The sequence below is a fragment of the Myotis nattereri genome (assembly GCF_964212035.1).
Source record: "Myotis nattereri genome assembly, chromosome: 1".
In the NCBI taxonomy this organism is placed as follows: domain Eukaryota; kingdom Metazoa; phylum Chordata; class Mammalia; order Chiroptera; family Vespertilionidae; genus Myotis; species Myotis nattereri.
Window position 1 is genome coordinate 148,260,569 of NC_138075.1, and position 144,179 is coordinate 148,404,747.

The window sequence follows — 144,179 nt, forward strand, 5'->3', positions numbered from 1 at the left end:
CCATCAGCAGATGAGTGGATTAAAAAACTGTGGTGCATCTACACAATGGAATACTACACTGCTATAAAAAGGAAGGTACTCCTACCATTTGCAACAGCATGGATGGACCTGGAGAGCATTATGCTAAGTGGAATAAGCCAGTCGGAGAAAGATAAATATCACATGATCTCACTCATTTGTGGAATATAATGAACAACATAAACTGATGAACAAAAACAGTTCCAGAGACAGAGAAGCATTGATCACATGCTCAAACCTCAGAGGGAAGGTAGGGGAGGGTGGGGTAAGGGGGAAAGATCAACCAAAGGACTTGTATGCATGCATATAAGCATAACCAGTGGACACAGACACCAGGGGTGAGGGCATGAGTGGGGGCGGTGGCAGTGGGGGGATAAGGACACATATGTAATATCTTAATCAATAAAGAAAGAATATATATATAATTCTATAAGCTAAAGGGAAAATACTAAAAAAAGAAAAGAAAATGAAAGCCTTCGTTAAAATCATCTGAAATGATAACTCACTCAGTTTCTCAGATCTATGATTTATTTAAAAAATAGAATAACAATCAGTTTTTTAAACAGTATTAGTGCATCACACTTCCTGTTCTTTTGTTGTTCTTTTGTTATTTGCACTTTTATCATCATTTACCAAATAAGCTAGGCAGTACTTACACTGCTCAGACTATAAGACCAATTTCTGCACACCACAAGCAAACAGGAACACCCTCCAAAAAGTAATGCAATAGCCCCCCAGCTCAGAGCATGTTGGAAAGGGGCCTCTTCCAGGGCACTGAGAAGATTGATGACCAGATAAACAAGTAAGTATTATATTTGGATCTTCTAGCACATTCTTGCTGGGAAACAACATTGTAAATGTGATTTGTTGCCTAGCCTAGATGCAAAGATCTATGTAGCTTGTAATGTAACTAAAATACAAACTCATGGAAAAGTCTGGATTAGACCATAAATATTCCTAAATTCCTTCTATTAGATTTGGAGGCAGAAAGACATGGTTAAGTAGCAACTGGGGCTCATAGTAACGAACTCAGAGCATCGCTGGATGAATCAAAAGACAGCAGATAGAAGACATCTGGTACCACGTAAGACTAAGGAGGTTGGTTCTGTGTCACTCCATTTCCTTCCCTTTCCTTCCAGCTCAATGCAATTATCTTTACTTACATGTGTTTCTATGTTGTGCTGAAGTACACATACAATGGTATTTTTGCAAAATAAAATAGAGAGTTGCTGTATCTAGGCCATTCTAGAAGCAGTGTGAGACCTGGAAAAATTCCTTTGTATGTATCTCCCTCTCGGTATGAAAAGTCTGTTCAGAGAAAATCAAGTCAAAATAATTTTTTGGATCAGCCATGATGGGAAATAAACATTAGTGTATTGATCATATAGCTGAATAGCTTTTATATATGTGGGAGAAGACTGCTTTGCCTTGGATATATAGCCTTAGGCCTCTATAAAAGTTTTAACAGCATTTCTTTATTTTTTTTTTAAAGCACTGACTTTTATTTATTTACGAGAGGCACAATGCATGAAATTCCTGCAAGAGTAGGCCTTCCTTCCCTTGGCTGCCGGCACCGGCTTCCCTCTGGCCCTCAGGACCTGGGCTTCCCTCAAAGCTCTGGCTTCGTCCAAATCTTATGCTAATTACATCTGGTCTAATTAACATATTACACTTTTACTATTATAGATTTTAAAATTATTTTTATTTTTATTGATTTCAGAGAGGAAGGGAAAGGGAGAGGGAGTGATAGAGATAGAAACATTAATGATGAGAGAGAATCATTGCTCGGCTGCCTCTTGCACGCCTCCTACTGAGGATTGAGCCAGCAACCCAGGCATGTACCCTTGACCAAAATCGAACCTGGGACCCTTCAATCTGCAGGCAGTGCTCTATCCACTGAGCTGAACCAGCCAAGGCTCGTTTTCTATTTATAACCTCCTTTTTCTGACTCACTGCCCTACACCAACAAAATAAATCCTAAGATGAGGGAAGGCCAGCCTGGGTGGACATGGCTAACTGACCAGCAGACACGGCAGAGCTGTTGTGGCCGACATGCTCCAACCCCCTTTGCTTTTAAGAAGGCTCCTGTGACTAGTTCTGGACAATGCTTGTGAGTGAAAGTAATGTGAGTGACTTCCAGGCCAATGTGATCAGAAATCCAGCGTGAGCTCTTCATGCTACCTTCTCCTTCTGGAGCCGTATATTGAAGAGGGCAGCACCACGAGCCAGATGAAGCCTAAATCTGAGTCACTGCTTGGAGGAGAGCTAACTAGGAAAGCTCTTTAACTAACACATTCACCTTAGATGCAGCCTGATTGAAAAATAAATAATAGAGTACAGATATATTGGTACAGCTTGTTTGGGTTGTTAGAATACCCTTACTGATACACAGCACAATTGGCCAGATTGGGACTGGTCTGAAGATGAATGTCAAAGAAATAATATCACCTATAAATGTTTACAGGGATTTATAGGAGGATTAGTCATTGTGGTCTGTCTGGAGAAGTGAAGGTTTACTTGAGAAGACAGGTTAGCTGCCTCCTGAGAATGAGTAAAAAGAGAAGAAGAGGGAGAGAGACCTGAGCAGGATCATGAGCACAAGCATTGTGTTTGAACTGTGCAATGTATGTCTGCAACACAACCAGTGGACCAGTTTGGCTTGGGGGTAAATTTGAGAAATGATTTTGGGAGGTTAGGAACTTTCTGGAGAGAATGGAAGGGGGCTCTGAATACTGTGCCAAGAACCTGATTCAATAGGTGAACGAGACTTGCTTGAGACTTTTACATGGTGCAATGGCAATGTGAACAATGACTTCAGGAAGAAGTGAGGAGACAGGTAAGGTGCTGGGGAGAATGGGCAGCAGGTGGAAAACAATAGGGAGCACAGACTCTCTGCTGCTCTCAGATCTGTTCTCCTCTCCACCGAAAGGATGTCTTCGGCCTGGCCTGTGCTCTTTGATATGTGCACCAGTCTTTCTTGTCCAGCCAATGGCCTTTGCCTCCTTCTTACTTGCTAACAAATATCTGAGTTTGTTAGTGGCAGAAATGTGTGCTGTTCTGGAGATGGATTGGAGTTGTTTCAAGTCAGTCATTTCTGCCCAGAAACCAAGATGGCGGCATAGGTAAACACCGGAGATTGCTGCCTCGCACAACCACTTCAAAAATACAACTAAAAGACGGAATGGACATCACCCAGAACCACAGGAAGGCTGGCTGAGGAGAAATTCTACAACTAGAAGGAAAGAGAAAAGCATACTGAGACTCAGAGGTGGTGCGGTGTGGACATAAAATACTAAGGTGCGGAGGTGCGTGCGGAGCAGGCTCGCAGCTGAAGGCGCTGTTGTCTGTTTCAATTGGGAGGGAGTCTCAGGCTCTGAGCTCCAGTTCCGGGCGAGTCTCTGGGGACCCAGACTCAAACAGGAGAAGTGGGACTGTCTGGCATTGGTCGGAACTCGAGGGCAGCTTTCTCTCCGAGGTACCTGCAGCAATTGCTGGGACACTGAGAGGCAGAGCCACTGGGGATGGGACTGAGAGCAGCCATAACTGCTCGCTCTGCCCGCCCTGTTGATCCCCTGGGACCCGCCCCACCCAAGCCTTGCACAGAGGCATTTGCTGGATAGCCTCAGGCAAAGGCTAGATTAGCACCTCCCTAGAGGACAGAAGTTCTCCCACTGCAGACACAGCTGATTCTCACAGCCAGTTGGCCTGGAGGTCAAATCCCCCCCAGTATTACCTACAACAATCAAGGTTTAACTACAATAAGACTGCACACAAAGACCACTAGGGGGTGCACCAAGAAAGCATAAAAAATGCGGAGACAAAGAAACAGGACACAAATGACAGAAATGGAGGAAAGCAAAATGCTGGATAGAGAGTTCAAAACCACACTTTTAAGGTCTCTCAAGAACTGTCTAGAAGCCGCCGATAAATTTTGTAAGGCCCTCGAAAAGACTGGTGAGACCACCGATAAATACAGTGAGATCCTCAAGAAATCTAATGAGACCCTCGATGTTGTGATAAAGGACCAACTAGAAATGAAGCATACCCTGACTGAAATAAAGAATATTATACAGACTCCCAACAGCAGACCAGAGGAGTGCAAGAATCAAGTCAAAGATTTGAAATGAGAAGAAGCAAAAAACACCCAACCGTTAAAGCAAAATGAAAAAAGGATCCAAAAATAAGAAGATAGTGTAAGGAGCCTCTGGGACAGCTTCAAGTGTACCAACATCAGAATTATAGGGGTGCCAGAAGAAGAGAGAGAGCAAGATATTGAAAACCTATGAAGAAATAATGACAGAAAACTTCCCCTACCTGGTGAAAGAAATAGACTTCCAAGTCCAGGAAGCACAGAGAACCCCAAACAAAAGGAATCCAAAGAGGAACACACCAAGACACATCATAATTAAAATGCCAAGAGCAAAAGACAAAGAGAGAATCTTAAAAGCAGCAAGAGAAAGAAAGTCAGTTACCTACAAGAGAGTACCCATATGACTGTCAGCTGATTTCGCAACAGAAACTTTGCAGGCCAGAAGGGAGTGGCAAGAAATATTCAAAGTGATGAATACCAAGAACCTACAACCAAGATTACTTTATCCAGCAAAGCTATCATTCAGAACTGAAGGTCAGATAAAGAGCTTCACAGATAAGGAAAAGCTAAAGGAGTTCATCACCACCAAACCAGGATTATATGAAATGCTGAAAGGTATCCTTTAAGAAGAGGAAGAAGAAGAAAAAGGTAAAGATACAAATTATGAACAACAAATGCACATCTATCAACAAGTGTATCTAAGAATCAAGTGAATAAATCATCTGATGAACAGAATGAACTGGTGATTATAATAGAATCAGGGACATAGAAAGGGAATGGACTGACTATTCTTGGGGGGAAAAGGGGGGTGGGGGATGTGGGAAGAGACTGGACAAAAATCGTGCAGCTATGGATGAAGATAGTGGATGGGGAGTGAGGGCGGAGGGTGGGATGGGAACTGGGAGGAGGGGAGTTATGGAGGAAAAAAGAGGAACAAATGTAATAATCTGAACAATAAAGATTTAATTAAAAAAAAAATTATCAGTCATTTCCATCACATTCCTCTGTAGCTACGGAGGTGAAGTTACAGAGGGACTGTGAGTCAGGACTGCAATGCCAGGAAAGCCTGCCGAGAGTGTCTGGGAACTTCTTTCCTTCACTGATAGAAGGAAAGAAATCTTAAGGAAAAAAATCTTTACTCTTCCTCACTCCCTTCTCTTCTTTCTTTTTGAAAGACTTGCTTTATAGCCAGGTGCAAACATTTTACAGTTTAACCAAATGTTTGTGAAGTGTTTTCACATGCTTCATCTTATTTGATCCTCACAGAAGTCCTGGAGTAGGTAGATAGGAGACTTGGTAGAATCCTATTTTCTTTTCATTAGTCAGAAAATGGAGATTTATTGGCTATATTCCCTGTGCTAAACTTTACTTGATGACATTATGGAGAGGCCAAACCTGGAGATACTCCCCACCTCCAGATTTGTTGTTATCGGAGGTAATTAGATGTCTTTATAGATTAAGTCACAGTTAGTTAAGTTTTTTTTACTTGGAACTAAAAGCATATCTGACTTACAAATTTCAAAATAAATTCTTTCTTAAAGGGCATTGAACATCTTCATATGCTCCAACCCACTGTAAGCTGCACCTGATGGTTTCACACATGGAGACACGTCTGAATCCTGAGTAAAGAGATTTTAAGCAATCAAGCTAAAACCCTTGCAAGATATGCATATAACTATTTTAAGCCCAAATTAAAGAGATATCAGACAAACTAAGATTAAAAGAGTCACATGAAAACCCTTTAAAAGCTAATAGAAATCAAGTCATCAAAGAAACATTTCTAGCCCTACCTGGTTTGGCTCAGTGGATAGAGCTTTGGCCTGTGGACTGAAGGGTCCTGGGTTTGATTTTGGTCAAGGGCATGTACCTTAGTTGCAGGCTCCTCCCCAACACGAACCCTGGTTGGGGCATGCGCAGGAGGCAACCAATCAATGTGTTTCTCTCACATTGATATTTCTGTCTTTCCTTCTCTTCCACTCACTCTAAAAAATCAATGGAAAAATATTCTTGGGTAAGGATATTTATCATCAATGACAAGAGAAGAAATAAAAGAGGCAAAGCATTCAGACGATAGAAAGAAATCACTATATCCATAAGAAATAGTATTATTTTGCCAAAGATTTTAGCATCATTAACAAAAAAACACACACCTAGAATTAAAGCTTCCCAATAAGAAGTATGTAAATCTTTCTCCAGACATAAAGTTTATATATAACGTAAATAAATTCAGTGGGAGTAATAATGTTTATATAAAAATATACATTCTGTTCACTGAAGAAATAATTTATCAACCTTGTTAACAAATATCCTATGTAAAAGCAATTGGAAAATGACTGCATAAAAATCCTTTAAAGCCTTGAGTAAAATATGTATATTTACTGAACAATAATAACAGTTGTTCTGAAGATTATCTCTAGAAAATAAGAAGTGAATGCGAAAAAGAAAGAACACTATGGTTTAAGCCAATATTCTGATTCTGACCCTCTTTCTAATTGAGAAAAAATTCTGTACTGACTGTTTTCATGTGTATTTTTATTTAGTGCTTTTTCATCATTTGAAATACCTGGCAAGATGTGTTTCCCAATAAAGTTGTGTGGAATGAATACATAAACACTACTGTATTCATATTCTGTGGCTACTGTAACAAATTACTACGAGCTTCAAGGCTTAAAATAACAAACTTATTCTATCACATTTTTTAAGTCCAAAATCAATATCATTGCACCACAATGGGGTGTCAGCGGGGCCATACTTTTTTTTCAGAAACTGTAGGGGAGAATCTCTTTCTTGCTTCTTCCGCCTTCTGGTGGCTGCCAGCATTCCTAGGTTTGTGGATGCATCACTCCAATCTTTAAGACAGTCATCTTCAAATCTCTCTCTGCCTTCCTTTTACAACAACACAGGAGATTGTGTTTAGGACCCACTCTGATACCAGATAATTCCACTCTAATCTCCCCATCTCAGTATTCTTACTTTTTTTTTTAAGTGAGTCAGTTGATTGTGGTTTACTTTTTTTTTTTTTAATGCTTCCCTGAGGGCATGCTTCCCCTGATTTTTAGAGAAAGAGGAAGGAAGGGGAAGAGAGAGAGAGAGAGACAGAGAGAGAGAGACAGAGAGAGAGAGAAACATCAATTGATTGCCTCTTGAACACCCCCCAACCTGGGATCGAACCTGCAACCCAGGCATGTGCCCCAACCAGAAACTTTGCTGCATGGGACATCGATCCAACCAATTGAACTGCACCGGCCAGGGCCCAAGATTCTTAATTTAATCTGCAAAGACCTTTAAAAAAAAAAAAACAAAAAAAACACAAAAACATATAAAGTAACATTTACAGATTCCAGACATTAGGATGTGAATGTCTTTGGTGGGGGAACCATTTTTCACCTAAAACAAAAGCATACTAAAGAGTGATAAGTGAAAAATGGAAGAGATGCCAAGAAAAGAGTACAACAACAGAAGAAATGACATTCCTAATACTCCCATGGAAGACTTTAATCATCATATTACAGTTAACATCTTTATTACCAAAGAAAACAAAAATTAAAGACAACTTTATTTGTGAAGATTAATGTGGTAATAAAGACATTTTCAAATAAAACAGCCAGTGGTAATAAATGAAGATTGGAAAATTACAGGCCTTTCCTCTGAAAGAAATACTATCACTTAACGTGGAGACTGTAGCTATTAGAAATTTTGTGGGAAACATGATCCAAAATCATCATTGCTAGTATGATGCTCTTGGACTCCTTATGGGATAAAAGAACACTGGGTGGGATATTTACCCCACATCAACATTGCATTTGCAGACTGCTGTAGGCAGAAGAGAGAAAAGAAAATATCGCCAAGAATTTTGATACTACAAAGGCTGAGAGAAAGTATTGAGTGAATTAAGCATAAAATAAAATTGAGCATAAAATAAAAAAGATAAATTTGAAATTCTTTAGAACTATGGAAATCTAGACTATATTATCGCTACTATTTTTCTCCTGCTGTTTCTCTATCCTGCCGCTGTCTCCCACTCTATTATTGCACATTAGAGAACCCAATAGAAAAGCAATTTAAAATTATAGGAAAATAAATCCTTTCATTTTATTTTTCTTGCTTTTCTGAATACTTCAAAACCTCTACTTACTAGGAGCAAAGCAGAGATTTACATACATGCGTGTCAGAGCACTTACTAATATTTCCTTTAATGTCCACATTTTCGTTTATCTTACGATTTTTTGTCCAGTATATATATGTTGAAAAGTAAATATTAGGCTTCTGCTTTCTCCTCTTCCCACAACTACACCAAAATAACAACAAAATTACAGAACAACCATCACTGAGAACCACGTATAACTGAATTCCTATAACTAAGGATATAAAGAAGAAGCCACATGGAGACTAATAAGATGGTAAAGATAGGGGCACCCATTCATGGTGTGGTGGTTAAGAAACGGGAGGGGTGTCTCGGCTGAGGAGGTTTCCCCTAAGAAGTGAGGGAAATTGATTCCATATTGGGGTCCCCTGCCTGAGGTATCAGTGCTGGGAAGAAAATTCCTGATTACACCTGGCTGTGAAAACCAGAGTGGATTGCATCTCAGTGAGATGGAGGGCTGCTGGATACCTGGGCGCTGCAGGTATTAAAGGGCCTAAGCACAGGCTCACTCACTCTGAGCTCCAATGCTGGGGCCATAGTTTGAAAAGTAGCAGGGACATATGGGAAGGAACTGAATTGACTGTATTTAGAGCAAGAGCTAGAAGGGAAAGGTCAGGGCATCTCTCCTGGGGACAGAAGAGCCAGCAGGTGCCATTGTTCTTTTGCTGAGTTTTCTCCCAACCCAGCCCATATGGACACCAAATTTGAGCTCTCAGTTACCTTGGCTGACATCATTTGCTACACCCTGGTGATTCCCTGAGACGCTGCCCCACTCAACTTGCATGCCCAAACTGAACTATTTCCAGCAGCTTTTCCACTCAAGTAACAGACTTTCCTAAAATCAGTTCAAGCTACAAACTTTCCTAAAATCTCTCAAAGGTCCTAAAACACCAAACAAGCAAAGGCTGCCCTAAATGTGCCCCATACTTCTTGCAAAACGGCACCAAACCTTGACACTAGCATCAGTTCCAAGCCCAACACAGGAGGAAACCAATCAAGGTCACTTTGTAGCTCCTACCAGGTGGCCCTGGGGGGCGCAGACTGGCCGAACTGGGCCTGCACAAGAGACACTCCCAAGAGGGCCCAGAACCAACACACGTAGTGGCCAGCTTCAGACCACACCAGAGCACAAGCCAGCCAGCTCCACCAATGAAGCCCCCAAAGGGCAGACTCAGCAGGCACCAGAAGCCCACTGAAGTGAATCCTACTTTGTAGGGTCGGCCCCTATAAAAAAGCTCATCCAGTGGAGTCAAGGCCATTCCTCTCAGCCAGTCAACCTGAGAGTCCATCCCACCTATTGACATGCCAATAGCAATCAAAGCTCAACTACAGCATGAGGGCACACAGAACCCCCACACAAGGGACACTCCTGGAACAACTGGCTCAGGTGACCAGAGAGACTGCACCAATTGACCCCACAGGACACCTACTACATAAGGCCACTCTGCCAAGACCAAGAGACATGACAGATCTACCTAATGCATAAAAACAATCACAGGGAGTCAGCCGAAATTGAGGAGACAAAGAAACATGTCCCAAATTAAATGTTCTTTTGACCTGTTCTGGTCAAAACTCCAGAAAAAGAACTAAATGAAATGGAGTCAAGCAATATTCTACTAGAGGTGGAGTTTAAAACACTGGTTATAAAGATACTCAGTGAACTTAGGAGAAGAAAAATGAACACGTTGAAAAATTTAACAAAGAGACAGAAAACATAAAAATGGAGATAGAAAACAAAAAAGAATCAGTCAAAAATAAAGAATACAATAATGATAATGAATATATTGGAGAGAATCAACAACTGATTTGATGATCAGAACAAAGCAATCATGATTAACAGAACATGATTAATCCTATATAATGAGAGGGATATGTTATTAGCCCAGATATGCTAATTAGTCATGACTTGACATGCTAATTACCAGTATGCAAATTGGCCATCAATTCAACACAATAATGAGAGGGATATGCTAATTAGTCTTGATATGCTAATTAGTCACAACCAGTATGCAAATTGACTATCACTCCAACACATAAGATGGCCGTCTCCATGCGGCCACAAGATGGCCGGCAGGGGAGGGCAGTTGGGGGCAACTGGCAGGGGAACATTTAGGCATCAATCAGGCTGGCAGGGGAGGGGTTAGGGGGTGATCAGTCTGGCAGGCAGAAGAGGTTAGGGGCAATCAGGTAGGCAGGCAGGTGAGTGGTTGGGAGCCAGCAGTCCTGGATTGTGAGAGGGATGTCCGACTGTGGGATCGTGCCTAAATGGGCATTCAGACATCCTTTGAGGGGTCCCAGATTGGAGAGGATGAAGGCTGGGCTGAGGGACACCCCCCCATGCACAAATTTCATGCACCAGGCCTCTAGTATTTCTTATAATTATAGTTAGTTCCCAATTCTATTTATGCCTCTAATATTTTCTCTTAGTCATATTCCATCCACTGCCCCTACCCTGATCCTTGGCTATACATCTCCACTTAACCTTATTGCATTTGGGGTTGAACCTGATCTGCCTCCCCTACTGCAACCCCCCACTGTTATTCTCTATTGAATAAAGTCTTCTTTATCACCTTAAAAAAAAAGAAGTAAAAAATAATAATAATATAAATGTAGATGGGATAAGAGTCTAGCTATTTTAGAATGTGTTCAAACTTAAGCAACCATTAACTTTATATATGTATAGACTGATATATACATAGCTTGGTATATAGGAAGCACAAAACAACCACAAACCAAAATCTACAAAGGATATCAAAGAAATGAAGAAAAAGGATCCAGACACAATGCTATAGGAAGTCGTTAATACGAGAGAAAGGAGCAAGAGGATAAGAAAGGAATACAGAAAAACTACAAAAACAAACATAAAATCCTATCTAATAAAAGAGAAACATGGTAATTGGCGTACGACCGCTACCCTTCCCATTGGCTAATCAGGGCGATATGCAAATTAACTGCCAGCCAAGATGGCAGCCGGCAGCCAGGCTACTGATGCGAACATGAGGCTTGCTTGCTTCAGTGACAGAGGACTCCAATGTTCCCCACCTGCTGCTGCTGGGCTCTGAGCTGCTAAGAAAGATTGTTACAAATATAGAAGCTAAACAAAACCCCAGAAACCTGTTTTCAGTCAGCCGGGATCTCAGAGCTGGAGTCGCAACAAAGTTTCAAATACAGAAAGTAAACAAAATCCAGAAACCTGCTTTCAGCAGTGAGGTCTCACAGCCATAAATCCAAGAATTAAAAAAAAAGGAAAAAAGGAGAGGTTGGGAGCTTCAGTCACCCGCCAGCCTGAAAACAGCCCTCAGCCCCTCACCCAGACTGGCCAGGCACCCCAGTGGGGACCCCCTCCCTGAAGGGTGTGTGACCAGCTGCAAACAGCCATCATCGCCTCATCCAGGCTGGCCAGGCACCCAAGCAGGACCCCCACCCTGATCCAGGACACCCTTCAGGGCAAACCAGCCAGCCCCCACCTGTGCACCAGGCTTCTATCCTATATAGTAAAAGGGTAATATGCTTCCCAGCACCGGGATCAGCGGAGCCGCGAGGCCTCCCAGCACCGGGATCAGCGTGACAGGGGGCAGCTCCCAAACCCCCTGATTGCCCTGCAGCTCTGTGTGTGACAGGGGGTGGGGCCACAACCTCCCTATCCTCCCTGCTCTGTTCCTGACAGGGGAAGGCGCCCCAACCCCCTGATCAGCCCTGCTCTGTGCCTGATAGGGGGGAGCTCCCCAACTCCCTGATCACCCTGTGGCTCTGTGTGTGACAGGGTGTGGTGCCCCAACCCCCTGATTGGCCCTACTCTGTGTGTGACAGGGGAAGGCGCCCCAACCCCCTGATCGGCCCTGCCCTGAGAGTGACAGTGGCAGCGCCCCAACCCCTTGATCAGCCCTGCTCTGTGGGTGATAGAGGGCGGTGCCCCAACCGCCCCCCACGGGCCCTGCCCTGTGTGTGACTGGGTAGAGCCATAACCTCCCCATCGGCCCTGCCCTGAGTGTGACAGGGTGTGGCTCCCCAACCCCCTGATCTACCCTGCTCTGCGTGTGACAGGGTACAGAGCCCCAACCCCTCTAATGGGCCCTGCCTGCTCTGTGCATGACAGGGGGTGGCACCGCAACCTCCCCATCGACCCTGCCTTGAGTGTGACAGGGGGCGGTGCCCCAACCCCCCAATCGGCCCTGCTCTGAGCCCGACCAGAGGCGGCACCTAGGGATTGGGCCTGCCCTCTGCCACCCGGGAGCAGGCCTAAGCCAACTGGTCGTTATCTCCTGAGGGGTCCCAGACTGCGAGAGGGCACAGGCCGGGCTGAGGGACCGCCCCTCCCCACCAAGTGCACAAATTTTTGTGCACCAGGCCTCTAGTAATTAATAATAGGCAATAGCTACATACCTATCAATAATTACTATATATGTAAATGGGGTAAATGCTCCAATAACAAGGCATAAGATGGGCCCTACCCAGTTTTCTCAGTGGGTAGAGCGTCAGCCCATAGACTGAAGGGTCCCTGGTTTGATTCCAGTCAAGGGCATGTACTTCTGTTGTAAGCTCCATCTCTCACCCTGGCTGGGGCACATCATGTGTCTCTCACATATCAATGTTTCTCTGTCTCTCCCCCTCCCTTCCACTCTCTCTCTGAAAATCAGTGGAAAAATATCCTCAGGTGAGGATTAACAACAACAACAAAAAGACATAAGGTGGTTGAATGGGCAAAGAAAACAAGACTTGAACATCTGTTGCCTACAAGAGACCCACTTCAGATCAAAAGACACACAGACTGAAAGTAAAGGGTTTGAAAAAGAGACTTCATGCAAATTGAAAGGGGAAAAAAGCTGAGGTAGCAATATTTATATCAAACAAAATAGACTTTAAAACAAGGGCTCCAACAAGAGACAAAGAATGGCATTTCAAAATGATAAAGGAATAAATCAAACAAGAGGATATAAATATCATAAACATTTATGCACCCAACATGGGAGCACCTAAATATATAAAGCAAATTATGACGGCCATAAAGGGAGGGAAGGACAGCAATAGAGTCATCATATAGGACTTTAAACCCTACTGATATCATTGGATAGATCATCCAGACAGAAAATCAGCAAGGCCACAAAGGCCTTAAATAACACATTTAGACCAAAGGAACTTAATTAATCTTTTAGGACATTTCACCCAAAAGTAGCAGATATACAATATTTTCAAGTGCACATAAAACATTTTCAAGGATAGACCACATGTTAGGCCACAAAAATTTAAGAAGACAAATCATATAAAGCATCTTTTCTGATCACAATCATATGAAACTAGAAATCAATTACGAGAAAACTGAAAAATGCACAAACATGTGGAAGCTAAATAATATACTACTAACCAATGGGTTAGCAACAAGATCAAGAAAGAAATCAAAGGATATCTTGAGACAAATGAAAATAAAAACACAATGATCCAAACTCTATGGGATGCAGCCAGAGCAGTTCTAAGAGTGTAATTCATAACATTACCAGCCTACCTTAAGAATCTAGAAAAATCTCAAGGAAACAATCTAAACTTACACTTAAATAAATTAGAGTCTAAAAAAGAAAAGAAAAAAACAATAGAAACAATCTATGAAACCAAGAGCTGGTTCTTTGAGTAAACACAATTGGTAAGCCTATACAGACTCAACAAAAAAAAAAAAAGAGAGAGGGCCCAAATAAATAAAATCAGAAATGAAAGAGGAAATATAACAACTGACACCAAAGTAATGCAAAGGATTATAAGGAAACACTACAATTATACACCAACAAATTAGACATCCTGAAAAAAAATGGATAAATTCCTAGAAACATAGAATCTTCCAAAGCTGAGTTAGGAAGAAACAGAAAATCAGACAAACATAACTGGTAACGTAAAAACATTCAAAGCTGTAAAGAATTTTTGTGAGTTTATTTGAGTCAAACTGTTGATAATTGCTGGGAAGCAGAATCTCAATGGATTGGAATAATGCTTCAGAGAATGGCGTTTTTCATCTATTTTTATACATTGCAATCAAAGGAGGAGATGTAAGTGGGTTAATGAAATCAATTGGTGATAGATTAGAGAGGCGGGAGAAAGCAAAGCAAGGAAACCTCAGGGATTGGATAAAGAGTAAAATGATAAGATATATACTTCTTTTATTTAGTGGGTACAGGATAGTTAACAGTCAACAATCAACATGATAACAATAACAGTGAAGGAATTTGTAGTATCTGTCCTGGCACCCAGGGCATTTGGTTGCCTGAGGAGTCGGGGGGGGGGTGGGGGGGGGTGGTTGTTACCCTGATATTTCAATGATATGTTATAATACACTCAAAAAGACAATAAGCTCAGTTAAGGTAAAGATTAACCTTGTCAGGGAAGATTAACACCTAGGAGATGACTACCCACCATAACTGCTTTAATTAAAGTTTAATGTCAGACCATCCTTTGTGGTTACTTCAGGTCTTTGAGTTTGCAAGACTGCCATGCAGGCCTTCCCTGAGCTTGTCAGGTTAGCATGTGGCCCCTTTTGCCCACATAACTACTAATGAAATGGAATTGGTAACCAAAAAAACCCTCCAAAAAACAAAAGTTATGGACCTGATGGCTTCATAAGTAAATTTTACCAAACATTCCAACAATTAATACCTATACTTCTCAAACTATTTCAAGAAATTGAAGAAGAGAGATGGCTACCTAACTCATTTTATGAGGCCAGCATTACTATATACCAAAATCAGAAAAGGACGCTAAAAAAGAAAGTTATAGGCCAATATCACTGATGAACTTTGATGCAAAAATTCTCAGCAAAATATTAGCCCAATTCAATAATACATTAAGAAAGACATGCCACAATCAAGTGGGATTTATTGTTGGGATGCAAAGTTGGTACAATCTTTGCAAATCAATTATTCTGATTACCACATTATCAAAATAAAAAAATATAAATCATATTATCATATCAATAGATATAGAAAAAACACTGACAAATGTTTCTACTAACTGTAGAAACTACTCAATAGTACATCCTGCCTGGGACATTCACAATATATGTAATACCATCTGGAGGCTCTGAGAGAATGGGAGGTAGTGATAGAACTTAATAACTTTTTCTAACCCAGCATTGCTTGCTCTGTAAGTGTAATCGGACAACCAATGAGTCCGTGCTGCCTGTCACTACTCGAGCCAATTAAGCAGAGACAGGGTTGAATCATATATGAGCGTTTATTCAAATACTGCCAGCAATATGGGAAAGCAGCAGGTCATCCACTAAAATCTGCTCTGCAGCCCCCCTAATCCAGCTGCTTATATAGGGCAGGACAAAGATTACATGGGGAAGTAGGGATTACAGGTATGGGGAAGTGGGAGGCTGGAGTGGGACTCCATCGTTTGGGCAACAAAGTTGTTAATCTTTCCATGATAATAGGCAGTTCTTGAATGAGAATGGTTCCAAGGTTGATTGCTAGGTCCAAGGTTGACTCCCAGGTCCAAGTTCCTGAGGACATACAACTTCCAGCCAAGTTAGAATGTCCTTTCTTTTTTTTTTTTTTTAAAAAAAAATATTTTTATTGATTTCAGAGAGGAAGGGAGAGGGAGAGATAGAAACATCAATGATGAGAGAGAATCATTGATTGGCTGCCTCTTGCACGTCACCTACTGGAGGTCAAGCCAGCAACCTGGGTATGTGCCCTTGACTGGAATCGAACCCAGGACCCTTCAGTCCACAGGACCCTTCTATCCACTGAGCCAAACCAGCTACGGCTAGAATGTCCTTTCTTTAACCAGAACAAGGCAATCATGGTTAATAGAGCATGATTAATATTTCCCATAAGCGTAGCTAGTCCCCATTATTTTATTTTTGCCCCCAATATAAGTATATCTATTAATATCCATGGATTGCACTTTGGGAAATATTGATCAAGTTTTTCATAGTTACTTACCCTTTAAACGTTTCTCCCTGTTAAACATTTCTCCTCTTCAGAGAATGGAGGCAGTGAGTTAGATATATGGGCTTTGGATTCAGACAACCTGGGTTCCAACCTTAATTCTGCTATTTATCAGTTGTGTGACCTTAAGCAAATGACTTAACCTTCTTAAATATCAGTCTTCTCATTTTTAAAATAGGCAACATAATAGTACCACTCTTATAGAGTTGTTGGAAAGATTTAAATAACTTCCATGAAGTTCTTGTATAGTACCTAGCATATGGAAAGTTTTCAAAATGTTTATAATTATTATTGTATCACTACTAATAGAGAAGGCTCAGGTGCCTACATTTTAACAAGGAGGTCATTTTGTGATTTCTCCCCGTGACCTTAACATTCAGAAGCAATAATGAGTCTCCCAACAGGCCTCCTTTCCCATCAGAATCTGTTCCAAATGTGACCCACCACATCCAAATCTAAAGCACATCTCCCTTGGAGGCAAAGTGCAGAGATAAGTTTATCTAATCCAGTTCAAGTATCTAATCTGACACGATTATCTAACAAGTTTACCTTCCTTAGAGTTCTGACTTTCCAATCCTTTTCCCTTCCGTCTCTTGGGCTTTTCAAGCCCAGGACTGCTTTGGCTAATTTCTTCATGTCTCCCCTTCTCTTCCATCCAGCATCCACTGTACTCATTGAGGGCTACCTGGCTCTGCTTTACTAACTCCCCTGTTCATTAAATACTCACTTGAGTCCCCAAGTGGTCCTTGAATCTATGCATCGCTCTGAACATCCGATTCCAGGACATGAATTTTGGCAAAAGACAGGACCTGAATGTTTACATTACATGAGGAAAAGAATGAAAACACTTGGCTTCTTTGGCAAGCTACCTGATAAAACAGCTGAAATTCAAGAAGCCCTTTGGTGAAGAGAGAGACCGTGAGCACAGCAGGAAGAAGGCAGAGACCCGGTGACAAAGGTTGAGTTTTTCTATGGCCAGCACACCCCTTTCCCAAATGTTCTCCAGAAAGCTGCTGACAGAGCTTTGGCAAAGGACCATCCTCCTGCTGCCTGATAAGCTAAGTCCTGTTTTATATTTAACTCCCTCCAGCGCCCGAGGGGTGGGGTGGGGGTGCGCTGTTTATAAGGCAGCGGGGACAATTTATCGTCAGTCCTCTCCCTCCCGCTCAGCTCCTCTCCCACCCCGTCCCTCCTCCGCATTCATCCTTGAGTGGCTGGCGGAAACGTGCAGGGAGAGAAGCCAGAGAGAGGTGTGGGGAAAGTGAAAACAGGCTGCCCAAACCAGGGCATTCCCCCCATTTTTTTTTTTTTTTAAAAAAGGAAGTCTGCTGACGTCCGCCAGTTAGTATTAACATCCTTTCGGGAGCAGCCTTTGTCTTGGGAAACAACGATGAACTTTGCGGAGGGAGACGACTCCAAGAGATACTGCATTAGAGGGAAACATGTGGCCATCATCTGCGCGGTGGTGGTGGGCGTCGGCTTGATCGTCGGACTCGCTGTTGGCTTGACTAGGTCGTGTGACCCCGCGGAAAGCGCCCCCACCCAGGGGCCTCCCACCTCGGGCCCTCCCCAGGACCAGGGGGTCTGCCCCGCCAGCGAGGATGAGAGCGGGGGCTGGAAGAACTTCAGGCTCCCGGACTCCATCAGCCCGGTGCACTACGACCTGGAGGTGAAGCCGGTGCTGGAGCAGGACACGTACACGGGCACCGTGACCATCGCCATCAACGTGAGCGCGCCCACCCGGCACCTGTGGCTGCACCTCCGCGAGACCAAGATCAGCCGGCTGCCCGTGCTGCGCGGGCCCTCGGGGGCGGCCGTGCGGGTGCAGCGCTGCTTCGAGTACCGACCGCAGGAGTACGTGGTGGTGGAGGCCGACACGGAGCTGGCCCCGACCCGCGACGGCTTCTACCGCCTGACGCTGGAGTTCGCCGGCCAGCTGAACGGCTCGCTCGTGGGCTTCTACAGGACGACCTACGTGGAGAACGGGCAGATCAAGTAAATATTAATTTTTGCTCTCGGTCCCCTCATTTCACATGCTTGCTTTCCGTTTCTTTTTTCTTTCTTTTTCGCTTTCCACCTTTTCATTCGTTCGTTGGTCCGCTGTGTATCCTTGGCGTCCGCGCTGCCTGTTTTTCTGGGAGGCGCAAAGTCTTGCCCTGGGGTCTGTTCAGAATCATAACATTTGAAAGTTTTGAGTGAACTCCACAGAGTGTAAAAAAAAAGAAAAATCAGTGTAAGGCTTTTGTTCCTTTGGGAAAGCTGTTATATGCTAACCCGTGTCCTTTCTATTATTTTATTTCTGTTAAACCTCACTGGAGGATATTTTTTTCCATTGATTTTGGAGGAATTGGAAGGGAGGGGGGAGAGAAGAGAGAGAAACATCGATGTGAGAGCCGCCACAGTCACAAGTGGCCTCCTGCACGGGCCCCAGTCGGGGCGGGGAACCCGAAACCCAGGTACCTGCTCTTGACCTGAATCGAACCCGCGACCCTTGCTCTCCGGCCGACGCTCTATCACTGAGCCACGCCGGCCAGGGCCCGGTCCTTAATATTTAGTAGAAACTAACTCAGATTTTTGAAATACATGTATTTGGCAAATTTCACTGGCGATATTCGTGGGTCCCATGGCGATGATTTTTAAACGGAACCTTTAAAATGCTATTACACTCAATTTAAGTGAAAGTCAGTACATGTCAATTATAATTTTGACTATTTTACTAGAGAAAAGACATGGAAAGAGTATGTAAAATTCATGGAGTTGTCTTTTGTGACTCCATCTAGGAATGAAGGCAGGACTGTGTCCTTTATCTCATTTAGCCAGAATCATTTACAGATAAGCTTTCAATAAATACTGAGTCCACACATCAGTGGCAGCACATAGATACATCTTTGGACTTATTGCCCATGATGAAATATGCATGGGAATGCCTTATAAGCTTTTCGCAACATTAAAGATATATAATTAAGGACATAAAAACATTTTCTTCCCCACAGTCTTCCAAGTGTGTGGGTGTGTGTGTGTGTACACAACTTCATTCCCTGAGTCCAACAAAGATGTTACTTGCCTTGACAATCAATCAGAGGCTGCCACTAGAGTTGTATTAAAGGTATAAACTCAATGATCTTAAAAAACCTTCACACTGTGGGTGTGGCCCTTGTATCAAGGAGGAAGGCTACACCTGAAGTGTCACTGAACTTGAAATTGCTTTGACCTTTGTCTACTTAGATTCTGAACAGGTAAATGAGTAAGAAACCATAGTATCACAGTTCAGAAATGTGAACCTGGGGCCAGATCACTGTACATCCCTTTCCCATGTTGTTCTAAGTATCTTATAGGGCAAAGCGAATATTTTGCCCAAAATTCTTTCTGTTTGTCAGAGAGACCCAAGTACTAAAATAAAATATTTAAATATCCCTATCTTACTGTGTAGTACACTGATACATTGGGTAGAGATGCCAGTGTGAAGGCATCATGCTCCTATAGATGGTGTATCTTAACAGTAACCAAACAAACTTCTTTATTGTTTACATTTTTCTGTTTATAAAAACTACATATGTTGAATGCATAGAAAATTATTAAAAAGGAAAATCAAAAGAACCAATAAATACTTCCACCATTCATTGGTAACCCCATTAACATGTTAATGTAATTCTAATATTTTTCTAGGCGATCAAAATGGCAATCCATCTATATACCTTTTTAACTTATTATAAGCACTTCTTATTCATTCTTAAATATTTTTAAGAGTCAGATTTTTAAAATGGTACAATACTCCCCTGCACGAATGCACCATTTTTTAAAACCAATTCCCTGATGCACATTTGAGTTGTTTCCAGAATTTTATTACTATAAAAAAGTCATAAAAGAACATAGTGTAAATACACATTGCCACAGAAAACTTGGAAGACAGGGAACATTTTATAGGAAAATATAAAAATCCATTTATAAGTCCATCGCTCAAGTATAGTCATTGCTAATATTTAGGCAAATATTCTTTTAGCATTTTTTTCTGGACACATAAACATGGCATTATTATGCTGTGCACAGCATTATGCAATAGCCTTTAGGATATATCAACACTTTAACAGTCATTGGCTATTCTTCCATATGATTTAATGGATACATGGTAGTTCATTGTATGAATATAATTTATTCAGTTGTTCCATTAAGCCTGAGCATTTAAGTTGCTCCTATGTTTTACCTAGAAACACCTGTAAAAATGTAATGAACATCTCTATAATAATGTATAACATTTTCTAAGATTTCTTTAGGAAAATGGTCCAAACTACATATGTATAGATACATATATATATACTAGTACACACAAATATATGACACACTTATATATGACGCGTGCATGCACATATGTATTTATGTGTGTCTCCAAACCAACTTTCAAAAAGTGTGTCCCAAATTACATTTCCGCCAACAATGCATGAAAGTACCTACTTTTCTGAGCCACACTAACAGTAACATAATTTTTTAAAGTGTTTGCACTTTGGTGGAGGAAAAGGCATACTATTCCGCCTTCAAGAGATACTAAAGATTCTTTAGTATAAATTGAGTCAAAGCTTTAAAATTACTATTTCTCAGACTTTAAAACTGCTTCCTAGGTTGTGAAAATAATAGAAATTTCATCCAATTAAAGCCATCAAAATATTTCATAAAAATTCTATACATTATAGGAAGTCCAAAAAAATATGAAACAAAGTTCCATTAATAAATTTCTGTTACATATTTCATAAATTAAAAAGACACACACTGTGGATAGAGAGTTGCCCTGCAGACTGAGAGGTCCCGGGTTCAGTTCTGATCAGGGGCACATGCCTGGGTTGCGGGCTCCATCCCCAGTAGGGTGCGTGCGGGAGGCAGCTGATCAATGATTCTCATCATTGGTATTTCTCTCCCTTCCTCTCTGAAATCAATATAAATGTATTTAAGAAAACCATACACTGTATACTAAAATATATATTACTCTGATTTTTTGGATTATTTTACCGCACCAGTTAATTTTACCATAAAATATATGTGTGAGAGCTGACATTCCGAAACTCAGTTGTATTAATTGTTGGGCAGCAAACACCATGCTGTCGCAAGATTGGTGAGGAAGGCCTGTGCGGCTAGGTTCTCAGGGAAGATTGGTCTTCCTGAGTTTGTTTTCATTGGTAGCTTTTGAGGCTCTCATATTACACAGGATGCTGCCAGTTGTGCACTGCATACACGCTTTGGAATAGCCCTGGCACATACTCAATAACTTCATTTAGGCTCAATGGAATACTTTTGGTTTGGCTTGTTAGGAAATATCTCAGACATATGAGAAAAAATGCATTTCTTTTAAGCCTTTGGACAATGCAGGCCTCTGGGGGTTCCCATCACTGTCCATATAAGGACGGCAAGAGTGAATTCATTGGAGCAACACCATGCTTTCACATTATAGACTGAGCTTTGTAATATTCGAAGCTCACCTAAAGCACCACTATAGTAATAATACACTTTATGCAATCAAAATCATATTCTCTGAATTTTTTTGCCTTAATGTAAAATTTAACTCCAGGATTGAGTATCAGCAGTTTGGGATATTATTGTTGCAGCCATAATGCAAACTAAACATGAATGAACTCAGTAGCTTCTTTCCCTCAAAATGCTAAGGTAAAGGAGAGTTGTAGAAGAAGGGCCAGCCAGCTTAGAGTTCTCTATGTCCAGATGGCAGACTTTTAGTGAGGCTTAGGAGGAGAATGTGTGGAAAATTTAAAAGTCACTTTTCCTACTACTCTCTTAAGGTCTGAGATAAAAACACCTAAAAAGGATTGAAACTTTTGAAATGTTTCCTTGCCCACACCACCCGAACCCCCACACTCTTTTCAGTTGTTCTTTTCCCAGAGTCCCCTCTACTCTAATCTTCAAGTATATAACAATATATTTTTTTTCTCTCCCAAGTTGAGCATTTCTTTCTCGGCATTTAAACTAATTTTACACAGCATTTCCCAAAGTGTGTAGCACAGAGCTTTAGCTGCATGGGATAGCAATAGATTTTGCCAGGACAAAAGTAGGGGAGGGATACTGTGGCCAAATTAGTTTGGGCAATAATATTAAATACAATAGGATTTCCTGTGTGTTTTTTAATGGTGAGACTTTTCAGAGGCTTTCTTACGACAGTGTCCATAAGAATTTTCAGAGACTGCCATAGTGTGGCTTTCCTACCTTATGTGACTGGACTCTTCCGTGGGTGTCTGGCACACACTGAACTCTCCAATATTATGGGATGAATATATGGGAACAGTTCACACCGGCTTCTCCACTCCTAATGTCCTCTGGCGACAAGTGGGGCCAGGCCACATGGCTACGGCCCTTTCCCATGAAGGAGTCCAGCTTCCACCAATGACATCTCTACCTTCCAAATCAGGGCGGAAACTTTCCTTGTTTGTTTTCTGCCCATCTTGTTGAAGGGAAGTGGAATTGGTATATATTTTCTTTGTAAATTTAGGAACACGGTCTTTATGCTTTAAGGACTGAGATGATTGGAATTGATAGAAATTATAAGGATTTAAAAGGAGGACAGATGGTTTCCAGTTTGAGTTTTCTGGATCGTCCTCAGAACATTGGTAGGATTGACACTGACTTTAACAGTATGGTGGGATTTTAATAGGCAAACTGAGAAGGTAAAAAGCAAGTAAAAAGGAAAGGCACCAAGTTAGAAGAGTAGAGTGGGGAGAAAATTAGTTTGTGGGAGAGGTTTATAGGAAGAGGTTAGCTAGAGATAACTCTGGAAAACCCACGAGAAAGGGAAGGAAGGATAGCGGATGAAAGGCATTATGCAGGAAAAATTAACTGGTCACCATTTGGAAGTGGATGGTGAAGGAAAGAGCCAAATCCATACATGGGTATATGGGAGACAGTGCAATGACCCAGGAAAGAGATGAAGATCAGGTAGGTCAGTGGCTTCAAGATAGACAGAAGATGACACAATGGAGAAGGCAGTTTGGAGGAAAGGAATTAGGATTTGCAAACTGACTATGCAGAGGGTTAAGGTAAACTTATGGGCCTAGGATGTCCCATATACCTGATCTGAGTAATAGCCACACATTATTTAGAAGAGAAGAACCAGACTGAGAAGGGAAGGTCTTAAGTTCAGTGTCAGTTGTGTTGAATGCCTATCAGACATCTAGGAAGATGTCTAGGAGGCATTTGGATAAATAAATCTGTAGCACAAGGTGAAGGCTTATGATAAAGATTTAGGAGTTAAGTGGAAATATGGTAAAAAAGGAAATCAGTGGGATGGTCTTAGGTCAGTGTGTTTGGTACATTCCCACATGCGTGGATGTGTATGTCAGTTTATTATATTCTTAGATCGCTATGTCGAGCTATCAGTATATCCATTATCAATGAAGAATTGATTTTTTTGGTCTTGTTTACTTGTTGCAGGAAGCTTAGTAATTTATTTTAGGAGCAATGAAACATTTACTTGGCCTTGCATGTCTGCTACATAGGGAAAGATAATTGGAAGATAAAGGTAAATAATTAACGGTTTCATTCAAACCACCAAAAGCATGTTGGAATCTGAATAAGTGGGATGGGCTGTTTTGCACTGATCAACTTCCATTCTTACGTGTGGAACACTCACTTTAGTCTGCACCGACACGTAGCAACCTTGGCTGCCCCACTTGTGTCAGAGCCTTTTGTGTTTTGTTGTTGTTGTTGTTTTTTGTTGTTTTTTAGCGTCTCCAGAGTATTTTATTTTATTTTTTATTTTATTCTTTTTGGAACTATAGTTTATTTTCTTTTTAATTAAATATTTATTGTTCAGATTATTACATTTGTTCCTCTTTTTTCCCCCATAACTCCCCTCCATCCAGTTCCCACCCCACCCTCCGCCCTTACTCCCCACCCCCTGACCTCATCCATAGGTGTGCGATTTTTGTCCAGTCTCTTCCCTCACACCCACACCCCTTTCCCCCCCCAAGAATAGTCAGTCCATTTCCTTTCTATGTCCCTGATTCTATTATAATCACCAGTTCATTCTGTTCATCAGATTATGTATTCCCTTGATTTTTAGATTCACTTGTTGATAGATGTGTATTTGTTGTTTATAATTTGTATCTTTACCTTTTTCTTCTTCTTCTTCTTCTTAAAGGATACCTTTCAGCATTTCATATAATATTGGTTTGGTGGTGATGAACTCCTTTAGCTTTTCCTTATCTGTGAAGCTCTTTATCTGACCTTCAATTCTGAATAATAGCTTTGCTGGATAAAGTAATCTTAGTTGTAGGTTCTTGGTATTCATCACTTTGAATATTTCTTGCCACTCCCTTCTGGCTTGCAAAGTTTCTGTTGAGAAATCAGCTGACAGTCGTATGGGTACGCCTTTGTATGTAACTGAGTTTCTTTCTCTTGCTGCTTTTAAGATTCTCTCTTTGCCTTTTGCTCTTGGCATTTTAATTATGATGTGTCTTGGTGTGGTCCTCTTTGGATTCCTTTTGTTTGGGGTTCTCTGCACTTCCTGGACTTGTAAGTCTATTTCTTTCACCAGGTGGGGGAAGTTTTCTGTCATTATTTCTTCAAAGAGGTTTTCAATATCTTGCTCTCTCTCTTCTTCTGGCACCCCTATAATTCTGATGTTGGTACGCTTGAAGCTGTCCCAGAGGCTCCTTACACTATCTTCGTATTTTCGGATTCTTTTTTCATTTTGCTTTTCCGGTTGGGTGTTTTTTGCTTCTTCTCATTTCAAATCTTTGACTTGATTCTTGTGCTCCTCTGGTCTGCTGTTGGGAGTCTGTATAATATTCTTTATTTCAGTCAGTGTATGCTTAATTTCTAGTTGGTTCTTTATCACAACATCGAGGGTCTCACTAGTCTTTTCGAGGGCCTTACTAAATTTATAGGCGGCTTCTAGACAGTTCTTGAAACACCTCAAAAGTGTGGTTTTGAACTCTCTATCCAGCATTTTGCTTTCCTCCATTTCTGTCATTTGTGGCCTGTTTCTTTGTCTCCGCATTCTTTATGCTTTCTTGGTGCACCCCCTTGTGGTCTTTGTGCACAGTCTTGTTGTAGTAGGTAATACTGGGGGGGATTTGACCTCCAGGCCAATGGGTTGTGAGAATCAGCTGTGTCTGCAGTGGGAGAACTTCTGTCCTGATCTCTAGGGAGGTGTTAATCTAGCCTCTGCCTGAGGCTATCCAGCAAATGCCTGTGTTCAAGGCTTGGACGGGGCGGGTCCCAGGGGACCAACAGGGCGGGCGGAGTGAGCAGTTATGGCTGCTCTCAGTTCTGCCTTCAGAGGCTCTGCTTCTTAGTGTCCCAGCATTTGCTGCAAGTACCTCGGAGAGAAAGCTGCCCTTGAGTTCTGACCGATGCCCGATAGTCCCGCTTCTCCCGTTTGAGTCTGGGTCCCCAGAGACTCGCCCAGAACTGGAACTCAGAGCCTGAGACTCCCTCCCGATTGAAAAAGACAACCGTGCCCTCAGCCACCAGCCCGCTCCACATGCACCTCCACACCTTGGTATTTTACTTCCGCACCACACCGCATCTCCTCTGAGTCTCGGTATGCTTTTCTCTTTCCTTCTAGTTATAGAATTTCCACTCCGCCAGCCTTCCTGTGGCTCTGGGTGATGTCCGTTCCGTCTTTTAGTTGTATTTTTGAAGTGGTTGTGCAGGCAGCAATCTCTGGTGTTTACCTATGCCGCCATCTTGGTTTCTCCAGAAGCCTTTTGTTTAAGGTTTTTACCTACACCAGTGATGGCGAACCTATGACACGCGTGTCAGAGGTGACACGCGAACTCATTTTTTTGGTTGATTTTTCTTTGTTAAATGGCATTTAAATATATAAAATAAATATCAAAAATATAAGTCTTTGTTTTACCATGGTTGCAAATATCAAAAAATTTCTATATGTGACATGGCACCAGAGTTAAGTTAGGGTTTTTCAAAATGCTGACACGCCGAGCTCAAAAGGTTCGCCATCGCTGCCCTAGACCTTGCTATTTATTTTGCTGGATTAAGTCATCAAATTGCTGAATATAGCCTGAGAGTCTTCCTTGGAAATAGTCTGCCAGATGACTTATGGGATAGTACTGTGTTGTTGTTTTTTCAATTTTTAAAAGTTGATTCAGAGTGAATTGCATCATCACTTCCTCTCTCTTCAGCTTTCTCTAAAGTCACGTTGATGTGACTTACTCAGAGAAGTCAGAGGGGTGTTCTTCCCTTTTATAAGTTAATAAGTTACATAGAATTATATTTTTAATATGCTGGGCCTCGAAAGGGGCTTATTAACAGAGCATAGCAAGGCCCCATTGGAAAGTGGTTTACCTCAGCGCCTTTGCCTGGCATGGTAATTATTCAGAACAGACCCAGCAGTCACTTTTGAACATACTGTGTTATTAGCCTGGCTTTCCGCATTAATTTGCAACACAATTCAGCTGATTGTAAAAAGGAAAGTTTAATCACTGAATAAAACCTCCCCAAAGAAGTTGTAGTCTAAAATTGTTTTGTACTGCTCTCTCATATGCCTCCTTTTCAAATTTGCATATATACACAAAACTTTAGTAACTTTGGATGGAATTTAACATATATATAATTGATTTCAGAGAGGAAGGGAGAGGGAGAGAGATAGAAACATCAATGTTGAGAGAGAATCATTGATTGGCTGCCTCCTGCACAGCCCACAACACAGGCATGTGCCCTGACCAGGAATCGAACTGTGACTTACTGGTTCATAGGTTAACACCAAGCCATGCCAGCCAGGTGAATTTAGCATATTTAAATTGGAGCTTTTGAGTCATACAGGAGTTCATGAGAAAAATGTTATTTTAAAAAGTTGTTATATCTCCTATAGTATTTACACACAAATTAAAAAAAAATTGTTCCAGTACAGATATTTGTGTCTGAATGAATTTTGAAGTCTGTTGGTGTGGAAGGTGCTACATCATAAAGCAGAATCAGGCTCACCTAAGCCTGGACCTACGATGGCAGCCTGGTTGGGACTCTGCTTCCTGATTTTGGGTTGGTTACAAGCCTTTACTTGGGAGCACTCTGTGCAAAGCTGTTTTGGGGGCCTAGGCATCTGGTGTGGCGCAGGATGGAAGGATCTTAACCAATCGAGTGGAGCCTACACGGTCTGAATACTGGATTCACAGTGTTGTCAATCTTAGAATGTCCTTTTTTTGTAAGATATGTGAATGAAGTGTTGATGTCTCCACCAAGTGGTGGCAAATACATTTGGGACTTTTTCTTTTGGTTGATTAAAGTTGCATATGCTATGTGAAAAAGGAAAGAAAGAAAAGAAAGTAAGAAAAGAGAGAAGGAAGGAAAGAAAGAAAGAGAGAGAGAGAGAGAAAAGAAGCATAGCTAGCTTTCCAGAATTTTAGAAAATAGAATGAGGTGTATCCTATCCCATTATGCAAATTTTAAGAGAGTTTCAAATATCACTACACATGACCTAGCCCTCTGTCTCCTCCCAGCCCTAGACAGAGGCCTGATGTGCTTTGGTAACCAGCTTGCATAGATGAGGGCACTGAGAATGGTAGGTTTTGTAATTTGTGCAAGTACACATTAGGGGCTAAAGACTGATTAGAATCTAGGAAGTTTTACTCTTAGAAGAGAATTTCCCCCAAACAATCATATTGGTTCTACAATTTAGAAATAACAGGGCACATTTTGTAACTCTTCTTGGTAATTCGTGTCACTTGGCCTACACCAATGTACGTCCAGATTACTGTAGCTGCCTGGGTTTGCCGTGATTAACATTCACTGACAGGACCAGCAAACACACCACACAGAGACATTTCCAACACTGTTCAGTTCATTTTTAAAGTACAGGATCTCTGAGTTTTCAAGCACAACCTCTTTTAAAGATAGATGGGGAAAGGATTGAAAATTCTTCGCTTTCTTGGGCCCCGAGGCATAGAGCTGAGACTGGTAAAGTGGTTGAAAACCTACCCCGTGGCTATTACTTAGGAACATGTAATTCAACACCATCCTCACCCTCACCTTCCACACACAGAGGCGTGTACACACACACACACACACACACACACAAACTTACATTCCCAAAATTAGTTAGCTGGTTTATTTCTGAGGTGAGACTAAGCTGCAACATCCTTGCAGAGTGACTTTTGTTTTTCCTCTGCCTCTGGAAGAAATCAGAAGCCAGAAGAATTCAGAAGAAAGGGGCAGCTGACAAACATGGGATTGGAGCTTGGTGCAGCTGACTAGAAAACCTTAGCACCCCAGCAAGGGGTACAGGTTTCTTTAATCCTGGTGTATTTGCAATTCGCTGCAATCTGCACGGTGTTAGAAATTTCAGTGCACTAGTTAAATTATGACCACGGAAACTCATCAGTAATTACTTATTGAAGAATAAGTTCTTGGCTGAGACTTTTTTGAGTAACTTTTTATTTTGAAATAATTTCAAACTTACAGAAAAGTTACATAAATAGTACAATGAACTCCTAGAAACACTTTACCCAGACTCACCAATGGTTTACATTTTGTCCTATTTCCTCTCTCTCCCTTTCCCCCTTCAATATCTTTCTCTCTCTCTCTCTCTCTCTCTCTCTCTCTCTCTCTCTCTCTCTCTCGTATATTGAAACACTGTTTCCCTTTACCTCAGTGTTCAGTATATATTTCTTAAGTACATGTTCTCCAACAACCACAATGCAGTTGTCAAAACCAGGAAATTTAATATTGATATAATATAATTACCTAATCCACAGTCATAATTAAACTTCATCATTTAACCACAAAATATCCTTTTGAGCTATTTTTTCACAGTCCAGATTCATTATTGCTTTTAGTGTCATTCCTCTTTAGACTCTTTTAAACTGAACAGTCCCTTGGTCTTTCTTTGTCTTTCACAACCTGATATATATATACATATATATACACTAGAGGCCTGGTGCATGAAATTCATGCATGGGGAATGGAGGGAGTCCCCTCAGCCCAGCCTGCACCCTTTCCAATCCAGGACCCCTCAGGTGATGTCCAACTGCTGGTTTAGGCCCAATCCCAGGGATTGAGCCTAAACCAGCAGTCAGACATCCCTCTCACAATCCAGGACCACTGGCTCCTAACTGCTCACCTGCCTGCAGGCCTGCTCATCCCTCACTTCCCCTCTGCTGGCCTGGTCGACCCTAACTGCCCCTCCTGCTGGCCTGGGTTGCCGCACACAGCCTACTGTTCAGTTGTTTGGTTGTCCCTCACTAACCCCCCTGCTGGCCTTGTCGCCCCACACAGCCTGCTGTTTGGTCATTGGTCTGGTTGTTTTGGTCGTGACAGCCCCTGGCTTTTTATATATTAGGATATATATATATTTGTTTTGTTTATATATTAGGATATATATATATATATATTTTAAAATATATTTTATTGATTTTTTACAGAGAGGGAGGGAGAGGGAGAGAGAGTTAGAAACCTAGATGAGAGAGAAACATCGATCAGCTGCCTCCTGTACGCCCCCCACTGGGGATGTGCCCGCAACCAAGGTACATGCCCTTGACCAGAATCGAACCTGGGACCCTTCAGTCCGCAGGCCAACGCTCTATCCACTGAGCCAAACCGGTCAGGGCTGTTTTGTTTTTTGGTTAATTTTTAGAGAGGGTGAAAGGGAGGGGGAGAGATAGAGAGAAACATCTATGTGAGAGAGACACATAGATTGGTTGCCTTCCACAAGCGCCCTGACAGGGGGCTTGGCAGTGCATAGAGCCTAAAACCGAGGTACTTGCTCTTGATCAGAATTGAACCCATGACCCTTCAGTCTGCGACCCAACACTGTATCCACTGAGCCAAACCAGCTAGGGTTATTCATTCATTTTTATCAGAGTAAGGATTCATGGATTTTTATTTCATTCAATGAGTTATAATTCCATCGTTTATTCTGATGTTCCAATTCTCCCAGATTTGGCTAGTGGTAGTCCCCTCAAGCAGACTCCTGTGTCTTTGTTACTTGTTCCCATGATTCTTTGAGAACTTCCTTACTTTTTGGCACACTGAGATGCTCCAGGATTATCTTGGACTTTTCCTGACCCCACACTGGAATCAGCCATTTCTCTAAGGAGTCCTGGTTCCTTTGAGTGGAGAGTGATATTTAAAAATGATCATCTGGGAATTACCATATTTTTCTGTGTATAAGACACTATTTTTTTTCTAAAATTGTTAGACTGAAAATCGAGGGACATCTTATACACAGAAGTCAGCCGAAGAGGGAGCTGAGTGGGTGCGTAGCTGCCCATACCTTGTCAAACAGGCTTCCTCCAATCATGAGCCTTATTGTCACTGATGTTAGCTGATGCCATAATTGGAGGTGGAGGTGGAGGTGGAGAGTGTGCAGATGCAACAGGGACCCGAGCTTTCTGAGCCCATAAAGATGTCAAAAAATAGAGAGATAAATACCGGTAAGCAATTGTCTTACTCTGCAAAATTCAAACTGAATGTAATCAGCTATGCAAAAGAGTATGGAAATAGAGCTACAGAGAGAATTTGGACCTCCTCCCATTGAGTATATAATCAGACAGTGGAGAAAACAGGAAGAACAACTCTTTAAGATGCCAAAAAAGAAGAAGGCCTTAAGAGGAAAACCAGCAAAATATTTAAAATATTGATTTCTTAATTTTGGTTTGGAAAAGTGGGAGATGTCTTATACATGGGGACATCTTATACATGGAAAAATATGGTAATTGTGTTCATTGCTACATGCTTGTCATTGCATCCAGTCCTACTCAGCAGACAAAGCTAGGAAACATATGTCTCTGTGTATTTTTATATCTATCTACTTTATCTAGATAAAAATCATTGAATTTATCCCAAACCTGTATTTATATATTCTAAACTTCCCCCTTTACAAATTTAGAATTCTAAATTTGGACACCAAGGATATATTCTAAACTTCCCTCTTTACAAATTTAGAATTCTCTTCCCCAATAGTGAGAAAGCTGCTTTCCATTACTTTTTTTTATTGGCTCAAGCAAGCATATAGAGAAGGTTGTTCCTGAATTGCTAACCCACACCCTGCAACAACACAAAACTACTTACTAGAGCTCAATATTGATTTACAGTTATTTTTAGAGAAATTTGTATACATCAAATGCACAAATCAAATAGGCACAATTCAATGAATTATGATCTTTGTTATCCACACTTCTATTTTTTTCAATTGTCCCAGAAAGTTCCCTTCCTGAGTCAACAGCCTCTCCAGACAGACACTTTTCTGGTTGTATTTCTTACATAGGTTAGTTTTCTTGGCTGAGTTTTTATCAAGCCATTTTTATAGCCTGAGAAATTTTTAAAAGAAATTAAAAAATATTTTAATTTCTTATAGATGGATGTTGAGCTATGACATAGTATTTTTTTTAAATATATTTTTATTGATTTCAGAGAGGAAGGGAGAGGGAGAGAGACAGAAACATCAGTGATGAGAGAGCATCATTGACTGGCTGCCTCTTGCACTCCCCTACTGGGGATCGAGCCCGCAACTGGGGCACGTGCCTTTGACCAGAATCAAAACTGGGACCCTTCAGTCTGCAGGCCGACGCTCTATCCACTGAGCAAAACCAGCTAAGGCTAAGACATAGTATTTTTAAAGTAAATTAATGTATATAATAATCCTTGCCCAGCCAGCATGGGTCAGTGGTTGAGCTTTGACCTATGAACCAAAAGGTCATTTCGATTCCCAGTCAGGGCATATGCCCAGGCTGTGGGCTCAACACTGGGAAGTTGAGGTGTGCAGGGGGCAGCCAATCAATGATTCTCTCTCATCATTGATGTTTCTATCTCTCTCTTGGTCTCCCTTCCTCTCTGAAATTAATAAGAATGTATTTTAAAAAATACACCCTTGAACCCAAATGAAATTCAGACCCTTACTGTGGTCTCTGCTCTTGAAACTCCTTTCCCAGTCTCCCTGGTTCACTATACTTCAGCCACACTGAGCACCTTTCAGGTTCTCGACCACATTAAGTTTCCACCTTAGAGGTTGTGCACTCTCTGCTAGCACACATTTTCCTTAATCTTCGCCTGTCTGGGTTTTTCCTCATCATTTAGATTTCAACAAACCATCACCTTCTCTAAGAGATTGTCCTTGACTGCTATATTTAATGTTGCTCACCACTTTTCCCGAATCATTCTCTGTCACTCCCTGTTTAATTTTGTATAGAGCTCCCATCATGCTCCTAATTTATTTATTTACTTATTCAGTTATCTATTTGTATATCTATGTATTTATTTTATTTATTCATTGTTATTTTCTCAGCACATAGAATAATGCCTAGCAAGTGTGTGTGTCAGTGTGTGTGTGTGTGCTCGCGTGTGTGCGTATTTGTTGGATGAATAAATGATCTAATAATTTAGCTTCGTAATCTTTGTAATATTCCTTCCTTAATCCCTGAGGATCTCAAAGAACAAAATATTTCCCTTACACAAATTATTAATGAATATAAGCCAACATTTTTGTCCTTTCTTTTATATTTTTTACTTTGCTTACTCTTCCCATCAGTAATACAATAATACTATCTTACTCTGATATGACCACACATAACAATTATATATTCATTGTTTTTTATTCTTTTTTTGAGCAATTGCTCAGAAAAAGTACTTCCACTTTGAAGTGATGGAAACATTAAATGTAAAGATTTTTGCTTACATATGCATATGCTAAGTTAGAGCCATAAAAAATGCTCTTCTCAAAACTGGGCTTTAAACTTGGCCAAAGGTTGCTTCACCTGGCAGATTACTCAGAGCCTTCCTTTGCAGGGAAATGAAACTGGGTTTCGTCCCTGGAGTAACATAAATAAGAAAGAATGTGCCGTTAGGGACAGGAGCTGGGACTCTGGAACATGCTCCTCTGCTCTGTGAGGGAACACAGCTGCTCCCTCTCACAGGGGCAGTTCCGGACAAGCCCGGAGTTGGTTTTGTGATTATCTACTTCAGTGGTTCTCAACCTTCTGGCCCTTTAAATACAGTTCCTCATGTTGTGGCCCAACCATAAAATTATTTTCGTTGCTACTTCATAACTGTCATGTTGCTACTGTTATGAATCGTCATGTAAATATCTGATATGCAGGATGGTCTTAGGCAACCCCTGTGAAAGGGTCGTTCGACCGCCAAAGGGGTCGCGACCCACAGGTTGAGAACTGCTGATCAACTTGTTGTTCCACAACTCTGTGGTGAAGAGAGTGATAGCTCATAATTGGGTTTATTTTTGCGCATCCACAGTTCACATATTTTTAATTATGGCACCAAAATACCTGAGTGTGGATGGAGACTCACTTTAAGAAATGTGACGGTTATAAATAATGACACAGTTGATTGTTTTCTGTAGGGATAGAAACAGAGGGGCTGTCAGAAGAGGCAGCATGGATTGTGTGTGTGTGTGTGTTTGTTTCCCAGGAGCATAGCAGCCACTGATCATGAGCCAACAGACGCCAGGAAATCCTTCCCTTGTTTTGATGAGCCCAACAAAAAGGCAACTTATACAATATCTATCGTCCACCCCAAAGACTACCAGGCACTCTCCAATATGCCGGTGGAGGTGAGTATTTTTTTAAAAATTGTCTGTTTATGAACGCAGTTAGTTTAAAATATCAGGTAAGTTACGGATTTGCTATGAAAGAACACTGCTGAGTTCTAAAGTTAAATGTGCTCCAGTGGCTTAGTTAGAGGTGTCAGAATACATTTCCTTGGAATTCCTAGAAGTCTTTATCACAGGAGATCACAATCCAGTCAAAAAGCCACACTGGGTTTTCTAAGTTAGAGAGAATGCAGCAGGCATACACCAGCTGGGCTCTGCTTTACTGAAAGAATGACAAATTAATGGAAAAATAAAGGAATTGAAGACTGAAAAATATTCAAGGGCCTCATCACTATTCTTGGTTTGTATTTGAATATAAATTCAGCTTTTAAAATAGAAATACTGCAAAATATCATCGCTTAAATATTGGTGTGCAGAAGCCAATCCCAGAGAACAGTGTACCCATAGATTTTTCTGGTGAATTAGACATGCTCTTTAAACGTTTGAAAAATAGGCTACAACAAGTTCTGTTTGTATAATTTATATATACAAAAGCCTGAGCGACCATTATCACTGGTTGCTATGATGATGCACTGACCACCAGGGGGCAGATGCTCCCACAGCCAACTGGTGGTCAGTGCACTCCCACAGCCAACCTCCCGTGGTCCATCCCTCGGCAAGCTGGCTGGCCAACCTCCCGACCCTCATTGGCCCAATCGGGAATGGGTGAGACAGGCCCTGATCACCAGACAGGCTGAGGGTCCCCACCCATGTATGATTTCATGCACTGGGCCTCTAGTTATTAACATAAGATTCTTTCCTCTGTTCTTGCTCCTTATCCCCATAATGGGTAATGTAGTTAACCAAAATGTCATTACCTCAGCCCAGCTGGTGTGGCTTAGTGATTGAGCATCCACCCATGAACCAGAAGGTCACTGGTTCGATTCTTGGTCAGAGCACATGCCTGGGTTACAGGCTTGATCCCCAGAAGGGGACATGCAGAAGGCAGCCAATTGATGTATCTATCTCATCAATGTTTCTATCTCTCTATCCCTCTCCCATCCTCTCTCTCCAAAAAATCAATAAAAACATAGTAAAAAAGATAAAATATTATTACCTTAAAGTTGAGGTATATTATATCTTAAACGTTCGACATGTAAAAGGGCCAAGCTTGTCCTTAGATATAATTTTCACCTACTTAGTATCAAAAAGACAACCTGCCCAAATTATATCCCCCATCCTTCTGGTTTACTATTTGAGATATCACCACTGAAATTTATCCATCTTTATTATAAATATTCCTCAAAAAAGCCACAAGAACAAACTAAAACAAACAAAATCTTAAGAGGATTAAAAAGTGAACTGCCACCAGCTATCTATGCCCCAGTTTGAATTAGTTTATCAACTTTTCTTCCAGTGTCAGGCACCCGAGCAATTGAGTTTTGATTGGAGAAGAAAGAGGACAGGATAAACTTAACATATGAGACGCCAATGCAGAAGACTGGATCAGAATAAAATGTTATTAGAATGTCTTGGCATGGGAGGTGGAAGGTGGAAGTGGGAGGAAAAAGAATGCCAACTTTAGTAACCTGCTGAAGACCTCCCCATGTGACCTTTAACTTTTGCAGAATATGCTTCTGGAAATCCTGGAAAGAAGAGACTATTCTGAATCATTAGGAGATCAAAACTAATGCCAGTAGGTTTTTATTGCAGAGCATATTACTTCCCTGGAGCTCCAATGCACATGTGTACACACACTTGCCTTGTGAATTCTACTTCAGCCTCCTTTGCTTAATCCCTTTTTAAAGCTTCTCACTGGCCTGTGACTTACTGTGTGGCTGAAGGGCATGTGGGAATGTTTAAACAATGGGTAGCTGGAGTTGGGCAAGTATTCATAGATGGAGTATTAGGACTGGTGATTGGCAGTGGGGGAAGCAAAGCTGGCATGGAGAGAAAACCAGACAAATGGGATCAGTAGCTGCACCAAGCAATGGAATCCTTCTTTCTCCCCACAGTGGGGCAGTGACTTTAGTGACCATACCTTGGGTCTTTGTTGTAGACAACCAGACATGGACAAGAGAACCCAACATGCTGCTGTGCCTGGTACAGCTATTGCCCTCCTGCACATGCGCAAATCAGCAAATACCTACTTAGTTCTTCCTCTGTGCAAGGCTTTGGACACTAGCCTTATCTTCTTTAAAGAATCACAGTATCTCCTCAATATTATGGTCAGTGGGGAAAAAAGAGGGACATATGAATACTTTCAACAATAAGGATATTAAAAAATATTATGGTCAGGATTGTGTGCTTTATGTCGAAAGATAACTAACTCCTGTCCAGTTTATATCACAGTCAGAATTGTATTCCCTGAGAAGCTTTATACAGTGTATGGTTTAATCACTCTTTCACAGTAATGAAAATAAATAAATTTTCCTATAGCCTTTTCAACACTATTTTACCCCTAAAAAGAAATTTTACCCCTAAGCTTTGACAAAGGACTTCTGAGTAGAAAGTCAAGTTCGGAGCAATCATTTGTCCTTGTACATGATTGACCTTTTGATAAATAAAATATTACCTTTTGTTTTCAACAGAAAGAAGAGTCAGTGGATGACAAATGGAAACGAACAATTTTTCAGAAGTCTGTCCCCATGAGCACTTACCTGGTGTGCTTTGCTGTGCATCAATTTCACCCCATAAAGAGAACATCAAAGAGGGGAATACCTGTGAGTCACATTATAGTTTTAAAAAAAATTATCACTTGTGCACTTGTAATTCATTTTCTATTTTGGGGGGTGTTTTTTTTTTTTTTTTTTTTTTTTTTCACGTGACAGACTAGAAAAGTTACCCAGGTCTGTGAGATTGCTGGTACCCTGAACATAGAAAAATGTAAACTAAAAGGATACGGGTGAAAAATAGACAAACACAACAGACATCAAAATGGGTAGCCTCAGTTTATTGCCCAGTTTAGTAAAATGGTTGAGTATCTCTGTTTGGATGGGGCCTCAGATGGTCCAGAGAGGGAGGAGGAAGCCAGAGGTAGGCCAAAATCCTTTGAGTGACTAGCAGTGAGAGGTTGTTGGGGCCATTTCTATAAGCATAAGTGTCAGTAAGCATTTTATTAAAGTGTAAGAAAGTATAAATACTAAGCTTATTTTTAATCAAGATAACTAATTCAATACTTCTCTTTTAAAAAACCTAATACTTTTACCTAATCATTTTTCTCATTTTGGAGGCCCCCATTTTGCTTCTGTCCTAAAGACTAGGCCTATCATTCCACGTCTGTGCCTTTGTGCTACATAATAATATATATTCTCATAATTTTTGATATCATTTTATAAGGAAGAAATTATCACCTCATTTTAAAGATTAGAGAATTAAAATTTAATAATTTTAAGTAATTTGTTCAAGATCACTCAATAGGCAAGTGGTGGAGACTCAAAATCCTCAAATCTTCCTCAAGTACTGTGCCTGCTATGCCTTCTGAAATATGATATTCTGAAAATATCTTTACCTCCCTAGCCATCACTTGAAGAAAGGAATGGATTTCTCTATTTACTGTAAAACTAGCTCTCAGGGAAATTTACCTTAATGTTAGTACAGTAGGGATTGATACTGAGATATCCTAAACCTAGGTTTTCAGTATGCTGCCTATACTGTATCCAAATTATAGCAAATGGAGGAATATTCATTTTTCTTTTTTTTTAAATATATTTTATTGATTTTTTACAGAGAGGAAGGGAGAGAGATAGAGAGTTAGAAACATCGATAAGAGAGAAACATCGATCAGCTGCCTCCTGCACATCTCCTACTGGGGATATGCCCGCAACCCAGGTACATGCCCTTGACTGGAATCAAACCTGGGACCTCTCAGTCCGCAGGCCGACGCTCTATCCACTGAGCCAAACCGGTTTCGGCGGAATATTCATTTTTCAAAGGGGTTGTCTACATCCAACTTTTGTCTTTCCTTTGCCACATATGTTGCTATGATGCTCCCTTCAAAAATAGTAAAGAACACTCCCATCGGCTAAGAGATAATATTACTGTGTAGCTATACCAGCTGGGGGAGCCATTGAGGCTGTATAAGTTAGTGAGCTGAGCTCTAATGATGGGTTTCACTAAGTAAAGAATTTGGAAGGATGTAATGGAAAATCTAGTTTGGAAAAGGTCCCCAAATATCTTTGAAGTGGTTAAATAGTTCTTTTTTTTAAAAAATTAAATCTTTACTGTTCAGATTATTATAGTTGTTCCATTTTTTTCCCCACATAGCTCCCCTCCACCTGGTTCCCACCCCACACTCTGCTCTTAAACCCCCACCCCACTGTCCTCATCCATAGGTGCACCATTTTTGTCCAGACTCTTCCTGCACCCCCACACCCCTTTCTCTCCGAGAAGTCAGTCCATTCCCTTTCTATGCCCCTGATTCTATTCTATTCACCAGTTTACTCTGTTCATCAGATTATTTATTCACTTGATTTTAAGATTCACTTGTTGATAGATGTGTATTTGTTGTTCATAATTTGTATCTTTACCTTTTTCTTCTTCTTCCTCTTCTTAAAGGATAACTTTCGGCATTTCATATAATACTGGTTTCGTGGTGATGAACTCCTTAAGCTTTTTCTTATCTGTGAAGCTCTTTATCTGACCTTCGATTCTGAATGATAGCTTTGCTGGATAAAGTAGTCTTGGTTGTAGGTTCTTGGCATTCATCATTTTGAATATTTCTTGCCACTCCCTTCTGGCCTTCATAGTTTCTATTGAGAAATCAGCTGACAGTTGTATGGGTACTCCCTGTAGGTAACTGACTGTTTTTCTCTTGCTGCTTTTAAGATTCTCTCTTTGCCTTTTGCTCTTGGCATTTTAATGATGATGTGTCTTGGTGTGGTCCTCTTTGGATTCCTTTTGTGTGGGGTTCTCTGCACTTCTTGGACTTGTAAGTCTATTTCTTTCACCAGGTAGGGGAAGTCTTCTGTCATTATTTCTTCAAATAGGTTTTCAATATCTTGCTCTCTCCCTCTTTTGGCACCCCCATAATTCGGATGTTGGTACGCTTGAAGTTGTCCCAGAGGCTCCTTACACTATCTTCATATTTTTGGATTCTTTTTTCTTTTTTTCTTTTTTTCCGGTTGGGAGTTTTTTGCTTCTTCGTATTTCAAATCTTTGACTTGATTCTTGCAATCCTCTAGTCTGCTGTTGGAACTCTGTGTAATATTCTTTATTTCAGTCAGTGTATGCTTAATTTCTAGTTGGTCCTTTTTCATAACCTCGAGGGTCTCACTAGATTTCTTGAGGGTCTCACTAAATTTATCGGCAGTTTCTAGAAAATTCTTGAAAAACCTTAGAAGTGTGGTTTTGAACTCTATATCCTGTAGTTTGTTTTCCTCCATTTCTGTCATTGGTGACCTGTTTCTTTGTGTCCACATTTTTTATGGTTCCCTGTGTTGATAGAGTGGCTTTCTGTGCTAGGTGTCCTATAGGGCCCAGTGGCTCAGCCTCCCCAATTACCTGAGGTGGACACTCTTGGTGCACCCATTTGTGGGCTTTGTGCACAGTCTTGTTGTAGTTAAGCCTTCATTGTTGTAGGTATCACTGGGAGGAATTGACCTCCATGCCAACTGGCTGTGAGAATTAGCTGTGTCTACAGTGGGAGAACTTCTGTGCTGGAGACACCCTTCTGGGGCAAGACTTACTTCAGTGGGGCTTTGGTGCTCACTGAGTCTGCCCCCTGAGTGTGTCCCTTATGGATCTGAGGAGTTGTAATCTGGATGGTCTCACTCTGACCACTCGGTACATTGGCTCTTGGATCTCTAAGGAGGTGCTAATTTAGCCTCTGCTTGAGGCTACCCAGCAGGAGCTATGGGGAGATCTGAAGATTCCTCTTCCTTGTTTTGGATATGGAGGTGCCTAGATGAGGCCCAGCTGTGAAGCAATGCAAGCTGCTGTGGGGCCTTGGGCCTTCTTTTGGATGTTCTGGGTCTCTCTGACCCAGCTGCAGTTTGTTAGGTAATTTTCAGATTGCCAAGGGCCAGGCCTTTCATATGCAAAAGCCTCTGTGCACAGCTTTGGTGGGGCGGGGTCTCAGGGAATCAACAGGGCGGAGCAAACAGCTATGGCTGATCCTCAGTCCTACCCTAAGAGGCCCCGGGTCTCAGTGTCCCGGTAATCACTGCAAGCACCTCTGAGAGAAAGCTGCCCTCGAGTTCCTACCGATGCCAGACAGTCCAGTTTCTTGCCTTATGAGTCTGGGTCCTCAGAGACTCACCCAGAACTGGAGTTCAGAGCAGTCAGGAGCTTGTGTCTCCCTCCCGATTGAAAAAGACAACCGTGTCCTCAGTTGCCAGCCGTTTCCACATGCGCCTCTGTACCTCTGCACTTTACTTCCGCACCTCCTCTGAGTCTCAGTGTGCTTTTCTCTTTCCTTCTAGTTGTAGAATTTCCACTCAGCCAGCCTTCCTGCAGTTCTGGATGATGTCCGTTTTGTCTTTTAGTTGTATTTTTGAAGTGGTTGTGCTAGGCAGCAATTTCAGGTGTTTACCTATGCCGCCGTCTTGGTTTCCTTAAGTGGTAAATTGTTCTTAAATGAGTCTTCTTTCAAAGCTGAGTGCTTAACATTATATCTTAAATCAGTGAAGTTTTCCTCTTTTGGGTGGGAAATGAAGATAATACTGTCGTATTGTGTTACTTTCTAGTCATCTGTTTGATAAGAGATGAACAGAAAGCCAGACTGTCTTTGGATACTTACCAGAGACTCGAGTCGGGAAGACTTGGTGAAAGTGAGATGTGGAGCTGAGCAGAGTAGGTGCCCCTTCCTCTGCCCCATGCAGAGAAGACAGAGTTTTTCCTCTGGCAAAAACCTGTGCTCTTTTTAATTATTTACTTGGACAGAGCATAGCCGATAGTAGTAGTTGAACCAGTCATTATGTTAAAATGTCCTTGTTGCTCATGAGAAAAAATTATATTAGAGGACCTTGTCCTAAAAAATTGTTAAGAAAAATGGTAACTGAGTTGGAAAGTAGCTCAGAAGTATTTTAACTCTGCATATTTCCTTTTTAGAATGTTAGATGAATTACATTTTGATTCAATTCTGAAAAAAACACAGAATAACTTGAAGAGTAACTTACAGTAATTTAGCAACAGTGGAGTCCAGCCATTGGTGGATTTTTTACAGCTTTGTTGGCAAGAAACCTATGCCTGAGGTCTTTTTCAGGGTTAGTTGAAGTAAATAAGGGTTTTAAAGTAAATAAAATTACCAAATTCTATGCCCCAAAAAACAAAATACCCTGAACTGTATAAAATGTAGAGCTATTACATGATGTTTTAGTTATGTGAATTAACTCTTGAGCGAAAATGTGCTTCTCTTGCTCTTGCAGGAGTCATATCATGGGAAAGAATATCCCCAATAGGTATGTTATTAACTTTATAGTTCAGCTCTAAGTCTCTTATTGGGATATACTACAATCCATTTTTAAATCCAGAATAATGTGAGTTATTAATATATTTTTAAGTTTTAAAAAGTATAGGTTTAATGCACATACATTATAAAATTTTGGAAGAAATAAAGCAGATAGGAAAAACAAAGAGTCCCATATTTCCATATGTAAAATTATTTTAAACTAGAGGCCTGGTGTACAAAATTCATGCATGGGTAGGGTCCCTAGGTCTGGCCAGCAATCAGGTCTGATCTGGGCCTTCTGGCTGCCAGCTAGGGCCTTCCTTCATTCTGTGCCACCCCTTGGTGGTCAGTGCATGTCATAGCAAGTGATAGAACTCTCGGTCTCCTGGTCGAACTCCCACGGGGACACTTTGCATATTAGCCTTTTATATATATACTAGTGGCTCTGTGCACAAAATTCGTGCATGGGGGAGGGGATGTTCCTCAGCCCGGCCTGCACCCTCTCCAATCTGGGACCCCTCGAAGGATGTCCTACTGCCAATTTACAGGGATTGGGCCTAAACTGGCAGTCGGACATCCTTCTCGCAATCCGAGACTGCTGGCTCCTAACCACTCACCTGCCTGCCTGCCTGCCTGCCTGATTACCCCTAACCACTCTGCCTGCAGGCCTGCTTGCCCCCAAATACCCCTCCCCCCCGCCAGCCTGATCACCCCCAACAGCCCCCCATGCAGGTGTGCTCGCCCCCAACTGCCTCCCCTGCCAGCCTGCTCACCCCCAACTGCCCCCCCCCACTCACCCCCACCTCACCTCCCCACTGGACTGCTCGCCCCCAACTGCCCCCTTGCTGGCCTGCTCACTCCAAACTGCGCCCCCTTGCTGTCCAGATCATCTCCAACTGACCCCCACTGATGGCCTGCTTGCCCCCAACTGGTCCCCCTGCTGGTCTGCTTAACCCCAATGGCCCAGTCCCCCACCAGCCTGATCACCCACAACTGCCTTCTCTTCTTGGCCTCTAACTGCCTCTACCTTGGCCCCACCACCATGGCTTTGTCCAGAAGAACGTCTGGAAGGTCTCCTGGAAGGTCTCCCAGTGTAATTAGCATATCACCCTTTTATTAGTATAGATAGAGGCCTGGGGCATGGGTGGAACAGGTTGGTTTGCCCTGAAGAGTGTCCCAGATCAGGGTGGGGGTTCCCTTGGGGTGTGGGGAAGCCTGGGCGAAGGGCCTGTGGTGGTTTGCAGGCCAGCCACGCCCCCATGGGGTGAGGGACCCTGCTGGGGGTTTGTGGCCAGCCTGGGTGAAGGGCTGAGGGCTGTTTGCAGGTTGGTCAAGCCCCCTTCAGGGTGGGGGTCCCCACTGGGGTGCCTGGCCAGCCTGTGTAAGGGGCTGAGGGCTGTTTTGAGGCTGGCCACAGCCCCCTCAAGGTGGGGGGCCCCAACTGGGGTGCCTGGCCAGCCTGGGTGAGGGGCTGATGACTGTTTGCAGGCTGGCCACCCAAGCTCCCAGCCTCTCCTTTTTTTCTTTTTTTTTCCCAACACCTCCTTGAGCGGAGGGAAGCAGGTATCTGGGATTTATTTATCTTCTATAATTGAAACTTTGTAGCCTTGAGTGGAAGCCAGGGCTGGCCAGGACGGGCGGGAAGCTTGGCTTCCTCCATCTCCGGGAGCAACCCAAGCCTCCTGCTTACTCCAGCTCCATGGTCGCCGCTATCTTGGTTGGGTTAATTTGCATACTTGCTCCTGATTGGCTGGTGGGCATGGCTTGAGGGTGTAGCAGAGTGACACCAATTTGCATGTTTCTCTTTTATTAGTGTAGACTAGAGGCCTACATTAGTGTAGACTAGTGTAGACAGGAAAAGGGGTGTCCCTCAGCCCGGCTTGTACTCTCTTGCAGTCTGGGAGCCATCAGTCAGACATCCACCACTGCTGCACTTGCCAGCTGTGAATCCAGCTCAGTGCTTCTGGCTGAGTGGTGCACCCCTTGTGGGAGCACACTGACCATGAGAGGGCAGCTCCTGCTTGAGCGTCTGCCCCCTGGTGGTCATGTGCATCATAGCGGCCAGTTGTTCCACCATTCAATCAATTTGCATATTAGCCTTTTATTATATAGGATAGGCTAGATTAGTAGGTTTGTGATGCTATCTGAGGTACATTTGAACTACATCCTCAGCAACTTTGCCAGTGAAACTAGCTTCCAAGGGAAATTTACCTTAATGTTGGTATAGTAGGAATTGATACTGAGATATCCTAAACCTAGGTTTTCAGTATGCTGCCTATACCAGTGATGGTGAACCTATAACATTCGTGTCAGAGGTGACACGTGAACTCATTTTTTTGGTTGATTTTATAACTCAGTAAAAGGTTGTATTGTACCTTCTTCCAAAAGGTCTCACAGGATGGTTTCTGAATAGTCACACCTAGAATTATACCTGTGAATGAATCCCTCCAACTTGCCTAGGTCTTCTTACTTGCTTCCCTTGCAGAGCCATTTTAACTCAGGTTTATTTTATTATTAAAAAAAATATGTTTTTGGTGTGGTTTTGCTAAAGTTTTCTGAAGGATTTTGATTTTATAACATTTTATTGAGTTTTATATTCTTCCCTTTTTTTACTGGTTTATTCTAAATTATGGGCTCTAATTTTCTCCAAAGGAATATATTTAATTTAGGAAGCCATAGAAGATTGCTAGTGATTCTTATTCTTTATTTAAATTTAAAAAATGAAAACAAAACATTAATAAAATAATATAAAGTTCTATGAGGAAGTTAGTTTTTAAATGTTATTTTTTGTTTTTAAAAAAGTCTACTACAGTAATAATAATCAGCCAGCATCAAACAAATTTTGACTTAAATGGAAAGTGAGCTGCCAAGAAATGCTTTGTATATCCTAAATGCCAGCGTTAGGCTTCTTCTCAAGCAGTACTTCATAGCAGCTGAGTACTGAACTCAAAGTTCTGAACATGTTTTCAATATTTATAGTCACAACAGAAAAATAGTTCTTAGTCACCCAAACACCAAGCCAAGGTTGTGCATATTTACAATTTATCTATGGGTCAGGAGCAAATTAAAATTTAGAAGAAATATATCACAATCCTGTAATAAGGCAGTCACCAACAAAACCTGAAGAAAAAAAAATAATGTATCACTATTCCTTTCTACCAAGTTTTATGCCCCCTCAACTTCCTGCCCACTGCTGAAAACCATTTTGAAGAACATAAACTTTGTAAAATTAAACGAATAGATATTATATTCAGTAATATCAACTATGTAACTTAAATATGCATTTATATAATTAAAAACAATATGAAGTTATTTTTTCTTTCCCATCCTGCTACCTCAGCATTGATAATGAAACAGATGGTTTCTTCAACCAGATTGATTTATCAGTCTTTACTGAGTACCTACTATGTTCAAAAGGAAGACGCTAAGCCCTAAAGGGACTGAAATATGCTAAGATATCAGTACTTCAATAAAGACGTGAAACAAATGTGGCCTTCACTGTCCGGTGTCACTCAAATATGTTTTCAGGTCTTTGTTGGTCATACCATCCCTTTGTCAACCAAAGACCTCACCTGGGATTTTAGGGGCCCTGCAATACCTAGGCCATTTAAAGAGATGTGTCTCTTTGGAGCAGTTCAGATGAAACTCTGCAAAACCTCAACAGATGAACAGGTGCTAATTCTGCTGGATGAGAAGCAGTAGAAAGGCAAGTTGTTGTTGATAGGTAAAGTGACCATCATGTTATCTATTAAATACAAATAATGAGGTGTTAGTAATTGTTAAGTATGACAAGAGGTGGAAACATAAGTGACAGACTTGGGGCATTCCTAGGCAAGCCTGGATGGGTGGTCACCTTTATCACCTTCATCAGTGGGAGGTGCTCAGCAGACGAGTACAATGAGGACATGGAGCCAGCGCACAGCTGACTTGCAGAGTTCCCCAGTGATGGTGGGAATCCTGCAGGCCCCACCCGACTTCTGACCAGGGGATAGTAGCAGTGGTGGCTGGCAGTCTGTTCACGCTCATTCCTTTCTGTTCACATGGTCTTTCCAAGTTCAGTGCCGCCTTCACCTCAGACCCTAACACACCCTTCCAGATTCTTGCCTCATCCACCTTACTGCTTCTCGCCTGCCCCAGGTGACTGTCATCCAGTTTTTTGAGACAAAACCATCTAGACTTTCCTCTATTCTCTTTCCACTCTATCTTTACAACATACATTCTGTGGTTTGCTTTTTTTTTTCTTTTTCTTGGCCTTCTGTTTTTATTGCTAAAAGCCTTTCCAAACAGGCTCTTGCAAATCAAATAGTTTTGGTTTTCAAATTTATTGTGGTCATGAAAAGCGTATTTTGGAAGTAAAAAACAGCTTTTCTTCCCCCCTGCATTCCCTTAGTGTTTCTCATGGTAATGTGGATACCACAATGTGGAAATCGCTAGCCTATGGGGAAATGCGGACGGACAGAGGTTAATAATTCTACGGATTATCTCTATTGATACCAATGCTCTTGATGGGCCATATACCTACTAAAACTCTTATTGTTTAGGCATTAGCTTAGTTAATGCTCACAAGAATTCCATGAGATAGTCATTATCTCTATTTTGCAGCTAGAGAAAGTCAGGTTTCAGTGGTAGGAGTAGAGAAAAGAGGCAGTATGGCCCCGCCTGCATGGCCCAGTGGTTGAGCTTCAACCTATGAACCAGGAGGTCATGGTTCAATTCCTGGTCAGGGCACATACTCAGGTTGCAGGCTCGACCCCCCCAGTGTGGGGCCTGTAGGAGGCAGCCAATCGATGGCTCTCTGTTATCATTGATGTTTCAATCTCTCTCCCCATCTCCATTTCTCTCTCTGAAATCAATAAAAAAAATTTTTTAAAAAAAGAGGCAGTATGATATAGTGAAAACAAGCTTTGTACTGAATTCTAGTGTCAGTTCTGCCTTAGACTCTCATGTATACAATGAGGAAATTTATTTTGAAAACTCTTCAAATTAAGATTTTAACTAGAGGTCAACACCCTTATTTAAAACCTTGTGGCTAGTTGAATGTTGGAATTCATATTTGTGCCATGTAATAGAGTAAAAACACTTCGTATTATTAACTGCAGTGGGATCTGGGGCCTCAAATGATAATCAAACTAATACTTCCGCAGCAATAGTTTCATAGAGAGAAAAAGAAAGATTATTTTAAAAACCTCCTATCAGTTCAGGTTAGATGGTAATGTTAACTTGGTTTATTTTGAACATGTAAAAAGTTTTTATTTTTCAGAGTTCTTTCAATTTTATAATTGTGGAAGCTGGACTAGTGAAAGGATTGGGGTAGAGTTATCATCAGTGATGCAAAATATTTTATTATATTATTAATAATAATGTCAGGCTCATAGAATTGATGTGTAGAGTGAGACATTACCTGAGAAAAGCTGTATTACCTAGAAAATTTTCAAGCACTCCATTAGGCTAATAATTATTTATAATGATTACACTACTGGGTTTTCTACTTGGTTTTGGTTTCAGAGACCTAATAATCATTGAGCGCACAGAGGCACATGGCTTCATTAGGTTGTTCTGAGAGATGGTGAGCTGGTGGGTCTAATCATTGTCATAAGCCACATAAAGGGAGTGCCAGTGGCCAATCATGAATCAGGACTTAGGTCCAATTTCTCAAATTCCTGGCGATACTTGAATGGAAGGGAGACTACTAAGAATTCAAAGACCATTCTTTACAGTAGGTTCCAATATGATAAGAGAAAAGCAGAGCAACAGCAGTGATAACGCAGATGTGCCACGCCTCCCACAAGAACAATGAGCTGAAGGTGGGCTTTAGAAAGCTAGACTTTTACACGGACACTAGCTCAATAGATTCAGTGCTTCGAGGTATGACAACTGGTATCCAACAGTGGTGTATCTTGGTAATTCAGTTTGCTTAGGCAATTTACTGTTTTTAAAAACTGAAAATATATGCATACAAATTAGGTTCTTAAGGTCTAACAAACTTTATACTTATATATAAAGTTTATACCTAAAGGTATAAATCTTATGTATAAACTTTATATGTAGCCTTTAATAGAATCCTTGAATAATAAAGGCGAATATGATTCTTCTAGAAGGTAAGGAGAGGAAAGACTATCCAGGCATGCCTGCCTCCTCTCTCTGTGCTATTTTAATATGGCTGGTCATATCTTTATTCAGAAGTCATCTCGTTAAAGCAAGCATGCAAACTGGAAAGATGAGAATTATTACTAAAAAAATGATAACAACTCAGGGGTAATTTCTGATCTTTGTCATGGACAAAAAGCAGTGCTGGGACTTAGCAGATGATGGACGGTGTTAGCCTCTGTATAAAGCCACAGAGAGGAGAGGAGATGCAGATGGGGCCTGGGCTGAAGATGAGGTCAGAGAGCAGAAAGGCTGAGCTGAGGAGTGGAGGTGACAGCAGCGAGGACGATACTTTTTAAAATCTCCAAATCTAAACATCACAGTGGTTCTGCTGTTGGCAGATTGGCAGCATCTTAAAGTAAAAATAGGGCTGTGATTTATGGCAGATAGGACACCCTCGTGGGTATGCTTTGGCTCATGACGTTAGGAGGTTAATAGTCTGTGATTGCTTAGCCCAGTTGATAAAAGCAGTGGTCATAAAACAGGATCTATGATCCTTCAAGATAAGAGTCGGAGCTCACAGGTGACGGGCAGATTGGCCTGACCTTAAGGACAGAACATACTTCTGCTGTGGGGTGGAGTTTCTCAGAAACAAAAGGGGAAGGGACTGGTTTTATCTTGACTGAATTTACATTAATATCAGTCCTATTCAAGGACACTGCCTTCCTGATGCTGCCAACAGCAGAAATACAGAGAGTAAGAAACCGGTTATATGGCCTCAGCAGCCTTCTGCTGCAGGAGGTCAGGCTCCTGGCGTGGGAAAGGAGAAGATTGCATGGAAAGAGCGCCCTGCCTTTCTCCCCCGCATTGCTCCGTGTGGGGTGGGAGGCCTCACTGTTATCTCCCCTTCCTCTTCCTCAACCCTCCCACTCTCCACACATTGTGCCTAGGGCTCCAGTACAGAGTGTAGGCAGCACTGGAGCGAGCCCAGAGGAGCTGCCCTTCCTGCAGTTTTTAATGGCGGCAAACAAAGGTGATGGAGATTCTGGGGAGTTTTGACACACTAATTAGCTCACAGATGAGACATTCTAAGGCGCTCCCTTTGCAACATAGCAGTCCTGCGTGAGCGTGAGGCTTTGGATTTCGCACGGAGCAGTTATTTTGGCTCTGATCAGCGGCCCCGGCTGGACCCTTAGTTTCCCTTAACCTCCTGGATAATGCGCGTCATTGCACAGGAGGGCAGGGGGAAATGTATCTCCACTTGTGGCCAATTAAAAATAAATAGAAAGCAAAAACCTCCGAGAATGCTGGGATGATAACTGAGTGAGTGTGTTGCCTTTGGAGATAAAGATGATCACAGTTTTACTTAGGCAGATAAAACAAGAATGTCAAGTACCCAGTGGAAGTGAGCAGAGAGCCAGCACTGGCCATTTAGGGTGCCCTTTCAGAACTCGTCTTTTAAATTCCTGGTCTCCCCGCTGTTCTTCTAGGCAAAGATGGCTCAGATGTGTGCCTACCTGAAATCCAAAAGTAGCAATGCATTTAGAATAATAAAGAAGGAAAATGGGCACAATTTTTTTCCTTTCTTTTTTTAATGACGAGTCAGCCATTCTGGTCAGGTGTATGGGCTGGAACTAACCAGATGACTGCATCTTTTGCTTTGCTTGAAGGTTTTGAATTATTTTTTTAAATTCAGCGAACATACTTTATTTGAAGTCTTCGAAACCTTGTTTCTTTCAAGACATTTTTAAAGCAGTTTTTAAGTAGAGTTTACAACCAAATTAAGGGAAGGTACCAAGATTTAACACATACCCCCTGCTCCCGCACTTACATAGTTTCTCCCATTACCAATATCACTGCCCCAAATAATACCTCTTTTTTTTTTTTTCTAAACCATGGATGAACTTATATTGACACATCATAATACCCAAGGTCTATAGTTTACCTTCGGGTTAATTCTTGGTTGTACATTCTGTGGATCTCAACAAATCGTATATGAAGCATTTCCAAGGCTCTAAAAGTCCTCCGAACTTCACCTAGTCATCTCTTCCTCCTCCTCACTACCCAGCTCAGGCAACCACTGATCTCTTTATTGTCTCTATAATTTTGCCTCTTCCAAAATGTCACATAGTGGGAATTATACAGGATGTAGCCTTTTCAGATTGGCTTCTCTCATTTAGTAATATGCATTGACGTGTTCTCCCTCTCGTTTTATAGCTGCATAGCTTATTTCTTTTTTCTTTTTTCTTTTTTATTTATTTTTTATTTTTTTTATTTTTTTTATTATTAGTTAAGGTATTACAAATGTGTCCTCATCCCCCCCATTAACCCCCAACCTCCCCCCCACACACACACAAACTCATGCTCCCATCCCCCTGTTGTCCATGTCCATTGGTTTGGCTTATATGCATGCATACAAGTCCTTCAGTTGATCTCTTCCCCTTACCCCCACCCTCCCCTACTTTCCTTCTGGGGATTGATAGCCTGATTGCTGTTTCTCAGTCTTTGGGTCTGTCCCTTTTCATCAGTCTATGTTGTTCTCTATAATCCACAAATGAGTGAGATCATGTGGTATTTATCTTTCTCTGACTGGCTTATTTCACTTAGCATAATGCTCTCCAGTTCCATCCATGCTGTTGCAAAAGGCAAGAGTTTCTTTTTTTTTTTTTTTTTACCGCAGCATAGTATTCCATTGTGTATATGTACCACAGTTTTCTAATCCACTCATCTGCTGATGGGCACTTAGGCTGTTTCCAAATCTTAGCTATGGTGAATTGTGCTGCTATGAACATAGGGGTGCATATATCCTTTTTGATTGGTGTTTCTGGTTTCTTGGGATATATTCCTAGTAGTGGGATCACTGGGTCAAATGGGAGTTCCATTTTTAGTCTTCTGAGGTAGCTCCATACTGTTCTCCACAGTGGCTGCACCAGTCTGCATTCCCACCAGCAGTGCAAAAGGGTTCCTTTTTCTCCACATCCTCTCCAACACTTGTTGTTTGTTGATTTGTTGATGATAGCCATTCTGACAGGTGTGAGATGATAACGCATTGTCGTTTTGATTTGCATCTCTCGTATAATTAGTGACTTTGAGCAGGTTTTCATATGTCTTTCGGCCTTCTGTATGTCCTCTTTCGAAAAGTGTCTATCTAGGTCCATTGCCCATTTTTTTGTTGGATTGTTTATCTTCCTTTTGTTAAGTTTCATGAGATCCCTGTAAATGTTGGAAATTAAACCCTTATCGGTGGTATCATTGGCAAATATGTTCTCCCATGTAGTGGGTCTTCTTGTTGTTTTGTTGATGGTTTCCTTTGCTGTGCAAAAGCTTTTTATTTTGATGTAGTCCCATTTGTTTATTTTCTCTTTAGTTTCCATTGCCCTAGGAGCATTATCAGAGAAGAAATTTCTTCGGCATATGTTTGCGATTTCACTGCCTGTGGCTTCCTCTAGTATTTTTATGGTTTCCCGTCTTACGTTTAAGTCTTTTATCCATTTTGAGTTTATTTTTGTGTATGGTGTAAGTTGGTGATCTAGTTTCATCTTTTTGCATGTATCTGTCCAATTTTCCCAACACCATTTATTGAAGAGACTGTCTTGACTCCATTGTATGCTCTTGCCTCCTTTGTCGAATATTAATTGGGCATAGTGGTTTGGGTCGATTTCTGGGGTCTCTATTCTATTCCATTGATCTATATGTCTGTTCTTGTGCCAGTACCAAGCTGTTTTAAGAACAGTGGCTTTGTAATACAGTTTGATATCTGGTATTGAGATCCCACCTACTTTGTTCTTTCTCAGGATTGCTGCAGCTATTCGGGGTCTTTTTTTTATTCCAGATGAATTTTTGGAACGTTCGTTCTAGGTCTGTGAAATATGCCGTTGGTAATTTAATGGGGATTGCATTGAATCTATAAATTGCTTTGGGTAGTATGGACATTTTGATGATGTTGATTCTACCAATCCATGAACACGGTATATTCTTCCATCTGTTTATGTCTTCCTCTATCTCTTTTTTCAGTGCCCTGTAGTTTTCAGCATATAAGTCTTTTACCTCCTTAGTTAAGTTTATTCCTAGGTATTTTAATTTTTTTGGTGCAATGGTAAATGGGATTGCTTCTGTAGTTTCACTTTCTGTAAGTTCACTATTGGTGTAAAGAAATGCCATGGATTTCTTAGCATTAATTTTGTATCCTGCTACATTGCCGAATTCATTTATTAAGTCTAATAATTTTTTGATGGAGTCTTTAGGGTTCTGTATGTACAGTATCATGCCATCTGCAAATAAGGACAGTTTTACTTCTTCTTTTCCAATCTGGATGCCTTTTATTTCTTCTTCGTGTCTGATCGCAATGGCTAGTACTTCCAGTACTATGTTGAACAGGAGTGGTGAGAGGGGGCATCCCTGTCTTGTTCCTGTTTTTAGGGGGAATGGTTTTAGTTTTTGCCCATTGATTATGATGTTGGCTGTGGATTTGTCATATATGGCTTTTATTATGTTGAGGTAGGATCCCTCAATTCCTATCTTACTGAGAGTTTTTATCAAGAAAGGGTGTTGGATTTTGTCAAATGCTTTTTCCGCATCTATTGATATGACTATGTGGTTTTTTTCTCTCAATTTGTTTATGTGATGTATCACGTTTATTGATTTGCAGATATTGTACCATCCTTGCATCCCTGGGATAAATCCTACTTGGTCATGGTGTATGATCTTTTTGATGTACTGCTGGATCCGATTTGCTAGGATTTTTTTGAGGATTTTGGCATCTATGTTCATGAGGGATATTGGCCTATAATTCTCTTTCATTGTATTGTCTTTATCTGGTTTTGGGATTAAGGTGATGTTGGCTTCATAGAATGAGCTGGGAAGTGCTCCTTCCTCTTGGATCTTTTGACATAGTCTGAGGAGGATAGGTTTTAGGTCTCCTTGAATGTTTGGTAAAACTCCCCTGTGAAGCCATCTGGCCCCGGGCTTTTGTTTGCTGGAAGCTTTTTGATTACTGCTTCGATTTCCTCCATAGTTATTGGCCTATTGAGATTTTTAGATTCTTCCTGGTTAAGTTTTGGAAGGTTGTATTTATCTAGGAATATGTCCATTTCCTCCAGGTTGTCTAGTGTGTTGGAGTAGAGTTGTTCATAGTATTTTCTAACAATCCTTTGTATTTCTATGGGGTCTGTTGTTATTTCTCCTCTTTCATTTCTGATTTTGTTTATTTGGGTCCTCTCTCTTTGTTTCTTGGTGAGCCTGGCTAGAGGTGTATCAATCTTGTTTATCCTTTCAAAGAACCAGCTCTTGGTTTTGTTGATCTTTTGTATTGTTTTTTTGGTCTCTATGTCATTTATCTCCGCTCTGATCTTTGTTATTTCCTTCCTTCTGCTTACAGTGGGCTTTTTTTGTTGCTCTCTTACTAACTCTTCGAGTTGTAGAGTTAGGTCATTTATTCTCATTGTTTCTTGTTTCTTGCAGTAGGCTTGTAGAGCTATGAACTTCCCTCTCAAGACTGCTTTTGCTGTGTCCCATAGGTTTTGGATTGTTGTGTTTTCATTGTCATTTGTTGCCATGATGTTTTTTATTTCTTCTTTGATCTCACTGGTGACCCAGTCGTTGTTTATTAGCATGCTATTTAGTCTCCATGTGTTTGATTTTTTTGGATTGTTTTTGTTGTAGTTGATTTCCAGTTTTATGCCTTTGTGGTCTGAGAAGATACTTGATATGATTTCAATTTTCTTGAATTTGAAGAGACTTTGTCTGTGACCCAATATATGGTCTATCTTTGAAGATGACAAATGTGCACCTGAGGAGAATGTATATTCTGTGGCTTTGGGGTGAAATGTTCTGAAGATGTCAATTAATTCCATCTGATCTAGTGAGTCATTTAGGATTGATGTTTCTTTGCTGAGTTTCTGTTTAGAGGATTTGTCCAGTGGCGATAATGGGGTGTTAAGGTCCCCTACTATGATTGTATTGCTGTCAATCTCTCCCTTGATCTTCTCCAGAAGATTTCTTACGTATTTGGGTGCTCCTATATTGGGTGCATATATATTTACCAGAGTTATTTCTTCTTGTTGGACTGCTCCCTTTAGTATTATGAAGTGGCCTTCTTGATCTCTTTTTATGTCCTTCACTTTGAGATCTAATTTGTCAGATATAAGTATTGCTACCCCGGCTTTTTTTTCACTTCCATTGGCCTGAAAAACCTTTTTCCGTCCCTTCACCATCAGTCTGTGTGCGTCTTATTTTCTGAGATGGGTTTCCTGTAGACAGCAGATATATGGGTCATGTTTTCTTATCCACTCATTTACCCTATGCCTTTTGACTGGGGAATTTAATCCATTTACATTTAAAGTTATTATTGATAGAAACTTGTTAGTCGCCATTTTTGTTCTTTACCACTGCGTTCCTTCTTTGTTTCCTGTTTTTTCTATTTACAACAGACCCTTTAGCATTTCTTGCATTGCTGGTTTGGTTGTAATAAACTCCCGTAGACTGTTTTTGTCTGTGAAGCTCCTGATTTGACCCTCAATTTTGATTGATAGCCTTGCTGGGTATAGTATTCTTGGATTCAGACCCTTCCTTTGCATGACTTTGTATATTTCATTCCATTCCCTTCTTGCCTGATGTGTTTCTGTTGAGAAATCGGTCGCTAGTCTGATGGGGGATCCTTTGTAGGTAACTTTCTGTCTCTCTCTGGCTGCTTTTAAGATTCTTGCTTTGTCGTTGGTGTTTGCCAATTTAATTATTATGTGCCTTGGTGTCGGTCTTTTCGGGTTTATTTTGTTTGGGACTCTGTGAGCTTCTTGGATTTGTGTGAGTTTTTTCCTCCCTATATCAGGGAAATTTTCTGTTACTACTTTTTCAAACAGGTTTTCTATTCCTTGCTCAGTTTCCTCTCCTTCTGGCACCCCTATTATTCAGATGTTGTTTCGTTTAGCATTGTCCCTGAGTTCTCTTAGGCTCTCCTCCTGCTTTTTAATTTTTTTTTTCTAGAAGCTATTCTGTTTGGGTATTTTTTTCTACCTTGTCTTCTAGATCGCTGATGCGGTCCTCTGCTTCTTCTAGTCTACTGTTGGTGCTTTCTATTGAGTTCTTTATGGCAGTGATGTCGTTTTTCATTTCTTCTTGGTTTCTCTTCATTTCCTCTTGGTTCTTCTTCATTTCCTCTTGGTTCCTACACATATTGTTGAATTGGTCTTCCATTCTTTTCATCCACCTTATGGCCTTTACTCTGAATTCTTTCTCTGACAGGTTGCTTGCCTCCATTGCCTCCATTTCGTTTACTTCCTTTTCTGATGATGCCTGTTTTTCTTTCATATTTGGGTTAGTTCTTTGTTTCACCATGATTTCTCTTCTCAAGGTGTTTGGTTATGTAGTTCTCTCTCTGCTTTAGGGGATGTCCAACCTTTCCGTGAGAAGAAGCAGTGCTCGTCTGAGTTCAGGCAGTCAGGCTGCTTGAGATCCCTTGTTTCCAGGTTAGTAGCTGGTCTCTGTATGCCGGCAACAACCACCCAAGATGGCGCAGTCTCCGCTGCTTAGCTGGCGCACCACGAGAGGCTTCAGCCGCAGTCTCCAACTGTCCTTTTTTTCCCCTGGGGGTTCTCGGTCTTTCCTAGCTGCAGACAGTCTCTCAGCGGAAAATCCTCTGCCTATTCGGGCTGCATGTTACCCGTTTCAGCTGTTCACCCTTATCTGCTCCAGGACAAGGCACAGGACACGTCCGTTTATACCTCCGCCATTTTCCCTCCTCCTAGCTTATTTCTTTTTAGAACGAAATAATTTTCTGTTTTATCCATTCACCAACTGGAGGACATCTTGGGGAATTATGAATAAAGCTGCTGTAAACCTCTGTGTGCAATTTGTGTGGACATGTTTTAAACCCCTTTGGTTAAATACCAAGGAGAGTGATTGCTGGATCCTATGGTAAGAGTCTGTTTATAAGAACTGCCAAGCTGTCTTCCCAAGTGGCTTTACATCCCCAACAGCAATGATGACAGTTCCTGTCGCTCCTCATCCTCACCAGCATTTGGTGCTGTCAGTGGTCCAGATTTTGGCATTCTTTGTAGGTGTCTAGTGGTATCTCCTTTTAATTTGCATCTCATTGATAACATATGACGTAGAGCATCTTTTCATATATGACTTCCATCTGTATATATTATTTGGTGAGGTACCTGTTAAGGTCTTTGGTCCATTTTTTAATCTGGTTGTTTTCTTGTTGCATTTTGAGCGTTCTTTGTATATGTTGGATAATATACCTTTGTCAGATATGTCTTTTGCAAATATTTGTTCTCAGCTGTGGCTTGTCTTCTCACTTAGCACTGTCTTTCACAGGGCAGAAGTTTTTAGTATAAAGTCCAGATTGTCAATTATTTCTTTCATGGAGCATGCCTTTGGTGTTGTATCTAAGAAGTTATCTTCACATCCAAGGTCATCTAGGTTTTGCTCTATTTTATCTTCTAGGAGTTTTATAGTTGCATATTTTACATTTTGGTCTAGTTTCAAGTTTTGTGAATGGTACAGGGTTTGTGTCCAGACTTATTTATTTATTATTTTTTTACATGTGGATATTCACTTGTTCCAGCACTATTTTGTTTATAAAACGCAAAAAAAAACTGTCCTGCTCCATTGTATTGCCTTTGCTCCTTTGTCAAAGATCGTTAATTATATTTATGTGGGTCTATTTCTGGGTTATGGTGTCATATTGACCTACGTGTTTTTTTGTTTTTGTTTTTGTTTGTTTTTTTTTGCTACACTGTCTTGATTACTGGTGCTCTGTAGTAAATCTTGGAATCAGCTAGTATCAGTACTCCAACTTTGTTTTTCCTCTTTCAACATTGTGTTGGCTATTGTGGGCCATAGATGCTTAGAATTAGTGGTGTTGGTGGTGGGTAATCTGTACTTGGTTGTATTTATAAATGATGTCACAAAATAATATCCTAGAGACTTATAGAATGATGTAGCTTATCAAGATGCCTCCCTCTCAGGAAAATCTTAAAATCATTGTATTTTAGATTCTTAGAGTAGAATAGTTAAAATATCAAAACAGTCATTTGAATAGCAATGGATAGAATAGACCAAGTGGTAAACATGTATCCAAGGGCTGTTTAGATGAGAAAAACCACATGATTGATTTCCTCAAAGACAAATTGCACAGAGATGATACATAGATGATTGATTGATGTCAGATAGATAGGACGATGGATAGGTAGATATATCGATCGATACACAGATATTAAAATGTCAATACATGTTTGAAATAGAAAAGAGTAGTAACATTTTAAAAATGTATTAAATAGTATGCCAACCTTTGTCTTAAATTATTTCTAATCATTGAAACCACTCAATGAGCCATGCAGTGTTATCTTGCTTTACACATGAGTTTCAGAAATGTGACATGATTTGTCCAGCAGAACTGAGATTCAAATTAGGCTTATTTGGCTCTAAAGCCTACCTTCTTTCCACTGATTCATATGTTTTATCAAATGAAGATTAATTTTCACTGAATGTTTGTGTTTTGTTTAATAGCTCACTGTATATGTCCAGCCAGAGCAAAAGCACACAGGTGAATATGCTGCCAACATAACTCAAATTGTGTTCGATTATTATGAAGAATACTTTGCTATGGAGTATGCTCTTCCTAAATTAGGTGAGAATCATTTATTTTCTTACTAGTAGCCCGGTGCATGAAATTAATGCTTGGGGGCGGGGGGTTCTCTCAGCCGAGCCTGCACCCTCTCCAATCAGGGACCCCTTGGAGGATGTCCGACTGCCGGCAGTCGGACATCGCTCTTGCAATCTGGGACAGCTGCCTCCTAACTGCTCACCTGCCTGCCTGCCTGATTGCCCCTAACTGCCCTCCCCTGCCAGCCTGATCACCTCTAACTGCCTCTGCTTCAGCCCCCACCACCATGACTTCCTTCCGGACATCCAGAAGATTGCAGGTCAACCTGGTCTAATGAGCATATTACCCTTTTATTAGTATAAATAGATTATATAGGATAGGATTGCTTAAATGGGGGCGGGGAGGGGGCTTTTTCAGCAGGAGGAGATGCTCTTGGCAGACAAAAATACATAATCCCTATATCTGGACTGATAGCCAGCCATATGCACTATACTGCCAAACCGGTCATTAAAAAATTAAACCGCTTTATGCCAGAACCGGTTTGGCTCAGTGGATAGAGCGTCGGCCTGCGGACTGAAAGGTCCCGGGTTCGATTCCGGTCAAGGGCATGTACCTGGGTTGCGGGCACATCCCCGGTGGGAAATGTGCAGGAGGCAGCTGATCCATGTTTCTCTCTCATCGATGTTTCTGACTCTCTGTCTCTCTCCCTTCCTCTCTGTAAAAAATCAATAAAATATATTAAAAAAAAAATTAAACCGCTTTCTTACACCTTACACCAAACAGCTGTTTCCCTTAAAACACCTCCTCAGCCCCCACCTTAGGTTCTGCCTTTGCAGTTCACCCAGATTAGGTTCTGATTGGTCAGTTTCTATGCCAGTCAGCATCAAAAGCTCCACCTCCTAGGCAGCCATTGGCTCCTTCCAGTTCACCCAGATTTAGTTCTGATTGGTTGGTTTCTATGCCAGTCAGCATCTCCAAGCCTATCTCCAGGCCTGATCAGAAATTCAAGGCTGATAAGCAGGTGCCCCAGGCTGTTGGCCAGCAGGCTGAACTGCTGAACTCTTGGAAAGAGAGAGAGGCGCAGCTTCTGGCAAGGCCTGGAGAGAGAGAGAGAGAGGTGAGGGCTGATCAGCAGCTGCCACAGAGGCTGTGGATCAGACTCTGCTTCTCTCTCTGGGCCTCACCAGCAGCCGCGGCAGCTGCTGATCAGCCCTGCCTCTCTCTCCCCAAGAGGTCAGCAGTTCAGCCCGCTGGCAGTTCCCGCCCAGCCTGCTGCATGCACAGCCTGGCGTTCGGTCATCCCTTCGGTCGTTTTGGACATTATGAACACTGGTTCTTTATATATATTTTTTAATATTGTTTTTGTTTTCACCTATGTTAATTCACTTTCTCCAGCTTTATCATACTTAGTTAATACCCATCCCTAAATCTTTTTGTTGTGTGCCCACAGTATGTGTCTAATACTTAGTAGATGTGGAAGGATTCATTCTGGATTCCTCCAAGAATGTTTATATTCTGTTCTCACCTGATAAATATATAGTCCTTTATCTCCAAATAAAAATTAAAGTACTGTACTGCACAAAACTACAGATGTTGATAATGAAGGAACCAGAAATAGCAATCTAGATCAATTTATTTCAAAATTAGTACCCATCCTAATAGCTTATACTGCCTCCTTACCATCAATGAGTTGGGAAATAAGAAGAATAAATAATGCTGTTGAGGTCCCATGTGCATCTAGTTTTTCTATTGTTACACAGGACTAATTCTAGATTTTTCAGCAGTTAAAATAAAACAATGGTGCTCCTTCAATAAATATTTTTTTCTGATGAAGCATTTTATTTATTTTTTAAAATAAACTATATCAGGGGTGGGCAACCTTTTTGTGAGTGCATGCCAAAACCAGCAAAATCTCTGACTCAAAATTCTTCTGCGTGCCCACCCTAATTTTTTGAGAACATGTTACGCCTACTTGACATCTCTTAAGGTGTACGTATGTGAAGAACCTTGAAGAAATAATAAAATTCATTCGAGTGACAAAAACACAGCATATGATGATGAAAAATACATTTATTTTTGATGTATACATGTTATGTAAAATTATTTAAGTATCTAAGATGCACCTACATTGAATTTATCTGAAAAATAAAAAAGTCGATATTAAGAAAAAATTGTAAATGGAAGATTATAAGAGAGGGTTTCGCGTGCCAGTAAAAGTTACTGGCGTGACATGTTTGGCTCGTGTGCCAGGGGTTGCCCACCCCTGAGCTATATCAAAATTGTACTGATACGATATTTCTATCAATAGCAGAAATTCTTTATTGTAACCTCAATGGTATTTGGAAAGACTTTAAATGGAACACCCATATCCATGTCTGATATAATTTTTGATGCAAAGCAGCTGAAATGCCAAATTTTCTACATGGGAATGGCTGTGGCTCTAAGCAAGTATATAGATTTTCTCTTCAATGGCGGTAGATCCAGCTTCTTTTTTGATTGCTTGGAAACTATTATCAATAGAGGACACAGGCAGAGAAACAACTTTTCATCAAAATCAGAATGTTTGGAAACCAAAATGACGGCATGGGTAGTAAACACTTGAAATTGCTGCCTCTCACAACCACTTCAAAAATACAACTAAAAGACAAAACGGACATCATCCAGAACTGCAGGAAGGCTGGCTGAATGGAAATTCTATAACTAGAAGGAAAGAGAAAACCACACTGAGACTCAGAGGAGGTGCAGAAGTTAAGTGCAGAGGTACGGAGGCACACGTAGAAAGGGCTGGCAACTGAGGACGCAGTTGTTTTTTTCAATCGGAAGGGAGACACAGCTCCTGACTGCTCTAACTCCAGTTTCGGGAGAGTCTCTGGGGACCCAGACTCATATGGGGAGAAACTGGACTGCCTGGCAGCGGGCGGAACTTGAGGGCGGCTTTCACTCGGAGGTGCTTACAGCGATTACCACAGGACACTGAGACCCGGGGCCTCTTAGGGCAGGACTGAGGAGCAGCCATAGCTGTTTGCTCCGCCCTGGAGATTCCCTGAGACCCCGCCCCACCCAAGCTGTGCACAGAGGCTTTTGCATATGAATGGCCTGGCCCTCGGCAATCTGAAAATTACCTAACAAACTGCAGCTGGGTCAGAGAGACCCAGAACATCCAAAAGAAGGCCCAAGGCCCCACAGCAGCTTGCATTGCTTCACAGCTGGGCCTTATCTGGGCACCTCCAAACCCCAAACAAAGAAGAGGAATCTGCAGATCTCTCCATAGCTCCTGCTGGGTGGCCTCAAGCAGAGGCTAAATTAGCACCTCCTTAGAGATCCAAGAGCCAGTGTACCCAGTGGTCAGAGTGGGACCATCCAGATTATAACTCCTCAGATCCATAAGGGACACACTCAGGGGGCAGACTCAGTGAGCACCAAAGCCCCACTGAAGCAAGTCTTGCCCCAGAAGGGTGTCTCCAGCACAAAAATTCTCCCACTGTAGACACAGCTAATTCTCACAGCCAGTTGGCATGGAGGTCAATTCCTCCCAGTGATACCTACAACAATCAAGGCTTAACTACAACAAGACTGTGCACAAAGCCCACAAATGGGTGCACCAAGAGTGTCCACCTCAGGTAATTGGGGAGGCTGAGCCACTGGGCCCTATAGGACACCTAGCACAGAAAGCCATTCTATCAACACAGGGAACCATAAAAAATGTGGAGACAAAGAAACAGGTCACAAATGAAAGAAATGGAGGAAAGCAACCTACTGGATATAGAGTTCAAAACCACGGTTATAAGGTTTTTCAAGAATCTTCTAGAAACTGCTGATAAATTTAGTGAGACCCTAGATAAATCTAGTGAGATCCTTGAAGATATGAAAAAGGACCAACTAGAAATTAAGCATACACTGACTGAAATAAAGAATATTATACAGAGATCCAACAGCAGACTAGAGGACTGCAAGAATCAAGTCAAAGATTTGAAATACGAAGAAGCAAAAAACACCCAACCGGAAAAACAAAAAGAGTAAAGAATCCAAAAATATGAAGATAGTGTAAGGAGCCTCTGGGACAACTTCAAGTGTACCAACGTCCAAATTATAGAGGTGCCAGAAGAAGAAAGAGAGCAAGATATTGAAAACCTATTTGAAGAAATAATGACAGAAAACTTCCCCTACCTGATGAAAGAAATAGACTTCCAAGTCCAGGAAGCACAGAGAACCCCAAACAAAAGGAATCCAAAGAGGACCACACCAAGACACATCATAATTAAAATGCCAAGAGCAAAAGACAAAGAGAGAATCTTAAAAGCAGCAAGAGAAAAACAGTTAGTTACCTACAAGGGAGTATCTATATGATTGTCAGCTGATTTCTCCACAGAAACTATGCAGGCCAGAAGGGAGTGGCAAGAAATATTCAAAGTGATGAATGCCAAGAACCTACAAGCAAGGTTATTTTACCCAGTAAAGTGATCATTCAGAACTGAAGGTCAGATAAAGAGTTTCACAGATAAGAAAAAGCTAAAAGAGTTCATCACCACCAAACCAGTATTATATGAAATGCTGAAAGGTATCCTTTAAGAAGAAGAAGAAGAAGAAGAAGAAGAAGAAGAAGAAGAAGAAGAAGAAGAAAAAGGTAAAGATAAAAGTTATGAACAACAAATATATTTCTATCAACAAGTGAATCTAAAAATCAAGTGAATAAATAATCTGATGAACAGAATAAACTGGTGAATATAATAGAATCAGGCATAGAAAGAGAGTGGACTGACAATTCTCGGGGGAAAGGTGTGTGGGGGTGCGGGAAGAGACTGGACAAAAATCATACACCTATGGATGAGGACAGTGGGGGGAGGGGGGGTAAGGGCAGATGGTGGGGTGGGACCTGGGTGGAGAGGAGCTATGGGGAGAAAAACGAGGAACAACTATAATAATTTGAACAATAAAGATTTAATTTAAAAAAAAATCAGAATGTTTAATAAAATGTTCCACACATCAATTTAAAGGTCCTTTTTTCTCTTTATCTCACTTGTACCACCCAAGTAATCCTAGGGAAGTGGAAATCTCACATATTTATTTCTCTGTTCTCTTTGCTTTGTTCCTTCCTCTCCACAAATACTGCTGCCACTATACTACTTACTACAGCCACTACTAAAGTCACTACTATTACTACTTCTTCTACTACTGCAACTGCTACAATTACTATGACGACCACAATTACTATGACGACCACCACTACTACTTCTACCTCTACAACTGCAACAACAGCTACTACTACTGCAATTATTCTTGCTACTGTACTACTACTAAAACTACTATAAGAACTACTACTGAAACAATTACTACTACAACTTTTCTTTCTTGTCTTCATCCTCCTCTTCCTCCTCCCCCATATTTCTACAAGCATTTCAACTCTTTCAGTCCCCCCCCCCCAACCTTTTCAGTATTGATGCCATCTTAGACTTTCCCTAGAAATGACTTCTGTGTTTATTATTACCCCCCCCCAAAAAAATTTAAATTATTCTTCATAATATATGGAAAAATATTGGCCCTTGGGGGGAATACTTCTCCACCTTTTAAGTGGTATTCTTGTGAAAAAAACAAATAAACAAACAAAACCAAACATAAGAATGAAGATAACATGAAAAGGAAACTACAGCCATAATCTTGACCTCCACTTAAGATCTATTTTCATAGATCTTTTTGTCCAGTCTCTTAAAGCTTTTATAAGAAGCTTTAAGAATATTTATTTTAACCAGAAAAGGCCTTTCTTATATGTAACATGGAATTTTAATTTTTCATTTATGTGCCTCATTTAAATTCTATGTAATAATAAATTAGATTTTTATTATAGTTCACTAACTGGACTGTAATTTGTCCAGTAATCAAGCTAAATATTTTCTGTTTTAGGATTTAACATAGACCTGATCAACACATCTTCTGGTCAGATAGTATGTCTAAGATATAAGCCCCAGTGAAAATAAGGAATAGGAAGTTGTGATAAAATTCAACATTTTAGACTTGGAAGGAAATTTAGAGAGAATGTAGTCAATTCCATCTTTTTTTTTTTTTAATGTATTTTTATTGGCTTCAGAGAGAAAGGGAGAGGAAGAGAGAGAGAGAAACATCAATGATAAGAGAGAATCATTGATCGTCTGCCTCCTGCACACCCCCTACTGGGAATGGAGCCCACAACCCAGGCATGTGCCCTTGACCAGAATCAAACCTGGGACCCTTCAGTCTGCAGGCCGACATTCTATCCACTGAGCCAAACCAGCTAGGGCATCAATTCCATCTTGATCCAGCTACTTTAATACATACAACCAGATGGTAAGTTACTCAATTTGTGGGGAGTCAGGTTGACCTCAAATTATACAGAGTTAAGGAAAAAGTAGAATTTCTATTTTCTAATATTGTGTAACCTTAGATAGAAATATATTTTTGTGCACTTGGAAGCTCTGTGCTTCTAAGTCCTCATTTGAAAACGTCATTCTCTTAATTTTTCACAGCTTATCCCCAAAACAGATACTCTGTGTTATCTAAGTGAAAATTATTTAAAAAGCTAATTAAAATGAAGTACAGAGAGGAACAAAAGACACAAAATTACAGAGGTCTTGAAAAGAGCATTGCCATTAGTAAAAATGTGTAATTAGTAAAAATGCTATTAAAACACATGACACATTGATATCTGGAGCCAACAGGAAAAGGGCCATGGAAATTTTGAGTGCACGAAGACTGAAAAGTTATTTTTAGATTTTTTAAAATACATTCACCCAAAGAACTTACGTTGTTAATTTTATGAACAAATGGAAAGAATGTATTTCTCACTGGACCCTTTCTTTTTCCATAGATAAAATTGCTATTCCAGACTTTGGCACTGGGGCTATGGAGAACTGGGGACTCATCACGTACCGGGAAACGAACCTGCTGTATGACCCCCTGGAATCAGCCTCATCCAACAAGCAGAGGGTTGCCACTGTGGTTGCCCATGAACTTGTGCATCAGGTATAGAATCTTAGCTTCAAATGAGCTCATTTTGGAATTGAAATAATTTAGCCAATTGAAAGTAGCCAACTCGAAAAATCCTGCTTGGAAAGTCTTTCTTAGTGCCGATAAATGTTGTACTATAAACTTTTTCCTTTTATTTATTTATTTTATTTTGAATTTAATTCTTTATTGTTGAGACTCTTAAGACACATTGTTTTGCCTTTAGTAAATGCACTTCCTATAACTTTAAATATTCCCAGTAATGCCTAGCTAAAGGCAAGAAACTAAGGAAAATTTAGATCATTTTAAAGCCAGGAGATAAAGGCTGAGAACACCTGCCACTTCTGTGTCAAGTGATAAAATTTACATGAACAAATTAATGTACTGAAGTTTTCTACCAAAGGCACAAGAACTCAACTATGACACTATTGCTTATCATTTCAGTGGTTTGGAAATACTGTGACCATGGATTGGTGGGAAGACTTGTGGCTGAATGAAGGCTTCGCTTCCTTCTTTGAGTTCCTGGGAGTAAACCATGCAGAAGGAGACTGGCAGATGGTGAGTCCTAAGCATACAAGCTCCAAATCTCCGTTTTTCTCATGCAAAGCAGATTGAAGCATTTGGACTATAACCCAGAGTCTGGGGCCAAGGGAAGTGGTGAATCAGGAATTCCACTGTGAGAATGGGGTGGAGCCAGCTGGCTCTACTGCTCTGGACCTCAGAGCCTAGGCCCAGGCCCTAGAGGGCAACTGGCCTCCAGGATCTGGGGATGTCCTCAGTAGAGTCACTCAAGAACATGTGTCAGGGCAGGAAAAAAATAGCTTCGACTGTGCCAACTCTGTTCAAGAAAGTGCCTGTAGTGCTAACCCTCTGAAAAATGTCTAAGCCTAATTTTGTGAATGACTTACCTTACACAGGTTGCTGAAATAGTGCGGTGAAGAGATGAGAGCATAAACTTACCAGTTCAACTCAAGTTCAAATCCTAGATGCTTTGTTTCTTAGGGGCTTCACAGGGAATGTGACCTTGAGCAAGTTACATACCCTCTCTGAGTCAGTTCCACCCTCTACGAGAAAACATTGTTCTCTGTCCTATAAGTTCCCAAAATGCACATGTAATTACTATTATCATACTATGTGTCCCTGAGGGGCCTGGAACAGAGGCTTCTATGAACTCTACAGACATGTCTTTCCAAAAAGCTAGGTCTGTTTGTATTTATATTTAGATAGCGAGAGTATTCTTATCTGTTTATATATATGAAAGTGTGTGTAGATGTGTGAAATTAGAGAATCACAATTGTGTACTGTATAGACTACTGCCCTCTAGTGGACAGAATAAAAAGAATGTTAAATGCTTAAAGCCCTACAGTTTCCAAAATCTACTTTAAAAAATTAATTTGTAACAATTGTTTCTTTACAAATCTAATATACATCAAATTTTTTATCCATGAAACTATTGAAATTTTGGATCGAATAATTCTTGATTGTGGACTGTTCTGTGTCTTGTAGAATATTTAGCAACGTCTTGGGCTTGTATCTACTATATCTACTAGATGCCAGTTTTCCTTCCATTCCAGTTGTAAAACCAAAAATGTCTTCCCATATTTCTAGATGTCCCCTGGGGACAAAAATATAATCTCCTAGTTGAGAACTATCCATCTATGCTAAAAATTGCTGACTTCATAATTTATTGAAATTAAGCTATATAAATGAAAAAAAATGCCTTTTCTATAAAATAAACTGATGTCCTTCTTACAGCAAGATATAATAAATTATAACATTTTAATATTGTTATATATAATCCATTATATTTTTACATTCCAATTTCAGTGTTTTAAAAACACCAATTAAATTCCAGAAGAATTTAGTATGCAATTCTTAAGTAAAATCTAATCACACAATTGAACTCAGTCATTCTTAATTCATTCATTCATTTCTCATTCAGTAAACACTATAAAGAACCTAAAACTGAATAAATAATATCTGCCATTAAGAAGTTCCCAAATTGGTGTCTTGTGGGTGGAAAAAAGGGCAGACAAATAAAGATGCATCATAAGAGAACTTGCTAAGTACCAAAGTAGTGGAGCCTCATTTCACAGGTGAAAATGTGATGCTCAGGGTATATAACATTCCATTGTCTCACAGACAATTGGTAGCACAACTAAGACTGGAGTAAAATTTCCTGACACTGAGAACAGGATTCTGTCTACTTACCTAAAGACTCTACAGGAGCAGAAAAAAATTGAAGTCCAAGTCAAAATTACCTTGATTGGCAGTCATCACTCTAATATTCTGTAACTTTAGGTATAAATATATTTCTGTGTATTTGGAAGCTCTGTACGTCTAAATCCTCATTTGAAAACTTTATTCTCTTCATGCCTCACAGTTTACCTTGATTGACAATAGTACCTTGCCTATTATAAAAGGAAATCATAAAATCTGAAAATGTAAACTAATATTTTTAATTCAGGAAGACCAATAAAGCTTTTGATTTTTTTATTAGTAGTGATTTAACAAGTTAGGTTTTAGAATCTAATTGATTAAGAATCAAAATAATAATAGCTGTGTTAGGTTTTCCCTTTATGCCAGGTACTCTGCCAATTGCTTACCCATGCATTAGCTCATTGAATCAGCTGCGCAATTCTAAAAAGTAGATGCCATCATTACCCTATTTAGCAGGTAAGGGAACTTGTTTGAACTTACACATCGAGGAAATAGAAAGATGAGCTTTGAACCAAGAAAGACTATGGGGCTAGAGTCTAGCTGCTAGACTGCTTAACAACTCTATTTTGTTGAGAAAACAGGACTGGGATGAGAAGATGATTATTAATTGAACTAAAGCAAAAGTAAATGTTTTCTTCAATTAATTATATGTCACCCAAATTCCAATGATTAGTTGAAAAAAAAAATTTTTTAAAGAACTCAAACGTCAATTTTTGGTAAATCAACATGCTTCCTCAATTCTCAGAACAAATCTGGGAGGAGATGATATCATCATTCCCACTGCACAGATATGGAAAACAGGGATTCTAAAGTCTGGCACACGTCTGAAAGCCACACAGAGGTAACAGAGACAGAATCCACAGATGCTGTGTCTTCTTAGCCTGTAATATGGAGGCAAAGTCAAAGGAGTTATAAATAGGAGAAGGTAATGGAATCAGTATAGAAAATTAGTGTAAGATGGGATTGATTTGAACAACCAATGCTTGTTTTAAATAATTGGAATAATTTATATTTATTTCCCTCAATTTGTGCTATATACATGCTATGTTGAAATCTGAACCAGTGTAAAGGAAGTACTATATTTCTCTGGTTCATTCTGTCATTTTAGCGGGACCAGATGTTACTTGAAGATGTACTACCTGTACAAGAGGATGATTCTTTGATGTCTTCACACCCCATTGTTGTCACTGTGTCAAATCCTGCTGAAATAACATCTGCTTTTGATGGAATATCCTACAGCAAGGTGGGGAAACTATGGCATTGTTTTTAGTATCTTCCTGCTTACTGGCTTTTCTTTTAGTAAATCCACAAAATGGTGGTCATGTGGTTGAACTATGTTAATAGGCTTTAGAAACAGTGCAGAACTTATTCTGAGTGAATATTCAAAAGCTTGTCCTCTTCTGTGAAACTGATCAATGTGATCGATGTCTCAGGATTTTGAATCAGATTTTTAAAAAATTCTCTTTTGTACTTTTGTTTATAACAGGACTCTCTCTGATAATTGAACATTTAAACTTTAGGCATCAAATTTTAAATTGCTTTATTTGATTTTTATTTTTTATTAATCCTCACCCAAGGAGATATATATATATTAAGAGAGAGTGGAAGGGAGCGGGAGAGAGAGAGAGGAAACATGAATCATCAATGTGAGAGAGATACATTGATGGTTGCCTCCCTAACACGTCTCGACTGGGGCTGGGATCGAACCTGCAACCCAGATATGTCGCGCCCTTGACCAGGAATCGAACCTGAGATCCTTCTGTGTGCAGGTGGATGCTCTAACCACTGGGAACACCAGTAAGGGTTGTTTTTGTGTGTTTTTTTTAAAGGCAGTAAATATATATATATATATTTGCCCATGTGATTAATAAGAAATGCCATAGATGTGGACACCTTTTCTAGTAGACTCCTTTAGTGCTTCTAATAAGTGTTTAAATCCAACTCAGTTTGGAGGAATTACTTTTATTCATTTCTAGGTAAGATTTCATGATGACTTTGTTAACATGTTGTAAAAGGGCAGTTTTGTCCATTATAATTTTATGAAAAATGGCTGAAAAATCTATAGTGACCTAAAGTTTTGTTACTCATTTTCTTCCTCAATATGTCCTACAGCTTCTCCTCTAAACATATTCATACCTGAATGCAGATAATTTATCAAATATCTACTTCCCTCTGTTAAATATAATTCTTTTTCAAGTATTTTAATGTAAATTATAAGTAGCCAAAATTGTATCCTGAAACTGCTTTCCTTATTCGTGAAAGAACAGTATTTATAAGATGTTCTCTCCTTCTCTTTCATTAAAAAGTCCCCCTCTGCTGGTTCATTTTGTGAACTGCAAAAGTTACTTGAGCCTCAAGCCACTGAAATGCTGGTGGCTATTTTATCTATTTTGATTTCTCTTTATGCATAAGTTATTTCAGAAGCACCGATACAGAAGTGTGCAAAGTGGTATTTTTACCCTAACGTAACAAAGCTATAATTAGTAATTTAGCAGAATCATCTTCAAGAAATCTCACAAATATGATCATGAAATTATAGTCACAATAATAATTACTGATATTTGTCCCTTACATATCTTTTATCAGTTTACTTTCTCATTCTTTTCCGTTATAGGGAGCTTCCATTCTGAGAATGATTGAAGACTGGATAACACCAGCGAACTTTCAAAAAGGATGTCAGGTATGATTTATTATTTTTAATGATATTTTTTAAAATATATTTTATTGATTTTTTACAGAGAGGAAAGGAGAGAGATAGAGAGTCAGAAACATCGATGAGAGAGAAACATCGATCAGCTGCCTCCTGCACATCCCCCACTGGAGATGTGCCCGCAACCCAGGTACATGCCCTTGACCGGAATCAAACCCGGGACCCTTCAGTCCGCAGGCTGACGCTCTATCCACTGAGCCAAACCAGTTTTGGCTATTTTTAATGATATTGAAAGCAAACTATACTATGTGGCTGATGAATGTTAAGAAATGTAATTAATTAAGGGAAATTCCCTTTTTACTGTAACTTTCTTTACTCAGGGATAGGCAACATAGTAAAACATTAAAAACTGATTCACATCCACTTAAGTGCCTACTGTACATTGTATCAATAATTATCCTGTGGCAAGTTTCATAGAGTATTTTAAACAAATTACTTAGTCTGTTTTGTGTGTGTGTGTGTGTGTGTGTTTGTGTGTGTGTGTGTGTCCTTTACATGTGAATGAGTCTGCTGGGCACACTGAGTAGCTTAAACAACAGACACTTATTTTCTTAGTTCTGGAGGCTCAGGAGTGGGAGATGAAGAAGGACACTTCCCATCTAAACCTAAATACCTCCCCAAGGCCTCATCTCCAAACACCATTACGTTGGCACTGGGGATTAGGGCTTCAATGTGTGAATGTCTGGGGAAGATGATTTAGTCTGTAGCTACATGATATGAAAATATAAACCTATCTATTAAACTCTTCTCTTACAGATTTTAGAAAGACTCTTTCCTTATGACTGGATTTGAAAACGGTTAATGTAAACATTCCTATGACGGTGGAGTCAGTGAATAAAAAAGGCCTGCTCCTTTTTGGAAATGGAAATGACAATAAGCTTTCTAGAGCATTTCACATATCCCACTGCAGCTTATTCCTCCCATTACATGTTTCCATTTGATTTTGTTCTCCCGGCAGACTCTAAGCCAGTTCTCTCGGGGTCTTAGATAATCAAAGTAGCGGCACTGCGCCCCCCATCCTGTCTGCAGGTTGGCCCCACTGCAGCCTGGAGATGGGCCGTCTTCCTGGTGTTGGCCTTCCCTCCCCATCCTCCCCGCTCTGACATCCCAGGCAGTTAGCAGAGCAGCGCTGATTGGCGCCCAGCCCGTAAAGCAGGACACAGGTCAGCGCGGTGGCCCCACTAGCCTTCCTGCAGAGCACCACAGTGACTTCCCAGGGCAGTGCCTGTCCACCCTGCCTGTAACCCTCACTTCCACCGTGCCTGCTTGTGTGGCATGAGTGTTTTCTCAACTGCCCTGAAGGAGCTGGTCCCTTTCAACCCAGTATTAAAGTTCCCAGGTGACTATGAAAGCAAGAAGTAAGAGCAGCATTTAGGATGTATTCAGTCAGTACCCAAGTACCTCTTCCTCCGTTTGCCCATAATAAAGGGTTCTGTTCGGACGTTAGGTGGTATGCTTATTCTTATATGTGCATTAGAACATTGTGCAAGTTTCCCACCAGCTTCAAACTCAGAGTTCATATCTTCTCTCACTGTAAGCACCTTTAGTGAGGAACTCTGCCATCCTATCTTTGCATAGACTCCAGTGCCTAGAACGCATCATACGGTAGGAGATCCCCAAAATGTTTCTTAAATGAATGAGTCTGTTTCAACTTTGTTTGTTCATGTATTTTGTTCTTTAGAATCAACAGAAGTGAGATCATATGGTATTTGCCTTTCTCTGACTGACTTATTTTACTTAGCATAATGCCCTCTAGGCCCATTCACACTGTCACAAATGGTAACAGTTCATTTTTTATGGCCGAGTAATATTCCATTGTATATATGTACCACAGCTTTTTTATTCAGTCACCTATTGATAGACATTTGGGTTGCTTCTATATTTTGGCTATTGTAAACAATGCTGCAATGAACATAGGAGTGCATATATCCTTTCTAATTAGTTTTGGGTTTCTTCAGATATATACCCAGAAGTGGAATTGCTGAGTTATAAGGTAGTTCCATTTTTAATTTTTTGAGGAACCTCCATACTGTTTTCCACAGTGGCTCCACCCGTCTACATTCCCACCAACAGTGCACGAGGGTTCCCTTTTCTCCACATCCTCACCAGTATTTGTTGTTTTTTGATTTGTTGATGATAGCCATTCTGGCAGGTGTGAGGTGATATCTCATTGTGGTTTTAACTTGCATTTTTCTGATGATTAGTGAAGTTGAGCATCTTTTCATATGTCTACAGGCCATCTGTGTGTCTAAAATGAGTAGCTTTAATATACTGTTTACATAAATGTTCAGTAGAAGCAAGAAATATAATTTACAAAAAAAAAAAAATAGCCCTGACTGGGTAGCTTAGTGAGAATATTGTCCTAGTAGGCCATGGTGAAGGTTCAACCTCTGGTCAGGACCCTTACAAGAAGCAATCAATGAACTCATAAATAAGAGGAACAACAAACCCATGTTTCTCTCAAATCAATAAAAAAAATAATAACTATAGTGGCAAAACCCCCACAAACGGATCCAGGATTCCGAATTCTCCTCAAGATAATCTCAGGCAAATTTGTTCACCTCTTTAAGCACCAGTTTCCTTCACCGCCACCCCTCCCCCCCACATGTGGGAGTTATATTAAATAATATTCAAGGTCCCTTTCAGTTCCAAGATTGCTTATTTCTAAGCTCAAGACATTGTGAAAATACTGATAAACTCCTCCAAATTAATCTTAAGAAGCTACTATTCACTAGAACTTGACATTAACGGGTATCTATAGTCATAATTATTAATATTCCAAGTATCCAATTATTTTACCAAAATAAATGATTTTTGCAAACTCTGGGGTGAACACCTGAAATTGACCCTAGAGTATGCGCCTGCCATTTCTTCTCCTTGCCTTGCCTGCCCTCCGGTGGTGGTGCTGGCCGGTGAACTAGCCAGAAGAGCAAACTGGCCTCAGCCCTTCCAGGCTTTGGGGAGCGTCCTGCTAACACTGCTCTATCTCTCTATGCCTGGAAAGAAGAGGGATGTAGAAGATAATGTGACCTAGGTACAGCACCTCTTGAAAATTGTAACAACTTAGAGTGAAAAATATATGGGCAAAGTCAACCACTAGTTATTTTCTTTGAGGGCTCGGAGAATATTTAAGAAGTTTCTGTTTTGTTTTGTTTTAACCCTCCCCTGAGGATATTTTTTTCATTGACTTTTAGAAAGAGTGGAAAGGAGAAGGAGAGACAGAGAGAAACACCAATGTGAGAGAGACACATCGATTGGTTGCCTGCCGCATGCCCCCAACCAGAGCCGGGAGGTATGTGCCCTTGTCCAGAATCGAACCCAAGAATCTTCTATCTGCAGGCCAGCGCTCTATCCATGGAGCCAAATCAGCTAGGGCAAGAAGTTTCTGTTTTTATCAAAGGCTTCCACATTTTAAAATATATTTTTATTTATTTCAGAGAGAAGGGAGAGAAAGAGAAAGATAGAAACATCAGTGATAAGAGAGAATCATTGATTGGCTGCCTCCTGCATGCCCCCTATTGGGATTGAGCCCACAACCCAGGCATGTGCCCTGACCGGGAATGAACCATAACTTCCTGGTAGATAGGTCATGCTCAATCACTGAGCCAAGCTGGCCAGCCAGGCAAAGACCCCCACATTTTAAATGGGACAACCCTAGAGAGTGACAAAGGAGCGATACAGCAGGAACTTTGCAAGGTTTGCTGGAGAACCACCCGTGGTGCTCAATTATGTTAGGGGAAGACTGGGAATTTAGGAATAAGTCACATATCTGAAAACTCACATATGGAGAGATTTTGTATAGAATTGCCAAAAGGGGATGAATACCTTTAATTTCTAATTAAAATTTTGTATTTTAAAAATATTTGAAGGCTTATTCTTTAAAGTGAATGATTTCCCCAATTTATCCACCGCCACCACCACCATCATCATCATCAATCAAAAGGTTGTATATTCATGTCAAACTATTGACTGAGGGCATAATCTGGCCTACCACTTATTTTTGTAAGGTCTGCAGGCAAAATTATTTCTAAATTCTTAAATGGCTGAAAAAATTCTAAAGAAGAGTAATTCATGACACGAAAGTTATGTGCCACTCAGATATCAGCGTGCATAAATAAGCTTTCACTGGAAGGCAGCTCATTCACTTAGGTGTTATTTATGGCTGCTTTTCTGCTATGGAGGTGGAGTTGAGTAGTTGCAACAGAGATTTTATGGCCCACAACGCTTAAAATCCTCACTATATAGCTTTTTATACAAAAGTATTTTTCAGCCATTTAAAAATTTAGAAATAATTTTGTTTGCAGAGCCCTGCCTTAGAGCCAAGCTCACTTGTTTTATGTTTGATTATCACCTCAATCACCCATGTGTATGATGGGGTCATGTAGTGTCTGAGATGAGAAAACACCACTATAAGTGAAGATATGGGATGCAGCAGGCAGTGGATAGGCTAACACCATTATATAAAGATCACAGAATTATGGCTCTCTCTTCAGAGTGGATCAGAAGTGTTATGAACTGTTGACTGTTTGCTGAACATTTCACTCCCCTTGTCTATCTTATATTGTTTATCCTGAAAAAAAGAAACTATTTCTCTTGTTCACAATTGCAATCGATAAAAAAAAAAGAACAAACTCATTAATAAGAAAAAATATTTCTCTCCCTAGCCGTTTTGGCTCTGTGGATAGAGCATCAGGACCAAAGGGTCCTGGGTTTGATTCCAGTCAAACCTTGGTTGCAGTCTCCTCCTCGGGCCCAGAGCCTGGTCAGGGCTCATGCAGAAGGCAACCAATCAATGTGTTTCTCTCACATCGATGTTTCTCTCTCTTTCCCTCTCTATTTCACTCTCTCTAAAAATCAATGGGAAAAATATCCACTGGTGAGGATTAAAAAAAAAAATTTCTTATGCTTTATAAATAAGTTATTGTTTGTACAATGTTTTTTAGGTTAAAATACTTTTCATACAGTGTATCACTTGATTTTCAATCCAGGTACACTATATTATACATCCGAGTGAAATGTGTCTAAGGGTTCAGCTCATATTGTGGAAATGCAAGGAAAGCAAACATTGACTCCTAAAGTATTTGTTTTCTTTCACATACAGATTTATTTGAAAAGATACAAATTTGAGAATGCAAAAACTTCAGATTTTTGGGCAGCACTTGAAGAGGTAAGGAAGAGTATGTCCCCAAGTACTTCTTTGTTTTATTAATAAATAGTTTATTAATCATTTATTTATCTCATTATTTATCCTTTTATTTATTTTTTTAAAAAATATATATATATTATTGATTTTTTACAGAGAAGAAGGGAGAGGGACAGAGAGTTAGAAACATCGATGAGAGAGATCAATCAGCTGCCTCCTGCACGCCCCCCACTGAGGATGTGCCCACAACCAAGGCACATGCCCCTGACCGGAATCGAACCCGGGACCCTTCAGTCCGCAGGCCGACGCTCTATCCCAGCCGTGGGCAAACTACGGCCCGCAGGCCGGATCCGGCCCGTTTGAAATGAATAAAACTAAAAAAAAAAAGACCGTACCCTTTTATGTAATGATGTTTACTTTGAATTTATATTAGTTCACACAAACACTCCATCCATGCTTTTGTTCCGGCCCTCCGGTCCAGTTTAAGAACCCATTGTGGCCCTCGAGTCAAAAAGTTTGCCCACCCCTGCTCTATCCACTGAGCCAAACCGGTTCAGCTATCCTTTTATTTCTTATTTGTTAATTATTCTCTGTGTTTTTTAAACCTTAGGCAAGTAATCTGCCAGTGAAAGAAGTGATGGACACCTGGACCAAACAGATGGGTTATCCTGTCCTTAATGTGACTGATATGAAGAATATCAAACAGAAACGCTTTCTATTGGACCCAAAAGCTAATCCTTCTCTGCCACATTCAGAGCTTGGGTAAGGATCTATAATGCATTTCAAGAGAAAAGCAGAAAGTTGATGGAAATATTGGTCATTTGCTTAGGTCTTGCTCGTCGGTACAAGATTGATGGGTGATAATATAAAAAGCACTAGAGGCCCAGTGCACGAATTCATGCACCAGTGGGGTCCCTCGGCCTGGCCTGTGGGATAGGTCCAAAACCAGCTCTCCAACATCCTCTGAGGGGTCCTCGATTGCAAGGGGGGCAGGCCAGTTTGAGGGACCCCACCAGTGCATGATTGGGTTCGGGGAGGAATGCAGGAGGTTGGCCAGCCAGAAAGGGACCGCAGGAGGGATCCAGGGTGTGTTCGACCAATCTCGCTTAGACCCGATAGGCCGGACCCCAGCAGCAAGCTAACATACCGGTCAGAGCATCTGCCACCTGGTGGTCAGTGCATGTCATAGTGACTGTCTGGTCCCTAGTGGTCAGTGCATGTCATAGCAACTGGCCAATCGGTTGACTGTCTATCCCTGGTGGTCGGTGTACATTATAGTGAGCGGTTGAGCATATCATTAGCATATTACGCTTTGATTGGATAAATGGCGAACCAAATGACCAGACATTTAGCATATTAGGCTTTTATCATATAGGATGGTGTCTTTAGGGAAACAAAGGCATTTAAAAATAGCTCAGTGATCTCCAGGTTCAAAATGCACCTACATCCTATTCTTCCCAGAAACTATTGAACAGAGAAATAGAAGTGCTGAGAGAAATAAACTCATAAAAGTAAAGAAAATGGAGGGAAGGGGTTATGTGTAGCATAGAATTCTAGAGGACAAAAAGCAGGAGAAATATTGACAAAAAACAAACTGAGGAAGATGCAGCCAATAAAAAGAGATTTGAGGTAGAATGAAAGCATGAAGAGTGGGGGGAGGGGGGGAGTAGGAGTGTCAAGTGAGGCTGAAAACAGGGCAATTGATTTGAAATTAACTCAGGACACTGGACCCTCAGACTTTCTCTTCCACTTTCCCTTTGTCTACTGCCTTCCTTTCCTCTGTACAGAGCTCTCAGAAGTCTGTCAATGACCCAAGGCAAAAATCCAGAGGGCTTTTCCCCCCTAAAGAAATGGACTTAATCAGTGGAGAAGAGCTAAGGATTTCCCTTAGGCTGAGACATCCAGTGTAAAGCGTCCCTCATTATGGCATTTGCAGGATGGATGGGTGCAGCTACCTGCACCCCTCATTCATCCACAGACCTCTTAGCCAGACTTCTTGTTCAGTAGACAAGACTTTCAAAAATAATATTCCCTTCTCAACAGTAGAAGTATTACATACAAAACACCAAGAATAATCAATTTAGTCCTTTCTTAAATATGAATGGACAATTAAGCCTCAAAAACCACGGGGAAAGAACCTAAAGCATAAAAAGGTAAAATCCCATGTGAACAAATAAAACACCTGTCTCTATAAGAAACATAATTGAGGAAACAGAAAATGAACTTACAGAATAGAGAGATCAAAGAAACTATTATACCCATTAACTAAGAGCAGAATGTCTTTGAAAGGACAAACTGAGAAGACAAAAGGTCTCCGGAAGATTAAATTTTTGGTTGTAGAAAATTTATAGACCAACTAGAAATAAATTTGGGGAATTCTCTAAAAATATAAGACAAACACACATAGAACTGGCAAATAGGAAAGAGAAGATGTAAAAAAATCTAGCACCCAACTAATAGAATTCTCACAAAAAAGAAAACAGAGAAACTTGAGCGGCAAATTATATCAAAGAAATCATGAAGGACATCAGGGTTTTGATGAAAAGGCCCCGTTGAGTGCATGCCTTTTTGTGTTGAGTACACACATGCCTAGCTACAACTTCAAAAAAATGTGAAAACAAGGATACATTAGTTAGTGTGGCATTAGTCTTTTTCACAGCAACCCTGAATGCAAGAAGAAAATGGAGCAACCTAAAATGGTGAAGCAAAATATATTTTCAACCTTTCATTCTCTACCTAGTGAAAGTAAACCAAATGCAAAAATGCACAGTGAAGACATTTCCAGAAAGTGCTCTCCACACAGAACTTCTTTGAAAGTTACTAAGGCTACACTCCAGGGGGCTTGGAGGAGAGAGAAAAAAATATGAATCCTGTATAATAAAGAGGCAATATGCAAATTGACCCTCACACCCTGGTGTCACAAGATGGCTGCCCCACATCATCACAAGATGGCCACCCCCACATTGTCACAAGATGGTTGGCAGGGGAGGGCAGTTGGGGGTGATCGGGCCGCAGGGGAGCAGTTAGGTGTCAATCATACCATCGGGGGAGCGGTTAGGAGCAATCAAGCAGGCAGGCAGGCAAGTGGTTAGGAGCCAGCGGTCCCAGATTGTGAGAGGGATGTCCAACTGCCCCCGAGGAGTCCCAGATTGGAGAGGGTGCAGGCTGGGCTGAGGGACACCTCTCCAGTGCATGAATTTCATGCACCAGGCCTCTAGTACATCAATAATAAAGGAAGAGATGGGATCCAGGACACAGTGCATCCAATCTAGGAAAGCCATGAAAGGAAATACAGGCCCACAGCCATCAGGGGGCTCAGTGTTGGGAGTCAGAGCAGGTTACTGGGGTAAGGCAGGTGATCTCCAGGAACAAGAGTGAATGGGAAGATGGAAAAACTTGAGGACTTGGTGAAGGCCCATCAGTTAGATCAACTACAAAGAGAAAAATAGATAGATAGATAGATAGATAGATAGATAGATAGATAGATAGATAAATGACTATATGTAACAATTGTGATTGAAAAATATGAAGCAGGTGAAATAATTTCATGCCGCTGATAAAGCACAATAAAAAAGGAGCCCACTTGACCTTTATATTAGGGCGTTGGGGGAAATATTATTAAAATGATTCAGGGGCCATGAAATTAGACCATAGAGAAGGGAATGTAACTCCAACACACTACTTGGCTAACAATATGAGTATAGTATAATTTCACAAATGTTATTTATTGGCTCTTAATTTTTATAATCAACCAATGGATAACAAATATAGAGATTTTGTTATGGTGGCAGAGTAGATTGTAAATATAAATAGTCAACGTTGTCATCAGAAAATATTTGCTGACCTAAGAAAGGAACTGGAAAGGAGAGAAAGGCAGAAGACAGTGTGGGATGCTAATTCAGTCATGTGCTGGCGCTGGCTCCCATCCTACCTCAGTAACATCATGCTGGTAGCTTGCAATAATTGGTCATAATGCACATTAATGGAAGTCAACAAATACTATATCCTACCCACACCCACACCCACCCCCAAGCTAGTTAATTGCCAGCGTTTCACAAGATATCCTTTTCCAGTTAGGAGAGAGTGTCAATACTCATTTATGAAATAAAAATAGCAGAATGAGTATATTATTTACAGGAACAATTGTAACCTACAAAAGTCTAATAACAATAATAATTTTACTTTATTAAATTTTGACTGCTAAAAGGGGACTGGAAGACAAAGTAATATAAGTAACTAAATCACCCTCTCTTGTGGGTGAGTTAAAAAAAATAGAGGCATTGAGCCCTGTCTGGTGTGGCTCAGTGGGTTGGGTGTCATCCTGTGCACTGAAAGGTTGCTGGTTCACACTTGCATAAATACTACTTGTACAAAAGCCTTAATACTTTATCCTGTTTCTGTATAACTCAATGGTTATTCTTATATGTGTTTATGGAGTGTCAACCACTCCCAGCTGAAGAGAAGAAAATCAGGGCCTCAGGGCCTCAGGACCTCCAGCCCCCGATGTGACCCTTTGGCATTATCACTCCAGTCCCCTGTTACCCAGCTGGGCCTCTTCCTAGACTGGATCCGGCTACCTGGGAGCAACACAGTGTGGCCCTGGTCCCCTTGGATATCGTTCCAATGTCACCCATGCTAATTTTCATTACTCCTTCATTCAGCTTCTTAACATAGTTTGCATCCACCCCAACTCCAGTGGCCTCTGATCTCCACTGAAAAGACCTTTCACTCTCTTTATCTCTTTCTTAATAGTCTCATTGGCCTTATTTTATAGTCACATATAAGTCACCACAGATCAGTTATTCAGTAGCAATTAGGATAACATGAGGAAGGAGAATGAGAGGGTGTGAAGTTGTGTCAGAAACTGTTTCATTTAATAACTGTAATCTCCTTTCGTTATAGTTACTGTTTTATGTCCTTGCAAATTACTTGGCCAAATTTAATACTGCTGGAGCCTTTTAATACTAAATTTTAAAAGTATTTGTCTCTTTTGAAACAGGCTTCCATTTGAAAGTTTCACAGTAATTATTGTCTCCTGTCATCTGTATCCACTGATAGGCTGAGCCTGAACTAATGGGTGGGTCAGGACGGGTGGTGGGCTAGGGAGGGCTACAGAGGACGTTCTTTCTTCTGGAAGGGATATTTAAACTGAGTAAATGGTCATGGAGGTTTGGCTATCGGTGATGTTCAAAACAGAAACTATTACACGTGTGAAGGCTCTGGAGTTAGAAAGGAGCATTGTAATATGCGACACTCATTGAGCATTTTCTGAGTAGTTGGCACTATTTTAAATACTTTATAGTTATGATAACATGGGAAATGGGGCAGAAAATGATTCAATAATTTATGCAAGGTTACATAGCATATAAGTGATGGAGCCTTGATCTGAATGCAGGTAGTCTGGCTCCTAGAAACTGGGCAGCTGAGAGGCCCTGGGGAAAGTGGTGGCGAGGAAGGCAGAAGCCGGGCCTGCAGACCACGTTACAGATTTTGAACAAAAGTGCTCAAATTCGAGGACTTTAAGGGAAGAAGTGGCGGATCACACTTACATTTTTCAAAGTTCCCGTCTGGCTGCACTGTGAGGACAGATAAGAGGGGCAGGCGTGGGGCAGGGAGGTGGTGAGGGCAATTCTGTAAAGAGATGGGAGAGACGATGGAATGATTGGCTGCCCTGATGTTCCAAAGATTAGGCTGAGCTAAAATTCCTAAGTAAAGAATAAACAGTGTTCAGGGGATTGAGTTGGATGAATGTGCTAAGGACAATCTCCTCTTAGAATGTTGTTGGTAGCCATGTTTCTAGAGGAATGCAGATCTCTGTAGGCCCACTCTGTGCCAGGTGCTCCGTGCTGTGAGTAGCAGGACCTGTTTTCTGGCTTCCAGTTCAGAGCTTTGGGAATGAAGTCACCCTAACAGCACAGCTAGGTGTTTACTAACGTTCAAACAGCCAAAAAAGTACTTTCTGTCCCAGGCCTGGAAGAAAACTGAGAATTATTAAATTGGCGGGGTGCTCACCTGTGGAGACCCGTGCCCGGCCTCTCCTCCTGGACTCTCAGACAGCCAGTTCTCCCAGAGTAAAGGGGGTTCAGAGAAACTGGATGTGACTGTAATCCAAGTTTTGAAAAAGAATAGTTCTCACCAAAACAAAGGAAAATCTGAGTTCCTAGACCAAATGAGATCAGTCAGGGTGTGTCTGTGTATACTTCTTTATCTTTTGTTTATTTTGGAAAGCAAAAAATTATGATGGCAAAAACTTTTTTTTTCCACCCTTTCCTCTTAATATATGAATGCATTGAAACATAGAAGTGACTTGTTATCAGGTGATAATTCAGTGACAAAAAAATCAATATAATAAAGTCTGATTGTGCTGTTAACTATAAACTGTTTATTTTATAGTTGCTGTTTTATATTCTAGCAAATTAGATCGGACATATTTTAAACTGCTGTTTAGCCTGACCAGTGTGGCTCAGTGGTTGAGTGTCGGCCTATGAAGCAGGAGATCACGGTTCGATTCCCAGTCAGGGCACATGTCCCGGTTGCTGGCTTGATCCCCACTGTGGGGTGTGCAGGAGGCAGCCAGTCAATGATTCTGTCTCGTCACTGATGTTTCTATCTCTCCCTCTCCCTTCCTCTCTGACATCAATTCCCAAGAAGTTTTTAATTTATTGCTTGATCTCATTGGTAACCCATTCATTGTTTACTAACGTGCTATTTAGCTTCCATGTATTTGAGTGTTTTTGAGTTGTTTTTTTATTGTAAGTTGATTTCTAACTTCATGCCATTGTGATCTGAGAAGATGCTTTTAAAATTATGTTTACTTTGGATATGTTTTTATTTTTTTAGTAATAAAAGTTATTTTTTTCTTTTTAAATCGCTTTAGTTACACATGGAATATTCCAGTTAAATGGAGTGAAGATAGTGGCTCAAGTATTACATTCTACAATAGGTCAGAAACAGGAGGTAAATATCAATTGGTTTATTTTTTCTTTGGATTAATATAGCACATTGAATTAATATAAATGTAAAAAAATAACAGTAAAGATGGAACTTATGATGCAAATTTCAGCTAAAAGAGCTCTCTTAAATAATTTATTGATAAGTTCAAATTCTTATCTACAACAATGAGAACTTTTCTATCTCGAAATATTCTTTTTAATGATTTATCATGACTGACACAATAATAAATACCCATATCCAAAGGAGAAGGGTCATATACCCAACAATTGGAAGACCAATCTATAAATTTTCTTCCTTTCTTTCCTCCATTCCCCCCTCCCACCTTTCCTTCCTTCTTCCTCCTTTCCTTTTTTCTTTATATCAGATTAGTAAGCCATTGAATTTCTTAAAATGTTATGTGACAAGCCTGATTTTTAAAATGCTGTCATTAAATTAGACATATAATTTCCCCAAATCAACATATTAGAATCTCTAATTACGTAAAATTTTCTTTTACGAGCTGTGAATTGTCATCAATAGCTCAAGTCACTTTCCATCCGTCCGTCCGTCCGTCCATCCATCCATCCATCCATCCATCCATCTCCCTAAATGAATTACTTAGCATTTGCCTGTGTTAAAATTCAATTGTGACTGTTCTTCTCACTTAAATTGATTTGAAATATATTTCTGTATTCTGTCTCCATTGATTTGTCTTTTTCTTTCTTGAAAGATTTTAGTTATATAAAAACAAAGAAACTTTATCACTTGTTGTCTCCTCCAAATCATTGAAAAAATAATGATAAGGCATGTTTTAGCACCCATCCCAGAAGAATCCTGCTTTTTATACTTTTTCCACTGTACTTATTTTGTGTTTCAAAGCCATTTCTTATCTAGCACAAACCTGAAGGAGACAGGATATATAGACTCTTCTTCACCCCATCTCCCTGGGACTTGGTATCAGAATAGCAAGTGGCTTCTTAAGCATAAAAGTAGACCACCTATTCTTTATTTGCATATGCCTATTTGCTTTTGCAAAATATTCTAAAAATTAATTAGGTATTATTTCCCCTGGTAAGTAAAATTTTACCATATTTCCAGTAGATTATTTATAAAAACAGCTTTATTGACATATGATTCACATGCTCCACAATTCACCCATTTAAAGGGTGCAGTCCAATGGTTTTTATTACATTCTTAGATACATGTAACCATAACCAGTCAATTTTAGAGCACTTTAATCATCTCAAAAAGAAAATCCGTACTCTTTAGTTGTTAACCCTTTTATCCTCCCGTACCCCTAACCCTAAGCAACCACTAACCTATTTTGTGTCTTCATATATTTGCCTATTTTAGAGATTTCATATAAAAGGGATGACATACGTAGTTTTTGTGATCAGATCTCTTACTGTCCATAATGTTTTCAAGGTTCATCCATCTCATAGCATGTGTTAGTATTTCATTCCTTTTTATTGCCAAATTATATTCATGTGATATCACTATACCTTTTATATATCTACCCATCAGTTGATGGGCATTTGGATTGTTGCTACCTTGGGCTATTATGAACAACGCTGCTATAAACATTTGTGTGAATATGATAGGTTATTTTCAACTTTGTCGTTTTTTTCTTTCATTGTAAGTTCTTTTGTGATTTTTTTTGCTTTAAGTATAATCTCGACCAGCTTTGCAATTGTTGAACTAAGATCCCTTTTAGTAGCTTTTTTTTTTTTTTTTTTTCCTTTTAGTAGCTTTTACAACAAAACTTTCTTTTGGTCATTTATGCTAACAATTACTTTAGTTATTGTGGTCAGCAGTTCTCTTGAATTCCTCCAGAATTTCCAGATCAATGTCGCTTTGTCTTGGTATTTAATGATTATGTTGTGTTTGAGTACCTATGCTCATTTTTTCTAAATTGTCTTCTGACCATTTTCTTTCTCATAAGCACGTTTGCCAAAGGAAAATGAAGAATCAAAAAAAAAAAAAAAAACCTTTAAAAATGTGTAATAGCATTGATTAAAGGCAGAGTGAGGCTAGGGTTCCATTGGGAAGTTTTCAATGGACTTGGTTTAACTATTGCTACATATTGTCCTCACCAATCACCGTTGGTTAATTGAGGGTTGCAGAAATGTCTTGGAAGCTGCTTGAGTACCTGTTTACAAATTTAATAGCATGGATAATTCATCTACACTGGCACAATTTACCCATCATGTTTACAGAGTGAATTTTCACACAGGTGAATTTTTCAGATAACTAAAGCTTACTCAAGTGATTCATAAAATTTCAAGAGTTAACAACAATAAACGCTTTTGTATGTATTATATGCATATTAGAAAGGATATTTGAGTGATGAATTTTATCTTTAATTACTTAATTGGTTAGCTATTTCAAGCAAGTATTTACTGAGGACAGCTTGGAGCCAGCCACAGGGGTAGACATGGAGACAGCACTGAAGGGGGAAGCACAGTCCTCAGCCTGTGGCACTTACTGTCTAGGGGGGAGTGGACAGGTCAGCAGGCAAATAGAATATCGTGTCACAGGTGCCTCCTGTGGTCACAGCCGGGGGCGCTCACTGGAGAGGCACTGGGCCAGATTTGGGGGTTCTGGGAAGGTTACTAGAGAAAAAGACATCCAGCGTGGCTCAGAGGTTGAGTGTCAGCATATGAACCAGGAAGTCACAGTTCAATTCCCTGTTAAGGCATAGGGAATTCCCTGCCCGGGTTGTGGGCTGGATCCCAGTGTGGGGCGTGCAGGAGGCAGCCAATCAATGGTTCTCTCTCATCATTGATGTTTCTATCTCTCTTTCTCCCCCTCCTTTCCTCTCTCTGAAATCAGTAAAAATGTATTTTTTTAAAAAAAGACATCTAGGCTTAGAGTTAGGGGAGCTAACTGTAGATTTTAACTGGGTGGTAGGTTTGACCAAGGGTGGACAGGAATTGTGCCCTGGACAGAAAATGCTAGTATGAAGGTGAGAGAGCAGAGAGGGCTCTCATAGCAATTCTGTCCTCCTGTCATTAGAGTTAGCACTTTTTTGTGTTGTTGTTTTGTTTGTATTTTTTGTTTTGTTTTGTTTTGCTATAGCTATTGACTTATCTGTCTCTCCCCTTCCCATAGAATATTCTTCTAGGAAATGGAGCTTTTGTGTGTGTGTGTGTGTGCGTGTGTGTGTGTGTGTGTGTGTGTGTGTGTTCTATATCTCCTGCAGGTACCTAGTAGTGGTTTATTGAGTGAATCAGTGAATCAATCAATGAATTAATAAGTGCTAATGTCCACAGAGCTTTGATGACAAAACCTATTTTTATCTGAACTTCAGAATCATAACCGGTCACTTGGCCAGAAGCAAGCTAGACATCCCTTCCTACTTCAAAGTGCCGGCTCCGTTCTTAGGCTATGCACTAAGTTCCTGTTTCCTGTTTAGGGACTTTTTCGGCTCTCAGCTCAGAGCAGAGAGGAGATCAAGTCCTGAGTGTGCTGAATGGGTAATCAGCTCAGGTTACAGCCCTAGCTCCCTCCTCTGGGTTTCTGTGATGAGTCATCAGTCAGAAACTTCCCAGGCTAGAGCGGGACTTCCCCCAGAGCCTTTTATTTACATTTGTGTTTTACATAGTATTTTCAACATTAAAAATAAACATGCAATATATAACAAAAGCAGGGAGCCTCTATCACGGAAGCTTTCCTGGTTACTCTAACCTGCCCCGAAAAATGTCCCTTCTTGCCTTCTATCGTGTATTTTATGCTGTCAGTTTTATTAATCCTTATTCTTAGTCTTATTACTTTATATTTTAAACAACGTAATTATTGTTTAAGTGGTGTATGTTGGCTTTTTCTTTTTAAGTAAATTACAAGCTCCTTGAAGATACAAACTGCACGTCATGCTTCTTGTCCCTTGCCCACCCTATTACCAGCAAGGGGCTATGCAAGCTGTGCAAGCGCTAACACTTACTAAGAGTTGAGTAAGTCACTGCATAATGAAGGCTTGTCTGCCCTGTACTGCTGTGCTTTTAGTCATTACCTGTGTAGGCTTTGTGCTTCTATCTTTAGTAGCTCCTATTTTGACTTTTGTAAGTGCATCTACATTTAGTGGTCTGTCACCTTTTTGTTTCTAATCTGCTGCTTTCTAACTTCTAGAAGAATCGAAGCCTGTCACATGAATCAGATCATCCATCTTGTTAAAACATAATACTTTAAAATAGGCATTCCTAAACACATAGGGCCTAGGAGGGGATCTAGACCAGTGATGGCGAACCTATGACACGCGTGTCAGAGGTGACACGCGAACTCATTGTTTTGGTTGATTTTTCTTTGTTAAATGGCATTTAAATATATAAAATAAATATCAAAAATATAAGTCTTTGTTTTACTATGGTTGCAAATATCAAAAAATGTCTATATGTGACCCGGCACCAGAGTTAAGTTAGGGTTTTTCAAAATGCTGACACGCCGAGCTCAAAAGGTTCGCCATCACTGGTCTAGGGCATAATCCTTCATCATGACCTTGTGATGACTGTCCATAACTCTTTCAAGTTTGAGAATCCATTCTGGATGGTTTAAGTCACCAAATTATGACTGTCATATAAATAGAATATTACTAAAATTTGATAGTAGTTATATTTAAATATTTCATCCCAAAATAATGATGGGAATATATTTTTAAATTTAATAGCAAAGAGCGAATACGAGACTTTCTTTTCTTTTCTTTTTTCTTTTTTAATCCTCACCAGAGGATATTTTTCCATTGTTTTTTTGAGAGAGTGGAAGAGAGAGGGAAAGACAGAGAGAAATATCGATGTGAGAGGAGCACATTGATTGGTTGCCTCCTGCACGAGCCCTGACCAGGGTCCGGACCTGGGAGGAGCCTGCAACCAAGGCCCCTGTCCTTGACCGCAACTGAACCCGGGACCCTTCCACTGAGCCAAACCAGCTAGGGCAGGAGACTTTCTTTATTCTTTCAAGTTGAGCCTCATGGAGTGTTTGAATCTTGATTGGAGCATTAATGCTTCATTGTTGCAGGTTCAGAAGCTCAGTTTCATGAGTTCAGCCCTTGTCAACAAAGTCTTGGAAGATTTATTCACATAAGTCAAGTATATGAGAGTGCTATTTGTTAATTTATAGAACTAAAGATATACTTGCCAAAGTGAACCAGAATACTCCTATCAGACAATTAGGTTATCTCTTCCAGGAAGAAAGTTCACTTAATTAGGGTCAAGAGAGAACTAAAATAGATAAATTATTTTATTTAATTATTATTTCAATGATTCTTTATTGTTGAAAGTATTACATATGTCTTCTTTTTTCCTCCCATTGACCCCCTTCAGACTGCCCCCGCCCTCCCCAAACCCCACCACCCCATTGTCTGTGTCCATGGGCCATACATATATGCATACAAGGTTCATGGTTGATTACCTCCCACCCATGGGTTAATCTTCAACCCTCCCCCAAGATTCTGCACTCTGTTTCATACTTTGAGTCTCTGGATCCACTCTGTTCATACGTTTATTTTGTTACTTAGATTCCATATATGAGTAAAATCATGGATACTTGTTTTTCTCTGGCTGACTTATTTCACTTAGCATGATATTCTCTAGGTCCCTCCATGCTGTTTCAAAGGGTAAGAGATTTTTTTTTTTTTACTGCTGCATAGTATTCCATGATATAAATATACCACCGCTTTTTTATCCACTCATCTACTGGTGGGCACTTGGACTGTTTCCAGACCTTAACTATTATAAATTGTGCTGCTGTGAACATAAGGGTGCATATATTCTTTCTGATTGCTATTTTGGGTTTCTTAGGATATATTCCTAGAAGTGGAATCACTGGGTCAGATGGCAGTTCCATTTTTAAGTTTTTGAGGAAACTCCATACTGTTCTCCACAGTGGCTGCACCAGTCTGCATCCCCACCAGCAGTGCACTAGGGTCCCCTTTTCTCCACATCCTCGCCAGCACTTGTCATTTGTGGATTTGTTGATGGTAGCCATTCTGAGAAGTGTGAGATGGTATCTCATTGTCATTTTGATTTGCATCTCTCGGATGATTAGTGACTTGAGCATTTTTTCATGTCTCTTGGCTTTCTGTATGTCCTCCTTGGAGAAGCGTTGATAAATTATTTGCGAGATTTCAAGTTGTGATAGTCTTACATGTTGCATTAAACAGAGGAGTCTAATTATGGCATTTAAAGGCTATTAGTAGTGACTCTGCAATAAAAATTTCTTATTCGTGCAATAGTCCAATGGAAGTGTTCTTGACCTGCCATCTCTCCTAGGTGGCTCTCCCCAAAATAATGACTTAGAAATTGTTTTCTTTCTTCTTATGGCTCCACTGCTCTCCCCCACCCCTCACCCCCCATCTTGGACTTACCTGCTGTATCTTTTGCATTTGGCCAGATGACAGAGCAAGATAATGGGAGGACCTGGTCTAGGAGAGGAGCATTTATTACTTTTGCCCACATTTATGCCAGTTTTCAATCATATATTGCCACCTAACTGCACAGGAGGCTAATAAGTATTGTGTAGCTGTGTACCCAGGAGGAAAAGGGAACAGTGTGCTAGGTAACTAGCAGGTCTTTGCCACATACTGTTCTCCATAGGAACAGCTATGTCAAAAGACTTGGAACATATATACCAGCTCACTTGGGCACCTGCCTCCCTGGGCTGACTGGAGACACATTGACAGATCTTCACAATCTAACTCTTTTTTGCAATTATGTCTTCCTCATCATCAAAACCACTGCCAGTGATAATCCTTTATCATCCTAGTCAGGTTGCATTTTTCCAGATTCCTGTTTATTATATAATACATATTAATACTACACCTTTCTTTTCTGGGACATTCTCTAGGCCATGTGCTGAAATTCGGAAGGGACACAATCAACACTTTCTCGAATAAGTAACTTGTTGAAAACTTTACCACAAAGGGATAAGTAATCCACTTTACAATGTTTCATGTTAGTCTTAGTTCCAGAGATTGAAATTTTCTTCTTGACCCCAAATCCTGATAGTGCATTGTACTCAAACTTTTTAGCTTTCTGGTACAATTTTTGTGTCATTAGTCAAAAGCACTACCCTTGTATCTTTCAGCTTTTTTACTATTAAGTGATACACGAAATTTAATAAGATATACCGTCATTTTACACTAAAAAATAATTCACGTGAGTATTGAAACACAGCATTTTTATCACACACAAAAAAATGTTTCTTTTTCTGGGATCTTAGGCTATTATAAGCTGTCTAGTTGTCTAAAGTTTATTATAATTATTCCTATAAAATAGTACATGAAAAAAATTTTATGTGTGCCCTGTTATTGAAATCTACTTGGGTTGAAATTAAATAACCTCTGCATGAAATTTTTAAAAGATAATTATTCATCTTCTACTAGTATACCATCTAGAAAAATAATAGAAGAAAATAATAACAAATTTATAGAAAAAACAAGTACCTAGAAATAATTCATTCAACACTTTTGTGCATAAAATTAGCAAGGAACAAAACAAAGTAATTCATAACCCGAGGGATAGAGTATGTGACCATTAAATTCACATTTTCATGCATATAAAACAATTACATTACAGGTGTTCACAATATCATTTCAAATGAAAAAGATTACTAGTCATAAAAACAGTAAGGTTCTATTATGATGTGTATTGTGTGTTTGTATGTGCATGTATCTGAAAGATGCACACACACACACACACACACAAGATAAAAACATAATGTAACATGTATGCCATCTGGAATAAGGATCAGTATTTTACATCTAATTATTCATTATGTCACTAAACAACCCAATAGCATTTTGCTGTTGACAACTTCTGCAAGAAGCATGAACTACTTGCTTCTTGCAGAAGTCTCTAACTACTAATTTCTTGGATCTCAGCTTCCTCATCTATAAAGCGAGAAAAATCACAGTAACTTTAGACAGGCTTAACTAGGTATATATAAAGCACACTAAAATACTGCAGCATTTAGTTGGATTGCCAGGAACTTCTCAATGTTATTTATATTTGCTTTGCTATTTATATAACCGGAGGCATATCCCCTTTCATAATAATGGGAGAGCTACCATCTGTTGGACATAGTACTGTATGGCCAACACTTCACTATGTTATCTTATTTAATCTTCACAACAGCCTTGTGAGGGAATTTTATCCCTGTTTCCCTCGTGGTGAACTGGGACACAGAGAGGTCAAGTGATTTGGCCAAGATCAAACAGCTAGCAAGTCACAGAGTAAGGACTTTATCCTTGATCTGTCAGACTCGTTAAGCCCATGCTCTTTCTCCTGTAACACATGGCTCTGTGCTTAGCAAGAGGCTCTCCTCCTGATACAAACATTCAAAGTGTGCAGTTGCCAAAAGATTAACTTCCTTTTAACAACTTGTCCATGGGAGAATGACAAAGAAAGACAAATACTGCAAGAGTGAGGTAAAAGTTTATAATTTGTCAAGCGCCTACTCTGAAAGGTCCTAAAGAAACGTATTGTCTTGTTGAAGGGGGTACAAATATATATTATGAAAAACTAAGGAGTCCTGGATATCTTCCAAACCTTGCAAACACTTCCAAAATTTAAGTTATCTTTCCTCCCAAACTGATTCCTTTCCCACTATTCTCTAACGGTGACATCATTCTTCGTCCAATCACGCAAGCCGTGTTCCCCTCCACTAACTATCCGCATCAAGTCACAAGAAGAGTTGTGTTGACTTTACCTGTGGTATGTTTCTTGAATATGTCATCTTTTTTGTATTTCATCATCTCCACCTTAGTGTAAGCCTTCATTCTCTCTTGCCCTAGATCATTACAGTGGACTCTTGAGTCTCCTTCCAAGTTGTATGTCATGCCACTATCGAAATTATCTCTCTAGATAACAGACCTAAGCATGTTGTTTCCCTGCTAAAAAAAATCTTTACCATCTCACCATTCTCAGGCTATGGATCTTTTAACACGGCTTCACACAGAAGCCCCAGCACTATTTCCAGCCTCATCTCCTATTTTCCAGTCCTACACCCTACAGTCACTACATCAAACTATGCGTAGTTCCTCAAACATACTGAGTGTTCCCACACCCTTATTTAGATTGTACACTGTCCCTGCAAATATATATATAGTATAGTAGGGCCTCACAAATCTGGTCATGTCAGGGCATAACTGTTATTTTAAGAGTATATTTAAAACATAAGTCTCTATTCATTCAATGTTGAGCTTCTAACATCTATTTACTAGAGCCTTATGTACATAGTGGATGTTACTTTAGAAAGTTAATTCAGAAAATCCATCAATGAAAAGGCATTTATGTAATCAGTTGGAATAAGGAAGTAGAAGACTTTACAAAGATAAATGAAATTGGAAGAGCAAGTATGAAATGGATTATGAAATCAAGAATGTCATGTTTGGATTTCAGTTCTATCGCAAGCCTTCTTGGCATTTTAAAGGAGTTACTGATTCTCAAATTATTATTCTGCTTAGCAATAGCCATTTCCATCCATCTGAATATTGATTTTTAACAAACAACATATTATTTTAAATGTTTACATTTTTGTCCCTTCCCCAGGTGTTCTAGTGAATATTCCTTTTTAAAAATATATTTCTTTATTGATTTCAGAGAGGAAGGAAGATGGAGAGAGAGATAGAAACATCAATGATGAGAGAATCATTGATTGGCTGCCTCCTGCACGCCCCCTACTGGAGATCGAGCCCACAACCCAGGCATGTGCCCTTGGCCAGAATCAAACCTGGGACCCTTCATTCCGCAGGCCAAAGCTCTATCCACTGAGCCAAACTGGCTAGGGCTAGTGAATATTCTTTGTGTAATTAATTAATTCATCGACTTATTTGTTTATTGGCATTTTCTCTTATTGAAGGATTTATAAGCACAAAATTATTTAGCAAACATCTGCCAGTAAAAAGTATAAGCCACAAATTACAGGACACTTATTTACATTCCTCTTTTTTTCAGCTTACACACTACAGTGACATTTTAAAGTTGGGCAACTAAATTAGAATTAGGCTTTGGATCCAATTCAAACTCAACTTTTTGAGCTCATATTTCTGTTCTCTTTACCCTCTAGGTTTAATTTCTCTGTGTTTACATTGTATGCAAATGTGTTTATCATTACTGTTTATTTACTACCACAGGAATCAGTTTGAAGCCTCCTAATTCTGGAAATGGTTTTCTCAAAATAAACCCAGATCATATTGGGTTTTATCGTGTAAATTATGAAGTATCAACTTGGAACCTGATCATTACCAGTCTTTCCTCCAACCACACGGTAAGAAAGCAATGACTGGGACTTGTTTTACTTTTGTTCTAAGAACAGCATCTTAACACTTGGCTTTAAGAATCACATTTCTTACCACTTTTTCTCTCTCTTCCCAGGGCTTTTCTTCTGCTGACCGTGCAAGTTTTATTGATGATGCTTTTGCCTTGGCAAGGTGGGTTTTGGAATGAGGTAGATCATTTAAAATACCATGGATTTTGTCACAAAATTTATATATATATATATAAATTTTATATATAAAATGCCCCACAATGGGGATTGAGCCCACAACTCAGGCATGTGCTCTGACCAGGAATTGAACCATGACCTCCTGGTTCATATGTCAACGCTCCATCACTGAGCCACGCTGGCTGTCACAAATTTTTTTAACGAGTTAAAACAGAATTTAAGAGTGAATGTTAGTTTAAAATATCCAAAGCAACTATTTATAACATTACTGTTTTCTTTAACGTGTTTTTTTTTGTGTGTGTGTGAAGTTCATATGATCCTCATAGCCAAAATACTGATATTAGCCCTTAATACTAATGATGACTGTAGCAATAAAAATTTTACAATGGGCTTCGGCTCACTTACACTGTTGACTTCGAGCAGGGTTTGTCTATATTAAATCTTGAGCTAATTATGAGTGAAATTTTCAAATGCTTAAAAGTACACCTTCATCATTTAATTTAGTAAAAAGGTAAACAATGTGTTTCATAAATTCATTTCTGTGAACTGAAGCCCATGGTAAAAGTTTTATTGCTACAGTCATCAAATCTTGTTCAGGTCATTGGGACAAGAAGAATGAGGCACTGTCCTCTTGGACTGATCGGAATTAAGACACCATTAGAAATTTTGACTTTTTTTTTCATGGCCTGAAGGTAATCTACATTTAAAAAATAATCAACACAGATTGGGAGAATGGAGGAGTAACCATAGTAACTCTGAAGGTTTTTTTTTGTTGTTGTTGTTTTTTTTCAGGTAGCTTAGCTCCATTAATTCAACAAGTATTTGTTGGAATTTGTCACACTGGTAGGAGCCAGGGACACAGCTAACTTGTTCTGCTGGCTATGTAGTGGCTTCATGCTAGATACGAGCAATGTAGCGCGAAGGAGATGCTACTTTCTCAGGAAGCCTCCAGTGGCCCTTTGGGTTGGATATTTTCCCACAACATGTATTGCCATTGCTTAGTAACTGTCCATGTCACTCACCAAACTGGAACTATCGTGAGAGTGAGCACCCAGATTATGGTCCTCTTTATTTTATCCCCAGCGCCTGACTGTGACACACCATAGTGAATGTTCATGAAATAGGAGCTGAGTACATGGCTGGAAGGATAGCGTAATAACACTAACGGCATAGGAGAGTATGCCTCCAGACTTTCTTGGTAGACTTCTGGAAATCAGAAAATGTTCTTAACATTTTTATTTTTAGGATTTTTAAAAAAATTGTTGACACTATTATAGGTGTCCCTATTTCCATCTCCCTTTTGCCTGCCTTCACCAGCCCCTGTTCCCCCTTCTTTCTAGCCATCGCCACATTGTTGTCTGTGTCTATGCGTTATGTATAGATGTGCTTTGGTTAATCCCTTCACCTTCGTTCTCCCAGTTCTCTCCCCATTTCCCTCTGACAGCTGTCAGTCTGTTCTATGTGCCCATGCCTCCATTTCTATTTTGTTCATCAGTTTATTTTGTTCATTAGGTTCCTCATATAAGTGAGATCATGTGGTATTTGCCTTTCTCTGATGGGCTTATTTCACTTAATAATCTCCAAGTCCATCCATGCTGTCTCAAATTTTTTATAGCTGCATAGTATTCCATTGTGTGAATGTACCACAGCTTTTTATCCACTCATCTACTGATGGGCCATTGGCTATTGTAAATAATGTTACTATAAACATAGGGGTGCATATATTCTTTTGAATTGCTGGTTTGGGATTCTTAGGACATAGTCCCAGAAGTGGAATCTCCGGGTCAAAAGGCATTTCCATTTTTTATTTTTTGAAGGAACTCTTACTATTTTCCACAGTGGCTGCACCAGTCTGCATTCCCATCAACAATGCAATGAGCATTCCCTTTTCTCCACATCCTCACCAGCACTTGTTTGTTGATTTATTGATGGTAGCCATTATGGCAGGTGCGAAGTGACATCTCACTGTAGTTTTAATTTGCATCTCTCTGATGATTAGTGACATTGAGCATCTTTTCATAAGTCTATTAGCCACCTGTATATCCTCTTTATTGACTTTTTTAAGGAGGAGCATTATAGGGTTAAACAGGTTCTCGAGCCAGATTAAAATCCTGCTTCGGTATAACCTTGAGTAAGTGTCTTAACCTCTCTCTGGCTCAATTACCTTATTAGCAAAATGAAGATGACTTTATAAGACTCTTGAGGAATAAATGAGGTAATGCACATAAAGCAATGAAAGCATGGCAGGCCTTTAAGGCCTGTGAGAGTGCTCAATACATTGTAAAAATACATCCACCATTGATCAGTAGCAACAAAGAAGCATTTATGTAGAAAAGCTCTTCTGAATTTGTAATGTAGATTCCCTTTATAGGTAATAGACATTATAATCCCCTGTAGTGAACCTCCAAGTTTAATCTCCTGAACATTTAACAAATTAATTACAGTCGTTGGCCCTTATTCGAGATGAGATTTTGCTTTTCACAGTTTCAGTTACTTGTGATTTACCGGAGTCTGACCCATAACTTTTATTACAGTATATTGTTATAATTGTTCTGTTTTATTAGCAGATGTTGTTAATCTCTGACTGTGCCTAATTTATAAATTAAACTTTTCACAGGCATGTACATATAGGAAGATACACATACACACATGTAGAATATATCCTCTATGGAAAAGGGGGGACTATATTGTATATTCATTATATTACAGTTTTTCAGTCACTCATTTAATAAATATTTATTGAGCACCTACTCTGTACCAGGCACTGAGTAGACCTGGGAAATTAAGTGATGAAAGAAGATCAATATTTTAAGACATAATAGAACCACTTAGATTTTTTTTTTTTTTTTTAGGAAAACTCTCCTGTGAATACAAAATGATCTTTTCCAAAGCTTAGCATCTTGGCTGTTAAAAAGTACACAGAGATTGTAATATCTTTATAGCTTAATTCCCATCACAACACAACACACAGTTCTTTGTGCTTTAAGGAGCGAAAGCCTCTTGAGCAGTTCTCTCAACCGTGTGTTAAGCCGATAACTCGCACAGTGAGAGACTTTCTCACATTTGCTCAGCCCCTTGGCCATGCCCCATAACATTTTGAAGAGCTTCAGAAAGAAAGAAAGTGAAACACACTTGAAAAAACAAAAAATATCAAGAATCACACAATAACCAGTCCAGGAGACAACTGAGTTATGGCCTTAGCTATTGAGCTATTGTCCAATTTCCTTCTGCAAAACAGGACTCAGAGAGGGACAGACTGCACCAGTTTTATTAGAGATGGGTCCAGACCAGTCTGAAATGTTAGGCAGGAAAAAAAAGGAGAAATGTGTAGTTAGACAGGTAAGTGCCTGTGGTGGGACTAGAATTTATACAGATCTTCTCAGGTGTTTAGAAAGAAATGTAACTCATGTTTCATAAGCAGGACTGAAAGGGTGCATCTAAAAATACATGTATTCTTGATTCCCCCGTCCCCAGATTTGAGGAGCTAGTACTCTTACTGCCCTAGATGGAATATCTAGCTGGACACATTAGTTAAGATAGGGAGTAAAAATTCATCCAGTCACTTTAGTCTCCCAAACAGTCTCAGTTCATCAAATGCCCAGCCCAATGAAACCATCAACATTTTCAATGTCATTTAAAGTTATGTCCAGCCCCCCAGGAACAATGTGCTTGATTTCCTCTCCATTTTCCTGTGTGAAGTTTCTACTTCTCATTATGCTGCCTCTGGTTCCTCCAGCACTGAGGCAGTGAGAGCAAGTGAAGGGAGGAACACTCCCAACATGCAGTTTGCTCTTGCTCCTCTAGACCTTGTGACATTTAACATGGACTCTCCTCCTTCTGTGCTCACACCATTCCATGGCCAAGGGTGTTTCTCCTGCAGTTACCTTGAGGCGCAGGTGAACACCACTGACCCACTCTGGTCCATAGCAAGTGTTCATCCATCCTGTGCCCCGACGAAATCTGAAAGGACAGGCCCCCCAGGCAGTCCCATCTCTTCACTCTGAGATCAGAGCACTAGCCAGACACGGCCTCTCGTCCTATAGGTTTCTCGGGGTGTAAGACACCAGACCACTATGCCTCCAGGCTCTAGGATACACCTTTAAATTATTCAAGTGTTCTCATTAACGGCCCCATTTCCTAGGCTTGATATGAAGGGACAACCTCATAGTACACTGACAGCACTCTTCTACAAGGTCACTCTCCCCCTTAGCCACTCCACCCTCTTCATTAGGATGGTGGTGCGTTATTAGCAAAGGGTCATAAAACCTGTTCCCCACCATGTCAGCTCCGGTTTGGTGGGCCTGCATCTTTCTTTGGAGAATAGGCCAAAGGGCCTAGTTTGGGGGCCTTGCCAAAACCGAGACAGAAAAAATCCTTTGTTGTACAGCTGTTGCAGTAGGTCTTATCCTTTTCAATAGCTTATGTTGTGCTCTGCAGCCCACTGTGTGCAAAAGCCAAGGGATGGGTCAAGATTAACATAAAGGAAAGCAGAAGGCTGGCTAACAAACCCAGGAGTAGGAGCAGGAGTTTCTGGGTGAGGAAAGAGTGGCACAGAAGACAGCTTAACAGGCCACCTAAGCCCTGATGAGACAGAATTCCAGCCAGTTTTTAAGGACCAGTGGCTCCAATGATATGCAAGGTGACGTCCAGGTTAGCAAGTAAAGACCTCCAGGTGAACATCAACCATGTCAAGATGATCCAGCTTTGCCATTTTATTTTATTTATTTATTTTTAAATATATTTTTATTGATTTCAGAGAGGAAGGGAGAAAGATAGAAACATCGCTGAGATAGAAACAGCAATCCGCTGCCTCCTGCATGCTCCCTATTGAGGACTGAGCCTGAAACCTGGGCATATGCCCTGACTGGGAATCAAAGCATAACCTCCTGGTTCAGTGCTAATGCTCAATCACCGTGCCACACCGGCCAAAAAGCCTTTTTTATTTTTTAAAGAAAAGGGGGAGTAGGAAAATGAGGAGAGATAAAATGGGGTTGAGTTGATAGCAAAGAGACTGTTTTAAGCTGGAAATCTGAATTTAATTGGCAAGTTAATGTCAAGAGACCAGTTACATGGGAACTTTCCAAAACTCTCCACACCACCTGAAGGCTCATGAATGTGGGTCAGTTCCATCCACTGAGGCACCTCTCTCAATTGCTCTACTGCCCCAGTCAGGAGCCATGTTTACCAAGACACCATGCTAAACCTGGGCTTCTCTGAGTTGGGGACTGTGCCGTCTTTTCAAGTCACACCAGGGAAGCAGAAACAAACCTTTGATATAAGATCCCTCAAACTTCCTCCATGCCTCAGCCGGAGATAGGAGGACCTCTTAGTCCTCTTCTTCTCCATTGAGTCCGGTGGGAGCTTTCTTTGAGTTACAGCCTCCATCTTCTCTACACTCTGAATTATAGGAGAATTCCGATTTGAGTCCTTCAGGCTGGGTTCTCACTACGTAAATGGAAGATTTTAGAACAAAGAAAATTCTCAAGTCTGGCTTTCAGAACTGCTGTTTGCTATGGATTTAAAAAGAAATGGAACTTGAGACTCAAAGTTGAGTAAGAATGCTGTCTTAGGTGGAGTTCCCTAGGTGCAGAGTCTGAAATGAGGGTTCTTTACCTGTGGTTATTGAAGAGTGCTGGCTTGAGGTAGAGAATGCAAGAAACATGATGGGGAAGGAGGAAAAGCTGAGCAAATATATGGTCTCATTTGTAATCTAGCTTTGCCAGATTCTACTAGGAAGCTTTGAGTTGTACCACAGAGTGGAACCAACTAGAGAGTCGCAGGCTGGCTAGTGGCATTCCTGAATCAGATGATTGATTTATGGTCAGGAGGGAAGGCTACATAACCTCTTAGAAGCAAGATAGATGTATTTGGCCAAGGGCTATTGCCTGAAGAAGGTGGTAGCTGTGAGCTAACACAACATTGTAAGGCGATCTGGGTAGGGCACTATAGATTTCATTGTTGTAAAAAGACAGTTCTTCACATGTAATCTTAGCAATATCAGCATCGCCTAGCAACTTGTGAGCAACGCAAATACTTAGGCCCTATTCAAGACCCGCTGAATCAGAAATTCTGGGAATGAGGCCCGAGAGTGTGTGACTTAACCAACTTTCCAATGTTGCTGATATATGTTCAAATTTGAGAATCATGGTTCTAAATGGTATTGCTTTTCCTCTGACATATCAAATACTACTGATTCCATGCATAAGAGTTGCAGAGTACATTATTTTAATTCTCAAAATATTATCATCTATAATATCAAGCATCAAAAATTCACTCCCAGCCGAAACTGGTTTGGCTCAGTGGATAGAGCGTTGGCCTGCGGACTGAAAGGTCCCAGGTGTGATTCCGGTCAAGGGCATGTACCTGGGTTGCGGGCACTTCCCCAGTGGGGGATGTGCAGGAGGCAGCTGATCGATGTTTCTCTCTCATCGATGTTTCTCTCTCTCTCCCTTCCTCTCTGTAAAAAATCAATAAAATATATAAAAAAAAATTCACTCCCAGTCCAGTGTTCTGACCTTATGACTTAGACTTAAAGAAAATGAGTGATATCAAAGTGGAACTATTGCAAAGCTATCAAGTGTGCTGGAAAAATAAGATGCTAAGACAAGATATTGATTTTTTAACATTTGAATACATAATACTTAGGACCTCTAATCTGTGAATTATTAGATTCCCTCCAATTACCGAATTCTTCTGGTCCTTGTAACCAAGACCCTTCTAATCTTTTCACCTGCCAGAAATGTGCAGCCCACTTGATTTCTGACCAAGTTATCTGCCATTCTTCCTAAAATTTCATTAACCTCTTTGCTAATTTGATCCTTAGAGCAACAACTATTCTTCGAAAGTATCCTAAGAAAACACTGATTAGATGTGATTGTTGCTCTATCCTCAAAGAAAATAGAAAATCATTAAAATTAGAAAATTATCAAGTTTCACATGTTAGCACAACTTCTATATTTTTTACTTAATAAACATTCTCAATAAAACACTCCATTTCTCAATATTGTTTATTCTTTTATTAAGGGAGGCTGAATGATCCAAAATATAACCCCTTCTAAATCAAATCAGAAAATGAGAAATCAGCCTTCTGAACTGAAAAGAAAACTCTGTATCATATCTCATTAGTAAAAATCATATGATGCTAAAGGTTTTAATAATTATCTGTCCAATGCTAGTTCATCCTCTAATCAAGCTCTTAGGAAGAAGTCATGATATAATTACATTATTCTTTATTCACAAAATGACCTCAAACATAATAGCACTCAGTGCATCAGTATTACTAATTCAATAATTTAAAATGTATTCTTTAATTTAAACTTTCAAAATGTAACTTGGAAAAACAAGATTCCCATAAATTTAGGCTAGAAATTGAAGCATGACAGTTTTCTAAGAACATGACTTCAAAAGGTTCTAGAATCTCTTTTGAGGAAGATATTGGATTCTTTAAACTTTGAAATGTCAAAAGTAACTTCAAAAGTCCTGGAGGAACAAAATCCACTTTTTATTTAGCCTTATTATTGGTAAATGTATAAAAAAGGAGATGTCTTATGGGAAGTATAAATGCACTTGAAATGTTTTAAGCATTCATGATTTGTGAGTACTGTTACTCAGGTTTCCTCTTCATTTCAAATTCAAATCATTTCAATAAGATACATTTATAATGGTGTATTTGGCTATTATAATTAGCTTATGAAACTAAAATATAAAAGTTTTTATTCACCAATATTAACCACATAGCTAAGTGGCTTTTGTTTCATCTGAAATTTTGCCACAGGGATTTTTCAAATGTGTATCTTAATGTTCTGTCTTCCCCTTTACTATTGGACATTTGAAAATATATCACTGTGAGGAAATCTCTTTGATTAGGCTTCAACCATACATGCATTTATTAATCAGGTAATAGAAGGATTCTCATTAACATTGAATTCTATAGTCCCCATATTAGTTCTTTGAGTTAAACGGAAACTAATTTATCTTTTTAATTAACTGTTTTGTTTTTCCTTCCTTAGAGCTCAACTTCTAGATTATAAGGTGGCTCTGAACTTGACCAAGTATCTCAAAATGGAAAAGGACTTTTTACCATGGCAGAGAGTTATTTCAGCTGTCACCTATATCATTAGCATGTTTGAAGATGATAAAGAACTATACCCTGTGATTGAGGTGATGTGAATGGCTTTTCTTATGAAAGTAAATGTTTAGTCATTAGCAGAATAGGAAAATTTCTGAGGGAAGAAGCTCCTGGGAGACAAGAACATATCTTCCTTTCCAAGTGAAATCAAAGGAAAGTACAATGACTTGACTTTCCTTTCAAAGCAAAGAGATGCTATTTATTTTTTCAGCTTGAAATGTATCAATATTTCTGGCTCAATATACCCCTTAAATGTATATTTTAGTGTTATAAGGAATCCAATAATTAATACTTCATTTAAAGTAGGCAACATTTTAAACCATAGATGCTAACTAAATCCTATTTTCACTGTATTCATCTAGGTCAAAATGAATTCATTCTTCCCAAACTATAACATTACTAGAGGCCCAGTCACGAATTCATTCACAGGCAGGCCTGCCCCAATCAGGCCCGATCAGGGCCGGGCCAGCTGGGGAGTGGGGCCACAGGCGATTGGCTGGCAGGCTCTGCCCCCGAATGGGGTCAGCATCCAGGGGAGGGGCCATGGGAGGTTGGCTGGCCAGCTCCACCCTTGATTGATATAGGGGATGGGGTCAATCATGGACAGAGCTGGCTGGGGGGAGGGGCTGCAGTCCAATCGAGGTGGTGGGGGCTGACTGAGGGTGGGGCCCACAGTGGGGAGGGGCTGTGGACAGTGGACAAGTGCTCCCATCCCTGAATGGGGCAGGGGGTGGGAGCAGGGGCCAGAAGCCTGGGGGAGGAGCCATGGGTGGTGGGGTCAGGTGGAGGGAGAGGCTGCAGGAGATTGGCTGGCTGGCCCCACCCCCTATTGGTGTGGGGTGGGGCTGCTGGGGAGAGGGGCCACAGGAGGTTGGCCTGCTGGCTCCACCCCCCTACTGGGCCGGTTTGCTGGCCAAAGTGGGCGTCAGAGCGACCAGTCGTTCAGGTCATTATGGCGTTCCAGTCACTGGCTTTTTATATATAGAGATATTTCTGCTGTTATTTCCACATTGAGATTTTATTATGAGCTAGTCATTACAAATACTTTGCTTTGTGATTTCTGTAGCACTTTGGCAAGACACTTGTAATTTTAAACAAATTCTGGATTCGAATCTCTGGCTCTTCCACTTAGTAAATGAAAGAACTTGGACAAATGATTTAATATTTGTGAGTCTTAATTTCCTTTGTACAATAAGAATCTTAGCACTTGGCTGCCTATGGTAAAGAGATAAAGATGATGTAATATAAATTTCCTTTGTAAATCCAAAGGCAATGTACAAATATTGAAATAATATTATTATTTCATCAGTACTTGAGCAAGTATGTCAAGTGTTATTCTATTTCACAAGAAGTGGAAGCTCAGAGACGCCAACCCAAAGTTGGGTAAAACACAAGCGAATGTTCAGGTTGTTCTTACCTTGAAGCAACATTGCAATGTGATAAAGAACTGAATGCATCCCTTCCTAATGACAGGCCCAAAGCTCTCTGAACTAGTAGGAAAAAAGGGTATAATGGTGGTGGGGGGAGGGTGGCTGTACATTATAATAGTTGAAGGACTGTTGATAAATAATGAATTGTTACTCATGGTACGTGGTGCTTTTATTTCAGGAATACTTCCGAGGTCAGGTGAAGCCGGTTGCAGATGCTTTGGGATGGGATGACACTGGAGACCACCTCACAAAGTTATTTTCTTTACATTTTTAAACTAATATCCATTCAATATCTGTTTGCGTGTTTTAAAATGTGTTGAAAAGTACTCAAGGCCCAGCTTTGTGTGTCTTTGTTTTCTAAGGTTACTCCGTGCCTCTGTGTTAGGGCTCGCATGCAAGGTGGGAGACAAAGAAGCCTTGGGCAACGCTTCGCAGTTATTTCAGCAGTGGCTCACTGGGACTGAGAGGTGACTATTCACCGTGTGTTCGTTTCCAGAAGACTTTAAGCTGCAAAACGAAAAATGGAAATCTCTGAAACACTGTTTTATTCTTCTAGGATTCCTGTAAATCTCAGGCTTCTGGTATATCGTTATGGGATGCAGAGCTCTGGCAATGAGGCTTCATGGAACTACACTCTTGATCAATATCAAAAAACTCCATTAGCTCAAGAAAAAGAAAAGCTGCTGTATGCATTAGCATCTATCAAGAATGTTACTCTTCTATCAAGGTAAATTAGAACTTTTTTTTTTACTTCTAGCAATTGTATTTTTTGGTTTATACATCACCGTCTCTTATAGATGCTATTAAAGTATGTTTCCAAGAAAATCTATCAACAATTATTTTCCCTGCAAGAAACAAACTATATGTAATAGTGGCTTAAATAGTAAAGAGATGTAATCTCATACAAAAAAGTTCTAGAGGAAAACAATTTTCAGTTTTCATCGAGGAGCTAGGGTCTTTCCCTTTCTGTTTTGTCATCCTCAATGTCTAATGGATGTCTAATGACTTTCAGAGTTCCAAACATTTTGTCTTCATCCATATATGTTCAATGGAAGAAGGACAGGAGCAAAAGAGTTTCCCTGTCTTTTATGTTAAGAGATCTGTTCTCTCCACTTCCCCTCCTTTTCCAGAACTGGGTCATTCCTGATCATTCTGGGTCATACTCTGGGTCTACCACATGATCATTTGTGGACTAGGATGAACTTAAATTCCTTTGACTGATTTGGGTCAATCATGATACTCTGGGGCTAGGGTAGGACTCTAGTTTTTCTACAGTCAAGGAACAAGCCCAGAACAAAACCAGTTTCTGTCAGCAGAGGAGGAGTGTCTGCCACAATATGCATACACACAAATAAAGTTATTTACATTTCACTCAAAAGGTATAAAGATTTCTTGCAGCTTTTCTATGAATCTTCTTCTACTCCACACCTATGCCACAAGTCAACTGACTTCTGCCTTAATTCATTTTTTTTGCTTAGTTATCGTTTCTCAGTTACTTCATTCATTTAACCAAATCTTTTAAAATATATATATATATACATATATATAGATATATAGATATAGATTTCAGAGAGGAAGGGAAAGGGAGAGAGATAGAAACATCAATGATGAGAGAGAATTATTGATAGGCTGCCTCCACTACTGGGGATGAAGCCTGAAACCTGGGCATGTACCCTTGACCAGAATAGAACCTGGGACCCTTCAGTCCGCAGTCCAACGCTCCATCCACTGAGCCAAACCAGCTGGGCCATTTAACCAAATCTTTTGTTGTCCTTTTTATGTATAGGTATATAGAGTGTGAGACTAAAAATGAATAAGATATCTACCCTTGAGAAACATACAGGTTCATGGGAGAGGCAGAATATAAATGATAAATTACCATGCAATAACCAATTTGTAAGAACTACCAGAAACTGTTTTTACCTGGCAGGATCAACAATACACCTTCAACAATACACTATCTTAAAGCAGTCAATTCTCCTGCTCACTGCGCTAAGATAGTCCACCAAGAACTTGATCATCTTGACAGTCCACAGAACATCATATTGATCCATTACTTGAATTAGAATTAGCAAGTACTTAAATGCCTTACTAAGGCTCTTATGAATTAGAGGGTAAAAGATACATTGCACAAACATTCAGGGGCCCCCAATCCAGTGCAGTTTCAGGAAGTTCAATAGTCTACAGCATGTTGAGATATTCCCTTTAGATACAACCATGACATAAATTTAATACAAATCTATTGGTTTGGTCACATAATCTATTGATTTGTACTTATTCGCATTATAGTATAATTATAGTAAACTAATCTAACCACATAGGTTATATTAGGAATTTGTTTTGTACAATCTATGAAAGAACAAATAAGGCAACTTGTATCCCACAGAAAACCCTTATAATAAAGAGCTAATATGCTAATTAGACCAAACAGCAGAACGACCTTCCAGACGAAGCCGGGGCTGAGAGGGCCAACCGAGGCAGATGGGGCTGCAAGGTCCGAGCCCATTGCATAAATTTCGTGCATCGGGGCTCTAGTTAGACTATAAATACTTTCTCTTAACATATTGGCTTCTTTTTAATACTTCTAAGTGGATAAAGTGCTTCTATTCAATAGGTCCAATTATTATTTTTTATTTTTGTTATTTACTTATTGGGGTGACATTAGTTAATAAAATTATATAGGTTTCAAGTGTACATCGTCTGTATATTTCATTATGTGCCCACCACCCAAAGTCAAATCTTCTTTTATCACCATACATTTGGCCCACTTTACCCTTTACAACCCTTCCTCACCCTTTTGGCCCTCTGGCCACCATTATACTGTTGTCTGTGTCTATGAGTTTTTGTTTGATTGTTCATTTGTTGCTTTCAGTTTTATATCCTACATATAAGTGAAATCATATGGTTCTTGATTTTTTCTGTCTCACTTGTTTCACTTAGCATGATATTCTTAAGATTTACCAGGTTGTCACAAATAATTAATAGTTCAAATGGTGTTTTTATATTGTTTTTAATACTTTCAAAATAATTAAAGTTTTAATATTCCTGTAGTCTACATTTCACTAGTCCTCAAAAATCATAGGTTATTTTTTAAAAAACAGTTAAATAGCCCTAACCGGTCTGGCTCAGTGGATAGAGCGTCAGCCTGCAGACTCAAGGGTCCCAGGTTCAATTCCGGTCAAGGCATGTACCTTGGTTGCAGGCACATCCCCATTAGGGAGTGTGCAAGAAGCAGCTGATGCTCTCTCATCGATGTTTCTGGCTCTCTATCCCTCTCCCTTCCTCTCTGTAAAAAAATCAATAAAATATATTTTAAAAAATAAAAATAAATAAAAACAATTCAATAGAGATGGAGAGGCATTGATTGGACTGTAGGGGCTTGGAGGGAAGGAAGGGGAGGGTGGGGGTAAGGGGGACAGATCAACTAAAGGACTTATATGCAAGCATATAGGCCTAACCAATGGACACGGACAACAGGGGGGTGAGGGCATGAGCGGGGCTGGAGTAGGGGGTAACATGGGGATAAGGACACATATGTAATATCTTAATCAATAAAAAGTATATTAAAAAAATAAAAACAGTTAAATATTTTAGAAAATTTTAAATTGTGTTTTCTTATTTGTCATATTTAATTAAGTTTGTGGCTTAGTTCCTCAAGGATTGAATTACAGGAATGAAAGCTATGTTCTATTGGAATTCAGCTAAGGGTGAACATTAAAAGTTCATTTTGAATTTTTGGCTTCTCTTAGGTATTTGGACTTGCTCAAGGACTCAAACCTTATTAAAAGTCAGGATGTGTTTACGGTCATCCGATATATCTCATATAACAGCTATGGGAAGAGCATGGCCTGGAACTGGATACAGCTCAACTGGGAATATCTAGTCAACAGGTGGGATGATCAGATAATGTTTTGTGCTCTTTGTTGGATGCTATCTACAATTCTTTTTCTCTTTACTGTACTTTCTCTGACATCTATACAATATCTGAAATGGCATATCACCAGAGGTAATGGATCATGGATTTTTCCCCTTCCAGGGAAGCAATATACTAATTAATTTTCAGCATAATTTCTTTTTGGAAAGTATTGTTTCCACCGGATCTATAGAATTCTGAAATCTGATGAGATGCCTAAATCACATTATTTTTAGTTTGGTTAAAACAAGTTAATATAATTCTGCCTGTTGTGATAGCACCTAGCATAATGCCAGGCACATATTTAGTTCTCAATGAATATTTAATGAAAACTAAATAAGAATTCCTGGACCTGGGTTCACATCAAAGCCCTATATCCTACTGAACATATATGATTGATAGCTTTTATCTCCCTTGACCAGATAATTAAACTTTAGGTATTTTGAAAAGTTCTTAAGGAGAAACTACTTCCCAGGCAATAACAGTTTTAAAATGTAAAATAGCAAATTAACTAAAGAGTTGCTTTCCCCAGTGTTTTATTTTTCAGGCCCATACAAAAGAAATATTACTATTCTTGGTTCTGATCCTCTAAATGTAATGCTTATTTCCATTAAAAAGATATTTCTTTTACAGAGTATAAAATAGAATATAGACTATGTATCCCAAACAAATATAAAAACATTGACCAAAAGCACTTCACTGTCTGTAATTCCCACACCAGGAAATAGCCTCTGTTATCCCCTTCTAATCTCATCTGTCTTCCCCTCAGCACTGACTAATTGACTGCCTTATCAGAAATATTAACTACGATGATAACTTTTATTTGTATTCTTTTTCCTACCCTACAATTCACCAGAGTGCCATTAGAATGATTCACATTTCTTATTCTTATAAGATCCAGATTAAATCTCTAGCTCTCAATCAAGATAATCTACATTGCTTTTTACCTATTGGTGATAATATTTTGCCTTTTCTATTCTTGCAATGATTGATTGTAATAGTTCATCCATCTCTATGAAGTTCGATTGATTTATGAGCATGCACACATGATGTTCTGTTCATCTGTTTGTAATCCTATATAATAAAAGCCTAATATGCTAAGTGTCCAACAGATCATTCAACAGTTTGACTGGTCGCTATGGTGTGCACTGACCACCAGGGGGCAGACGCTCAGACCAGTAGGTTAGCTTGCTGCTGGGGTCTGGCATCGGGACTGAGCGAGATGGGCCGGACATGCCCTGGAACCCTCCTGCGGTCCCTCCCCAGCCCTGATCATGCACCAGTGGGGTCCCTCGGCCTGGCCTGCACCCTCTTGCAATCCAGAACCCCTTGGGGGATGTCGGAGAGCCGAAATTGGCCCAATCCCCACAAGCCAAGGGACCCCACCAGTGCATGAATCTGTGCACCGGGCCTCTAGCTGTTTCAATAAAATTCTTGGTTTAGAATTAATAAATCTACCTATTTAGAACATGTTGTTATCTGGGGGTAACATTTCATATTATGAAATATGATACCTTCCATTTTGGAAGGTATATGCCTACTGACAAATACTGTGTATTTTGTTTTAATTGAAAAGACTATAAAACTTTTTTTGGTATATACAGCAAGAAACCTATGTAGATAAAGAATAATGCTTACTTTTGAATTATTGTGAAAAGATAAGTAAATTATGTTCATTTTGCAAATTGTTTATTAAGTAGAGTATTTCTCAAGGCCTATTTAAATAGCTCTGTAATTTATTTCAAATAATGCATTTTTCATTTTAAAAAATTAGTTCATTGTTATTCCTCTTTAAAAATTAAGAAGTAGAAAAAAACAGGTGTTGCCCTAGCCAGTTGGCTCAGTGGATAGAGCGTGGGTCTGCAGACTTAAGGGTCCAGGGTTTCAATTCCAGTCAAGGGCACATGCCTGGGTTGCGGGCTCCATCCCCAGTAGGAGGTGTGCAGGAGGTAGCCAATCAACGATTCTCTCTCATCATTGATGTTTCTGTCTCTCTCTCTTCCTCTCCCTTCCTCCCTAAAATCAATAAAAATATTAAAAACAAAGCACAAATAAAATCAGGTGTTACCTTGCCATAAAAGTCATAAACATCTGGCCTTAAAATAAATTTATTAGACATAATACTGAATTTTTTTCAAGAAAATTAATTGATAAGCAATTTCCAGTGCTAGCTCCAAAGGCTAGCTCACCCAAGACTTTTAATATTTCTTCATAGTTTAGTGATCTAATTCTCATTGGGTATTATTTCAAATTGCCTAATGCACAACATTATGTAATAACCACATGTTGGACACACACAATGCCCAATATTAATGATGGTTAGTTTGAATAAATAGAATATTCCTATTAAAATTGGATGTGACAAATTAAACATAAATTAGCCAAGTTTTATCCAACTATTTCTAAACTCTTGAACATTTTCCAGACTTCAAAATGAGTGGATTTACTGCCTCCATTTTATGAGCAATTTATTGCCATTCTAAAATAAACAAGCTGTTTTTTTATAAGGTTTTTGTCATGTGATTTTTATGACAATTGATGGCCACACCACTAATGTTTTTTCCAGTCTGAGGCTTAACCACAAAGTTCCAAAGATTCTTCAGAATTTATTCTTTGCTTTTTTTTATTTCACTAAACTCTTAGATGAAACTGTGAAGTTGGGTAAACCCAATAAATCAGTAGTGTGGTATGAAAAGTATGGTTTTAATTTATGACTATAGCTGAAATATTAAGTCAATGGAATATGACTAAAGCCATTTAAACACTATCTCACAAGCAAAATAATTTAATAAAAGTTTTGTATGTATCAAATCATTTATTTTAGGAAACAATAATACTTCAGTTAATATTAAGTCTAAGAAGACTATTTTTTTATATAATTATATTTCAGAATATTTAAGATATAATTAAATTCTTATTTTAGTTTTAAACTAATCAATATAATAAGTATATGATGTATTTTTCCTTAAATGATACACTTTATGTGATATTGGTTTCTTGGGAATGAACATATTTTGTTCTTATACTTCTAATATTTATACAGGTAGTTATAGTTTTTATTCAATCCATTCATTGTTGGTTCCCAAATATATCCTTTAATTTTTAGCTTCTAAGAACAAAATACAACAAATATTACAGAAATTATGGAAGGTTAATCTGTAGGATATCATGATAACAACTTTCCTTTCTTAAATTCCCTTATTTATTTATTTATTTATTTATTTATTTATTTATTTATTGTTGGCACTATTATAGGTGCCCCCCCATTTTCCTCCCCATTATCCATCTCCACCCAGCCCCAGCCTCCCTCTCCCTCTAGCCTTTACCACACTGTTGTCTGTGTCCATGGGCTATGCTTATACGTTTTTGGCTAATCTCTTCACCCTCTTTCATCCAGTCCCCCCATCTCCCTAATTCCCTATTTTCTTATTATGAGTATACTAGATGCTTGGTGCACGAATTCCTGCATGGGTGGGGTCCCTTGGGGGGCTGCACCCCCAGCCTTGTAGCCCCACCTGGCAATCCACCTTGGCCTGGCACTGCCCCTTCACCTGCTCCACCATCCCGCCTGTGGGGTGATTAGTTGGGGCCAGGCCCCCCGCCTGGCTCCCTCAGCACCTGGGAGTCTGGTAACGGCCCCACACCCTGTCACCGCTGTGGCTGGTTGCCATCTATGGGGTGATCGGCAGGGAAATTGGGCCCCTGCTCGCACCAACCTTGGCCTGGCGCTACCCGCTCACCTGCTTCACCGTCTTGCCGTGGTCCTGCTCTCGTTAGGGCCCATCAGGGCCAGCAGCACCTTCACTGCTGCCCACTGCCAGTGCTGTGTCGCTGAAGCCTTCCATGTTCTGCGCCGCCCCCTGGTGGTCAGCACACGTCATAGTGAGCAGTTGAAGTCCCAGTCTTTCTGTCTAACCATCGGGGACAATTTGCATGTTAGGCTTTTATTATATAGGATGTTGTTTTATACAAAATGCAGATAAGCAAAAATCACCCATAATTCTACCACCCTGTTGTCACACTAAAATTTCACTAAGATTTTTTCCTTGGGTCATTTTTTTATGGCTGTTTATTTATTTATTTACAGAAATGGAATCATATTATACATATAGTTTTATAAGATATCTCTCCATGTCTTTAAGTATGCTTTTTCAGTGTTATTTTTAATGCTCAATTATATTTCAACTAGAGGCCTGATGCATGAAATTCATGCAAGAGCAAGCCTTCCTTCCCCTGGCTGCCGGCACCCGTTTCCCTCTGGCACCCGGGACCCAGACTTCCCTCTGGCTGCCAGCAGGAACCCAAGACTCGGGCTTCCATCGCAGCCCCGGCTTTGTCCGGAAGGTCGTCCAGAAGGACGTCTGGTCTAGTTAGCATATTATGCTTTTATTATTATAGATGTGTAGGTACATCTTAGTTTATTTAGCCCATCTCCAGCTGTTGGATAGCAGTATTGTTCTAAACTTTCCAGTATATAAATAATGTGCTGATGAGCATCTTTGAAACTGAATCTTTTCTTTTTTTTTTTTTAAAATGTCCTTGACATTTTCATTAGGATGCTAGAAGTAATTGTTACCCAGAAAAAATTTACTAATAAATTGACCTATTTTTCTAACCCTTGCCAATAGCCAGTTTTGTCATTTCAAAGCATTCTTGCTATTAGAATACATGAAACCTGATATCTCATTTTTAATTATAATTCTCTCCTCCAGTAATCTTATCAGCATCAACTATGTATTAGACACTGTGTTTGGCATTAAGATACAATGGTAAGGAAAAACAAACCTGGTCCCTCGTTCTCATGGATCTTAGAATCTAGTGATGGAGACCAATACTAAGTAAAGAATCACACAAATCCTATATAATAAAGAGGCAATATGCAAATTGGCCCTCACTCCATCACGCTGTCACAAGATGTCTGCACCCACAGCAGAGACGGGGTTCCTGTAATGAGTGATCTGCAGGGACCTGCGGCTGTGTGGCTCTGGGCTGGGGTGGGGGACTTTAAGCTGTGCCCTGGTGCTGGGCCGAAGGACCTCAGGCTGCACACCCTGCCCCAGTGCTGGGCCAGGGAACCTCAAGCTGCACACCCTGCCCCAGTGCTGGGCCAGGGAACCTCAGGCCATACCCCTCACCCCCACGCTGGGCCGGGTGACCTGAGGTCGTGCTCCTGGTCCATCAGGAATTGATGGGGGACCTCAGGCCACACCCCCTGCCCCGGTGCCGGGCTGGGGGACCTGAGAGTGAGCCCCCCACCCAGCACTGGGCTGGGGAACCCTGAGACTGCACCCCCCCACCTGGTGGGGCTTGATGGGGGACCTGAGACTGTGCCTCCCACCCAGCAGGGCTTGATGGGGGTGGGGCTGGCCAGGTCTGGGTGTTACCCCATGAGAATGGGGCTGGCCAGGTCTGGGTCCTGTGCAATTTTGAGATGCACATGGGTGGGCGAGGACTTGACTCGGTCCCGCAGCATGCCCCAGACTCTGACAGGAGGAAGATTTTCATATATATTTTACTAATTTTCTTTTATCTCTGACACTTCTATTATAGAGAAAGGGAAAATAGCAATATTAAAATATTTCCTCTAATTCAGTGGGTCTCAAACTTCTTAATGCCACGACCCTTTAATACAGTTTCTCATGTTGTGATGACCCCCAACCATAAAATTATTTTCGTTGCTACTTCATAACTGTAATTTTGCTACTGTTATGAATCATAATGTAAATATCTGACATGCAGGATGTATTTAGGTGACCCCTGTGAAAGGGTTGTTTGACTCCCAAAGGGGTTGCAACCCACAGGTTGAGAACCGCTGCTCTAGTAAATTCCCTTTTAATGTGCATGAATTTCGTGCACTAGGCCACTAGTACATTAAAGATGTAATAATTACAAACAGAAGAGGTTCAAGGCACATTGAAAGAGTATAAAGGGAAAAACCAACCAAGTCTAGAGAAGTTGGAGATTAAGTGCTTCCCTAAGGAAGTGATGTTACATTGAATTTTGAAGGAAAGGCAGGAGTTAACTAGGTGAACAGAGGGTGAAGCATTCCTGGATGAATGCTTTCTATCAGAAGAGAGGAATCATAAAGGCCAAGTTTTGCAGGGCTTTTGTTCTAAGAGCAATAAGTTCAGTTTTTTATATATAACTAGAGGCCCAGTGCACGAAATTCATGCATTGGGAGGGGGAGTGTCCCTCAGCCCAGCCTGCACCCTCTCCAATCTGGGACCCCTCGAGGGATGTCCGACTGCCGGTTGGGCCCGATCCCCCCCTGTGGGATCGGCCCTCAACCGGCAGTCGGACATCCCTCTCACAATCCAGGACTGCTGGCTCCCAACCGTTCACCTGCCTGCCTGCCTGATTGCCCCTAACCGCTTCTGCCTGCCTGCCTGATCACCCCCTAACCCAGTGATGGCAAACCTTTTGAGCTCGGTATGTCAGCATTTTGAAAAACCCTAACTTAACTCTGGTGCCGTGTCGCATATAGAAATTTTTTGATATTTGCAACCATAGTAAAACAAAGACTTATATTTCTGATATTTGTTTTATATATTTAAAAGCCATTTAACAAAGAAAAATCAACCAAAAAAATGAGTTCATGTGTCACCTCTGACACATGTGTCATAGTTTCGCCATCACTGCCCTAACCACTTCCTTCCCAGCCTGATCGACAGCTGCTCCCCTGAATGCTCAATTGCCTCCAACCTCCATCCCCCTGCCAGCCCAGTTGCCCCTAACTGTCTTCTCCTGCTGGCCTGGTTACCCCTAACTGCCCTCCCCTGCTGGCCTGATCACCCACAACTGCCCTATCCTGCTGGCCATCTTGTGGTGGCCATCTTGTGACGACATGGGGGCAGCCATCTTGTGTGAGGGTGTGAGGGTGTGATGGTCAATTTGCATGCTACCTCTTTATTATATAGGATACTTAAATAAAAAAACAACAAAAAACCTTTACCCAAGGACATGTTTTTATTGATTTGTGAGAGAGCAGGAAGGATAGAGAAAGAAACATCAGTGTGAGAAACATTGATGGGTTGCCTCTTGGGCCGCAACTGGGAATTGAGCCCAAAACTTGGGTATGAGCCCTGACCGGAACCACAACCTTTTGATGTACTGGACAAAACTCCAACCAACTGAGCCGCCTGCCCAGGGCATATATGTAATGTTTTTGATTCTCTTTTGAGATGTTAAAGTGAAAATTGTTACAAGGACATTATAATTCCTCGTCAAATGCTACTTAATGTTTGAGTAAACTGAAGACTAAAAAAAAATGCTCATTAGATTTATTTGCATAAAATCTAATAATAACTCTAAAAAGAGTTTTCCAGTGGAAAGATGGTGGAATAATCTAAATTAAAGCAAATGAATGAGTGGTGAGGAGATGGAGACAAGGACTGCAGAGAAATATCTTGACTATAAATGAAGAGATAAGAGAAAGGAAATTGAGAGAGACGCCAGATCAAGGGAAAGGGTTTAATTTTTAGGAAAATATTTGCTCTTTTTACAACAAAGTAATAAATTTCGACTTTTAGTTTCATGGCATTTTTAGGATAAAACTGAAAAATGTGTATGCAACAAATGTGATCAATTTTCATCTTTTTAGTTTCTGCTTTTGCTATGTAATCATTTTTAATGTAAAATTTCTCCTACTGATAGTTGACTGCTTTATCTATTAATGTATTTTATTTTATCCTTTCCCAACATTTCAGTGGTTCACATTTTATATGCAATTTTTGTAGCTGTTTTTCCTCTTATACTGTGATTAATCGTGATGAGATGCTGACTTGTATCACAAAGCTTTTCTAAAGCAAGAAATAAAAATAGCCTATTTTCAAATGTCTGTAACTGCAGGAAGAGGCATAGAGTATTAGTTAACGTAAAGGTGGTAGAGTTTTCCCGCTGTAACAGAACATAGATACATGTAATTATTTTTCATTCAGGTTAGTCTCCTGAAGTGAGCATTACAAGTTGTTACGTGGTTTTGCTCCTTGAATCCTAGGGCCTTATCCTAACGGTGTGGTTGAAATTTGGAGGAAAAAAAACCCAAGAGCTCTAAGGCAAGCAAATTCTTTCACTTAGCAAGGAGATGAAAGTTGAACATATCCCTTCTGCTTGTGTCCCATTGATAACAATTGGTTCACCTGTTTGCACCTGGCTATGAGGGAGGCCGAGAAATGTCGTCTCTCGCTGGGTTCTCGTGTGCACAGAAGAAAGGAGAGCTGGTTTGGGTAACACAGCAAGCAGTCTACCACTTCTGGGAGAGTTAATGTGAATCTACCTACACAAAAAAGTGCGGAGTTTACAAAGAATTTCTCCTGAATAGAGTTATTTTAAATTAAATGTTTTGCTCACTTTGAAAATTACTTTTACAAAACCTCATAAAATAAAAAGCAAATGTTTGCATCCAGAGGAAAAATGTGAAGTTCTGTGTACTGATATTCCCTTTTACTCCCCTAAATTTCTCTTCAGATTCACACTCAATGACAGAACCCTTGGCCGGATTGTCACAATAGCAGAGCCATTCAACACTGAACTCCAGCTCTGGCAGGTATGGGGACCAATTCCTCTAGACTCGTCTCAGAAGTGACAAAAGTAGCTTTTCTAAAAATCAGAGATGGCATTTTCTCTATTAAGATCAGAGAAGACAAGGATAAAGAAATAATCCCTATATCTAATTAAATGTATACCTATATTTTCTAAACTGAAAAAGAAATTTCAAATAAGCAAGAAACAGACAAGGTTTGAAACTTGAGAAAGGTGAGCTTTAGATGTCTGCATGAGACCATCCTGCTTATAACACATGAACATCATGTCTCTCCTCTCCTGGCAAATGTCACCCTGGAATAAGTTGGTCGAGATGTGATTTTTTTCAGAATTCATCACTTTGGAATTTCAAGACTTAACCAAAAGCTTCGAGGTTTCAAACATGTCAGTTCCCAGAGGGAAAAAAATGTATATTCATGTTGGACACATTGTATGGACTTTCTGTGTATTAGATATCGGAATGTTAACGTTCTTCTCTGTGTTAAGAAACAAAATAGTTCTTATTTTTGTAAATAGTAAATAATACTAGAGTTGAGCTTTGGGGAGAGTTTTAGAGGAAATTGGAAGGATAGAACCAGGTTTAACAAAGATTTTTTTATGAAAAAAATTTTTTTTCAACCCTAACCGGTTTGGCTCAGTGGATAGAGCCCCACCCCAGCCTGTGGACTGAAAGGTCCCGGGTTCGATTCCCAGTCAGGGCACATGCCCGAGTTGTGGGCTCGGTCCCCAGTAGCGTGCGTGCAGGAGGCAGTCAATCAATGATTCTCTCTCATCATTGATGTTCCTATGTCTCTCTTCCTTTCCCTTCCTCTCTGAAATCAATAAAAATTATATATTTTTAAAATTTGTTCAGTTCACTTAACAAGTGAACTGGAAGTATATTGAAATGCTCCTGCCCCCTGGGATGAAAGGCTAAGCAAAGCCATCATTCCACAAACCAGATCTCCAAGGACTGCCCTGAGGCATGCACAGGAAGTAAAGAAACCAGCAGAAGCAGGAATGGGCATGCCAGCTGCTATTATGCTGTCCTTCCTCCCCAATATGTTGGAGTCTCTAGTGGCTTGACGTGCTGTCAGGCGTCCAAGAGCCATGGATGATTATGGCTGTTCTGAGAGGCAGGCCCAATCTAAATGATGGACCAAAAGATGCACCTCAATGTTGTGCCGTGATACTGAATTTCCAGGGAAGAAGCAAACAGATCCAGTTTTGTAAATAAAATCCTAGAAGAATAATTGTGCTTAAAATGACTGCCTTAATTATTTTCCTCTCTTTTATAGATGGAGAGTTTCTTCAAAAAATACCCAGAAGCTGGAGCAGGAGAAAAACCTAGGGAGCAAGCGCTGGAAACAGTGAAGAACAATATCGAATGGCTAAAGCAAAATAGGAAGAGCATAAGCGAATGGTTTTTGGCATTACTCAGGAGTGGATAAGGTGTTCAAAGAGCATTTTAATTTTGTAAAGGTCTTGTTTCTACTATTAAGCATTTGGTGACCGAATTTACAAGCTCTGTGGAGGAACCTTATACACAGATACTGCTTTCACTAAGGAATGTACTCAGGGATTTCTTCTAAGTGTACTTCATAGGAGATTCTTTACCAATGGAAGAGAATTTAATAGCCATTGGAAATGTCTTTAAATATCACTCTTTGTATCTTAAGTCTGTGAAAATAGAACAATTTGGTCCTAGCTTTACATTTTTAGTGCCAAAGAAACACCACTAATCTTTTCTCTTGATTGATTTTTAAAGTTTGAATACCCGTATTGGAGGGACCAGTATTACCATCTTAAACTTCATTTTATGATTCAGAATTATACAGATCTAATACCATTTTATTCACATAAGTCTTATTCCTTTAAATCCTACAAAAGTAACTGGGCTTAAATTTTACTTAAGAATTGTATGAATTAGCCAAAGAAATGGCTGACTGTTGCCGTTGTTCTTGTAAAATCAACGAGAACCCTCCTCTCCTTTTTAAAATAAATCTGAATGATTACCTTGGGGAAAAAAATATGTTGTTTTTCTGTGTCACTTTACTCTTAAATAATAACAGCTGCAGTGTTCCCCAAATAATTTAGCACAATGCAACGCTGATTCAAGAACTCAGCCTTTTTCATGCTTGCTACTGCATCAACTTGTTCCATTCTCTGCAAAGCTCCCTCAAATATGCTATGAAATTAGAGGGAAGATAGTGCTTAACTCTGCTCCATGGCTTTTAGAGGAAAGGGGGGAAATAATTAGAAGCTGGTCAGGAAGAAGCAAAGGCTGATTGTTCTATAAAACTAAATGGAATTAAAATTGAGTTTCATCCTAACCTAACAATCTAAGTGTGAAAATGAGGAAACTCATGGATAGCTCCAGCATGACTCTGCATATCTGAAGATACATCTTCTTATAGTAACATTTATGTATAAACCCCTATCCTAATCCATACAGAATAGCATGGATCACATTTATATCCGTAACTTGATTAAGGACATCAGTTATGTTTAATATGGTACTTGATGCCCAGTTGATCCACAATTTTAAGTCCAGTAAGCAGAAAAGATGGTTAAATTACTGTGATCCAATCTGCTATCTCTAGAAAATCTAAATTTATTGGAACCTTCAGAAGTATAAGATCATTTAAGATTGGCTTGATGGTAATTGAAGCACAGGAAAACCATCCAAATCTTAGCTTTGACTTTATTTACATAATAATATGCCCTAATCGAGTTCTCTCAAACTTTCTTACTGCTGTCTCTCATCATTCCTCAGTCCACACAGCTAAATTGAAATATTCAAATATAGACTGGGAAGAAATAAAAAAATAAAAAGAAAGAGATTTCCAGACCAAAACTTTAAAAATATTATTTTAAATTACTTCAGAAATAAAAACACATCAGCACCATAAGTCATCAGTGTGCTCATGGGGATTTAAACTCTAACTTCCAATTAACCACAATCCAAACCAGCACTTGAAGTCGCTGTATTGTTTCAAGTATACAAATAAGGAAGTAGGGTGGCTTATCTTTCTGCTTTATGTAATAAATTAACTTTTAAAGAAAAAAATGTAAGATGATAAGTAAAAAAGATTTCAACTTGTCTACCTGTTTCATTTTATGTTAAGCACTGAAATTGAGAATGAGCTGGTTAGTTCTCTTTATCGACGTGAGGACGAGCTCTGTACACTTTACCATAATTACTCCACTGGCCCATCAGGCCCTTCTCAAACAGTATCTGGTTTTCAAAATGTTGATGACCAGCCCTGGCCACTGTGGTTCAGTTGTGTGGGTGTCGTCCTGTGCACCAAAAGGTTGCCAGTTCAATTCCCTGTCAGGGTACATACCCAGGGTGAGGACTCTACCCCTGGTAGCGGGTGTGCAGGAGACAGTTTGATCGATGTTCTGCTCTCACATCAATGTTTCTCACTCTGTTCCTCTTCTTTCCTCTCTCTCTAAAAAAATCAATTAAAAAATCTTGAAAAATAAAATCAAAGGCTGATGACCAATAGACCTGTGCCAAGCACAACTTGCTACTGTACTAACTTGGTTTTGCCACAGTTTTCACAAGGGAAAAAATTAGTACATTGTTTCCAAAATTAAACTACAGTAAAACCATCAACTTTAAAAATGTAGCTGGAAAAAAACGATCAGCAAGGTCTTATAGCAAGAAGCAGGACCAGTGATACTACCTTCACTCTAGGCCGCCTACTCCTGTGTTTCAGACCACTGCCATGCACCCACATAAAGTAAGCCAGAACTTTAAATAATAAATGATGAATGTAAATATGACAAGCAAGGAAGGTCTGGGAAACAGAGATATACAGCAGGGTTGAAGGCAATGGCATTCCTGCAGTTCACCTTCCATGCTGGTGAGGTATTAGTCCAGAAACATATAAATATCCAGAACAGTAATTCTCAAGGGAGGTTAGGAATAAGGAAGAAACAAAAGGAAGGGGAGTAGAATTATCAATGGAGTTTTCCAAAACATTGCTAAATAACAATCATAGTAATAATACTAGCAAGCACTTCTTTTTATTTTATTTTATTTTATTAATTTATTTATTATTGATTTCTGAGAGGAAGGGAGAGGGAGAGAGAGAAATATCAATGATGAGAGAGAATCATTGATCGGCTGCCTCCTGCACTGCCCCCCTACTGGGGATTGAGCCCGCAACCTGGGCATGTGCCCTGGACGGTAATCGAACCCGGGACCCTTCAGTCGACAGGCAGATGCTTTAATCACTGAGCAAACCAGCTAGGGCACAAGCACTGCTTTTAAATTACCAGGTACTGTTCTAAACACTAGCACTCCACGTGCGTTAATTTTTACATTTAAACTTTACAAAAAACCCATGCGGGGGTACTGTTACTACCTCTAATGTACAGAATCAGAAACAGAAGTTACAGAACTGGCCCAAGGCCATAAAAGTAGTAACTGGCGCCAGCCAGGATTTGGACGTAGGGAGTTTATCACCAGAGCCTATGTTCTTAACCACTCTGTTAAAGTAGAAACACACACATTAAAATGGGGGTGATCATCCTAGCTGGTTTGGCTCAGTGGATAGAGCGTCAGACTGTGGATTGAAGGGTCCCAGGTTCGATTCCAGTCAAGGGCACATGCCTGGGTTGCGGGCTCAATCCCCAGTTGGGGGTGTGCAGAAGGCAGCTGATCAATGATTTTCTCTCATCATTGATGTTTCTATCTCTCCCTCTCCCTTCTGCTCTGAAATCAATAAAAATATATTTAAAAAAGTAAAATGAGAGTGATCTGGGTTTGAATTTCAGCTATTTGGCAGTCCAGTGCCCTTAATCTCTTTATTGTTCAGTTTCCTCATCTATAAAGTGGGGATAGAAATAATTACTACCTCAATGAGTTGTTGTGAGAATTGAACGCAAAAATGCATGGAGGGGATGCATGTTTGGACAACAACCATTCATTGAACATTAGATGTGTTAACATAAAAAAACAAACAGAGCCTTGACTGGTTTGGCTCAGTGGATAGAGCCTCAGTCTGCGGACTGAAAGGTCCCAGGTTCGATTCCGGTCAAGGGCATGTACCTTGCTTGCGGTACATCCCCAGTGCGGGGTATGCAGGAGGCAGCTGAATCGATGTTCTTTCTCATCGATGTTTCTAACTCTCTATCCCTCTCCCTTCCTCTCTGTAAAAAATCAATAAAATATATTTAAAAAACAAGCAAACAAACAAAAAAACAAACAGAGACCAGCCTTGAAAACTCCCTGAGCAGACCAAACCAGGCCATATACACAAACTTGACCTCGGTCGTTTCTTGTTATACTTCTGGGAATCATAAACTAAACAGTGTTTTCCAAGGCTGATATGAGGTAACCACTAGCCAACTCCCTATCATGTAAGAAAATTCTAATATAACCCATCACTCTGAAAAATAGACACTGTCTTCTCACTGTATAAGCCGCTTTATAACAATAAACCCCTAAACCTCATTCCATGTTTCGGTTTGAGTGCTCCCAGTTCTTGAACTATCTTTCTGGTGTGTGCACAATACATTTTTACTAATTACTACATTAGTGATTCATTGGTTATACTTCGGCTGTTTCTGAACTTTTGACAGATGTTATTATTGTTACTATTATGATATCCCCCAGCCCCCACTTCAGACACTAGTTTGGACAATATCATAAACTTGGTTCAGGAATAAGCAAGCCTAAGCAACTGCAGGCACTTAGGAGAGGCAATGTGCCAGACTGTTATTGTTCACAAATCATCACGCCGCTCACGAGGACCTGGTTTAAGGCCAGCATGGGCCGGTGACGTGCTCTGGCTAGGGAAACAGGAGTGAAAGTGAAATATGTCGACTTCGGGCAGGAAAGTTCAGAGCCAGCACCTGGCTTGCCATGTTCTACGTTCTCCTTCTGCCACAAGGTCCAGCGATGCCCCAGATAGAGGCTGCTCTTTTAGCCTGAATTCAGAATGAAAACAGCAGGGAACAGAATTTCACCAGCGCGGCGCACGCGCATGGCGAGGGAGCCGTACCTTTATCATGGCAACTCACTGAAATGTTGAGGTTGCCTGTTACCTCAGCATCATCCAGCCTCACCTGCCTAATATAATTACCAGAGTTATTTATTTCCAGTTCTTACTCCTCCTCCTTCCTCTACCAGGGCTTAGCAAACTTTGCATACTTATCTTTGTAAGACCCTCAAGCTGAAAATAGTTTTTACATTTTAAAATGGTTGAAACACAATCAAAAGAAAAATAATAGTTCACAGCACATGGAAATTATATGAAATTCAAATGTCAGTGTCCTCCAAGTTTGTTGGAACACAGCCACACGCTTTCATTTATGTATTGCCCCTGGCTAGTTTCCTGCTACAACAGCAGTGCCGAGTGGTCACAGTAGAAATCTTATGGTCTGCAAAGCCTTTATTTTATAAAATATTAAATATTTTAATATTTACCCTCTGGGTCTTTTACAGAAAAAGCTTGCCTACCCCTGCTGGATCTCATCTTTACTCCTCTCCTTTTGCATCCATATTTTTTCCTTCCTTCCCCCCTTCTTCTTCCGTACTCAAGGGTTTCTCACTATTGACTGGTGGGGCCTGTTAATTCTTTGTTGTGGAGGGCAAGCCTGCACATGGAAGAGGCTCACATCCCTGGCCTCTATCCTCTAGCTGCCATTAGCACCTCCCCCAACCAAAAATGTCTTCAGACATTGCTTAATGTCCTCTAGATCTAGGAGGCCAAATCAGCCCAGTTGAAAATCACTGCCCAGTCTTAAACTTGTGACTAGATGCTGCAGGCATTATTTAGCGGTGCTACATGGCAGGTAAGGGGAATGCTGCTGACAGAGCAATTCTGCCTGGAGTTTTTGGGTTATTTTTCAAAATACATTTTTAATGATTTCAGAGCAGAAAGAAGAAGGAGAGAGAGATAGAAACATCAATGATGAGAGAGAATCATTGATCAGCTGCCTCCTACTGGGGATTGAGCATGCAACCCTGGCATGTGCCCTGACCAGGAATCAAACTGTTACCTCCTGGTTCATGGGTCAGTGCTCAGCCACTGAGCCACACTGACCGGGCCTGCCTGGAGTTATATTAACAGAAGAACCAGCCCCAGCCAGATTGGCTCAGTGGATAAAGTGTCAGCCTGCGGACTGAGGGTTCCTGGGTTCAATTCCAATCAGGGACACATGCCCTGGTTGCGGGCTCGATCCCCAGTAGGGGGTGTGCAGAAGGCAGGCCAATCAGTTATTGTCTCTCATCATTGATGTTTCTGTTCCTCTCCTTCTCCCTTCCTCTCTAAAATTAATAAAAATATGTTTTAAAACAAACAAACAAAAACAACAGAAGAACCAGTGAGAGAGAAAGAAGCTTGGTGAAAAGAATGATAATGAAGAGAATACTGGATAAGATACTCATTCAAATAAGTAAAATGTATAAAGTATCTGTTATTTGACAAGCCTTGTTTTAGGTACAGGTTGTCCTAGATTTAGGAGTGAATTTAGAAGACAATCAAAAGAAAAGTTGGAAAAATTGAATCAGGGAAGTAATGGAGTAGGATGAGACAAATGGGGCAAAGCGAATGCAGGAAGGCAGTGACTAACTCCAGCAACTGACAACATTTTGTCCTGATACTCCACTGGAGAGTCCTTAAATATTCATATTTTCCACCCGCATAAATAAAACATTTATGATCTGATGACAATTTAAATAGATTTAAAGACATGCAAGATATTGTCTACTATCACAAGACCATTTCTATCACCTATGTCCCTGTCCTACATTGCCAGGCTGGATCTATGTTCTGCCAATGTTATGCACTCGTGTGAGATTTGGAAGGAAAGAAGAGAAGGATAATATGAGAACACTTTCAAGGGCAGTGCAGGGGGAAGTCTTTGGGATAGACATGCATCGGCAGCCTCTGAATTCTGTGCTCTTACACAGCCACCATCTGTGGTGCAGGGTGCTCTGATGTGACACCAGTAGTCTCCTCGCTCCTGGATAACATGAGGTGTTTCTGATTTCTGGGTCAGAAAAGTGGTGATATGCAGCCTTGAAACCATAAGCTTGGCACTAACCCTGGAACTTCTATTTCCCCAGACCTTTCAATGATATGTAAGTGTCTAATTCCCTGAATAATTCACTAATTTCCTAGATGTTCCCTTTTCTGCTTGGAATATCTAGTGTACTTCCTGAGCTGACCTCTGGAGGATACAAGTGGAACTACAGATTTTGTTGTGCTTTATAGCTTTCCTAGTGACCTGGTGCAAGGACTCGTGCACATTGAAATTAATTAGAAGGTTGCCAGCAAGGCAGGACTGGGCAAGACAGCCAGACACGCATTGGAGCCAACCTCCTGTGGTGCCTCCCCACCAACCACCCCTGGGGCACCATGGCTCCAAGGGCATCTGCAGAGTGAGCAGAGTCCCTCCAGCAGGTGGGGTTCCTTGGCCTGGCCTGTGGGGATCTGGCCAAAACCAGCTCTCCAACATTCCCTGAGGGTTCCTGGATAGTGAGAGTGCAGTTCTTGGGTGACACACCCCGGAATCGGGCTCCCTCCTCTCTGGTTCCCGGGTGCATCACCCAAGAACCACCACTGCCAAGTCACTGCAGCTTGGCAGCTCCTGCTTTGAGCGTCTGCCCCCTGGTGGTCAGTACGCATCATAGCTACCAGTCGGACATTCGCTTAGCCTTTTTTTTATATACTAGAGTCCTGGTGCACAAATTCATGCACTGGTGGGCTCCAGCCAGCCCGCCCTGATGGTTGATTGAGGGTGGGGCTGGCCAGGGCGAGGGGCTGTGGTTGTTCTGGTCATTCTGCCATTCAGTAGCTGGGCTTTTATTATATAGGGCAGATTCTCCCCAGGGCTCCTTTCCTGCCCATTGTCCTGAGCACAGGAAAAGCTACAAGCTGGATCCTTTGTCTGGAACAGACTGGAGGACTAGAATGACCTTCAAAGAGTTCGCTCAGGACCTGACAGTTTTTAGAATATGGAAGAAGTTATGACAGGCAGCATTTAGAACATGTTATTCCCTGCAGTGTGTTCCCTTTTGTGTTGGAGTACAGGGGCACAGTAAACTGCACCACCAATAAACCTTCAAAGTTGACCTCCCCATTCTCTCAAATGTTAAATGTAGCCCTGGCCAGTGCTGCTAAGTGGTTAGAGCATCAGCCTGCGCACCAAAGGGTCTTGGATTCTCAATCAAGGGCATATACCTGGGTTGCAGTTTCAATCCCAGGATGAGTCAGGGCTCATGCAAGAAGCAAGCAATCAATGTTTCTCTCTCTCTTTTTCTCTTTCTCCCTCCCTCCCTCCCCCCGCTCTTCCACTTTCTCTAAAAGGCAATGGAAAAATTTGCTCGGGCGCCCTAGCTGGTTTGGTTCCATGGATAGAGTGTCATCCTGTGGACTGAAGGGTCCTAGGTTCAATTCCGGTCAAGGGCACATCCCCGGGTTGCAAGCTTAATCCCATTATGGATCGTGTGGGAGGCAGCCAATCAATGATTCTCTCTCATCATTGATGTATCTATCTCTCCCTCTCCCTTTCTCTCTGAAATCAATAAATATATATTTTAAAAAAGAAAAGAAAGATATACTCAGGTGGATATGAAATGTCCTAAATAGGCAAATGTATAGAGATAGAAAGTGGGTAAGTGGTTGCCAGGGGCTTGGGGAAGGGATGTGTGAAGTGACTGCTAATGCTGTCTTTTGGAGGTGATGAAAACGTTCTAATATTAGATCATGGTGATGGTTTCACACCCTATAAATATACAAAACAACAACAACACTGCATTGCAATACTTTAAGAGGGTAAATTTTAAGATGCATGACCTAAACATCAATAAGCTATTAAAGAGTTGTCTTCCTTCTTGGGAGTCTCACTAAACAAAATCACAGGGCACTGCTGGCTCATGTGAAGGCTTATATCCTCTGCAATAGACGGTGACAATTTTCCTTTTGCCAAGTTGCAGAAATGTGTCCCTTTAAAATTGTTTCTACTTCCAGATTCAAGAATTTTCCTTCTTAATTCAAAATATCCTTACAGCTCGGCTAGTGTGGCTCTGCGGTTGAGCATCAACCTATGAACCAGGAGGTCATGGTTTGATTCCCAGTCAGGGCACATGCCTGGGTTGTGGGCTCAATCCCCAGTAGGGGATGTTCAGGAGACAGCTAATCAATGATTCTCTTCATCATTGATGTTTCTCTCTCTCCCTTCCTTTCTAAAATCAGTACAGTGGGGCTTTGACTTACGAGTTTAATTCATTCCGTGATGGAGCTCGTAACTCAAATTACTCACATGGCAAATCTTAAAGTGAACAAGTGAGACACGTGATGCTGGGCTGATGTTGTGGCGCTCACTGTGATGTTCGCTGCGCCAACTAGCAGTGGGGTATCTGAAGCTGGCTCATAACCCGAATTTTAGCTCGACACTCAAAGCAAAAAATTGGCCAAGAAACAGCTCGTATCTCGAAAAACTCATTAGTTGGGACACTCGTAAGTCAAGGCCCCACTGTAATATCTATACTAATAAAAGGATAATATGCTAATTAGACCAGACATCTTCCAGATGTCCATCTAGACAAAGCCACTGGGGGCCGAGGCAGAGGCAGTTAGGGGCAATCAGGCCAGCAGGAGAGAGCAGTTAGGTGGTGATCAGGTTGGCCGGCAGAGGCGGTTAGTGGCAATCAGGCAGGAAGGCAGGCAGGTGAGAGGTTAGGAGCCAGTGGTCCCGGATTGTGAGAGGGATGTCCTGGATTGGAGAGGGTGCAAGCCAGGCTGAGGGACCCCTCCCTCTCACCCCCTCGTGCACAAATTTCATGCCCTGGTCCTCATATATATCCTATCTAATAATAGAGAAACATGGTAACTAGCCGTACCTCCGCTACCCTTCCCATTGGCTAATCAGGGCGATATGCAAATTAACTGCCAACCAAGATGGCGGCCGGCAGCCAGGCAGCTTGAAGCGAACAGGAGGCTTGCTTGCTTCAGTGACAGAGGACTCCAACGTTCCCCCCCTGCCGCTGCTAGCCCCTGAGCTTGTAGTTTAAGAAACATTGTTACAAATATAGAAGCTAAACAAAACCCCAGAAACCTGCTTTCAGCCAGCCGGCCTTCAGCCAGCAGGACCGCAACATTGTTTCAATTATAGAACAAACGCAGATCCCTGCTTTCAGCCAGCTGGGATCTCAGAGCTGGAGTGAGCAGGACCGCAACAGTGTTACAATTATAGAACCCAAACAAACCAGATACCTGCTTTCAGCAGCGGAGGCCTCAGAGCTGGAGCCAAGCCTCAAAGCTAAAGCTGGCCCAGAATAAAAACAGAAAAGAAAAAAAGGACAGGTTGGGAGCTTCAGACACCCGCCAGCCTGAAAACAGCCCTCAGGCCCTCACCCAGACTGGCCAGGCACCCCAGTGGGGACCCCCACCCTGAAGGGGGTGTGACCAGCTGCAAACAGCCCTCAGGCCCTCACCCAGGCTGGCCAGGAACCCCAGTGGGGACCCCCACCCTGATCCAGGACACCCTTCAGGGCAAACCAGCCGGCCCCCACCCGTGCACCAGGCCTGTATCCTATATAGTAAAAAGGTAATATGCCTCCCAGCACCGGGATCAGTGGAGATGAGAGGCCTCCCAGCAACCGGATCAGCGTGACAGGGGGCAGCGACCAAACCCCCTGATTGCCCTGAGGCTCTGTGTGTGACAGGGGGAGGGGCCACAACCTCCCTATCCGCCCTGCTCTGTGCCTGATAGGGGGGAGATCCCAACCCCCTGATTGCCCTGCAGCTCTGTGTGTGACAGGGTGCGGCTCCCCAACCCTCCCACCCCATGGGCCCTGCTCTGTGTGTGACGAGGTAGAGTCATAACCTCCCCATCGGCCCTGTCCTGAGTGTGACAGTGGTGGTGCCTCAACCCCCTGATCAGCCCTGCTCTGTGGGTGATAGAAGGCGGCGCCCCAACCCCCAACCCCCTGATCCTCCCTGCTCTGTGTGTGACAGGGAGTGGTGCCCCAACCCCCCAGTCGGCCCTAACCTGAGCGTGACTGAGAGTGGCATCCCAACCTCCGATCCACCCTGCTCTGTGCATGACAGGGGGCGGCACCCCAACTCCCCAACTGGCCCTGCTCTGAGCCCGACCAGGGGCTGCACCTAGGGATTTGGCCTGCCCTCTGCCACCCGGAGCGGGCCTAAGCCAGCAGGTCGTTATCTCCCGAGGGGTCCCAGACTGCGAGAGGGCACAGGCCGGGCTGAGGGACCCCCTCTCCCCCCTGAGTGCACAAATTTTTGTGCACCGGGCCTCTAGTATATATATAAAGAAAAGATCTTTACATTTTCATTCAAAGATGAAGCTGGTTCTTAAGTTAAATTTTTCTTCATCAGGACTCCATGTGATAGTGACTGACTTAAACGTCACAATGCTTCATTTCCTCACCTTCCATCCCTCCCACTATAGTACCCATTCCCTTCCCTGGGAGCACAGTGATAAGCTCTATGACCACTCAATCCAAACAGAGCAAATTGATTTGTTCTTGGGTTATGATACATGGGTATTAAAGAAGAGAAGGTCTCTTTCTGCTGGGATTGCTAAACTAGTAGATCCTTGGGGCTGATCTCTCCATGTGGAGAAGCCAAGTAGAAATAAGCAGAGTTAAGAGAGGAAGCATGGAGTCCAGACTGCATTACTTGAGACCCTGGATCTAGCTGCCTTTGAAATACACTAGATCTTTGAAACACATGAATCTATAAATCTTCTCTACATTTAAGTTAGCTTAAATTGAGTTTCTCTTACTTTCAATGAAAAGAGCCCTCATACATTCTCACCCTCTCCCCAAGTTATGTGGTTAGGGTAGAATGTTATGGGAAATAAATTGTCAAGGCTAATTGAAAGGGTCAGCAATTATTATTGGATAGAAGAAAGGAAGAAAAAAATTAGGGAAGAAAAGAAGTAAGAGAAAAGGAAGGAAGAAGGAGGGAGAGAGAAAAGGAGCTCTTTAATTGAAAAGGAATGAAAGATAAGAGACTTATCATGATTTTATCACATATCAACATGTGAAGAGAAGGCATCTCCTAATTTGTCTTCCAATATTTGCGCGGATAATTTTTTCTCCACTTTAAAATGGAGAGATAAAAAATAAATAATCACCCTAGTTACTAAGATCAATGTAAAAGCCACTATCATCCACACAAAGGCAATCAATCATTGATCCTCCAGGGCCAGGTGAAAAACAAGTGAACCGCCTCCTGCCCCAGTGAGAACCAGGGTCAGAGCGTAGGACCGGAATGGTGCAAAGCAAGCCTGAACTGACGTAGGAGAGGCCAGATTATGTGGAATCTTGAAAGTTAACCTGAGGGTTTATAGACAGTTAAGAAAAGTGTCTAGAGTGCTTAGCTAAGTTAGTTACTCCATTATATTGCTGCCTCGTCCTCCATTAGGTTTGGCTGAATGGCCTGTGGGAGCCTTAATCTGACACTAGCTCCCTCATGCAAGTGCACACCCTAGACAACAGCCCGCAGACTCACAAGCAAATGCCAGTTCCCAATATGTCTTCCCCAAAGCCTTGTGATCAACAGTCTCCCCTGCCTCCTAGGACTTTCACCTTGTGTACCTCTTAGTTCAGACCCCTGCGGGGCTTACCTAAACCCTGCCCTTTTCGTTTGAATTGGCTAATTCCACCTTGACCCAGGATCCTAACAAACCTAACAGAGCATGCTCCCCAAGTGTTGCCTCTCTCTGTCTCTACCTTGATCTCCCCTCTTGGCCCCTCAAGATGTGTGATGTACCCCTGTGAGTAACAAACTTCTCTATTTCAATTTCTCTTCTGGTCTGTTGTTGAACTGCAAATAACTATCTGGCACCCTGTGCCCCACAGAGCAAATGTTAATTTAACAGAGTCATAACAGAACTACTAAAATCTTTGACTAGAGAAATAATATACTGAAAACAAAGACTTTGAAATACTAATTTGATTTTTTTAATGCAGGGTGGATAGAAATAGCAACAGACTCAAGTCCAGTTATGCAGGCAATCTCAAGTGATGAGAGCCTTCACAACCTGCCTTTCTTCCTTGCATCACCAAATTTATTTAAAGCAAAATCTATGATTAGTCTTCACTTGGTCACCTAGCCTTTACTCCTCAATTCACCACAATATGATTTCTGCATCTGAAATCATTCTTGCTAAAATACCATTGATCTATTAATCACTAAATCAATGGACAATTTTTCATTTCTTCTCTTAACTGAATGGTCATTAACCAAGATAACTGACCACTCCATCTGTATTAGTTTGTGAACACTGTCATAACAAAGTATTACAAACGGGGTGGCTTACACAATAGGAATGTATTGTCTCACAGTTGTGAAGGCTAGAGGGCTGAATCCTGGTGTCTGCAGGGCTGTTTACTTCTGAGGGCTGAGGAAGACGGATCTGGCCCAGTTCTCTATCCATGACGTAGACAGCTATCCTCATTCACAGGGCACTGACCCTGTATGTGACTCTGTGTCCAAATTTCCCCTTTTTATAAGGACACCAGTCATATTAGTTTGGGCCCACCTTAATGATCTCCCTATAACTTGATTATCTCTGTAGAGACTATCTCTAAATAAGGTCACATTCTGAGGAATGAGGGAGGGGGTAGGGTTTCAGTATATGAATCTGGGAGGGAGAATACAACTCAGCCTTTAACTCTTTCCTTGATGTTCTTCTCCCTGGCTTCTTTAGAGCTATCTCTCTTACATCTCTGACTGCTCTTCCTCATTCTCTTTTACTGGTTTCTCTTCCTTCACCTGACCACTAAATATTTATGTTTCCCAGGATTTGTGTTCCTGTTTTTCATTCCACCTGTTATGACTAGGGCTCCAAGCCTGCATGGCTTTAAATGTCATATATATAGGGGTGCCTTCAAATTCTGTATCTAAAGTCCAGTCTCTTGCATTTGTCAAAATCCATAGAATTTTACAGCACAAAGATAACCATTAACATGTGCAAATTAGGAAAAAAAATAATTTAAGATGTTAGAGGATCCAGAATACAGAATGTGACTAAAACAATTTATAACATCACTGAATGGGCTATAGGAAAAGGAGCTGACACCTGTAACTGAAAATTAGTGGAGTCTATGAGACTAAGGGCAGAATAAACAATACATAAGCACAGTACTTCAGTTGATGTAGTTTTACCCAAAAAGAGTTCTGGTTAACAATTCTAACACTGCTACATATGTGTGGTAGAATTGAACAATCAAACACATGGATGGTGGATGGGGGAAGCCAGGTTTTTCACTATTGGAATGAAGGTTAGAGATAAGCAAGAGAGGGAAGCTAGAAAAATCCCTGTGATGATGGATTAAAGTTTGAGACATCAGTGTGGATGCATGTATATTTTAATCTAGTCACAGATGTTTTCATATAGAGATACTTATAGATACGTGTATACAGAGAGATCAGTGTGCACACATATATTTTCTTGCTCTCTCAGCTGACAAAAACTAGAAGCAAAAACACCCAAGTAGTATTGAGCACATTTAGCACTCACACGTTGGTTTCTAAAACTATTCTCCAATAAACTAAACCAGGACTCCTTGGGAAAATGACTGATTCTAGGACTGGGGCTGGAAGTGTACAAAATGAGCTGGAGCAGCTTATGGTGTCAGACAGGAAGGAAGTGCTGAGAGACAGAACCCAACCTCACAATTATGGAGGCCTGTCAGAGGGACACGGGGCCAACAGAAGGAGCTCCAATGGCCAAAGCCGGACTGCTGTGATAAATGAGGTAGTGCTGAATTATAACCCAAGTATTCAAAAACACCCACGCGTCACACTCACCTAAACAGATGACTAAGTAAATTCACGAATGGGAGTGAGTCCCTGAGTCTCTTATGCAGAAGTCCACACAATTGATGCAGGTACTCTACCTTCAACAAGGTGGAGCACAGCTCCCCTCTTTAATCACTCGGTGTTTACTTATTTGAGATATAATTATATCTTGACAATTGAAAAGTCCTTTTTGAATATCCTTTGTTTTATTAAAAAGAGAGTGGGTAAAAGAAAAAAAATATTTAATTCACTATAATGATGAATAGGAAAAGTGATGGACACTGCATTTTGGTCATAAATTGTGCCTTAATAAAGAATAAAAAGTAGGTTTTCTTTCTTTTGGGGTCCAACCCCAGCAGGTCCAGGGGTTCCCAAAGGTGTGGACGGAGTCGGCAAAGAAGAAATGACACGGAGACAGCGTTCAGTTGGTCAGCAGCCTAGCCAGGTTCTCTAGTCAGATTCTCTAGTCAGGTTCTCCAGCCAGGTTCTGTTCTAGGTTCTCGCTTGGTTCTGTCTTTATTCTCCTGTTACATCTGTATTTATACCATTTGATTTTAATCCTATCCATTCTATTCCAAAGTTTAGGGCGTTTGTTATCTCCATTCCAAGGTCACTACTCTATTGTTCTGTTAAGCTACAAGGAAGTAACTGAAGGAGATTATCTAAGTAAAGATTATGTAGCTTAATCGAGATTGTTAGTAGTTAAAGTGATTAACTACCTGCCTGGCACTTAGTTAAGGGGTTTTACTGATTTATTCCCTTCTTTAGTCCTGTTAATCCCTAACTCCAGGGAAAAATCCCCACCTGGGAAACAACCTTTCTCGGAGAGGTGACCTTGGTTAAAACACATAGCGCTAAGTAGGGGAGCAAACATATTAAGAACAGTATGCCATATACGCCAGGTCCCTTGAAACATATGCTGTGCAAATTTTTCTTCCTTGCAGCGACTGTGTCAAGCAGCAAGGATGGACCGGCTTCTGACATCTTTCTAACTGCAAAAACAAAAAAAGGAAGGAAGAAAGAAAGAAATTCGGTAACAACAATAAAAAACACTCCAGGCTTACATCCAGTGCTGAAATACAAAAGTATAAGTCAAAAGTAAGTGTGCCTTCATCTTCTAATTAGATACCACCAATAAAACATAAAACAGAACTGATGTAAACCAAAAATAATGATAATAATTTAAAATAAAGAAATGGAGGGGAAAAAAATCAAAATGTAAATAGCAAAGCAAAGCAGTTTCCAAAGTAATTTCCAGCTCGGTAATGACTGTGGAAAAAGCTCTTTTCACTAGATTAGCCTTCACATATTAAGAATTAAAAGCAGCCCAGCTGGCGTGGCTCAGTGGTTAAGCGTCTGCCTATGAGCCAGGAGGTCACCACTAGATTCATGGCCAGAGCACATGCCAGTTTGCAGGCTCAATCCCCTGTGTGGGGTGTGAAGGAGGCAGCTGATCACTGATCTTTCATCATTGATATTTCTATCTCTCCATCTCCCTTCTTCTCTGAAATAAATAAAAATATATTTTAAAAAATAATAAATATATATTTTTAAAAGAATTAAGAGCAGAAATATGCCAGAGGCAACTCGCATGGGGGGCCGGCGGCTGGAGCAAGGCTGTGCGCTGGGGTGAGCGGTCTCGGTGTGGGGGGCTACAGCCAGCGGGTCTCCAGTCTCCATCGCTGGGGGCACAGAAGACCAGCGCCCACTGGTGGGAGGGTCCAGCATCGCATTGATGCGCAGCACCAGCCAGGAAAGCTAATGGCCAGAGAGCAGGTGTCTCTTGCTGGACCCTGACAGTGTTGCTGAGAGCGACATGTTTGTGGAACACAGATGTGCAGGTTTGGGAATGGCTGCTGATAAGAATACGTTTCCTGGAGACAGTGTTGGCACAAGACGGTGCCGAATCAAGGAAAGATTGGTTTAGGTCTTAGGGTTTTACCGTTTTCGGAGTCAGTCTGTCAGGAGCACATGTCCAAAAGATCTGCAAAATCATGGATCAGCCCATGCCATGGGGCTCCAGTGATTGGACTGAATGACTCTAGGGGAGCACAGGTCCAAGAGAGAGTAGCGTCTTTGGCCGACTATGCAGATATCTTTCTGAGGAATGTCATGGTATTGGGAGTCATCCCTCCGATTTCTCCGATCGTGGGCCCATGTGCTGGTGGGGCTGTCTACTCCCCAGCCCTAACACACTTCATGTTCATGGCAAAGGACACCTCCTACCTGTTCATCACTGGCCCTGATGTTGTGAAGTCTGTCACCAGTGAGGACGTTAGGCGGGAGGAGCTTGGTGGTGCCAGGACCCTCACCACCATGTCAGGTGTTGCTCACAGAGCTTTTGAAAATGATGTGGACCCTGTGTGATCTCCCGGAGTTCTTCAATTACCTGCCCCTCGGTAGCCGAATCCAGTTCCCATCGGTGAGTGCCATGATCCCAGTGACTGTCTGTTCCTGAGCTCAACACAATTGTCCCTTTGGAACCTACCCCAGCCTTCAACATGGTGGACATCATACACTCTGTTGTTGATGGGAGGGAATGTTTTGAGATCATGCCCAATTATGCCAAGAGCATCATTACTGGTTTTGCAAGAAGGAATAGGAGGAGAGTTGTAATTGTTGGCAACCAACCAAAGGTGGCTTCAGGATGCTTGGATATTAATTCATCTGTGAAAGGGGCTCATTTTGTCCGATTCTGTGATGCATTCAACATTCCAGGCCTTGCTGGCATGGCTCAGTGGTTGAGCATTGACCTATGAACCAGGAGGTCGCGGTTTGATTCCCAGTCAGGGCACATGCCTAGGTTGTGGGCTTGGTCCCCAGTGGGGGGCATGCAATTGTTCTCTCTCATCATTGATGTTTATCTCGCTCGCTCTCTCCCTTCCTTTCTAAAATCAATAATATATATATATATATATATATATATATATATATATATATATATATCTCAACAAAATGACATTCCATTCATCACTTTTGTTGATTTCCCTGGCTTTCTGCCTGGCACAGCACAGGAATACAGGGGCACCATCAGGCATGGTGCCAAACTTCTCCATGCATTTGCCGAGGCAACTGTGCCCAAAGTCACAGTCATCACCAGGAAGGGCTATGGTGGTACCTATGATGTCATGAACACCAAACACCTATGTGGTGACACCAACTATACCTGGCCCACAGCAGAGATTGCAGTCATGGGAGCAAAGGTTTCTGTGGAGACCATTTTCAAAGGGCATGAGAATGTGGAAGATGCTCAACCAGAATAGATCAGCAAGTTTGCCAGTCCTTCTCCTGCAGCAGTGAGAGGATTTGTGGATGGCATCATTCAGCCTATCTCTACACATGCCTGAATTTGCTCCGACCTGGATGTTTTAGCCAGCAAGACGGTACAACATCCTTGGAGGAAGCATGCAAATATTCTATTGTAAACTAATCAAAGGAAAATAAACCAAGAGCTAATTACTTCCTGGCCATTTGAACTCATCCCTTCCTTTTTTGCAATCGTGAAACCATTGAATCTAAATAACAGTGATTACTTGGAATGCCAAGTTTATTAAATTCTAGAAAGATTTCATTTGTGCCATACTGTAAAATTATTTGCTTTATTAAAATGTTAATCAATTTTAAAAAAGAATTAAGAGCAGCCTCTAGTGGCAGGTTAGGGATTTTACAAAGAGGCCTTACAGAAACCAAAATGTCTTTTTTTTACTATAATCATACACCCCATTATGACTGCATATATGATGGTAATCCCATAAGATTATAATGGAGCTGAATATTTCCTATTGCCTAATGATGCCATAACTGTCTTAAAGTCATAGTGCAACATATTACTCACATGTTTGTGGTGATGCTGGTGTAAACAGTCATATAAAAGTATAGCACATATAAGTATATGGAGTACATAATATTTGATAATAATGTGACTATGTTACAAGTTTATGTATTTGCTGTACTACACTTAAAATATATACTTTAATTTTTAAACTAAATTTATCAGGAAAACACTGGTTAATAATTTCTAGGTATACATGGTTATAATTTGTGTGCTCCTCACACAAAGTCTAGTTTCCTTCCATTACCATATATTTGATGCCCTTTACCCACCTTGCTCTCCCCCACCCTTTTTTTCCTCTTGTAATCACCATTCATTTACTAAATGTTTTTTTTAATTGATTTGAGAGAGAGAGAGAGAAAGAGAGAAAGACAAAAACATCAATCTGTTGTTCTACTTATTTATGTATCCATTGGTTAATTCTTATATGTGCCCTGCCGGGGATTGAACCCATAACCTTGGCATATCAGGATGACACTCTAACCAGGATGTCCCCTCATCCTCCCTGTTGACTAATGAGTTTGCCGACCACTGAGCTACCTGGCCAGGGCTACTACATTCTTTATTGTTATTTTAGAGTGTACTCTTTCCACTTATAAACATAATAGCTTGTTGTAAAGCATTAATGTAATGCTATGCATATATATGCAGCCTCGTATATCTTATTTACCATATCTCTTTATTGCATCATTATCTCTTGTGTTTGACTTAATCTCATGTTGTTTTATGAATTTAGTGTAGCCTAAGTGTACAGTGTTTATAAAGTCCATAGTAGTGTACAGTAATTTCCCAGGCCTTTACATTCCACTCACCACTCACTCACTAACTGACTCACCTGAAGCAACTTCTAGTCCTGCAAGTTCTGTTCATGGAAAGGGCCCGATACAGGTGAACCATTTATCTTTTAGGCCATATTTTTACGGTACCTTTTCTTTGTTTAGATACTAGTCATCATGTTATAGTTGCCTACCGTACTCAGTACAGTAACATTCTGTACCAATTTGTAGCCTGGGAGCAATAGGCTAGACCAGTGGTTGGCAAACTGCGGCTCGCGAGCCACATGCGGCTCTTTGCCCCCATTGAGTGTGGCTCTTCCACAAAATACCACGTGCGGGCGCACACATACAGTGCGATTGAAACTTCGTGGCCCATGCGCAGAAGTCGGTTTTCGGCCTGGGCGAGTCTATTTTGAAGAAGTGGCGTTAGAAGAAGTGGGGGGTGGACATATAGAGAGGATGAATGAAAGGAGATAGACGAAACAAGTATACAAGATGAGTGTGGATGGGAGAGTTGGAAGGGGTCGACCGCAGCGAATGCACCTCAATCAAATTGAGGACCTTTTTAGCAAGGGCCAGCTTTTAATGCTTATATTTTATTTGTGTTCTTTTTTTATATGTGTAGTTTTAAAAACTACCTTAAATTCTTTGTGGACAGAGATAGGCTATCAGCTGAATAAGCTATTATCTGAATCATGGAGATGACATGAGTGTTTTCTTTTTTTTTTTCAGTTCATTTTTTTTCTCTTTATTGAATAAGATATTACAAATGTGTCCTTATCCCCCCAATGTCCCCTCATCATCCTTGAGTGTTTTCTTATAAGAAAAAAAAACCTGGCAGAAACCGAAATGAAGACAGATAGGTTTGAGGAACTGAAGTCCAGCTGTCCCTTAGGCTTTCTCTCTGAATAGGAGTGGCCCAAGGTAGAAATATTTTGAGGAAAATAGAAATATCTCCTCCCCCCAAGAAACAGTGAATTTACCTGAGTCTCATTGCATCTTTTCAGAAGGGGCCCTTTTCTCCAACAGGGCAGGAAAAAGGCTGGGATATACCAAATAAACATGTTTTTGATTTATACCCCTGCGTTTCTCCTTCCTCTGAACTCTAGTATAGTCATTCAAACCCTTGGTTTCTAACCACTTAAGAAATCAAAGACGAGTAAATAAATAGGTGAAGTGTTCTTTCCCGTCAGTTATTGCTACAGAAACACCGAGGTTCCTGTGAATAAAACTCAAAGAGTGCCCCTGGGATGTAAGGTTTGCCCACAGTGACAGCTCTACTGCTAGGGCGCAAACGGTGCTCCCGCGACACCCCGTCTACAGGAACAATCAGAAAGCTCTGAGAGCGCCCAGGGGCTGACATTTTGTAAGTTTCCCCAAACTGGGGACTCGGTAAAACAGAGTCACTGCAGGAGAAGACGTGCAGAGTGTCACGGACCCTCGCTTCCCTGGACTTTTACCCAGGCTCCATCCGTTGGAAACGTGCGTGATGGTGAAACCGCTAACCTCAGGCGCCTTCCCGGTGCGGAACGCCCTTCCCTGTTCTCTGGAGCCCCAGAGGGTGGCCTCCGCTTCTTCCAGGGCGGCCGGCAGGGGTCGCGCCTCCGCCCTCGGGGCCATGCCCACCCCGACCCTCCATCCCCCATCCCCCACCCCCGCCAGCAGCCGCCGCCGGGTACCGGGTCCCCGCGCGCTCCACCCACCTCCATCCATCTCCACCCACCTCCACCCACCTCCACCCACCTCCATCCACCTCCATCCACCTCCACCCACCTCCACCCACCTCCACCCACCTCCACCCACCTCCACCCACCTCCACCCACCTCCACCCACGTCCATCCACCTCCATCCACCTCCATCCACCTCCACCCACCTCCACCCACCTCCATCCATCTCCAGCCAGGAGCCAGAGGACCAGTGAGAGCGTCGGGCTTCTCAGCAACAGCGCGCTCGGCCTCGGAGGGGAAGGAGGAAGCCTGGGGACAGGGGGCAGGTGAGCGGAACCCCGACGAGGACCTGGGTGGGCTCCGGCCCGGGATCCCCGCCACGCTGCCCCCAGAGTGCCCGGGCCGGACCCAGACCCAGGGACCGGGGAGGCGGGCCGGCCGGGACCTGCCAGGAGGCTCCTCCCTTGCCTGGACTTAGTCTCGTCTCCATGGAAATCCTACTAATTGTTCCTTCACCTGAGAAAAGAGAGTGGAAACAAAACATTTTTAAACCGAGACAGGCCCCTGCCTCCCACGAGTTCCTCCTGAAATGACTTCAAGGGAGAGTGACTCATAAAACAATATTACCTTCTTTCACATAATTAATAAAGTCATTTAAAATTTTTTTGAGTTTCTCTGCTTGTCTTTCACCGATGCTTTCTAATAATTTAATCTAGACTATACTTTATTTATTAAAATGTTCTACCTCCTCCTAGGAGTGCTGCGATGATGAATTAATATTTGCTGAGCACTTGGAAGGTGGAGCTACCCTAATATTATTGGGACAGAGAAAATGATAACTTGATGGGCTTGGTAACCGGTGCCATCTGCTATGTTAACTGAGATTACATTGTCAAAAGGCTTTGCCTATTCGGGCCCAGTGGTTGAGTATAGTAGTAATTATCCAGGTAATTTAAATTTCACAGAAAATGGAACCCTGCTTTGAAAGAGAGTGAATCTCCTGATAGATTGTTTTGTTTTGTTCCATTATTATTGCCATATTTAATCTAATCAGGTGTGTAAATCTAATCACCCATGCAACTTCTCGATTTTAATTTCTCCTTTCCTGTGATTTAAAATGAATTATTTTAAGACCAGGTTTGCATTAACAGATTGAGACATAACTGCTCTACCTTTCACGGCAGTACCAGTATTTTACTTTATATTCAGGTATAATGATTTAAATAAAACTCCAAAGAATTTAAAATATTTTTAGATCTGTATCATTGCTTGCACACCATTTCTGACTAGGAGAGAGGAATAAGGTTGATAATGTCTTAATTTTTCTGAGGTATACGGTAGCCAGAGCAAAGACAGCCATCACATCTAGACTTAGGTTTCAGTTAAACTTATTCCCATCATAACAATTATTAGGATGATTGCTTTAATTCCCTCACTAAACTTTGCTAATGTTAACATGGCCATAGCCCTCAAAATAACATGGTTCCAAACAGGTTTCAAAAGTAATCTGAAGAGTTTTAGCAATGAATTTTTTTCAGTGCAAGGTTTTTTAATGTAGTGTTCTAAAATATCCAGCAAGCAGCTCTAGTAATCATTATGAAACTTGCCTATATTCAAGCACAGAAAACATACAAATGTAATATCATAAAAGTAGGCCAGACCATGATCATCAACCTAATAGTCATCATCATTTATATCATTTATTACATTACTCAGTGCAGCAGTGCCAAAAAGGGAAGTAATATTGTGAATTCACCAGAGGGAGCAATTCTTTTTAGTAAATTAGTATTACTTTGCTTAGCTCTACGTATTTAGTAGTCCTAGACTACATAACTTGGGAGCAAAAATATGCAGGATTCATGAGAGAGATCTCAGGGAAGAGGCAATGTCATTTCAAGGTTTGTTTAGAGGTTTTCTTTGAAGCATCTGAGAAGAAAAGAGAGCTTGAAAACACAAGCTTGATTATAGCCACGGTAGGAATACTCAGGCCGGACATCTATCAGCATTTCCATTTTATTTGTAACTTTCACACATTTGCCCTTTTAGTACAAGAAATACTGTCATGGCACCTAACCCATTAAAAGTTCAACAACAATCACTGTCCCAATAGCTAGATCCCAAGTGTCTGAAATCAATGCAAAGAAACTCCAGATTCAATTGAATGAAGATACTTATCCCAGTTAGTAACATAAGTGACAGATGTACAGACCTATTCATATTTCTGCTATACATTTCTGTTTTTTAGTTGTTGGTGACTTGCCCTCAACAATTCATTTAGATTTGCATCCTATTTGATATATTTGACACTTAGGATTTAGCCAGAAAAAATACTTTTAAACAAAATTAATATGGAATTAATAAATAGTATTTATACAATTGTACCTAATTTTATTAAGTCTTTTTAATTTTATTTTTTCCATCATCATGTATCCCCTCTATGCCCTCTTTTACTTCTACTGCCCCCACTCCTGCATCACCACACCGTTGTCCATGCCCATGAGTTCTCTCTCTCTTTTATTTTCTTTTTTATTCAATCCCGCTGAGCTCCCCAGCATCCCATCACCACCACCAGAGCTGTCTGCTTGCTCTCTATGTATGAGTCTTTCTCTATTCAGTTTGTTCATTAAACTCCACATATAAGTGAAATCACATGACACTTGTCTTCCTCTGACTGGCTTATTTCACTTAGCGTACTGTTCTCCAGGCCCCTCTGTGCTGTTGCAAAGGGTTAAGTTTTGATCACCTGGTAAATGCTGGTATTTAATAACGTAGATTTGGCCCTTCAAAATAGAACAAACTGTGTTATCATTGAATTAATCCCAAATTTAGTAATACCAAAGATGGTGCATTTTAAAATGATAGTTTTATTTATGAAATAATTCACTCAATACATATTTAGTGAATTTCTACCTGATGCTGGACACTGTTAGGATCTGAGTATACAAAGATTAAAAAAAAAAAAAGATCCATTTTAGCTCACAATTTAGCGATCTTAAACTAAAATTTCCCTAAAAACTTAATTACATTTGTGTTTCTTTAACTATGTATTTTAAAAGCTTTCTCAAATCCTTAAAAGAGTAACATTTCTTTTTTTTTTTTTTATCACTGGGAAACTGTTATAGGAGCTCAGAATTTATTTATTTATTTTTTTTTATTGCTTAAAGTATTACAAAGGGTATTACATATGTGTCCATTTTATCCCCTCGCCCTAGACAGTCCCCCAGCCTCCAGGAGCTCAGAATTTAAAGAAAAGTTTTAGAGTCTTCCAAATATTAGACATGTTTAGAATATAAATTGTCAATTCTGGCAGCTCTAAGTCAAGTATTTACTACTATTTATTTGTGTGTGAATGGGCCAGAGGTCCTCCAAACTGCATTCTCCAAACACTTTCCCTTAAAACACTTCTCAAAAGAATGCAATCTGGATATTTATGCTATTGAATTAATGGTTTTCATCTTGTTTTCACTTAAGAATGATGAAGGAGGATAGGTGACGATGAATCCCTGGTAATTGTCAGAGTATTCCACACTGAACCTCTATTTTTTCCTGTTACACTATTTAAAATAATATATATTTCTACAGTGTTATAATGTACTGGATTAACCATAGTCTTTTATAACCATAATAATGTATCAAAGCGACTATAAAATTATATTCTAAAATATAAAGCTGTATATCCTTTGTTGCAATGTTGCTGTCATTCCAAATGCTATTCTATGAACTTAAGTATAATATCAGAGCCACAAAGGAAGAGCCACACCTGAAATATATTAGGAATAACTTGTTGAAGATAGATGAATTTTCTTTGAAGTCAAAAACTGTGAAAACTCACTTTAAATTGTGACTTTAAAAAATATTAAACTTTCATAAATATTCTACATGCCAATACAATGAGATATTTTGATACTGTCATTTAACTTATACATTTCAGAAAATAGAAATTCATTCGTTCTACATTTATAATTTTCTTTTCTTTTAAAATTATATGAGGTTACTGCCCATTATAGAAAATAAATACATACCAATAAAAAATTATACTCAGTATTAAAAGACATTGTGGCAATCTTTTACTTGGCTTATGTTGTAATGTCATTAAAACTATATCTTCAAACATAGTTAGTTTAACAGTGGCTTTAGAATTAAAAAGCCCTCAGTCTTTCTAAGAAGGAAACTAGGTACATTATTTTTTCAGTATTTTACATCTTTAATATTATCACACATAAATAGCCATCCAATGTGAAAAGTAGGTATCGTCATGATCAGAAATATCCTGTCTTAGAAATTTTCCAGATTCTCAACCCAGACCAATTCAGTTTTTAAAGAAACTGAATTTAATTGCAATATACATTGAAAATGAGTGTTCTCCATTCTCCTTAATGATACTTAAGATTACCTCATTTTACCACCACAAGGAAAACAAATTTCTACCTATTTGCAAAGCCTTGGCCCTTGGCTTTTTGTGTATTTGCAGTTTATAAATGTTAATCCCAGTGGATCTCAGGGACTGGTGGAGGCTCATAGGCTGGGAACATATTTTGTAAGATGTGAAAAAGCAGACATTCTTCCTCCATTAGAAAGCAAAGAATTTAAGAACTTTGAACTATAATCTGAAAATCTTGGCATATTAACTAAGATTTTGAAAGGCAAGTATCCTTTGAATGTTGATGTATTTATGAATACTTTGCCTCATATATATTTCTACTTAATCTATACTGGTAGTATAAAATAAAATTAAAGATGATAGAAAAATAACGTAGGAAGCTTAGACTGGAGGAGTAATGATAACAAAAATTCTTAAACATAAGATTTTTCTAAGAAAACAATTTAAGAATGAGCTTTTGCATTCTTGGGGAAGAGCTCAGAACACTGAGCCTGTGTAACATCAAAAAAACTGTTTACTTCAGACTTAAGGTTGGCATTTTAATATACATTATTCTAGTAAAGTTACGATTACTGTCATAATTTGAAAAATGAAAATATTTTTAAAAATATAATTATGCTTATCAGGATCTTCATTTTTAAAGTATGATAAATAAATCAATGTTTGCATAACATTTACATGTGCTCTACATAAATTATTCATTTATAGATGGTAAAACTTAAAAAATATTATTTTATAACTTCAAAGACAATTGGTAAAAGACTATGGTTTTATTTTCCACACTGCTGTTTAAAGAAATATTATTGCATTAGACAAAATTTTCTAATAAATAAAGTATTGCAGACATATTATTTTTATAATTGCAAATACTCTCCTAAAAATAATTCCAAAGTTTTTTTTAAGGATGAGGACGTCAATTTATTTTCCTTGCAGTTTTATTTTTATTATTTATTTATTTATTTTTATTATTAATCCTCACCTGAGGATATTTTTTCCATTGATTTTTAGAGAGAGTAGAAGAGAGAGGGAGAGTCAGAGAGAAACACCGATGTGAGAGAGACACATCAATTGGTTGCCTCCTGCATGTCCCTGACCAGGACCAGGAGCCTGCAACCCAGGTATGTGCCCTTGACTGAAACTGAACTCGGGACCCTTGAGTCCACAGACCGATGCTCTGTTCACTGAGCCAAACTGGCTAGGGCTATTTTTATTATTTAAGAAAAAATAATATATCTCTAGAAGACCCCAAAATTATGAATAGTACCTTGAGAATTAAGAGTTAGGAATTGTCAGCTCTTTTTCCAGTTCTGTCATCAACAATTAACATGACTTTGCTTAGCTAATTGAAAGCTTAGCACTTATACGTATGACACATAATGGACCCTCTAGATCAGTGGTTCTCAACCTTCCTAATGCCACGACCCTTTAATACAGTTCCTCATGTTGTGGTGACCTCCAATTTCATTGTTACAAATTGAACATAAATAAAGCATAGTGATTAATCACAAAAAAAATGTGTTTTCCGATGGTCTTAGGCGACCCCTGTGAAAGGGTCGTTCAACCCCCAAAGGGATCGTGACCCACAGGTTGAGAACCGCTGCTCTAGACCAAGCAGGTCAAGCTCAAAGGCTAACACAGGCCAAATAAACAAGATTTACATTTATGTGGGCTGCAAAACAAAAACTTCAATTTTCATAGAAACGTAAGTTTATTTTGATAGAGACATGCTGATTACAAAGGGCTGAAATAAATGAGTCATCATTAACATAAAATAATAGAAAATTTTAATAAAAATTAATATTTTTTCTTGAACATTAACTTACCAGACACTGAACAACTGCACAAATTAATAAGCGCAACCCAAATAAACTTATTTTTCTTGTTCTCCGAAAGCAAAATATTTCCTGTTGCGCACACCAAACAATTCAGTACAAGACTAATGACTTGGCAAGTTGCAGTCAATTTGCATGTTTCTCTTTTATTAGATTAGATTTCCTAGTTCCCACCTCACTGAAGGTGACAGTGTTGCTCAATTTCTGTCACTGTATTAAAATTATCCTCCTTCCTTCCAGTTTCTAATAACATCTTCTTCCTCATCAACCTCCTCAAAGACTATCAGGCTTATAATAACAGTGTCTTCAAGACAGTTTCAACAGCCACTAACACTGTCTTCAGTGTCCTTCAGTTTCTGGCACTGCCGGATCCCAGTGCCTCTTCCATATTTCTCAGGTTGTGTACGACAGCAACCTACTTCTAGATATGCTACCTATTAATGTGTAACAAATTACTGCAGAAGGTAGTGGATCAAAACAAAATAAACATTTACTATTTCAGTTTCTGCGAGTCAGGAATTTGGGAACAGCTTCGCCCAGTGGTCCGGTTCAGGGTCTTTCAGGAGGTTGGATTCCAGACAGCAGCTGAGTTTGTAGTCATCTGAAAGTTTGGAGCTATGCTGGCCAACATGATTCAGTGGCTGAGCATTGACCTATGAACCAGGAGTTTGCAGTTCTATTCCTGGTTGGGGCATATGCCCGGGTTAGGGGTTTGATCCCCGGTATGGAGCATGAAGGAGGCAGCCAATCAATTATTTTCTCTCATCTTTGATGTTTCTCTCTCTCTTTCCCTCTCCCCTCCTCTCTGAAATAAAAAATATATATATTAAAAAAAAAAACATGAAAGTTTGGAGCTGCATGTTCTGCTACAGAGATATTCCCTCACACGGCTGGAAAGTGCATGCTGACTGTTGGTCAGTGGCCAGCAGCCTCAGTTCCTCACCACATGCACCTCTTCATAGGGCTGTCTGAGTGACCTCCAGAGAGAGTGATCCAAAGGAAAGCACAGTGGAAACTGCTATAACTATTATGCCCTAGTCTTCAAAGCCACACATCGTCATTTCCTCAATATCTTATTAGCTACATAGGCCAACCTTATTCACTGTGAGAGGTGACACAAGATGTGAATATAGGAACTTGCAGGAATTACTAGAGGCCCAGTGCACAAAAATTTGTGCACTCGGGGGGAAGAGGAGTCCATCAGCCCGGCCTGTGCCCTCTCGCAGTCTGGGACCCCTCGGGAGATAAAGACCTGCTGGCTTAGGCCTGCTCCCGGGTGGCAGAGGGCAGGCCTAATCCCTAGGTGCAGCCCTGGTCGGGCTCAGAGCAGGGCCGACTGGGGAGTTGAGGTGCCGCCCCCTGTCATGCACAGAGCAGGGCGGATCGGGAGGTTGTGATGCCACCCTCAGTCACGCTCAGGGTAGGGCTGATTGGGGGGTTGGGGCACCGCCCCCTGTCACACTCAAGGCAGGGTCGATAGGGAGGTTGCGGTGCCACCCCTGTCACTCACAGAGCAGGGCCAATCAGGGTGTTGGGGCGCCACCACTCTCACACTCAGGGCAGGGCTGATGGGGAGGTTATGGCTCTACCCCGTCACACACAGAGCAGGGCCGATCAGGGGGTTGGGGCACTGCCCCCTGTCACACACAGAGCCGCAGGGTGATCAGGGGTTTGGGGAACTCCCCTCTATCAGGCACAGAGCAGGGCTGATCAGGGGGTTGGGGCGCCTTCCCCTGTCATGAACAGAGCAGGGCGGATAGGGAGGTTGTGGCCCCGCCCCCTGTCACGCACAGAGCCGCAGGGCAATCAGGGGGTTTGGGCTCTGTCCCCTGTCACGCCGATCCCGGTGCTGGGAGGCCTTGCGGCTCCGCTGATCCCGGTGCTGGAGACATATTACCCTTTTACTATTTAGAATAGAGGCCTGGTGCATGGGTGGGTGCTGGCTGGTTTGCCCTGAAGGGTGTCCTGGATCAGGGTGGGGGTCCCCACTGGGGTGCCTGGCCAGCCTGGATGAGAGGATGATGGCTGTTTGCAGCTGGTCACACACCCTTCAGGGTGGGGGTCCCCACTGGGGTGCCTGGCCAGTCTGGGTGAGGGGCTGAGGGCTGTTTTCAGGCTGGCGGGTGTCTGAAGCTCCCAACTGCTCCTTTTTTTCTTTTTTTATTCTGGGCCAGCTTTAGCTTTGAGGCTTGGCTCCAGCTCTTAGGCCTTGGCTGCTGAAAGCAGGTATATGGCCTTTGTTTACCTTCTGTATTTGAAACTATGTTGCGATCCTGCTGGCTGAAGCCCGGCGGACTAAAGCAGGTTTCTGGGGTTTTGTTTAGCTTCTATATTTGTAACATAGTTGCTTAGAGTTGCAGCTCAGAGGCCTGCAGTGGCAGGTGGGGAACGTTGGAGTCCTCCGTCACTGAAGCAAGCAAGCCTCACGTTAGTTTCAAGCTGCCTGGCTGCCGGCTGCCATCTTGGCTGGCAGTTAATTTGCATATCGCCCTGATTAGCCAATGGGAAGGGTAACAGTCATACTCTAATTACCATGTTTCTCTTTTATTAGATAGGATTGGGGACATCATGAAGACTGGCTACCACAGGCACTAAAATCCCTGATAATTTCTTTTTTTTTTTTTTTTTTTTAAATATATTTTATTGATTTTTCACAGAGAGGAAGGGAGAGAGATAGAGAGAGTTAGAAACATCAATGAGAGAGAAACATCGATCAGCTGCCTC

General features: G+C 40.7%; 1 protein-coding gene and 1 pseudogene across 2 annotated transcripts; both read left to right on the forward strand.

Annotated features, from left to right (window-relative positions):
* Window positions 1-17,335: 17,335 nt before the first annotated feature.
* ENPEP (glutamyl aminopeptidase) lies at window positions 17,336-115,193 on the forward strand. Its single transcript, XM_081093676.1, has 20 exons — window positions 17,336-18,181; window positions 33,557-33,698; window positions 36,269-36,400; window positions 56,668-56,788; window positions 63,603-63,757; window positions 64,184-64,297; window positions 67,068-67,202; window positions 68,574-68,639; window positions 73,771-73,836; window positions 74,423-74,574; window positions 80,690-80,769; window positions 90,869-91,002; window positions 91,110-91,165; window positions 99,189-99,339; window positions 100,916-100,989; window positions 101,100-101,204; window positions 101,294-101,464; window positions 104,487-104,627; window positions 113,117-113,195; window positions 114,469-115,193. The coding sequence occupies exons 1-20, from the start codon at window positions 17,577-17,579 to the stop codon at window positions 114,619-114,621; spliced, it is 2,832 nt and encodes a 943-aa protein (XP_080949802.1). The 5' UTR covers window positions 17,336-17,576; the 3' UTR covers window positions 114,622-115,193.
* A 15,365-nt stretch (window positions 115,194-130,558) lies between these two features.
* LOC308531222 (propionyl-CoA carboxylase beta chain, mitochondrial-like) lies at window positions 130,559-132,392 on the forward strand (annotated as a pseudogene). The gene is made up of 3 exons: window positions 130,559-130,596; window positions 130,662-131,678; window positions 131,928-132,392. The product of its transcript is annotated as a propionyl-CoA carboxylase beta chain, mitochondrial-like (transcript).
* Window positions 132,393-144,179: the final 11,787 nt, after the last annotated feature.

Bases quoted from the DNA above. Each gene is read 5' to 3' on its own strand.
- ENPEP (XM_081093676.1), top strand. From the start codon at position 17,577: ATGAACTTTGCGGAGGGAGACGACTCCAAGAGATACTGCATTAGAGGG. The intron at 63,758-64,183 runs GTATAGAATCTT...TTATCATTTCAG, and splicing joins CCCATGAACTTGTGCATCAG to TGGTTTGGAAATACTGTGAC. The intron at 91,003-91,109 runs GTAAGAAAGCAA...CTCTCTTCCCAG, and splicing joins GTCTTTCCTCCAACCACACG to GGCTTTTCTTCTGCTGACCG.